The sequence below is a fragment of the Rhea americana genome, unplaced genomic scaffold (assembly GCF_003343005.1).
Source record: "Rhea americana isolate MKP2758 unplaced genomic scaffold, rheAme1 scaffold_24, whole genome shotgun sequence".
Classification (NCBI taxonomy): Eukaryota; Metazoa; Chordata; class Aves; order Rheiformes; family Rheidae; genus Rhea; species Rhea americana.
This window is the reverse complement of record NW_028186357.1, coordinates 7,060,265-7,204,443: the sequence shown is the minus strand read 5'-3', so window position 1 is coordinate 7,204,443 and position 144,179 is coordinate 7,060,265.

The following is a 144,179-nucleotide window of genomic DNA, read 5'->3' as shown; positions in this document are numbered from 1 at the left end:
CGAAGGCCTGGCAGGGGTTCCCGCCTGCGACGTGCGGTGCTCCGTGTCCTGTAAATACGTACGGGCTTTCTTCTGTGGCGTGACAGAGGAATTCCAGTAAAGTTTAGATTTGTTTAGTAGCTAAACAGAAGAACACCTCCCCCCCCCCAAAAAAAAAGATCAGAAACCTTATTGAGGAACCTGCCATGATCAGATTATAGCAGGTTTTCATATAAGTGTACACCATGCAGAGTTTTGCTTGCATACTTACCTTCAAATAACTGTTGGTCTAAACTTTAGAAGTATAACTGTGTTATTTTGTAATTGCCACTTAAAATATTTAAATGTACACAGTCCTAAATAACTTACAATTATTTTAATGGTTGCTTGGTAAATTATTCTGTTTTCTKGGTAAAAAGAACGACTTTAGAAACTGAAGTGGTAGCAAAAATGACAATGGTAGCATAGAAATTTTGGTAAATCTATCCACTTTTCAACTTAAATTAATGCCTATCTTTCCTGTTTTTTATCAGCCAAATCAGGCAGTGCATGGAGAAAGATCTCACGTATTACGTTTCAAACACAAAATGTAGATTTAATAAAGTTACATGCCACTTTTAATATCCATGCAGTATACTTACGATTCAGGTGAGCCAGACTAACACCAGCTTGCTAATAGCAATAGGACCCTAAGCCTTTCTAAGTCAGATGTTCTTGATAAACAACTTGATAATTTCTTGTTTTTCCCTTATGTATTAAAAGCAAAAAATTGATTATCAGAATTTAACATTTCTTATTTCTGCTCTTCATATGAAGCAACATGATTGAGGAAGTTTTCATATGGGAGTTGATGGCCGGTGTGCCTATTCTGCACCTAGCTGCAAGTCACTGCATGGTTTTTTAACCCTTGCCTCCCTGTGCTCTTTCTGAGTCCTAGGATGAATTACAGGGGCTGAAATTTTCTGTGAGAAAAAGAACTCTAAGGACACTGGGAAAAGGAGGATGGAGATATAAGATCAATCTTCCCCAAATGTGCAACTTTCCTGGAACTGGTAGAAACGATACAGAAAAAACTAGACCTTTTCTCTGACTTCTGTCATTGAGAATCTGCTGCTATGTCTTCCACCTGAAGTCATCTCTGCTGTGAACAACCAGGTTGCCGTTAAACTAGGGGAAAAAAATCACATTTCTATCTATGTCTGGTTGAACAACACGTTTGTTCATAACTTGCCAAAATTGTAAAGCATCACGATATCTGTGTACACTTCTGTGTGTGCAATTTTCTGTGCCTATATCTGATACTCCTTTATTTAAAAAGACTATGGTAGGTTTATAGCAAAGTGGTCCATCTGTTCAGCCATTCAATAATTTGAGAGTAGATGAAGTTGGTATCCTGCTGCCTTGCTGTACTCCGTTCAGGCTATGCGGCCAACTTAAGATTTTATTGGTGCTTTAAAAGTATTGGCCCGTGCCACTTAGCTCTCTAGTGTGTTTGAGCAGTTATGTCCGTGGTGGTCTAGTGTCACACTGGACCTACCTATCCAAAGAATCGTGCTCCCACTTCCAGAAGCCAAAGTTTGCACAGCAATGTATACATGTATGTAAAAGTCCTACAGACATCAGCACAAGCGTATCTCAGAGAAACTGTAACAGACTGACAGACAGAAACACTTAAAGCAAGCTACAGTACACCGCATTGAAGATAAATCAGTGCGCCATTTTACACGAATGCTTTGTATTTTGGGAGGCAGTGCAGTCATTTACAGATGAGTGCTACCAGGGGTCTTTTGTAGAGAAAATGGGGAGTTGCAACATCGTGATGAAGGTGAGTTCAAATGAGTCCAGGAGTAGAAACTGCTGGAGAAGGTAGGTGTTAGGGGAAGTATGGCTGGTGGTTCAGTGCCTGGTATGCTTGTGCAAATACTAAAAACCAGTGTGACATGCAAGGATGTGCTGCTTTTTAGGAGTTTTGTTCTGTACTACAGGTAGAATAGACTTTCTGATTATTTGTGTGCATTAAAAGTGCTAGGGAGCTTCTTTCAGGAGTAGAAGGCTAGCTGAGAAATCCAGGCCAGAGTTCAGTTTTGGAAAATACCTGCTGCCTACTGTAAATTCCTTCTGCAGTTTCAAGTGAGCATGGAGTTCATCCCCCTGCACCCAAATGATAAGCATCATTTTGTGTGTCTATACGGAACCTTACATACATCTCTATGGAACTGGAGACAATAGTGCCTGTTAGTGTGTCTCTCAGACAGATTAATTAGTCCCTTGACTTTTTAAAGGACCTGATATAAAAGGAGTTTTTTTCACAGATTTTTCCATCTATCAGGCAGACCTCCATTTCATGGAGAGCTGTATATTCACTTCTGTGAAATGTAGGAAATATTATGGAAAGTGCTGCCTCTCTAATGCTTTCCATGAAACAGAAGTGAGATTGAAGTGCATCAGCACAGTACAAGCTGTTTTAAGGCTTAACAGTCAGAGGCAGAAACAGTTTCCTCCCTTAGGATCTTAGAATAAAAATAGAGAGRACAGAGTATAGAAAGGGAAGAAAAAGGAACAAAGGAGAAATGCCTGTGCAAAGATATATCACAAGTTAGTAGCAAACCCACAAATAGATAAGTGCTTCCTAGTTCCCTCTCTGTTACCTAACCACTGGCTGCATCTTTTGTGCTCTGAAAATGGGCAGAGAGGTATTGCTCAAAGGATAGAGACTTCAGTGAAAGCTTTTTGAGTATTTCATCAGGACACTTTGCTGTTTTGTGTGCACACACATGCACTCGTGTGTGTGTGTGTGTGTGTGTGTGTGTATGTGTGTGTAAAAGAGGGGAAAGAAAGAGAGAGAGAGGGAGAGAAGATCATCCTGTGGGATTTCTTTCACCATCTGCTGAGTTCTGAGTGCCATCTGTAAAGTAAATGCATTTATGTTGTTTAGCCTTTGTTCAAAATGTATTCTTTGTCAAATGGCTTTTGGCATTATCATGCACRACTAGAAGAAATGTTTAACAGTTTGGAGCAATCAGAGTAAAACACCGACAGCTCAGAAATGTGAAGCATTCAGTTTATTCAGTAATTTGACAGAAGGTTTTGACATCATGCCTACTGTAATCGCCACTTAGGAGTTCAGACATAACCCTTTCAGGTTCATGCGACACAAAATAGCAACTTGTCTGAACAGGCGGAGGCTTAGCAGAACATGGGTGAAATCTGGGTAGCTAGAATGATAATTACCCAAGCAATTACTGTGCTCATCAGCAGTCCCTTTGGTTTGTCCATGAGCGATCAGGAGATGTGCAGTATGTTTCTGGGTACAGTTCAGGCAGAAGGAAGGATATTCATTTGTGCTTCTTCGTCTATAATCCTTGTTGAACAGCTAGGTGTGTGTACTGATCTAGTTGCTGACCTGTCGAGCTTGTTCGTAAATTTGCTAAGGGTATGATTATGCAGTAGCTATCGGGATGTCACCAATAAAACACAAGCAACATAAAAAAGAATCARTGTCTCATTTCACATTTCAGAAGTCAGAAGCATGTCCTACACTACTTCCAATCTTACATGTGTGTAACTTATCTGCAAGATCTCTCAGCATCAGAGGCATGATAACACAAATGTGTATGCTAGTTAGACGGAGCTTTAGGTCTARACTTCAGATTTGTTGGCCAAATACATTTGGCTGAGGTTAAATGGGAACAAAGGGAACTCCAATGGACCATCATGATTAAGAAGATAAGGAGAGGAGAAAATTAACCTATGATCAAGCTAGAGGACTTTTTATGTGCTGGGTGGCTTGTATATACAGAACTTTTGTTAAGAGACTCATACAGCCATTGGAATACAAGCTTTTTTCAGCTTCACAGCCATAATATGAAGGTTAATCCTATTATGTTGCAGAAATGAAAAAAAGRGAAAAATGAATGCTTGTTGTTTTTCTCACTGTCTCCAAGTGAGACAGCATCTACAATTGCAGCCTCAGTTCCTGAAGCACATATATAAGGGGAAAATTTATGCTCTGTGGTGCATTCCAGATTTGTTTTAAATTCCGCAAGAGAGTTCGTATATAGTTGTAAGCAGAGTTTGTGGATTGGAAACTGTATTTTCATCTTTTCCAAACTGAAAACTTAGATCGGGGAACTCAAATGTTGGACACCCTACTTGATTTCAGAGCTAGCAATAGCAGTTTAAAATATGCTAGTAGGAATTTTGTTTTGTGATCACATACGAAGTTGATATGTGATATGCTACAGTCTGCCCACACTATACTATCAGTTTGGTTAACTTGCTGTTTTGTTCATAACTCTTAATACCTGGCTGTTACCTAAAGCTAATTCTGGAGCTCTTGAAAGCGTAGGTTTGAAAAACTTACCCTCTTTGCTGAACCTGCCTGCAAGCCAGGGACAAACCTCTAAAAGAAAAGATGACGTCAGGCATGGCCTGCTCTCGACCCACGTCTTCTTCAGAGCTCACAGTGGCACATGGAGTCCAGTGATACCCATAAGAATTTCCTCAAGCTTGAGCTTTCCTAACATTAATCTTGAACTTTGTTAGCCAGGGAACAAAAACCTGCTGTAAGATAAAGCATAAACATAAAGCMGAATTTACTGTTGGCAGCTGCTCTCTCCCTAATTTTGAGGACCTGGAAGAATCCAGTAATAGGCTTGAGGGCTTTGCACTACCTATTTCTGAGGTAGCTTCAGGACCSCTATTTATTGCTGGATCCCTAAGGCCTTCACAGTCAGAGGATAAGAGTCAGTAGGGTTGAAGTCAGGTGGGGAATTGCAGTTGGTGTTTGAAAGTATAAAAACTTTCAAAGCTCAACTTGTTGCTGTATTCTGTAGTTCACCGTTAACTTCTACTAGGTCTGCAGGCTTAGAAAGGTGACTGATGTTAACATGGTGCTGTTTCWTATTTTCTTTTATTATCAACAGATTGATTGTCCAGATGTAATTAAGTTTGGGGTTGGGGTTAAGGTTAAGGATTAGGAWTCCTAAGATTTGTCTCTACCTGGATTTGTTTACTCCTTGTTTTCTCTGAGTGATCATCTACACTTTGTGAGTTTTAATTCTCTGTAGGCTTCCTTCTGGAAGGAGCCAAATCTTCAGGATTAAACCCACACATTTTCCACAGTGTTTTTGGATCAGGGTCCTGCTCCAGGCAAGTGGGCTCTGTGGGTATTAGCTGAACAAGCTTTGACTTCTTCTGATCAGGATAATTCATGTAAAATATTTCAGAAGGCCTCGCATCCAAACTCATTCATTCCTGACTCTCCAGTGCTGTAACACCCACCCTGACAGCACGTTGGAGAAACAAAGCTCTTGGGAGCTCTAGCCCAGCTGTCTTCTTTATCTTGAGTACACYGAGCTGAAAAAGTTAAAATGATGATGATTATTGTATCTCAGAGATGCAGGACTGAGCTCATCATCTTAGACCTGGTGGAGGCCTGAGCCAACTACTRTGCAAAATTAGTTCAGTTAGACCACCCCAGAAGGCTGTGAACATGAGCCAGTTCCACACCATTTGGCTGGGAGATCCATGYGCTCCTCTGGGTGCAGCCCATAAGACAGCATAAATACAGCATCTGATCTGCAGCTGCACAGTGGCTTAGCTAAATTCTAGTTCCAAAGCGAAGATAAATGGATCTACCTATATTATTCTCTTGATATGGATCGCTTAGAATGTGTATGGCTTCCATCAGCTGGAAGCTAAGGGTGTTGAGACAGAGTTCAGACATCGAAGCAGTCTCTTACATGGAGAATATTTGAAGTGACCAAGATTGTTCATAGTAGGAGGATGAAGAATAAGGGAAGCAAGATAAGAGAATATATAATAGTTAAAGATTCAGAGAAGTTCTGTTCTCTTTACTTACTAATGAAAGATCAATAGAATAGAAATATAGAAAATCTCAAATGAATAAAGGAGGATATATTGTCAAACCATGCTATCAAACTATGGAATCCATCACCGTCTGAGCCAAGAAACTTAGGTTCAAAGTATGACTGAATATTTCTGTATGAGTTACAAGAAAAGCAAAAATTTCACACTATGCTAACAAAAATGCGTTAGGCAAAAATAAAGCCTCCATGTTTTAGCATTTAAACAGATTGACCTTTTGTAGGTCAAGTTACTTGTGTAATATGTATATATGTATTTATTTATTTTTCATGGGAACATCTGGTGCTGGCTAGTCCTGGAGGCAGGTTTCTCAACTGGGCTGACTGTGGGTCCAGTCCAGTCAGGCAATTCTTACATAGCAACCTCTGCTTTGATGCAGATTTTCTCCAAAATTACTGCTAACAGATTAACTAGAAATCTTGTGTTCTGAGAAAGTGCGTTTGCTGCAGGAACAGCTGTGAAATTTGATAAAATCACCATAGCCCGTTTAAATGGTTTTATAACAGTAGCCCTGCAGTTAACCATGGATTACTTAATAGCTGGATAAGTCTTTCAAGAGTAATTAAAATGATGTTTTCAGAGAATTTAATATTTTATACATGATTTTTTTTCAAACAGGAGCGGTGAAGAAATAGATGCCAAAACTGAAAATTTGGCACTGGACACACAATCTTGCTCTCTGGTGCATAAATTTGCATACATATTTGGAAAGGCGCAATGCCTGATTTTAACGAGCACTTTGCTCATAATCTCCCTGTTCCCCCCCACCCAATCAAGCCAGTTGGAATGAAAAATATAAAGTTGCTGTTACTTTTTAATTATCAGACAAGATCATTACTGTTGTGGCATATGTTATAGGTATGCAATTATGATAGCTTAAATACCTTGGCACTAACTATTTTATTTTCCTAGCGGGGGGCTATTCTAATGCACTGTGCTAACTTTTGCTTGGACTTTGATTCTGATCTGTTATGCCCTGTAATATTTGCAGCATTTAAAAACAGAGCTTTTTGGTTCCAATCTTGTGCTCCCGAGGTAATTTTGCCTACGTCAGAGGTTTAGGAATAGGATCTGTTTGAACTGCAAAATGGTCCTTTTTACTAATAGTTTAATACAAAGAATTTTAAGATCTATGTGCAAATTAAGAAATACTTTAAGAAGACAAAGTACACATTGCTCATTAGACACCAATGCATGTATCAGCTGCAGTAACATAACTAAAAGTTAAGTATACTGTGCTGCCGTAGCTAATCTAGAAAATAAGCTCTACATTGTATGTTGTATGAGTAAAAGTAAAGAGTGAGCAATGACGTTGAGAATTGTGCTGGATTTTATGGTGAAATATTATTATAATCATAATGTTTTTTAACTTTCATATTGTGTGATGTAGCATATCTGAGTATCTCAAATTTTCATATTCAATATATAAACTTCAGAAAAAGTGAAGAAGTAGATAGGATRAAGCTATATGATGAACTCAGAAATAGTAAAATGAATAGTCCTCAATGAAATTCAAATAAAAACTTCACCAATTACTATACTACAAATTACGCTATCGTGTAAACTAGCAGAGAAATATGTGACTTAACCTTAATCTATGCTCATCAGACTGAAATAATTTACCTCCTGGAAGACTATTCCCTTCTCTAGGTCTAGAGTTGAGCTATTTACTTTTTTTTACTGTTAGAATCTATTCTTATTATAATTCATTAAGCCTATTATATGATTACCAATATTTTTAAATATGGAAGCATGGATAATTGTGAGTGTTTGAGAGCAGTAATGAATAACTGACATTATGTATATCAGCCATATAATTAATTACCATTACCTGATGTATTATATATCCCATTTATTTCAACAATTAGCATGTTATTTTGTCATTTTATTATTATCATATCTTCTCTTTTGACAAGTTAATAATAAAATGGCAAAACAGAACGTTATCTGCTGTTGGAGTAAATGCATCTTCATTATACAACAAATAAATCCTTCAGCAAAAACTGCCAGCTATCAGTGTAGCAAAAGGTTGGAATTGCAGTGAAAATACAAGTCCTAGGAACGTAGCAGATCATTCTGAGGTGATGTGTGTCCAACTTTGCCCCTGTTTGTCTCCTGCAGAAATGAATATCATGTCATTCAGTTCGTAGTTAATCTCAGGACACCTCATTATTCGTTGGATGATCTCCATCTTTAATAACTCTACCTAGCGAGCTGAGGCATTAGATTGAGCCCTGAGGAGCGTTTACATCCCGGCRCTGTCTGCAGTTCATGGGAGGTGATTTGCTTACGCACCCTTCCTGATGTGTTACGGTACATTAGCACCTACGCGCTTTTCCCTTCCTGCAGCTGGGGCTCTGAGTTTGCCTCCGCTTTGTCTCCTCGCTCTCTGTACTCCACCGTTTGGGTGGTAAGAGATTTGGTACCCAGCATGGTGTGCTCCTGTCAATATTGATTTACTGAAGATATAAACAAGCTCTATTAAAAATACTGTAATTAATGTAACTTTGTCAAAAATTCACAAGTGTAAACCGTATTCTTCACCTATGGAGTTTTAAGCCAAATCTGATTCTGCTGTCCCAAAGCAGCAGACCAGCAGGGTTGCTTAAATAGGAGACTATAAACAATGCTTTTGATGGCAAAGGGAGATTGTTTGTACTGAAAAAAATAAGAGCCATTTTAGTAAAACTTTTYATGAGAGTAGCACTTAATAGCTGTACTTCGGACTATACCATATATATCTCTCTGACCATGTGTGTTTCTATCAACGTGTGTCTCAGTGTAATAGCTAATCATAAAATTTAATATTGAAAGAAGACATAAAAGCATTATTCTATTTTCTTATCTGTAGCTTTGATTTGATAAAGACTAATAAAAGAAAATGTAATAAAAATGTCCAGGTAAATGGCTAGTTTGTGATCCCCGTATTCCCTTTAGGGATCACAAATCTCTCGTTTCCATAGCGTAAGTAATATCTAGTAAACAGAATTATGGTTTCATTCACTGCTGTCACATAATGCTGTGCTTTACAACAAGTGCAATTGTATTTCTTCTGGAAAAGGTTAAGAGCAGTGTGTTAGGTGCATTCCCTGAGGGCACTGGAGTCTGGGATAATAAACTCTTGGTCCATTATGTGCCAATGAGACTACAAAAATAAATTCTCTATATTCAGAGCAACATTGTATTTATTTTAGAAATGCTATGTTAAGAGAATTTGGTTTGGGATGCATTTAAGGAAGATATTTTATGTACTGCGTAAACATAAGTACCCAATGACTTGACTGTATCAGTTGAGTGTGCATCATAAACTGAGAAAAGGTCCCTCAGGTTTTTATAGCACAGCAGAGCAAAAGCAGTCATTATAACCTTTCAAAGTTCATCATTTGTGCACGAAAAAAGGGCTCTGGTGTATTTGTGTGTGTGAGAGTYTTTTTGCTGTTCTCAAAAATCAAAGTATGATGCTTATGAACATTACAACTGGCCGAAGGCCAGAGGTAGTTTTTTTTTCTAAATGTGACAATATGTTCTGGTAGATAATCAGGGTGAATAACCTATTTAATTTCTTTTCAAAAAGATTGCAATAAAATAGAAGCTATTATAACATTTATTTAATAATTAAACAGATCCACAGACCATGACTTTCCTTTTGTTGGTCCCTACCTAAAGCCTCTGCAATCTGTCTTCTACCTTCCCTTTTTACTACTTGATATCACAGTCTCTCCTGTTCATACAGTGTAGGGATTCCTTCATTTTCAACTCATTTTACTGTGTTCTGTTTCAATCCCGGCAGAAGTTTCCAGTCCCTCTGGGGCTGTAGATGTTTGCTGATAATATGACAATTCAACTTTTTTTTTTTTTTTTTGGCAATGATTCTACTCAGGATTGTTCTTAAATAGTCACAATATCTTTTGGAACGGAGAACGTGGCAGTATAGATACATTTCACTGATTTTATTCGTCCAAGAGAAAACTAAGCAACCATTTGCTCATGGTAGCATGTGTGAWCCTCTGTAGCAGCAAAAGCAGGAACTGCTGTGGGATTAGAGGGATGGACTCAAGTGACTGAATTGCTTATTGCTGTCTTCTAGAGGGTGTGTTGTAGAAACAGCTGTCTGATAATAGCGCACACTTCCACATGCTGATAAATCTATATGCCTGAGGTGTGGCATATCCGATACTTATACGCTGGCGTATGTATGCTGTATAGCATAATTAGTGGTTAACCCTCAGGCTAGATGCTCTCAGCACTATAAGCAACAGCATACTTCTGTCCAGCATGTGATCTGACTTCAGGAAATTTTCTTGTTCCTGCACACTGATATTGTAGGTGGGAAAACACACACAAAACCATCAGAACTGTTTTCTAGAATTTTACTTTTAAGAAATTTTATTTTTCAAATTCAAAATATTATTTCCTATCTTTGGAAGTAAGTGGAAAAAATTAACATAAATAAGACTCAAACCTAACTTWGGATGCTTTGCATACTGAGAAAATACAGAAAACAATGATAATTTAATTATATGTTATATTCTAACAATGTATTCTTGAGAATATTTTTTCCTGGCTCAAGTTCATAAGCATTTGTCTGAGTAAGTAGCACTGCCCATGAAAGAGTCAGTGCAGAAGAAACATTTTGGAAAACTGGAGTCGGGGAGATTGAAACGACTCCCAAATTCAAAGTGATTAGAAAACTAGTCATGTCACTTCAGCAACATGTAATAAAGAGCAAATAATCTTAGCAACCAGTCTTAGGTTAAAAGTTATTTGTACAAGCCAAGTTAAGAGTTATTTGTACAAGCTAATTTGTAAACGATCACAAATAATGAACAAATTAATGAAATTTATAGCCTGCTTACAAATAACCTGCTGACGGAGAGCTCTGCACTTGTCAGCTGGAATTACTCCTTGCCGGTCCTTTCAGCCGCTGCGTTCAAAGCTGCAGGTTCCTCGGCGACGCTGGGGACGGACCCCCCCGTCCGGCTGCCTTACAGACGCTCCTGCCTTTCGTYTAAATACCTCGTGCATTCTGCCTAGCGGGGCTTTTCGCACCTGCCGCGAAGCGCGTCTAGCCGGTCCGATGCAAACGCAGTTGCTTTTGACCCGGCGGACGAAGAGCCCCGGGGAGCCGCGGGCCTGCCGCGAGGGGACCTGGCCCCGCAAAGCCGCCGGTGGGAGTCCCCTGTYTCACGTTCCTTTCCTCCGGGCGTCAGGCCGAGGTTTTGAAATACGTTATCCTCTAAAAGCCTTTCAGTCTCCCTAGTCGGGGATGTGGCTGACGGAGGCAACGCCGGTGGGGCAGCCTGACAATCAATAGGTATTTGCTGCGCCTGAAAATCGGGGCACTTTTCAAGGGATGTGTTCAGGTGCTAGCACGTCGGCCTTACATCGTACCTGCTGCTGTGGTCCCTCTCACTGTTTCTGTGATCTCTCTCTCTCTCTNTTTTTTTTTTTTTTTTTACTAATATTCTCTGTCTTCAAATCTTCTCAACTTCTTTTCTCTGTGCCATGTTTGCCCTTGCCTGCCAAGGGCTGTATTAGAGATCATGGGTGAATCCTGCTTGGTTATGCCGTGAATACGGAGAGAAACATGTCTCTTGGCGCCTGTGGTACAGCTCGTCCCCAAAACATTTTGTTATTACCAGTGTGTTTTGTTCGTTTCTTGACTCTCAGTCATCCCAGCAGCTAGACTCTGGGAAACACGGAGACCAGCCTTTCCCAGAAGGCCTTTTACATGGACTGGGAAGATACAAGATCTCCATACGTTATACATAGAAGTCCTACTTTTCCTGGTCCATCTTTCTTACTTGCTTTTCTTGCTTCTTTTTGCACTAACAGTGTTTATTCTGATCTCAATTTTTGAAATTCCTGGTATGTTCATTTGTTTTCCAGTGGTATTGGCACAAAAATGCAAAGGCGAAGGCAGAGATCTGGTTGTATAAGAGCTCCAAATAGCTTTTAATGAGAATAAAACTTTTCAAGACCTCCTGAAGTGACGAAATTAATGCAGACTCCAARTAGAGAATAATCAAATGTATCCTAGTTTAATCGTAAATCTCAAAATGGCAAAATTTATTTGTCAAAAGATATAAAATCTACTTAATCGTTTTTCCTAACACAGGATACATTTTTTCCCTTTTTATAGTCCAGAAGGGACTGTTGCTGTTGCCTCCAGCACAGCTCCTCTTTTACTAGCTGTCTGAGTAGGCTGTGGAGGAAAYTCTCTTTCGTACTATGGTACTAAAAGTCCTTTGCTGGTTGCTGTCCGCCAGATAAAGACCCCGCGGTTCTACGCTTGCTCCTCTYGCCTTCTCCCAAAAGCCCCAAATGGGGGAGGGAAAAATTCACTGGCAGTTTGACACGGTAGCCCTGGGACAGACATCGCCTGCGGAGGTGCGTATAAAAGGTGCGAGCGAGCGCTCCCCATCTCCAGCTCCCGGGATCCGGCCTCGCGGCAGCGCGGGGGGCGGCGGGAGGAGAGTGCGAGAGCGCCTCGCTGCCCCTCCGCCCCAGGAAGTTATTTTGACCTCTCCCGAGGTGAAAAAAGGAGAGCTGTAGAAATGGGTACATCCTCGTTCGGACTGGAAGGCCTGAGGTGGGGGCCAGTGCAGCAAGGCGATCAAGGCTGTGCGTTCCTTCTTGGGTGTCCGCAGGGCTGCCCGGCGTGCCTGCAGCATGCGCGGGGAGTGGCCATGCAGCGAGCTGCGCGCGCCAGAGAAACCGCAAAGAAATGCAGTGTTTGCTGGTAGAATAACAGCCACCCACGTGTGACTACTGCCTACTGGTTAGCAATTAAAAGCTGCTTGAGAAGGGAGATTAACTACCCTGTGCGCTGCTCTTGACTGTGGCTGCTAACTCGTTACCAAGCAAAGCAGCTGCCATCTGAGCCAGGCTGAGCCCTTTAAAAATCAAAACTCTTTAAACTCAACGTGGAAACTTTAGACAGTAACCTCAAACAACAGCATCAGTGAATGCTATTTAAGTGATAATCTGGAGCTAAAACTTTTAAAAGAAGGCCTATCTAAGAAAGTAAAAGACATGATACAGGTCTCATTATCAGAAAGGAAARGTCTTTCCTTTCTCATCAAACTCAGAGGGATAAAAATCAATCTTCAGTAGAATTGCTACTGGGGCACTTAGGAGCAGCTATGAGTATCTAATATAGCCTCTGAACTGAGGTAAGGAAAGAAGATGTGCTCTTCCATCAAAAAGTAGATAAAATCTTTTCAGCTATTTATTCCAATCTACCATTACTACCACGTTGTTGTTGCGGTTCGGTCTAAGCTAACCAGCTGTAACCCAGGTATAGTCTTGATCTGCTGCTTAGTTGTACATTCAATTTCATGAATTGAATCAGAGAGGATAAAAATGTAGAACTGGCTTTCATCAGCCAGTTAAAGATGCTTTTTTTTGCAGAACTCACCAGTTCCTGTTATGAAATCATATACTGTTTGAACAAGAATAATGARCCTTTTAACAATACATATGGAAGGTTAACTCCAGCTATTACAGTAAAGGACATGTCACAGACACAACAGTGAAATTTCCTCGTACCGTGCCAGTGATAAGGTGTACCCTTCTCTGACCCTCAAATATCCTTGACTCACCCTGACTCTTCAGATATCCTTGACCCTCTAATTTGGTGGCACATGTGAATGTGTGAGAGAAATTGCAGTAGTCGCCCAAGTAGTGCTCCTCTGCGGGCGGTGGCGCAGGTCAGGTTGCACACCGATTCTTCCCTACCCCGATCCGGACGCTGCCACCAAGCAGGGTCGGCATGTTTTTTCCAGTCTAGCCAGAATCTCACAGAACCAGAAATAATAGCAAAATAATTTCTTTTTGCTTTCCTCCTTTGTAGCTACCAGCTATATATCCCAAGTCAAATCCTAAACACCTGGAAGGTAGATCCTTGTTCACTCAAATTGGGTAGATATTCAGTGAGTCCTTGTACATGCATGACGGGTGAGAGTGGTAGAATTCAGGCGTACTTTTGACTTCTAAAAGCCATACTGATATTATTAAAAGTGATTTTTTTCGCTTCTAACAACAAGACATGTTCTTAATTGCAAATCTTGTAATGAAATTACAGAAACATTCAGCTTTCATATAATAATCCCTTAAAAAACCCTAAAAATAACATTGAACACTGTTTTATGTCCAAATAGTAAGTCCCCTTTAATTAATTTGGATTGTTCTTCCTGTAGTATCAACAGAGTGTTAGATACATATTATACATGTAAAAAGACACATTCCTTGAATAATTCACAAACTGAATGAAAGTAAATGTTTCATTAGGAGAGTGAGAAAATATATATTGTTCTTCAAGATGATGATTCCCTTGAAGAAACTGTTTTTTACAAAAAGTATTTTCTCCAAACTATTATTTGGCATATGCAATCTTTAGAAGACAAAATACCAGACCTGTGTCTTATTTTCAGATTTTTGGCAGGCCATTAGCATGAATCTTTAGGGAACACTTGTTTACAGCCCCTGTGAAAGTGGTTCAGGTATGACAGTCATAAAATGATTGCAATTTCAACATTTTAATTGAAGATCCTTAGACTGTGTATTTCAAACCAGTTGTCCCGTCTTTGCTGTCTGTCTGATTGCTGCCAGTGTCGTAACTCCGCCGTGTCTATCCTGAGTGCTCTTAGGTGGCCTGCGGCTTCAGCAGAGTCRCTTGTGCCTCTCTTGAGCATCATGGATTATCTATTTGTTAATCCAGTGTGTTTCTCAGTGTGATCGCTTGGCAGTCGGAATATTTATTTCAAATTATTCTTAGTTTTAGAAAGGCAGCTTGTTTTCTTCCAGTTCTAGGCAATAAAATTGTTTTAGCCATGAATTTAGGATGAGGAGTTGCTGGACTTTAGAACAGCGCTTCCGTTCTACAAAGCTTGGTCATGCTAAATTTCCTGCTAAGTGCATTTCCTCTTGGAGTTGAGAAAAGTGTAAAATAGATGAGAGAATTGTCATTGAATAGAAGATGCTGTCAGTGGCACAAGCAGGAGAAGGGGTTTTTGATGCAGCTCTGGCAAACTGATAAACAGAGCTTGGAGTTGTTGGTGAAACTAGAGAAAGTGTTGGGTGGATGGTTGCCAGCTGGGGCCACTTTTGAAAAAAACTCTTTGCTTTTCTTCCGTCATCTGCTGCCTTTGCGTGAGCAAAAGAGTTATGCAAACAGTTAGAGATAATCTTTAGATTAACGTCGGAGAATAAAGGAAAGACTGAGAAAATTGTTCACTTTCCTTTTTGACCTACTGAAGCAAAGCAAAAATGCAAAAAGCTAATATCTTGGGCTGATAGAGCAAATAAAGAAACTAGACTTGGAAAGAAGCGTACAGACTCTGGAAAGGTGTAAGGTGCGGGGCTCTAGCACAAGGCCAGTTGCATGTTAGCCTGTTCTTTTGTTAAATGCATAGATCGGTAACGCATTGCTCTGCGGGCGTCCGTGGAAGCAGCAGCAGCACGAACGTTTTGAAGGCTTTCCATTATCCAGAGCTAACACTTTGTTAGTACAGGTTGTATCTCAAATAAGAACAGACATAGTGAAGATCCTTGGACCTCCAATCCCAAGAGCACCAGGGCAGATTTTAATCACTGCTGTATTTCTGGGAACCAGGAGAAGGTTCAGTCACTCCCTCAGCCGGCACAGAGCAAGCGCGGCCGGGGGGCCGGAGCGAGCTCCGCTGGCGGCGGCAGGGCCGGGGGCCGGGCCGGGACCTCGCGGCGGGGAGGCCGGGACRGCCGCTGGACCGGCGCTGCCCCGCGCGCCAAGCCCTGGGCTCTGGCCCGCGCGCTTGGTTGCCAACCTGCGTTCGCTGGGATCGCTTTTCTGCCGATTTCATAATGGAGATATTTTAAGTCACTTTTTCCCCTTGTTATGAGTCACTGCTGTTCTCTTGTGATATTCCCTATTTGCATTTTATAATTTTTACCCTAATTACAATTAGAAACCTTGAAGAACTGCTTTAAGCAGCGTCCATTTTACTCAAGTCTTGGTATTTCTGAGTGCTCAGACATCCTCTGCAGTCTTCAGTAAATGTCTTGCATGATTTGCCTTGCCTAAAAAGCAGATAGAATCAGATATCTTTTTTTTTTCTTCCCTTTCCTCAAAACTTTAGCAGATGATGGTTAAATTATTACAAAGCTTTCAGTGTGGTAGCCCTAGGCACAGGATAGAAAATGAAAAGCCCAAGAAAGTATCTGTGAACTGATTATCTTGTTTAAATTTTTGACCAAGAGCTGCAGGGAATTTTTCAAACTATTTTTAATATTACAGAATTTTTGTCATATTTCAGTCTTTCAGATATTGCAATTGATGTATTTTCTTGGCCTTAGACAACAATAAATAATACGAATTAGTTTTATTTAATGATTTGTGGTTTCAGTGGTAAGGAAACTTCGCCAATTTTAAATTAGGTCTTGGAGTAAATTTAAAATTAATGAAATTTAAAGCTGTGATTTGTTTAAGGATCCAGAACATTCACTCTTTCATCTATTCATCAAACTCTTTAATTACCTAGTATGCATGAAACCTGTATTATGTCTTATTATTGAGAGATTAATTTTATGAAAACCTCTGAGTGATACATCATTAGACTGACTCTTGGATAATGTATAGWGTAACCTTTTCTGCTAATCCCACCACAGAGGAAGAGAGGCAAGCTGACAGCTCCTCTGCAGTGTTTTATTCCTGCTCTTCCCCTGCAGAATTATCAACTGCTAGCAGATAGTTTGTCTCTCCTGCTCTTTTAATTTCTAGTCCTCGCTTGTGTATAGCTGTCCATCATGKTCACCTTGAGCTGCGTGTACGTGCGAGGGCCATTTGAAGGGATCCTGGTCAGTTCGTGACGGCCGTGTCCAGAGGCCCTGCCAGGTGAGACGCCGYGAACGCGGCGTAGAGGAGCGTGCCAGCCTCCGAGGCTTAAACACACAAGTGAATCAAGTGTTCCCGTGTCCCTCAGGGAAATGAGGCATGGAGAGACTGTTCGGTAGACCTAAAGGAGCCAGAAGCCTATGGTAGACCAGAGAAATCCAGCGTAGACAGCAGTGTCTTCTCCTCCCTTGTCCAGCTTGCAGCACGTGCGTGGCGCACGTCGCCTGTGCCCGCTCGGCGGCCGGGTGCTGCTCGCCCTGGGCCCGCAGCCCGGCCTCCGCGCGGCCCCGTCAGCGAGCGGGGCAGCAGAGCCGGCAGCCGTCGGAGGGCTCGCCTGGGTCCCGGGTGACCTCGCGTAAGATCAGCGGGCACGTCGCTCGGTCGTGGTCGGCCTCTCGGCCCGCCGGGGACACGGCTCGACGCGTGCGACGGCGTGAGGAGCGGAGGGGAGGGGAGATGGACCGTTGAAAGGAACAATCATCAGATGGTATCAGAAAATTTGTACTCAGCAGGTACGGTTTACCTTCTCGTATTGTGACCTCTGCGGCCAAAAAGACTGATTTTTCACATTTTTTCACAGGGCTTCCATGCCTAGCTAAATCTCTGTTCTCTTGAAAACTAATGTATCCACTTTCTGTAATAATATTTGTGGGAGTAATAGTAGAAATGTTTTATTAAATTATCTCACAGTTGAGGACTATAGTCATACTGTGTTATAAAGCAGCTAATTACAGTGTCAGCAGCTTACAGTGTGCCATGCCCGCAGTGCGGCTTGTCAGAGTTTCTGAGAATTTCTAACAAAATACTTTGCAGAGTACTCCGTTGAAGCTAGTTTGAGAAATGGTGCGTGTCCAGCATGTTTACAATGCTGTACATCTGCTAATCAGAACTTTTTCACATCTAAGAGCATCTGCATTTCATGGAAAACTTAGTAAATTCGTATTGTTTGACATACGTACTTTACCTCTGTCCTTGCTTTTTAATCAAGAATATTTAGGATACTGCAGGGTAACAGGATATCTGTATGCAGTGATTCCTGCTGCTACTCTTCTCCTGGGTTTGCAATCATCACTATCTTGTACTAATCAGTTGTGGGTTTGTGAAACTATAATTAAAACTTTGGATGAGGAACAATGAATGAAAGATCCCTTTTTCCTCCTCAGTCTTCATGAATGTAAATGTCATTAATGAGAAGGAGTAAAGGGAGGCCAAATCCATAAAAAAAAAAAAAAAAAAAAAAAAAAAAAAAAAAAAAAAAAAAAAAAAAAAAAAAAAAAAAAAAAGAGCTTTTAACTGTAATGTTTTCCAAAACTCAGACTCTACTTAGGGGAAACTTGTGAGAGTAGCTTTTTGGGGGTTTTATAAAAAGTTCTCTGTGATTGGTATGACAGTGTGCGGGACACACTTTCTATTTCAGACAAAAATCTGTATTTTTAGAAAGAAAAAAGCACGGATAGCAATGGATTTAGTTACAGTGACCAGACTAACTAATGGTACAGAGGTCTTGAGTCCACTTACATGGAAGAACTTGGGATGTTTTAGTATTTTGATAAAATCTTTCTGGCCGCTTAAGCAGGATACGTGTTGRAGGTAGCTCAGAGGGATTTGCCGCTCAGGAAGTCCCGCTGACAACTTTATGAGTCCCATAGCACGTTCAGGATTGCCTTCAGTCAGAAAAGTATCTCCGGTTGTTTAGGGACTCCCCTGTGCGCTGTTCGTCGGGTGAAGGGAATTACCGATACCGTCGTTGCTCTGCTGCCTGGTAATGGATTGAGTCCGTTGTTCCAAAGCACACTGGTATCTTGATACACCAGCATACGGGATTACGCTACATCTCTGGTCATTAATAGAAGTTCCTGTGAGAAAAATGTTGCATCACTGTGTTTTCCTGATGGAGCTATATTTTAGTGTTGGAAAAGGCACTTGTTTTCCCTGCTGTTTCCCATCTGGGTTCTGTTTCTGCAGCGGTTCAATGCAGAGGCTCCGACAGGGAGCGGGCGGCTTCTGCGGCAGGTTTAGCTGCCGGGGCTGCTGGTCTCGCGCCGGTCAAGTGCGGGGAAGTGATTCCCCTTGGTCGCCCAGCTGCTTAGCGGTAGGTCCGGCTGTGAATCAAGTCCACGTGTCCGTTAGCTTGATCGCAAGGGACCGCTGCCTGTAACCGGAGCTCCTGTGCCTGCAGTGTCTGTTCTTCCAGTCGATGGAGGCACCACTGAAGGAACCGAAACACAAGCACTTCTAGTAAATAGTTAATGAATGTCGGTGTATTTCCTGTACACCACAAACAAGTATATATTGATATTTCACGTCCTATTAAACAGCACATTCTTTAACTTCCACTAGAAATACATTTTTTAGTGGTAATAGGAGAAGCATAATCTTTTTCAGTGAATACAGAAGACGGGTGAGTCTGGAGTGATTCTATTTTATTGAGGCTTCTAAGCATCTGTCAGTATTGGAGATGTCTGATTTAATCATCCATAACTAGCTCCTTCTGAAACTGTTCATATTGTGCATGTTTGAAAAACACCAGAGCCAGACTTAACTTTAATGAAGCCGTACTTTCTGCTATCTACAGCGTGTTACTTCAGAAGAAATGTCCAACTACTCAGGTATCCTGGGAAGCAGTAGGGTTTGCAAAGAGCAGGTTCTCTACTGCAGCACATTCCACTTCATTAAACAAAACTGTACTCTCTGTGCACCCAGAAATGCAGCCTGCCTCCTGAAAGATGCTTTAGAGCAAATCTGTAATTCAAAGTAACTGTTTTGTTATTCTATTTCAGCACTTTTTCTGCTTACAGATTGTTAGCAACCAATATATATTTTTTATTTTTCTCTGAATCATGTCAACTAACAAATCTTAATTTGTATCTGCAGATTAAAGATGGAAGAAATCAATTACAAGTGTTTGGTTTCCCTAAACTGAACTGCACTGGCTCCTTTGATTGAACTCAAAAGTCGTGTGGTTGGTATTCTGCAACTTTGTGACTACAAAAACAAATTACAAAAAAAACAAATTACAAAAAACTTGTAATTTGATTTCCACCATGAATATCTGGTGTTCGTGAGTTACAAACTCATTTTTTTGCAAATACTCCAATATTTATTCAAAATCTGCAGTTTCTGCAGACATTTCATTGGCTGTTAAAGCATTCATGAGATGTAAATGTAGGAGAGATGTGAGCATCTCTCTTAAATGGGCTTAGAGCTTCAAAGCCACATTAGCAGATTCTTTTCCCCACTTTTGCTTCCATAATTTGCCAGTTGCTAGCTGACAGCACGGAAAGGCAGGAAGTGAAAGTCATCTGCTGTCCTCTCCTCACAGAACACACATCTGAAGTCATCGTCGCCTGCATTACTGTCCTGAGTGGAGATAATTGACTGCTGTTACAATATATTGGCTCAGCTGTGTCTGTACTTGCTGGCAATGTTGTTATAGCTCACAGGTTACAAAACTCAAACTCTGTTTGTTGACTTACTTGCGGGGACCCATTCCTGTGTTTGGTTTCTGTAATGAACTGAGGACTCGTGGCGTACGCTGCACGCCAGCACAGTCTATTTTGAAAACTCACATCTGCATTTTTGAAATGGACTGCTAAACTCCAGAAATGCTAATGGCTGTGTTTCTCCATGCTGAGAGAGAATAATGCTACTTCTTTAAATTTGTATTCATTGTGATATATAGAAATTAATTGAGCCAGATTTAGAAGTTACATTTATGCGTATGGAAAAAATCACAAGGGATGTAGTTGCATTATACAGGAGAGTTTGCCTTTGTAAGACAGACTTTTCCAACACCTGAAACACAGTTTAAGTCTCAGAGAAAATGGTTGCAATTAGCATAAAAGCATTTGCAGAAAGAGTTTGGCAAAAATATGATAAAGATACTGGTGAAAGATAGATTGCATGGTGCTAAATATTCAGAATGCAGCATTGTATTTTTGTTTTAACAAACTGATTTGTATCCTCTTAATTAAATCAGGCTGCCACTCTTAATTAGCCTGCACTTCGAGTGTCTTGCTCAATGCTACAGACAGAAGCATCCTTCATATTAAAATACTAATAAATGCCACGCAGGGAAATAGTGCGCACCCCCACCCCGCGCTGATCTGTCCGTCGTAGGAGCGCTCCTCCGGTTCTGACGGGAGGGGACAAGGTGTACCGCCGCCCGGCGCGCTGCCCTGGSCCGCGAGGCGACGAGCAGCGCGCCGAAGCGGAGCCCTCTTGCCGGCCGCGCTGCGACGTTCGTTTCCCAGCGCCAGCTCCTGCTGCGGGCAAGGGTAGACGTCACTTATTYGGACTCAAAGTTGCTATGTGCTGAATGTAGAAATACAAACGAGCTTTTGGGTTGCTTTGATTTGTAAACCCCGTTGAGTACATTTGTTGTTTTAGCGTCCCAGAGTAATAACTTGACTCCGTTATCTCTGTCGTTCGAGCTCTGACATCTGTGAAGGATTCGGGTGAGATTGTGGATTTGTTTAACCGCTGCTCCAGGGAGGAGGCTTGATGATGAGCTGTATTACGCACTGCTTGCTGGACAGCAGTAACATCCTCCTCTGTCGCTGTGCTTGAGGGTTCTCGAAGGGTGTTTTGTTGCCAGTTAGAATTTTCCCGGATTAATGAATCCGATCACAGATGACTGCACAGCAACGTGCCTCAAGTCCCGGCCCGCGTTTTCTGCACACAGCCCCTTGGATCAGGCCCGCTGGGAACACAAAGTGCCCGAAAGGACGTGGTGGTGCTGTACAGACCGTGCACTTCGTCGCTTCCTTGCAGCAGCGTTACGGCCTCAGTAATTAGAAACTTGCAGTTTGGAAAGTTTCTTTCTAACGGTACCATCCCGGTCTCTGCTTGAGCACGTCTGCGCAGCATTGGCTTCAGGGGAGGCTTTGTTTGAATAAGGGTTGGTTCAGAAGGACTTACGACAGTGGCAGAATTTCAGAGTTCTCTGGAGTTGCGGTGCGCGTGCTTCGGTACCGGGATTGCTCGCCGGTCTTTGCCGAGGCTGACCGCGGAGCTGAGAGGGAGACGTCCAGTGTTGGCCTCAGAGCGCTGCCCGCGTACGCACTGGAGCGTCGCAGGCCGAGGGAACCTTGTAGAGAAGTTTCAAATGTGTATCAAAAACCCTGAAGATTTTGTAATGTAATAGATATTTTTATTTTTGCTCACAAATTACATAAAATGTGACAAAACTGTGCATCTCAATGCTAAGTGTGAGCAGCTAGACTCCRTCATGAGTCAGATCACTGTCACGGGTTCAAATTTAGATACAAAAATACCTGCTTTTTCTGGAAATCCTGGGAGTCTGTTCTTTTTTCAACCAAGGGAATAGAGACGTATGACTTCAGCTGGAGCCAGAAGCCTCCTTTTTAGATGYTGGAATGTGTAACTGTTGCCTGTTCTGAGTGTAATGAATCTGTCCACAAGCTCCAAGAATGTTGTATGAATGCTGGTTAAACGATCCTTGCATAAATTTCTTCTCAAGCATATTTCTTTGGCTGGAAGCTTCGCTTACCTCTGCTTCTGGAGCACGAGCACCCCAAGAAAGTGTCTTACGTGCACCGATTTGGCCTTTTTTYCTCCTGGATCATTAATGTGTGCCTCACAAATATTTAAATGTGGACCTTTTCCAACAACTTGGAAAATTAAAATCATCCTATGTACAACCCTTTAGATTTTTCGTTTTTCAAGTATGAAAGCTGTTGCTTGTGGGAGTTTCTTACGCTTGGTCCTTCTTGTCTCTTAGAAGAAGAAAAAAGGCTTTTTATTTTTAATACATGACTAGCAAAAGTTTTTCTACGTGGAAGTGCCTTGGGATCCCTGTCTGGGAAGGCACTGAATAATCTTAAGTCCCACTTCTGTTCCTCTGCGTTGATCTGATGACCGAGTTTCAGTGCCCGGCGCGTGACGGCTTCGGAGGGCTGGAGCTGCCGGCGCGCGGCCCCGCGGCAGGGCTGCCGCCCGCCCTGCGCGCCCGCGCTTGCGCGGCCCCCCGGCGCCAGGCCTGCTTCTGCGATGACGGGAGCGTGGCTTGAGGAGCGCGACTCACCACTCTGTCACCGCTGCCGCGCGGCTCGGGCCGGGAAGAGGCCACGTAACCACGTTCTGGCTCGCAGAGTGTAAACGCAGGTGGTTAGCCAGAGCCCCACGCGCCGCCTTGCATCAGGCTGAAGGTGAAACAACTTCGTTATAATTATTTTGCTGGTTGCATCTCCTGTTAGGGGTTTTTCTGGTGGAAGCTTCAAGGCTACACAGCCGGGTTCGCTACGTTGCCTTCCTCCAGGAACGACGGATGGCGGCACACTGAAGGAGGCCCAGGTTCTTCAAACGTCTCGCGTTAGCGGCTAAAGGTTAGCTGTGTTTTATGTGCTATTATAGGCAGAAGTCTGAGCCGCTGTAGGGAATATGTTTGTTTCCATGGTCCTAGCACATTAGCTTTAAATCTTATAAAAAGTTCATTCTCGTTGCAATAAAGGCAGTATTCAAAATTGAAAGCCTGTCTCTAAGATAAAAATAGGTCACATTTGAATAACTGCRCCGCTTGCCTTGTAACTAGCGCTGAACTGCGCTAGTGCTGCCAGCGTGGTGTGGCACGTAAAAATTCTTTGACGTACCAACCACTAGAATACCCTTTATTACACCTAAAAAGTAGGCTTGTTTTGGTAATTTAATTTCTTATTGTAAACAAGCTTTTCAATTTATTCCTGAGTGCAGCAGAAAGAAACATTGAAATTTATATCTGTGATATTTCAAGACATAGTTAACGAGGAATATATCAGCCTAGAATATATCAGAGCTTCGCAGAGTTTGGGAGGAAGTTAGAGCTGCTAACAGCAAACTCTTTGCTGAGGTTTCTTTGGACTCAGAGAAACGAGTCTGTTGGGATTTGGTATTCCAGTCCATCGGTATTTTATGGCTTATAATACATGGGTTTTTTGGTAGCGTAATGAATTTAGTGACAGCATTTGATAGGACGTGCTAAAATCCAGGGCTACAGCCGCTGGATCTGGTCAACTGGCATCGCTGAGTTTTGGAGCAGCTGAAGATCTATCCTTCAGTTTGGAACAAATTTTGTACCCTGGTCCTCRGTTGATTTGGACTGAAAATATTAAAACTGGAATATAGTTTCCTTCTGTTTCCTATYCCCCCTTCGTTTCATAGTTTTTGAAAGTCCTCTGGAAGGGGCTGTCCTTTATCTTTCTGGAACGAAATACCGAGCAGCAGTGACGTGTCAGCGGGGTACAAGAAAGGGAAAACTAGCCGTTATTCATGTACAGGATTAAATAGAGTCTCTGGTCTCTTGCAGATATAAGGAAAAAACTTCACTGCGTTGGGCTTAGAGATACTGAAGCATTTTGTGGGTATTCTTATGTGAGAGTCTGCCTCAGTTTTCACTCAGGCAAACACCTTTTCTTCCCTTCAGCGGCTCTCAGCCTGCTGCTCTGCCTGCACACGCTGAATCTCCTAGAGAGGTTTGCCAGAACTGTAGCTGCTAATCAGCAGGGTTTTGTTTTGTTTTTTAATTCATTATCATGAAATGCATTGAAAAAACAGAGCTAACACAAATAATGCCATGCAAAAGAAAAAAAAAAGAAAAAGAAAACTGGCATGAGCCCCGTGGCGTAGGGAGGCACGGGGCTGGGGCTGGGGCTGGGTGTGAGGGTGGGGTCTGGCAGGAGCTCGTGGAAACAGCGGCATGACTTGTTCCCAGCTTGGCATGTGGGAGGCTTTACTAGCTTGGAAAGGTTCATTTTTTTTCATGTGCTGGAAAAACTTCAGTATTTAAACATGTTTTCTCGATTAAGTTGTTGAACCACTGGTTGAATTTCTGCTACGGTATGTTGTTTAATCCCCTGGTGATAGCTGAAGCTGCTAATGCAAATGCCAAGAGAAGCATTTTTATTGTTGATACTGACCTCAGCAGTGTTGCATTATTTTCATATGGTCCTCATTTTCTCGTTAATGCATGTATGTGCATCGTGCATTTTTGTCCAGAGTAGTAGTACGGTCATTTAGTGGGTAGGAGAGACTGGGACATACACAAATTAATTGAGTTGTCTTAATCAAACAAGGAGATGCTTAGAGCTGGAACATACGGAGCTGCGCTCAGAGCACTTAATTCAGCCTGCCAGATCATGCTGTCCTCCAAAGTGATAGGTTGGGAGGTTTTACGAACTGTTCTTTTTATTTTGCCTTTATTTCTACTCTCTGCAAGATAACGTGGTGCAGAGCGCTCAGAAAATCGCTGTTTTAGACGCCACTCAGCTTTCCTGCTCCGCTTGGTGCTCCTGCGAGCTGCGTCTCGGAGCACCGCGCTCCTGACGGCGCAGCTCTGCCTCGAAGGGAGACGGCGGCCGAGAGCCCGCCGGCGGCCGGCTCGGCGGTGGGAGCCCGCGGCCTGGCGCCGGGCTTCGCGCCGCGCTCTGCAGAGCGCCCAGCACGGACCTCGGCCGCGGCCGGGAGAACCAGCCAGCACGGGCACCGGCTGGGTTACAGCCAGGTGTGTCCTGTGCCAGACCGACGGCCAGTTGGCCACGCTGTTTGTCCCTCTCTTTTTTGGAGGGATTCCTCTTTCTAGAAATTTGCCTGCTGCGTATCACTGATGCACTAGCAGCTACTCAGAGTTTACCTTTGGTGATGGGAGAGTAACGGAACTAACGTGTCTCGCAGTAGATTARGGTTTTGAATCCTGTACCTAAATACGCATATGTATTTTTATACATATAAGATATGCTGTAGACAAGTTCGGCAATGACTTTGACTTCATAAATTCATTGCATTCTGCATGGAACTTCTCATTGCTAAGAAAACAAAACACTTTATTTACCAGCAAAATACCAGCAATCAATATTCATCCTGTACAGCAGTAGTCAAAATTCATTGGTTTTGCCTGAAACATACTCAGAATTTTATGAGATGTGTCAGGAAAAGCAAATGAAATTCAGGTATGAGTTGCTCAAAGGAAACCACAGAATACTGCAAGGTTTTCTGACTGTGAATCTCCTAGTTTTGGAGTGAAGGCAGAACAAAATACATATTTCACTCTCCTTTTTTCAATGTCTTTCATTTTTCCAAGTCAGCTATTCTACCAATTGGCAGGGACACTTGTTCCTGTTATAATAATTGACTTGTAGCACGTGTTACTGTCCAAGTATCTGAGCTCTTTCGTATCAGATGATGTCAGACCAGGTACAGTCAAGGCCACAGTTGCCTCCGAGTGTCTTGGTTTAGTGAGAACATTTGCTTTGCGAAGCGTGCGTGGCCCGTGCAGGGCTTCCCGATGTGCTGGGCGAGCGTGTGGCTCGCAGGTGGAGCCTGTGCCCAGGACGTGCTGGGTGCGCAGGATGCGCTGGGTACCCGGGGTGTGCTGGGTGCCCAGATCGTGCTGGGTGCCTGAGATGCTTTGCCTGGACACTGGACTGCCCCAGAATCAGTGCAGAAGGTCCCATCCGTGCTCGTGCACTGTTTCTGCTGTTTCTAGAGGTTCTAGTGATTTGTTGGACTGAGCTGTGGGACATTAAGGAATTCCAGAAGCGTGTCCCAAATCCTCTTTTCCATCCATTCRGGATTTATGGATGGGAGGAAAGAATAGGTCTACACATCTGTGGGGGCTGTATATTTGCTTSTAGAGATAATTTATTCTGAAGTTAGAGGAAAGCAATGACTGTAGCGAAACGACAGAGAGGAACACACTTCTCTGGAGCAGGGGAGAGAAGGGTTGGAGGAAGCAAAGCAAGCATGGAATTGTCATGCTCGATTTTATCAATTTAAGTTTAATTACTTATACTTCTGCTACCTCTGAAGAGAAATGGAATCTAGGTTAATCTTCCCAAGATATATAATAAAAATAATTTATTAAATTAAGGCCCTTTACTGTGATTATGAAATACATTTTTAATTAAGCCAAAAGTTGCTTTGGTAGAAATTTTACCTRTATGAACTCAAAATGTTTGGACTTGTTCATCCTTCTAAGCTTTATTTCTCTTCGATAAAGATCATGAACTTGGCTTAATTAGAAGTAGTAGTTAGAATGTCAGAGCCAGTTAATTCCAGTCGCCGGCATGGTCCCCGGGAGCATCGCGGTCTGCGCCGGATGCTCCGCTCCGGGGCCGGGGCACTGCGGCTCTCCGACGGCGGGCGGGCGGGCGCCCCCGGCTAAGTGACTTCGGCAAGGCAGTTGATGACTGGTGTCTCTCAGGATCGTCTCTATGTAATATATCAGTTTACAAGGGAAAAGGATGCCTATTTAGCTACCAGGCCAACAGAGTCAGGCCTGGATTCCCAGACGATTATTTTTTTGCATCAGTGTCTCTTTCGGGTCCCAAGCGCAAGCAACCATTTTATTTCTGAGATTGCATTCAGTGTTAGTTTTAAGTGTCTCCCTTCGGTTGTTTTTTTTGGTTTGTTAGTTGAGTGCCTTTATTTTGAATGTTACTGCACTAATTTTAAATTTGAAATGACAGTGCAATCTTACATTCCAAAGGGAAGTTTTTTGGATAAGAAYAAGCATAGCAACTTTTTCTGGATGTTAACAAATAAATCAAAAAGTTACACTAATTGTAAATCATTGCTTAAAATGCTTTTTATCACAAAATTCTGGGTTTACTCCACATTCTTGGTAGGTTGTAATGAGCTGAACTCATTGGTTAAATTAAAAAGCTTTTTCTTGTATTCCATAAATGCAGTGTGTGTGCAATCGGGCAAAAATAAAATTGAAATTTACATTTTCATCAAATGACTAACCACATGCTGAGCATTGCTCACCTGCAATTTATGATTATGCGAATGAGACAGGTTTTGCAGCTAGAATATGTACAGTAAATGGGAGTTCCATTATTTTGTATCAAAAAGCCATTAACCTCGAAAATTACATACAATTGACATGAACATTTCTAAAATATATCTAAAAGCTGTTAATGTTTTGTCTTTCCCTCCCATATGTATAGGTACTGTATATTAGGTCTAGCAAAATAATTCAGAATGAATAATTTATTAAATGAGCTCTGCAACTTTTTTAGTTTATGAACTATCTGTAGCAACTTGCTAGTTTCTTTTTCCATTATTAAAAATCAGTAAATTCTGATGAATAAGTCTTGGCCTGCAGACAAGAACATGAGTTACAAAAGCAGTTAATAATTAGCATTTTCTATTTTGAAAACCTGGAGAAGTGAGCAGAGAATTGAGCTCTAAGTCCYGTGGCAGCTTCCCAAATTGGAAGTTTTCCTGTTGTGAAAACTCACCTTCTGTGAACTTTTAGTGTTTGATGGTTCTGCATCCAATTCTGTTTCTTCTCAGTTTGATGAGCCCTGGTGTCCTCTTATGGAAACCACCAGTGCTAGGAGGTATMATGAAATGGGGCCTTTGCTGAACGTGCTAATCAGTGATATCCTTTGCCTGAGAGAGGCAAGTGAGAACAAATAGCCAAAGAGCAGCCAGATACACTCATTCAAAATTTTCATGACAATTTGCGGAGAAGTTTGCAGCATGACCCAGCTGCAGCGAACATTCCCCAAGTTGCTGTGGAGCTAAAGGTGCACAGGTGAACACAGTGTTGCAGCTACGCGAAGATGCAGACAGCCTGACTTGACAATCGTTTGTTTTTAAGCAGCCATTCCAATTAGAAGTGTTAAGATAACTTCCTGCATGTTTCATGGAAGATGGTCACTTCCTTCGTATGGCTTTGGGTTTTTGACTTTTGGAGTGAAACCAGCTCCCCCAAACTTTGGGCCGCTGAAAGTCAAAGTGGAACTGGGCGATTCCAGTGCGTCGCCGCAACCTTGGTGCGTGTTCAGCCATTGCCAGTGTCCCACTGCACTGCGATCCTTGCAGGAATGCCCCAGATGCTGCGTGCTTTGCTCGGTGTCGTTACGTTGAGGTTGCAGTAAATCTCTGAGACATGCTGTTCCCTGTCATGTATTGCCAGTTAATGCCAAAGCTCTGGAAAGAAAGAAACAAATACACAACACAAAGCAATAAATAATAATAAAGTTTATATAGGCTAGTTCTCAATGGGTACCTGAAGCCTATTTGTTCTTTCAAAGATTTTCTTAATAGCTTGGTGAAAGTGTTTCAGTTATATCTCTGACAGTTTATAGCTACAAAAAGGTTTGATATGCCGAGTTATTTTTTATCAAAGGAGGTGTTCCTGTTAGGATATACCATGTATAAAATACCAAGATCTGTCCAGAGGAGATTGCTTTATATCCATTATTTATATGCTTTAAATTTAATTTGCAGTAATTTGCAATACTGCTTTTCCTCAAATTCCTTTAGCCATCTTAGGGGAATGCTTAAAGTCTTTTATCACAAGTACATCAAAGTAGCATTGAAAGAAATCCTCATTGCCCGAAATCTAGGACCCTGTTTTGACTGTTCTCTTCTTCTCCTGTCTCTGTAAGAAACTGCCTAGGAAAATGTTTCCTAGCCTAACTCTCACTTTTGGACTGGAGTTTACATCAAAGCCCCCATCCAAGCAAGTTAGGGTAGAGCATTGCAGTAGAAGAAAACTGAATCCACATACATTCCATTGCATGTAAGGCAGAGACTGATGCTCTGAGGATTCAAAAGCAGAAAAGTAAAAATACAAGTAATTTCATTTGCAAGGGGGACGAATGACACTATGGATTTGGAAAAAAATCTGCAGGAGAAAGAGACGGATAGACATGTAATTGCAGTTGCTCAATATTAGCTTTGACTGCTGCAAATAGTCCTGAGAGGAGTCTGTAACAGCTTAAACCACTAAGATCTACTATTGAAATGTGCTCTTGAATGTTCTTGTGTATTTTAGCAGAAAATGGGCATTTTGTATTATTTTTGAACTTGGAAAGTGATGTCCGGAGTACGTATCTATTGGTGACAGGTAGAGGAATATATTTAAAATTGAATTGTCCAGATTTTTTCCTAAATTAGTGTTTAGCCAACASTGTGTGTACTGTTTTGTGTGTTATGCTTTGGACTGGAGATACAGATGTATGCTGTAGGCTTAGCAATACTTCTGCCTTTTACTGTCAAGGTGTTAAATGTTTTGTCCTACAAGAAGAGCTAGATTAGAGAAGAACTCTAAAAACAGTTTAAACCTTTATCTACCATGGATAGGGTATATGTAGCAGAGGGCATCTCTTTATTTGTAGTATCACTCTGTCTTCTTAAACAGCCTCTATCTTTCAGTAACTCTTTGCAGGGAGGGCATTTAGGTATTTTAGCATTTGTCTGGCTAGGTGACACCACCCATGAAAAACGTGTTCTCCTTTCACTGCTTGCTCGAGCACGAGGATGCAGCCGAGAGATCTAATAGCATGGTGCTGTTTGCTTGGGAATGCAGAAGAAAGGAGGTATTTGCTCGTACTGGCTCTTGCTTACATTACAAACTACTGAAACATTTTCAAAAAACAACATTATTTTTTGTACTTTTTAACTCCCGCAAAAATCTGTCACAGAAAAGATTATAACTGAGCACTTCGTCTGTTTTTCTTGCTAAGTATGCCAGAGAGCAAGAGAAAGCCAGATCAGTGTCTTTCTTTTTATCGCTTTCTGTAAACAGCCTCCAAATTAATCTCAGTAAATACCAGAAATGCTAATATGTAGTCTTTGTATATGCTTACAGAGCAGATTTAGGCCATGTATTTGAAGGATATATATAAAGGAAGCACTTGTCATAAATTAAAAAGAGAAAAGGCCTTTTTGACATCTTTAGAGTACATTCCTTTGAGCGTTGAGTATTGATTGAATTTTTAATTCCGTGCGTGTGTGTGGCTACGTTAGCAGTGAAGAGCACGGAAAGGCCCAGCTGCCGGCTGCCCCGCGCACGCAGAAGGGCTGCCCACGAGCCAGCAGAAGACCAGGGTAGAGCCGAGCAGATACCGGGACACTCTCAAACCTGCCTTAAGGTCTCCCAAAGTCTTATCAAACCATGGTATATCTACTGCGATCTGTCTGCTGGGATGTTCGTCCTCATCTTTCTTGAGTGTAACAGCAGTGATTTAGGTACCAATTCATACATTTAAAGTATCATAATTTGTTGTGTCTGGTAATCATACATTTAATGAAAACGAGAAACTCTTGTTTTGCTTTGCTGGCAAATACCACTCCAAGGGTTATCCTTGTGTCCAGTCTACTGTAAATGTTATAGTGGGGACCACAGGAGTAAGAATTTTTTTAATCATGAAGAATGAGATGCTTAAGCAGCAAATGGCAGCTGTAGAATAGCTTGATTTGCCCATCTCCTTGTAAAACAAGGACTCTCACTGATGCCAAAAGAAAATATACCTCCAGGTGGTTCTGGACTGTTTTATTATCTGTAACTTTTTAGCCACTAGATGGTGGAAAAGTCGCAACATGTGAGCACTCTGGGACTTGATCTGCCCTTCCAGGGTTAGTCCATAGACAGGGTTGGTGCTGAACACAGCACTCCTTAAACTGTTGTGCAGTTTTCCATGAGGTGGCATCTGGTTTGTGATATAGCTTGAACATCTCCACCCAAATCAGCTTTGCACTGGCGAGCTTTGACCATGCTCCCAGGGCAGCTGTGGTGAAGAAGAATTCCATTTAGTTGCAAATTTCCCTTAACAAACTGAAGAACTCTCGAGGGCCAGTTCTTCCTGCACTCCATGCTACTGTAAMACCATTGCTAGCTGTACCTGTTTTGGAAGCTAGCTCTGGTGTCCTGCCATGCCTGTGTGCCCACTCTGCCATTAAATAGTTGATAGATCACCTGGGACACTCCGCTAGGGTGAGAGCTGAGTTGTTTTTCTTTCGGTGGCTTCTCGGGCTTATTGTGTGAATGGGAGACATGCACTGTTCTCAAAAAAATGCTGGATGCATAGGCAAATCTTTCCTTCTCTGCAGTGGAATTTGCCAGGCTATTTTTTTGTGCAGGTATTTGGAGAAAAAAATGGTTTAGTTTGAAAATTCTTCAATCAGATTGTTACTCTCTGTTATGTTGTAAAGGACAGCTCCATAAATACTTTGGTCTCTGGGATCCCTTGCTAGCRTCTCTGCTTTAATGTCAGACTCATCACCTCTCGAGCCAGTGCATCTCTCCATTTGATCTTGGAATGAAATTGCAGTCCTGACTTCCAGTGGAAATGGCTGTGATACGAATCCTTAGTCGTTAAATAACTTCAGTGCAGATGTTAGGAGCATCAAATGTGACAATACCTTAGATTTATATGGCACCTTTCATTCCTATGGATCTCAGAGCACCTATAACTTCTGGAAGACCTGTGCTGAGCTAAGGGGTTATGTCACAGTTTATTCAGCAGTAATTGGTAAGTGCTCAGAAGAAAGACTGACTAATGGGAGAGATGGCCCAGAACTGTTTCATGACAGTGTTAGTCATGAGAGAAGACTCTTCTTTTATACTGAAAATTCATGATCTTTTTGTCTCTACCAGTATATGGAAGATATACTAATTACCAATGTAAGGCTTTGTAGAAGAGATCTGGAAATAACAGAAATAAGCCTTTAAACAGGCATAATAATTATGCAGACACATAGCTCCTCTTATGTTAGTGGCAGACTTCCTATTAAGTTCAAGAAATTGTTTGTTAAATTAATTAGGGTTTTCTCTCATGACTAACACTGTAGCAGGGACCATGGAAATAAGATAAGCAATCATCCCAACCTGTGTTTTTCTGTATATGTTGCCAAGGAGATCTGTTTGTGAGTGACTTTAGGACCTAGACTTCTTGTACCAACTACAGCTGGAATGTTAAGAATATGATAATTTTTTTCAGCTAGAAAAAAAATGTCACCTGCACAAATGTCCTGTTGTACCTGCTGTCTCATTATTGGAGACTGGAGAGGGTGACAAGGGCAGCTGCTGACTTTTCAGCTGGAGGTGGGCACTCGTGATAGTTGCTCCTTTTAAGCAACAGGAAAGATGGGGAGTGGTGGGAGATTACGTAGGAGATGGCATTGCTGAGTGCGCAGGCAGCTTTCTTGCCTTGAATTTGGTGGGTTTTCGTGCCTGCACACCGTCAGTGTTGAGGGGACATCCATCCTCCAAATAGTGCTGTATGCAAGCACGTGCTTAAGGAAATTATTTCATAAGGCATTAGAGAAGTGGAGAAATGAGCATTTATTGCCCAAACGCTTTGAGAAGTCTCCAGATACTGCAGAGCTGCTACAGTGAGTCCCGTAACTGCTCCCTTGCTATGAGCTCAAGAGTAAGGAGAAGAGGATGTAGAGGGGACAACTCTGTCCTGGAGTATCTTCCAGCTACCAATATCCCTAGGATAATTAAATGCCTGGACCTAAAGATGCCTACATTTTCAGCTTCTTTCCTTTTTTTTTTTTTTTTTTTTTTTTCTTTTAATCTTTCATAGATAAACAGATCTTCTCAAAGCAAAGCCAAAGGATGCTCTTCCATTCCCATGGAAGTACTGGTGTGCTCTGAATACGTTTGCTATTTTTTCAGCATCTGATAGCAGAACAGAATTTCACTGCTTCTTATATTTATTCCCAAAGAATAGTGTTTTGAAATGCCCTCCTCGATGACATTTAACCCCTCATATAACTTTTTCCCTTGTAAACCTGATTCAGGTCGTGTGAGAGGAGCTCAGGGAAGGCTGTGGAGTCTTTGCCTTCTCTCTCCCCTCTGCTGTGGCCTTGTTCTTGGCTCAAAGACGGGGTTAGAAAGCCATGAGTTTCACAAGTACAGGACAAACTTTGGTTGCAAAGAGAGATTTGAATGTGATTAGAAAGCTGTACAAGTCAGCAAAAATAAATGTCAAGTATCTGATAACAGAGTTGGGCTTCATGGTCTTTGAAGCATGCAGTTAAATGTTATGTTCACATATAATTTTAAAATTACTAAAGTAATTATTTGGCTGATAGTTCTGCTGGTAGAGATAATATTATCATTTGCTGATTGCTGTTTATCTGTCTCTGTAGTTTATTAGTGTCTCAAGGTATGCTTTTGTAGTCTGTGTCCTTTGGTTTCGTTTGACACTTTTGTACATCACTAACTCAGAGCTAAATGGCCTTGCTACATTGGAGACACGTCCTTTCTTTTAAAGTCACCTTTCCTAAGCAATGTGACCAAAACAATCTCATTCTTTCAGTGGCTCGAAAGTGTGAAAGACGTTTGAAGGGACAAAAAAGCAGCTTCTGGAAGAGCTGTTAAAAGATACCAAGTTTTCATGGTTAAAATAGAACCTCATAATTAATTTAAGTTAAATTTGTTTTCCAGAACATAGATTTTTGGGTGTAAAATATGTCCTTTGAGAGAGGCAACAGGAAACAACCTCTGTTATTTTTGATTACCTTTGTGTTTTGCTTTTTACTCATTATGCTAATTTTATGTTAACAACCTTCTTACATTAAGTTTCACTTTATACTGTATAAATTGACAAATAGAGCAATATTTGTCAAGCATAAATATTAAAAACACTATAAAGACTTTTAGGCTTCTAATTATTATGCTAATTTATCTCTAAATTCTTCTTGTATTACCACCCCACAGTTCACTGTAGAACTTGACACAAAAATGGTAAAATAGCAAAATTCTATTTTTTAATGCTATTAATTACTCACATAGGAAGCCTGTCTATGAATAAAAGAAGCCCTAGTTATAGCATTGCAAATATAAAGAATTCATCTTTTCTGGAGAGCTGTTGAGTCTTTGCTTATAGTATCATAAATACTAAGGAAATCCAAAGTGCTTTTTTATTTTAAAAGAACAGGAAAGCCTAATATGTTTGATGGAAATTCCATATGTTGAGCCACATTCTTAGGATTTCTTTTCATACCAGAGTATATTTATTGAAGTCTGTAAAACTAGTCATAYGGTTGAAGCGTGTGAGTCTTGGCCGCTTTACTGCTTTCGTATCCCGGYGTGGGGTCAGATGAAGTCCTCAGGTCCCAGGTATGCACGTTCAGTCTAGTGGCAGTATGAGACTATGATTAGGAGCAAAATCTCTCTAATGCATAGAAGGGCTAATTAAATATATGCAAAGTAGTCTGTAATTGTAGAGAGTTCCTCCCCAGCCTGGCAGTAAGCATTTGGGTGTTAACGCTGGGCAGTGGGTGATGAAAGGCAGCATGAGGATCCACCAGAGCTGGTGCTCCACGGAGCGCGGGCTGCTGCAGCGGAGGCAGACAAGCTGCCAAGGGCCTTCGGGCGKCTTTCCTCAAGGCAGTCCTGGTCCTGCAAGCGTGCCCGGTGGCAGGCGCGTTCTGGAGTCCCAGAACGGGCCCATTTGTAGGATCAGCCTCCTTCGGTGGCTCTCTGTTACCTCGTGAGTGACGGTCCCATCTGGTCTGTAGGAGAGAACAAACTTAATTTGGAAAATAATTCAAAAGTTACGGTGCTTTTTGTATTACCAATATCAACATAGTAATGTAATTTGTTCCTTATTTTTTTCTCCACCCCAAAATGCACGTTTCTTCAGAAACTGTGTGTTATGTAATAAGGTTTTTGCAAGCTTTCTTAAATTTGGGAGCTAATGCTTTTGTGTTAGTTACTTTGTATACCTGAGTTCTCAGTCAACGCTTTACCTGAGCCRTCTACGATAAAGCAGTCTCTGTCTTAAAACGATCCTGAATTCTCTCCTACTAAATTTGCCGTATGCTCCCTGCAGAGGGCAATAGCAGTAGCAGCGGTCTGAAAGTCGTTCCCCAGTGGCCAGCATAAAGCCCCCAGCCCAAGCACAGACCTGACCCTCTCCAGCGCAGGTCTCCCTCCTTCGGGGAAGCCACGGCAGGCCAGGGGCTGTGTGAGCACCTCGGACTCCCTCCCTAAACCCGCTGCCGGCCTTACTGTACAGGGCGCTTTTGTGCAGTGGGTTGTTACTAGTTGGTGTCTTTTTAACCAGAAACAAACCAGCCTGCTGGGATAGCGCTGTCGTAAAGAGAAGTGTTCGACTGACAGTGAAATCTGTAATGCTACCGTAGCCTAAAATCAGTTCTGTATGCAGGAGAGTGGTAGAAAATAGAAAATTTCATCAGAAAATAGATAAGAATTACACAGGTGGGCCYGCTGTTGGGCAGCTGATCGCTGAGGAGGGATGGTGCTGTGGAAATTCACTGAGCGGGCAAGCTGGACGTGGGTTGAGCAGTGGGGGTTGTGAGAATACATGGGTGGAGAGGAAGGAAAACACTGCAAAAGCAAAGTTTTGGACGATGGCACTGTAAATATCACCCAGGTCAACACTTCTTCATTTGTCAGTTGTCTGTGTTTTAATGTTTTAGGCAACAGTCTCGGAAGGACACGGAATCACTAGGTCTCATTACCTACTTCAAATTGAGCTTGGAGGATAAGGGACAAATGCCTTCGGACAATGTCTGCACAGGAATCTACCTATCTATGTATCGATAAGGATATACTGCTTAATAACAGTGTTTTCGCTGTTTCATATTAATAATCTGAAAATACAGTCAAGTTCCTGGTGAAAAAGCTTTTTAAAGAAAAAAACAGTATCAATCTTTTTTGTATGTAGGAATCTAAATGAAATGGTGTTATAACCAGCAATTAAGTATTTTAAAATAACAAGAAAATAATTCTGCTGGAAAAATTCAATAGTAGGTTTGTACAAACAGTTGTAGTCTGAAATACTGTTTTTGCAGAGAACCAGCTTTTCATCGCACCCAGGTAGGTGGTGAATCCTGTTTCACCAGGGGACTTGGCAGTCACCTCCAGGCGCTGGAGTCACAGCCCCTCCTCGCCACTGCTCATGTCTCTAGCCCAGAGGGGAGGCTGGACATGGGGCACAGCCCCGGCTYCCCTGCACCCAGTCCAGACTGACATTCAATTTTTCTATTTTATAAACCTACATCAAATCAAGACAAGACTTTCRAGTTGCTCGAACGTTAAAAAAAATGGGGTCTATTTTCAAAGCAAGCACACATACAGAATCACAGCCCCATAGTACTAGAGAGTTTGCTTTTCAAGGGTGTCCTTGTACCATCATTATAGTTCTTGGCATGCTTTTAATACTTCTTTAAAGTACAGGTTATTGTTAAGGCCTGGTAGTCTTCCTTCCACAAAGAGTGCACAAAACTTGACCTACAACACTGTAACAAAACAGATGATGGACAGAGAGGATTTAAATTAATTTATCTGATGATGGATCTGGTATGTGCAGAATTCTGTTCTGTTTTATAAAAAACAACTAGAAAGCTGAGGCATTTCCCCTCTGAAATCTGGTGTGCTTAATTAGAAGAACTCTGCGTGTGTGTGAGAGAGAGAGGGAGAAAGAGAAGCGAGATGGTTTATCTTTTCACTTTTTGAATCTTTTTTATTAGTTTTACAGCAGAGAATCATACAGATAAAAACAACCCTTAGCACAAAGTAACCGTGAAATCAAGCAGTTATCCAGCAATTCTGGGTTCTGGAGTTAACTACTAGGAAAAGAAAAAAAAAAGGAGAACACAATATATGAAATACAAATCCTAAAAGATCAGTAATGCACCAAACAGGTTATTGCAAGAGAGTTGATAAGGATGATTTAACAGGGCGAAAAGATCACCTCTGCAGATCAGAGAGGGAAAGGACTGTGAAAAGATAAAAAGAGGCACACACAATAAAGAGATAAGTGAGTGTTATCTTTTTTAAAGGTTTGAACTCAGCCCATGATTGTTAGCATTTTGTCTTATTTCCATAATCAAACTTCTAAACATTTAGACGCAGACCACTCTAACCTTTGCTCTCCCGTGGAGTCCAGGAGAAGCGGCATTAAATTAATGGAACTGTTAGTGCAATTTGGCTGTTGGTTTGGATATTGTTTGACAACAGACAAGTAACCAGTGCAGTCTTAGACTAAATATTTGGAGGTCTACTTCTGCATTGTGATAAATCCCAAATGCTTGCTTTTTCTGCAAGCAGAAGCTGAATACCAGATTTGTGAATGTATTGCTATATCGAATAATGGGTGGTCAATGGCCTTCACAATATTGGCTCCTTTAGATGGCTGACTTGAATACCCCATCTGGATGCCAACTTATATCTTATACATAAGAAAATATATCTTCTACCTCCAGTAAAGAAATCTGCCTTTTTGTTGCAGTGTTTCTTTCTGTCACTAGAAAAGTCTGTAACTGCCTTGGTCAAAAAAGGACTTTCCTCGGCTCCAAAGTATATGCCATAAGCTGTAAACTGCCTATTTCACATTCACYATCACTTACAGAACTGCTATTTATTTTTTTTTTTTGGTAAATCAGTTATTCTGAGACATTTTGTGAATTTTGCAGTCTGGAAAAATTCTCAAGGAACAGTTTTTCCTTTTCCTTTTTGTTTGGTTTAACTTTCTAGGAATAATTTAAAATGATTACTGTTTAGGAAATGCCTGACTGTAAAAATAAGTTCAGTCTTTTGTTTGCTCATTTTAAATATTCCTTAGGTACCTGTAATTTAAAAATGTAGAGGGCGGAAAATAACCACTGAGAGAGTATTGATAAAATGAGACATTTCGAAGTTAAAGAACCAGGATCCTATTGTGCTTAAATGCAGTAACAGCCTGGGCCTTCATTCTAGGACCAAATTTGTCATACATAGAATGGAACTGAATATCTTTTTTATAAATAYAATTTGAAGCCACGGGCTTATAATTAAAAATATATATAACCATTTTAATGGTCAGTAAATAGCTATATTAATGTTCAAGCGGGCAGTGCTGTCAGATAACAAATGAACTGCAAGTACTAGCTGCACCTCAGGCTGCTGACAGCCACATTAGTTACCTTTTGGAGTAGCACATTTATTATGTATTGAAGCTTTGTTACAGTAGAAGAGAAGCTTAGATTCAAGTTTGAGAATATCAAGAATAGTTTCCGGGCAGGTTATTGCAAGGGATATTAAATATGATGCTAAGGATATGGGCCTAATTTAAAGAATCATTTTCTATTGCACCCACAACTTTGTTCTTTCATCTTACTGACAGCACAAATGTTTCCATCCATTTCATTTCATCTTCTTCCCTCTCATCTCAGATATTTATATGTTTGGATGGCCCCGTCRTGATAAAATCCAGCTGCCTCCCAAATAGAAATATCATTTACAATTTCTCTAGCTTTCTTCTTTCAAAGTCTTCAGAGAAATAGCGTGATTAATTCACAGGTTTTCCTCCCTTCATTTGTTTGTTTATCTGTGCGAGTGAGTGGATGTGCTGTGTAAGGATGTGTGTGACTAAATTATTGAGGGAAAGCTAAATCAAAGAGATTAAATTTGCCTTTAGGGTGTATTTTAAGCGCAGACTGCAATACAGAGATATGCATGCATCTTTAAAGGAGCTAGTTTGGGGTCCCGGAAGCCTTGGTGAAGGAAGGTCCTCTGTGCCCGGGTGCCGGGCGGGAGGGCAGCGGGGCCGCGCGGCAGGGCAGGCACYGCTCTTCTTTTCTCTACAGCTTCCRKGACTTTAAAAAGAAAAAAAAAAGATTTTTAAACTAAATCTCTCACATCTTTCACTGGTTTACAGAAATTTCTTCTCACACTCCTAAATTCTGGGGGAAGAAAAGAAGAAAGAATCCTGGGCTTTTCAAAAGCTGTTTTGAAAGGTTCCTCTTCTTTTTTCCCACTCCAATTAAATCTGGTTCCAGTGATCATATGAGTAAGGCAAGAGTTGAGCAGGTCTCCAGGGTGGGTCTACTAGCGTCGGACCAGCCCGGAGGAGCTCAGCGAACGTTTCAGAGTCTCGAGCCCTGCCTCTGTGCTGGTGTGACTCTGCYTCAGCCATCGCCCCGCAAGCGGGCACCGCTCCTGGGAACCTCTGGTCTGAAGGCCAGGCAGGCTGGAGAGAGCCCGAGAGGTGCCAGGGTCTGCGCGGAGGGCGTAAAAGAAGCCRTAAGATATTTCCCTYCTCTCACAATTTGTTTGCGAGCAAKGATAAACTCTYATGAAATACTGCAGACCTCGTAACCTCCCTGACGCCGCTTGAGTCATTCTCTGTTGTTCGTCCCCGTTGATCACCGACCAGGGAACGGGGATTAAGTGATTCAAACAGCCTTCTTGAACAGTTGAATCTACTCCCTTTCAGCCGCTGTGAGTCCCTGGAGGTTGCTGGGTGTACCTTAGGGRAGCCATGCACTCTCGCACTCTTTTTCTAATATCTTGTGCAGTGCTGCAGAACAACGTATTTTCTCTCTGATGGAGCCCCTCCAGCTTCTCTCCAAAGTTTGACCCTGGTAAGACTGATAAGGGTGTTTCTCATAATTTGCTCTATGGAAGCAGTTCCGTCTTACAATCTTTCTTGAAAGAGGATTTTAGAAACATGTAAGGGAGATTATTTAAACAGGGGAATAGAGTAGGGTCTGCTAGTAAACACCTTTTTGGACTCTGTTTTCAAATTCTTTCCTCACAGAAATCACTAAACTCCCTATTAAGATTCTTTTTGARTGATTTGGCTTTGCTAGACCTCTCCGATGTTGCTGTGACAGGTATTTTTCAGCTGTGGAAGCTGTCAATCTTAAAGCTTTGGGAGCAGTAARTCTGAACTGAGTCAAGAGCTCACTGCCCCTGACTGCCCAGGCACGGGGCAGTACGCTCTCATGAAGACTGATATAGCAAATGYGGCAGAGATGAAAATAATCATTTGTAACTGAATTTTCTGTAGCCATTCATTGAACAAAAATTGCTCCAAGTGTTTCTTCCACTGAGYAGCCACGGTTCCCTTTCTAGAGGGCAGCGATTGTGAAATTGCAGTGTGTGCGAGTTGGTGCTTGCCTTGCCTTTCTCGCTAGATGTATGATGGGTTGAACTGACACGGAGAGCAAAAGCGTCCGCCTAGTCAGGCCCCCTGCTCGCTGAGCGATGCCGATACAAGGAGGCACACGTGCCGTATCCTGAGTCGGTGCTGTCTGCTCCTGCCAGGGGGAGCAGCGCTGCAGTGAGCTACTTCCACCATCAACATGGGGACCTCTGGATATTTAAGAAGCAGCTGGAATGTGCCGTATTCCAGCAGTCCCCAGCTGGAAAATGTCTCCTACCTGGGGAAATTACACCTGGATAGAGACAAATAGAACTATTAATGACAGCGTCCTASTGATAAAAGTGCACAACTCTTCTGAAAAATGATGAGGGGAAAACTTTTTGTATTTATTCTGCATAAGAAAAAGAAATGAGACTTGGCAAGCATCAGTGGGGCGAGGAGGAGAAGCCTCTCCAAAATGTTAGCACAAGAAATGTCACTGACATGTTTGCTGGCCAGGTTTCTAACAAACCAGGTGGGCTGGCAGTCGGCATCGTGGCACAGAATGGACTGGTTTGATTGACAAAACTGTAGAGAATAAGGAAAGGGGATTTGGAAATGGCACGGTCACCAGCGGCAGCCACCGCAGAGTACCTGCAAAGCAGCATTACCATGCAGGTGCTGCACCGCTGCGCCTGGTGGGCCCGGCGGCACCGCCGCGGAGGAGGCGACAGAACTGAGCAGCTCTGGTCTGGCATCTGCCGGACCAAAGGGCTGACAAAAACAAAAATGATACTGTTAATAGAAAAATGAGACTGTGACTTCTCTGTTAGGGCCTAGGGATGTGAGGCATTGTTTGATGCATACTAAAGAGTGGAGAAAAGTCTTCAGGGGAGGAAAAGAGGCCTCAGAAAGGGAGAGGAAACAAACAGAAAGAGAACTGATGTTTATGTCATGTTCTTCCAGATTATTTACTGTATTATTGCAAAAGTTTATTTACCTAATGATGTCTTATACCAAATAGATTGTTTCATTCCTTCTTGAGAAGTGGTTTATTTTGATATTTAGGTAAGTGGCCACAGGAATGCCTTCTAAAACCATTGAAGCTACTATTAGTTTGTATATACAGGTCTTGCTGAGGAGGATCTGATTCCCTTTTTGCCCACTGTAGGGTTCTGGTTTAGCAATGCTGGCAGTGCTTTAGCCAGTGCTGTTGATAGGCATAAGGAGAAAGTTTAAATCCTTATACGCAGGAGAATGAATGTGTTCATTTGTTTAACTGGCAATATGTGGTAACTTCTTTTCCTTATTCAATAACCACAAGATTCAGTAACACAGTAAGTGTGAGTAATTGTCCATTAGGTATTTAGAATATATTAGTGTGGGCCTTTAGGATGGACCTCAGCAGCAGATGTCTGTAAATTTCACTGCTACGAAATCTTCATATAGAGACTTTGAGTCAGTCTCCTTCCTGTGTTCTGCTTTGCTTCCAGTTTGATAGTAATTTATTCCTCGCCATATGCTATAGCAATTAAAAGATTCCATAAATACTGGCAAAACAGGATAGTATGTTGGGCAGTAAAAACATAAAGCCAAAGCTATCCATTACTCTGGAGGCTGCTAGCCTTTATTTTTTACATCCTTACTAAAATACAGCAGTGGCCATATCACCCCATTCTACTTCCATTTGGGTAGAAATCCCTCCCTTTTTTTGCTAGATGACATCCATAGTGTTTCAGATTTATCCTAGATTTTTACAGTTACTGTTGCCACAATACACTCATCCAGAGGCAGCTAAACTGCTTTGAGCACTCTTCTCCCTTCCAAGCACAGCAAATACACAGGAGGAAGGATCTAACTTCACTGGTGGTTTCTCAGAATAATTTAGATTAGGAAGGAGCTCTAGAGGTCACCTAGCCCAACTCTTGCTCAAAGCAGGTCCAACTAGATAATGTTGCTCCGAGCCTTGTCCARTCATGTTTTAATATCTCCAAGAATGGAGACTCCTGGGCCCCTCATGGTAAAATTTCTTCCCTTGTATTTAATCAGAATTTCCTGTGTTGGAAATTGGATTCAGATTACCAAACAAGTTTCCTGTACTCATTCAGCACCAACAACTGCTTATTCTTCAAACAGCAACTGATTTTGCTGCCTGCTTTTCATGTGAGAGGGCAACTGTGCAACCATGTTTATCAAAAAAAAGTCTTTGGCTTCTAATGAAACTTTCTCTGTAAGAGTTGGTTGATTGTGAAGCACTTTGGAAGGCTTTGAAAAGGTCATAGCCTCAATCCTCAGCTCTGAGGAGAATGTCAGAAGGCTTTAAGGGGTCATTTTATATCCAGCAAAACACTAGGCAATACAGCTACATACTTTTAACTTGTCTTGGGCAAATATTTTTTCTAAGCTGCAAAAATGTTCTATTTATGCTTTTAATGTATGCTGTATTATTAAGCTCTGACATTAAACACCTTCATGTCAGTTTGAAGGCATTGAACTTTTCTAATCATATAATAAAAGAAGGGAAGGGGGAGCTTAGCAGGTCTTACAGCTCATTTTTTCATTATCATGCAACTTGCCAGACTATGGTTAGTGTAGAACTGATCAAAACTTTCAATGGACAAAACTAAAGACATGGGAACTCAATGATATTAAACTACATTAGCTACATGTATAATTCGTTATTCACAGATTAAGGGGAAAAGCTTTTATGTTAGGGACCAAAATTCTCAATTAAAATATCTTCTATAATAGGAAGAGGAATGGTGTTCTTGATGACTGCCATGTTGCTACCCAACTTTGGCACACACGCGAGGATTTTCAACTGATCATAACTTAGGTAATCAGTTGCCCCTTGCCTGGGTATACAGCCAACCCTATCCTCTACAAATGAGCCTGTTCATATGGAATAGACTGTACCGTTCTGCCCACAGCTATAGCCTGACACGCAAGTTAGAATCATAGAATCAGAAAGGTTGGAAGGGACCTCTGGAGATCATGTAGTCCAACCTCCCTGCTCAGCAGGGTCACCTAGAGCATGTTAGACAGGGTTGCATCCAGGTGGGCCTTGAAGATCTCCACAGAAGGAGACTCCACAACCTCTCTGGGCAACCTGGTCCAGTGCTCCGTCACTCTCACGGAGAAGAAATTCCCCCTCACGTTCAGGCGGAACTTCCTGTGCTTCAGTTTCTGCCCATGGCCTCTTGTCCTGTCACACGGGGCGACTGAAAAGAGTTTGTCCCYGTCCCCTTGACACCCTCCCTTCAGGTACTTATAGACATTGAYAAGATCCYCCCTCAGTYTTCTCTTCCCCAGGCTGAACAGGCCCAGCTCTCGCAGCCATTCCTCATAGGGCAGGTGCTCCAGCCCTCTGATCATCTTCGTAGCCCTACGCTGGACTCTCTCCAGTAGCTCCATGCCTCTCTTGTACTGGGGAGCCCAGAACTGGACACAGAACTCGAGATGAGGCCTCCCCAGGGCTGAGTAGAGGGGCAGGATCACCTCCCTCGACCTGCTGGCAACAGTCTTCCCAATGCACCCCAGGACACCATTGACCTTCTTCGCCACAAGGGCACATTGCTGGCTCGTGGTCAGCTTGTCATTCACCAGCACTCCCAGGTCCTTCTCTGCAGAGCTGCTCTCCAGYAGGTCAGCCCCCAGCTTGTACTGGTGCCTAGGGTTATTTTTCYYTAGGTGCARGAYTCTGCACTTGCCCTTGTTGAACCTCATGAGGTTCCTGTCCAGCTCGCTCTGAATGGCAGCACAGCCCTCAGGTGTATCAGCTACTCCTCCCAGCTTGGTATCATCAGCAAACTTGCTGAGGAGGCACTCTGTCCCCTCATCCAGGTTATTGATGAAGAAGTTAAACAATATGGGGGGACGCCTGGGGGATGCCACTAGCCGCAGGCCTGCAACTGGACTCCACACCACTGATGATGACCCTCTGAGCTCTACTTTTCAGCCGGTTCTCAGTCCACCTCACTGTCCACTCATCTAACACACATTTCCTGAGCTTATCTAGGAGGATGTTATGGGAGACAGTGTCAAAAGCCTTGCTGAAGTCAAGGTACACAACATCCACTGCTCTCCCCTCATCTACCCAGCCAGTCATTCCATCATAGAAGGCTMTCAGATTGGTTAAGCAGGATTTCCCCTTGGTGAATMCATGCTGGCTACTCCTGATCACCTTCTTTTCCTCCATATGTCTGGAGATGACATCCAGAATGAGCTGTTCCATCCCCTTTCGAGGGATGGAGGTGAGGCTGACCGGCCTGTAGTTGCCTGGGTCCTCCTTCTTGCCCTTCTTGAAGACTGGATTGACATTGGCTTTCTTCCAGTCCTCAGGTACCTCAGGTACCTCTCCAGTTCTCCACGACTTTTCAAAGATGATGGAGAGCGGCCTGGCAACAACATCYGCCAGCTCCCTCAGTACCTGTGGGTGCATCCCATCCRGGCCCATGGATTTGTGAATGTCAAGCTTGCCCAGAAGATCTCTAATCCTATCCTCCTCAACCAAAGGAAGGTCTTCCCTTCTCSAGACTTTCTCCCTCACGTCCAGGTTCCGGGATTCCTGGGGGCTGCCCTTAGCAGTGAAGACTGAAGCAAAGACGGCATTCAGTAATTCTGCTTTCTCTGTATCCTTTGCCACCAGGGCCCCTGCCCCATTCAGTAGTGGGCCCACATTTTCCCCAGTCCTCCTCTTGCTACTGATGTATTTGAAGAAGCCCTTCTTGTTGTCTGTGACATCCCTTGCAAGACCCAATTCCAAATGGGCCTTAGCCTTCCTCGCCACATCTCTACATACTCTGACTGCATTCYTATAATTCTCCCAAGTAGCSTGTCCCCTCTTCCACATTCTATGTATTTTCTTCTTCTGTCTGAAGTTAACTTCTCTGCAGTTTCTAAATATTTATCTACAGTGTAGATTCAGGCAAAGTAAGTTTAAATGAATTGAATACCAAATTCCTAGAAAAATGAAGTATTGTTCATCTTGAGACTACTTGAGTCTGCCAAATAACTTCAGCTGAGAAAAGATGTTAAGGGCAAGATTAAGGGACGAATCCAACAAGTCAGCATTTAGGGCACTCCAACATTTGCTTAACACACTGACTGTACAGGCTTTCAGTACTCTTAAACTCTTGTGTTGGAACAGTTTCCCTGTATAAATAAACTAGCACAGTTCTGGGACCTGTTCCCCCTCCCTCCCAACCCCCCCATGGTGTTTTAGCTAATTCTTCCTCAAGCACAACCTGGTTTACTTTGTGTGGACTGCTTGCGGCTGTCTTCATCCAGAGAACGAGTCCAGGTATATAGTAAGAGTTCTCACTAAGATGTGGGAGACTCGATTTATAGTTTTTRTTTCAGTAAATGTTTGATTGCCTAAGAAAAACAGAAAGATTATAATYCCTTAAAGTCACAAAAATGATGATTAGAGCACTTGTGTAAAGGTGGAAGCTCTCCTCAGGCATTCAGGATTGGGTCTCCTCAGGCACAGGAAGAAATTGTCCTGAGACTGGTTTAAGCTGTGAATCTGTCTCATTTTAAAATAATCCTTCAAGGTGAGTCATGCTCTCTTCAGCTCCCAGCATAACTGAGCTCTGCAGGTAGAAAAAAAGAAACCCAGCAAGAACTCCCACTCCCTATCTCCTCCTCCTCACACTAAGTCTCCTCACAAGCTTTGGAGGACCGTTTCTTACTGGTCATTGGCTCCAACTTTTCCCATCWGACCTCCCCAAGACAAGCTGGCAGTTACCCTTTGCCTCCTAGGCTGCTTACCACTCCGGTCTGTCTGGCTGTTCGCAGGGACTGACAGGGTGTTAAGATAACAGGCAGGGGTCAGGCTTAGCCACAAACGGGAAAGACAGTTTTTCCCACTCCCCCTTCGGCCAGGTCTGCAGCAGATCACCCTGTCATGGACGCCGATCCCGCGTCTCCTCTGTGCTGCGGGCGTTAGCTGCTGTGCCAGGGACTGAGAAGGACTCCGAACTTGACAATTCCGGCATTTCCTTTATTTTTCGTTCCTAAAATGAACTTACCATCATTTGTACCTTTCTCTAGATTACCAAATAAAAATTTTCATTTTTTTTTAGTTTTTTTYCAGAGGATTTTTTTTCCAAAGCAAATTTTGTTTGATTGACATAGATTTCTCCCTCCTTTTCTGTCTGTGTGGCAGCTAAGCTGGAAATGGGAATGTCTCACTGCCCTAATCGATTAGTGACAYGGTGATAAACGCTAGGCATCATCGTCCTTGTTCAAAGATAGGATTTTCATACTAATGGCTTCAGCTGCTGGAGAACAATTCTGTTTTGGTTTTGTCAGATACAAGGTCACAACCCCATGCTAAAGAAAAGCCTTTTCAGTCCTAAAACAGCCAAGTTCCTATTAAGGAAGAATTGACATTTTTATCATTATCATGAGACGTTCTGCTTCGAGTCTGTCCGGAATATTGCAAAAAAAAAAAAAAAAAAAAAAAAAAAAAAAAAAAAAGAAAAGAAAAAAGAAAAAAAAAGAAGCAAAAACAGTTACTCTAGTCAGTTATAGGCAGGAGAGTTTACATCAACATTATTAGAAAAAACAATTGCTTCCCATTATTACCGTTTTCCAAAAATGAGCAGGGTTTTTGTCTTGCATGGCTAATTCAAGCTGCTGCCAAAGTGCCCTCTGATGAATACATCTTTTGAATCTTAATAGCTATGGATGGACTCTCCTGGCAGTCACTAGTAAAATAATTAGAGGAGTTGGACATATTAAATCTAAATTAGTAATTTCAATAAAAGCCTTCTCCCCTTCATAAGAGAAGTAAACAATATATGAAATATATTACATTTTTGTGCTTTATAACATCTGGTAAGACCATCTTATAATACATATGAGCTTATCTTGAATTTTTGGCTTATAGTAGTAAGTAAATAACAGGCATTCACTAAATCCTGTAGCTGTCATTTTCATGTATTGTTATTTCAGACTGAGCTGATACCAAGATGAAGGTCTGATTCTTAAATGCATTGGAAGAGACATTTAGATACCTGTGTGATTGCAGTTTGAAAACAGCTTTTACATTTTTTTTTGTATTATATCTTTAAGAACATACAATAGCATGATATATGGTTTATTTGCAGACTGAAAATGCCTTGGTGATGTTTGAGTAGCTAAGCAAGCTCTTGTGGGAGATGATGTTCAAGAGATGGATATGTTCAGTATGGGATATGTTCAGTTGCCATGGTTATTTCATGAAAATATATGTTGAGTTAGTTAAGTCCTTGTACAGTTTAACTTGCACAATAAATAAAAATATATGGTTGCAAAACTTGTCATATGAAACAAAAGCTTCATAATCCTAGGTCTTATGAGAGTAAATTCAGGCCAAAATATATATTTTACACAAATACACAGGAGCAACAGCAGCAAAGGTAACAATATTAACCCTTTTTACTTAAATAGGAAAGCAGAATCAGAAATGTGAAACAGATCAGAAATAAATGAGCTTCTAGAAGTAGAAGTGATGATGTGAAGTCTGAATTTTGGAAATCATTTTGTGGCATTCAGAATTAGGAATAATGAACTTGGATTTCTTCACCTCTCGCTCTTTTTTTTTTAATCACTGAAAATACAGCAGGAGGATGGACTAAAAGTGACCRTTCTGGTTGTGCCAATCCAATGAACTCTTAGGATTAGCTGTTCAGCTGGAGGTACTTTCTCATCTGATCTCTCAAATCTTTACTGACTGTTTATGTTTAAGCTCTGAATAGCCTTGATAACCAAATGTGAATGATGCCAGAAAGGGAAATAAAATTTCGGCTAATTATTTTTTTTTGCTAGTAACTGCTTATAGACAACATTACCTTTACTAGATTGTCTGACAGAATGCATTAACATGAAATACATTTGCTTCTGAGCCCCTACTTATAATGCCTGGGACTTTCATGTGGTCTAGAGGAGTAATGCAATCCATTAAATACCACAAAAGAGAGAGCCTTCATCCTCCTCTGCTCCCTTGAAATCCCTCCCCATTTCAGCATTCAATAGAATTTAATGTTAGAAGTATCCATGTGTGTGGAAGCCAAAGTCATCACAGGCTGTGAACAGAACACATTTTCTTCTGAATCATGAGAAATGTCTTTTTCAGCAGTGATGCTTTTTTCTTCTGATTTGGRAGGGTTTGACCGAACACGAGTTCACAGAGCATAGTGATCTGCCCTGAGAAGGGGGTAGGGGCTCCCCTGACAAGGATGATGGCGTCTGGAAAAGCTTAGAGATTACTGGGAGAAATGTTGAATAGAGATTGGCTTCTGTGAGGGACCCTGGAGCAGAGTCTTATTTCAGTCCAGAGAATAATCTTGTTTTGTGGTTCTATGCAGCTTTTTATATGTAAGTTATATCCAGAGAATAGAATTTGGAAAAAAAAAGAAAAAAGAAAAGAAAAAAGCTTTGAGGATGGTTGGAGCCCTTGCTGGGGAGGGGGGCTCAGCAAATTAGGGGTGGAAATTAAACCTAAATTGACAAACAACGTAAGCAGACAACTGTTACTGTATAAAACAATACAAAAATACAGTCTGCCGTGGAGGTGCAATAGAATTTTAAATTGGCTACAAATGTACTGTGGAAGAACCTAATAATCTCAATTTTTTATCTTTTACCATTGAATATTTTAAATGCAGAGGTAACATCTTAATTATCAGTTAATGTAGAACAGACTAAAAATATATTGTTTATAGATTAAATATGTAAAAAAGAATATAATGGGCATTTGATACTACCTGAATGCAGTGCAATGTGAGCAGCAAGGTATAACTCTGGGAGAGAATGAATTGGATCATGTTTAGTGATTTCAAATCCAATATCAATTCTAGAGCAAAGGACCATGTGTGAGTTCTGGTGATAATGTGCATAATGATTCTGTCAAGGCAARTGCACATACTGACCAATATAAATGACTTATCAAGGCCTTGTGAATAATGTCCTGGTGATGAGCCATAAATCAAAGTGCAATCATCAGTCTATCTGTAGAAGGAGACCTAGAATAGTTTAGTTGTAACCCTCAGGTTGGTACACATATTAATATAACAAATAATGAGGCTGCCAGCTTTAAGTAGGGGTTTGCTTTGGATGAACACTCTCTTAGAGTTTGGGCAGGCCGAATGGTAAAGCCAGTTGACAGATTTGTCTGTCACTTGAATAATATCTCATTCGGTGCTTTGGAACAACTGGCAGTCGATTGCAGGTCAATGTGATGAATAATATATGGTTAACAAGAATCCTGTTCAATTATCATTTTATTAATATAATTGTTATCTAGTAATTGGGTTAATGTATTTGCTCAAGAGTGCTGGTCATACACAAGGATGGTTTTGGTTTTCCTGCAGAAAAAAACAGGGCAAAAGGGTGATCTCTGTATCAGGCAGTTTGCCACCTAAATCCAAGGCAAGGCGTTGGACAGACAGACAACAGAAAAAATGAGGCAGTTTTGGTTTGTGAGATAAGCAATGGTTTCAAGACTCTAGAAAACTAATCACTGTCAGGATTTTTGTCAGTGTTTCAGAAAAGAAGAATGTTGAAGCAGTTTTTGAAGGGGGATAATGCATTACTTCAGCGGATGTTTACGGACGCTCCTCTCATTTGTGGTAGCATGGGAAGGGAAGATGCCTGAAGGTATTTTTCCTTAAAGGAAAAATTTAGGATTTCCTTGCTTAAGGAATCAAGTCTTATGAAGTCTCCCTTTAAGTACGGGGCAGGGGAAGGAAAGGTTGCCTGTCCAGTTGGCTAACTTGAACTAAATTTAACAAAAAAATACAATTCTCAAATATAGCAAGTTCCAAAGATGCAACAAATGTAGGCACTGAGTACTAGAAAGGGCTATTTAATGTCACCAGAGGGACAGGTTGAAGCTAGCACTCACATCACAAGGGACTTTTTCCACTTGACTCAGGAGAAAGAAGCCATGAGGAAGAGGATTTCCAAGCAAGGCTTCTGCCTTATTAAACGGCAGAGAATCCAAGCACGCGATTTAAATCTATAGAAACCAGGGTTCAGTAGTTCCAGGGCTCATGCATTCACTTGTTCGTGTTATTAATTTTCCCAGTGGCACTTATTTTGGTATAGTTTCGTGGCTATACAAGATGTGTTTCATCTACAGCAAGCTGTGAAACCCTGAACTTTCTATTTATTCCTTATTTTATTGYATCACATAGACAAAAATGAATTTTTCACTGAAGTCAATTTTGCCATAAGGCAAAAGTAGCTTCATCTTTCCCACTTCCTCCCATCTCATTTTCCCAAACTGTAATTTTGTCTGTGCAAGATAAGAGGTAGCGATAAAATACTCTGACAATAATCACATCCTTGTGTTTTTGTGCTGGGAGCTGAACTGGCTCCTTTGGCATCCTTCATATTCCAGCTAGTCTTGGGGAGCAGCTGCACAGAAGTAATATTCAGGTCAGTTTTCTGTCCTTCCTTCCTTCCATCCATCCTTCTGTCCATCCTTCCTGTGTTCAGTGGCTCCTGGGATTGGATTCCCAGAGAAGGAGCCCAAATGTAAWTCAAATTATTCTGAAATCTCTTTTTAATAGTTCCTGGGCTACATACATTACTCTCTGGCAGATATTTCTACAGCGTAGTCCTCCACACCCAAAGTCTTTCTTGGTCTTGCACCCAGGAGTAGCCTTGCRGAAGCTGAAACAGGGTTCATGACAGGAAGTGTGGAAATGAAGCTCTAAAAACGCAATTAAAAGCAGATAGGAAGCAAAAACAGGTATTAGAATTTTTGAAAATTAACTATTTGTTACAAATTGTTGTGTATCGGCAATCTTCTAAAAATAAAACATGTTAATACAGACAGCAAGTAAATATTCCTGCAAATAGATTTTGTTTTAAAATACCTATTATTTTCCTTGTATTTATGTTTTTATTATGGAAGAAGATTCCTGTTGCCTGTGAGGTTACTGCATTGAGAAAATTACCAGCTAGGCACTGTAATTRCTTTAGGAGAGAACCAAGTAAGACTGCTTCACATTATTTAGACAATTTGATTACTCTTACTCATGATTTCAGAATGTGATAATCTAAGTGTTGCTTTAACTTGAGTGCTCAGCCGTCCTCCACAGTGATTTGTACAAACAARTGAAATGTCAAGTAGAAAAGTTCCACATTTAGATCTCCTGAAGCCCCATGTTGCTGCCCTTTGTTAGAGACGCTCCGTAAACCTCCTCGCCAGCTAACGTCTGCTGTTACAGCTCTGRGTAAACCATGAGGTTTCTGCGTTGTCTCTAAATCTAAGCCAAGATCACTTGACTCCTATGCAACAATAGAATTTTACAAGAAAAATGGTCTTAATATTAACCATGTACACAAAAACACCTGCAGTACTTTTTTTGTCTTCCGGGGAAAAATATGAATTTAGCTAATACGATCCATACTCAAAAAAAGAGTCYTTAGACCTTCCTCCTCAGGGGAGTGTGAGTTAGCATCCTAGCGGTGAAATAAATGGCTGCGTATCAAAACATTACAATGAAACATGCAACTGGGAGTCTGGGAAAATGCTGTTCTGCTGTTAGCAAGTCTGAACAAGAAGAAAGGGCTTGGGAGCAAACAAGGCAGTTATAACGATTTATGGCTAAGGAGATCAGATGCATCTTTTTGAAACAGATTGCCTGGTATTCGGAACAGGGGGAGGCAGTGAAATATGCCCGATCGCAAGTATAGAGGACATCTATGTACAATATGAAAGAACAAAAGAAATTTTACTATTCATCTGTCTTTGTAAAAGGAGCCCACATTTGCTGTGAAAAATATTCATGTCAATACATGAATGTATTTGTTTTTTTGGACTCAGATTTCTCCACCTCCTCACTTTCCTCTTGGAGTGCAGCGCTGGACCTCGTCCAGGTCTGACAGAACCAGCCGGACTGTTGTTCGCCGCTCCTAAGTGCGGTCTTGAACTCTTTCTTGATCATTTAAAACTGAGGAAGTGTTGTGAAATGAGGCCCCAAGCCTACCCTACCTGTGGTACATCTAGTTTGCGTGGAAACAAGTGTAATATTTCAAATGCTGGCTACCAAGTAGACAAGACAGACAAATATGTTCTAACCAGAATTTTTTTTATTTCACTGGGAGACCAAGGGAAGAGAYGTCGACTGTTTGTTCAGCTCCCTCTCGGGAGGGTTTTCATCCTGACGGATGCCTGGAATTCCCACTGTAGGACAGAGCTATTTGTGTTGAAACTGTCTTCTGTCCAGTGTAAACTGTGGTGTAATTTCAGGAGTAACCGCAGCTCCGAGCATATCGTTGAAACGGGATGTTGCTGTCTACATAGTCAAGCTTCAGACTAACGGTATTGAATAAATATCCAGAAAAGCTGTATAAGCTCTCAAGTGTAATGCACACTTGACCTCTTTGCCTCCAGAAATGAAATATATTGAGTTTAGATTCCTGTGCCCCATTCCATCTTAAAGCTAATTAACCACACTGAGCTTTGGCTGCTTAACTTCACCAGCGCACGGCAGATTGGGAGAGGACGTTGTGCGTAGGCTGTGCGGGTGGGCGGTGATCAGATATTTTCAAGGTCAGGCAGCAGAATAACAAATCCGCAATATCCGTATTTTTATTGAGCAGTAGCAAAACACTGCTGCTTGCCAAAGCGGGGAGCAATGAGCGACCGAGACGGCCGTTACAGTTCTAGGCTCTAGTCTGTCCCTGCTTCAGAGATAYTGAAAATTTTCTGCCGTTCCTTTTGCAGTGCCTATAGCCTGCGCTGAGATTGCGTTTCTCGTCTTGCTATGGCGAGGAGGAGGGGTAAAGCGGTTTTGTTTTTCTTTGCGTCTTTTTCTTTGTGTCCCCGTTAGAGCTCCTGTTCTGGTGCTGGTTTCGGCGACACGGGGACAGCGGGGCGCAGCTGCCCCGCACCGCGCCGGCCGCCCGCTCCGGGGCGGCCTGGGGTCGCTCCCCCGGGCCCCGCTTCGCCCTCGCCCTCGCCGGGCTTCGCGGGGCTCCCGTCGGCRCGGCCCGGCTTCCCCGTGGTGGGGTTGTTAGGCGGTGGTTGCAAATACAGATGTAAATCGGCAGAGAGAGGGGAGCTGAAGATCAAAGCAGGGAGCAGGGATTGAGGGAGTACGGCTAGATAGATATGGGAGGGAAAACAAGTTAAAGTGAACAGGTATCAAGGAGTTAGGCACTTTCGAGCTGTGATAAATAAACAAGGTTCAARGCTTATTGAAACTGAGAAATCATTAATTCCAAATTTCTCCTACGTAATGCAAATACGTAGAGACCTGTGYGTGAGACATTTTGCTACCAAGCTGCCTCTTAGGACTGAGTATCTGAAACTGGATGGGATTTGTCTTAATGGAAGTTCAGATGCTGTGTGACATATTAGGTGAATTAATATGCACAACATTGCAGTCTCWGTAAATTAATAAACAGCACATTCATTTCTTTCCTACTAATTGAATGTTTAACTTGTTTGTCTAGGGCCAGTGATGGGTCAATAAGAGGTTAGCAATAGATATTGCTCATTTTCTCCAGAGCCTTGAACTATCGCTGGGTTTCATATTTCCTCCAGCCTGTCTCTTTGCAATACTATTTTGCAGACAGATGAAAGAGATTCTTTCATTATTAAACAAAAGGGCAAGTAAAGAGTTAGKAAACTGATAGTTGTACACAAACTCTCTCCCCAAGGGCAAAAGAAAAAAAAATCAATTTGTTGCAATCTTTCTAACATATTTAGTGACTTAATGGTAAGAAAATTAGTATACATATTTTATTTTCAGGACTTAAGTATGGTTGGAGTTTATAGCTAGAGGATACTTGCTCTTTCTATCATTCTCACAGCTGGCCAGGGCATCTGAACAATGGGAAATGAGGAAATGACTTAGCGCAGTTAAAAAAAATTGGGTAGCTATAGACGTATATCTAGGCTGCTGTGTKTGAAAGCTGGATTTACTATTGTTGTTTGAACTTCTCATTTGCCTAGGCTGGAAATTCTTGGAGACCAACAAGCAGAGAGCCTCGGTGAAGAGCGCCAGAGCAGTAGTAGGCAGGAAGTAGCTCGGAGTTTCTCAGGTGGTTTTGCTGCTGAGGCTGGAGATTCTTACCACCGCACGTAGGGAACGAAGGGAGCCGTGGGTTCTTAGGCACTGTCAGGAGCCAGTGGAGAAAATGAATCCTTTTTGCTAGCAGAATATGAACTGCCTCTGGTTTGCATCATCCTCTCTTCATTGACTACATTTCATAAGTTATAATAAGTTTAGACCCATGTCTGTGATTCTGGCAGGAGTGAATCCTATTGCTTAATGGCAAACCTGTTACGGTACTTAGCAGGGTAGAGGCAGAGTAGTTGTCTAGAGGAATTTTGGAAGAAAATGARTAAGTGTCAGTTCAAAGTAGTGATTGCTTTGTAAAGGCATCAGGGAAAGTCTCTCTTCATTTCRTATGGATGCACCTGAATTAACTGCAGGGAGAGGTTTAGAATGAACAGGATTAGCATAGCTCCAAGAACGCATCTCCGGGATGGTGAGCAGGGAGCCTGCTGAAACTTTCTTCTTCTCACTCCTGCTAAGGCAAGGAGAAAAGCTATCACAGTGATCGTTTAAGGACCTACCCTGGCTCAGCAGCCCTCTCGCTCTCAACCATCATTCAAGGAGCAGGGCTCTGGCAGCATGGCAATAACTTCCCTCCTCTCTTTCTTAGCCCTGCTTTGGAGTATTACCTCAGTGCTTGTGCAGCAGGTGAACAGACCTTTCTCTCTCTTTGGATAATCCTTTTTATGACTGGCACAGAGGAAGTCAAGAGAAGGTATTATTTGTTCTATACTTCTGTGGTATCTGACGAGAGCAGTTTTGTGACCTGGAGGGAATATTCTCTTCTGAGCCACCTGTGTCACTATCTCTATCTGTACCTTGAGCGTGGAGACTAAGTCAGTATAAGCCAGCTTTAAATTAATAATCCTTTCATATATCCTCTTTCTTTGCTCATCCACTATCTGACAGTCTCTTGGCTTCTCTGCCAGTACATGATGTTATGCTACTGTATTGCTAGCTSCAAACTCTGATCTTTGCACTCTCTAATTCCTCCCAACATCCATTTCACCCATTCTGTTTGGTCTTGCATTTTTCCCTCTTACCATTAGAAACTCATCCCTTCTTCTTTCCCTTGCAAGAGAAAGAACCTTATTTTTATCCCCTTCCTTTACTTAGCCATAGTCCCATCAGTTTCTCTAGCAAAGGTGGCATCTAGAGCCTAGGCTGATGTAGGAGAATGAGTAGTAGGCCTTGGACTCTGCCCTGGAAAGCCAGCATGTGTCGTTCAGGAGGAAACCACCTGAAGTACTTGTGCTCAAGAATGGGCAGATGAAGGTGACCACCGCAGGAGAAGGTGTACCTGGATATATTGACCTAAAGAAGTGAAGTTCACCTGAAGTTTGACAGCTGCCTGGAGGAATGGAGAGACACGGTGGGCACTGTGCACTTGGTGCAAGGTGAAGGCATTTCATAATGCATGGGCAATTGAACAACTGACAAACCATTTATGCAGATAAGTGTTAATGTGATCTGGCAGCTCATGAAAGTTGCAGTTGGTTAATCCATACATAGTTAGTCAAATGCATGGTGAGCAGAGAACCTGCTGAAACTTTCTTTTTCTCACTCCTGCTAAGGCAAGGAGAAAAGCTATCACAGTGATCATTTAAGGATCTACCCTGGCCCAGCAGCCTTCTCACTCTCAACCATCCTTCAGTCAGTCAAAGAGAAGAGAGCAGCCGTAAGGGCAAGCATGAAGTGAGGAGCCTTGCCTGGGCTGCCTGACTCTAGCGCTCCCTGGAGAGTCCCCGTGAAGTTTCTGTTCTCTGAACTTCATCAGTGAACCCTTTCCACTTTCAGAGTCGTAGGTGAGTCATAGAGGGAGGTTTCTTATATGCCACAATGACTTCTGATTTGTTCTTTAAGGTCGAAGATCCGTTTGTAAAATTGCTAATGCAAAATTCTTCCTGTTGTTTCCTGTGCCTTTTTCCACTGTGGTCACACTTCCTGGAAATGAAATGTGCTAGAACACAGAGGGCAACACTTTGAGAAAAAGGTTCATTTTAAAGGGTAATCTAGCAAAATGTGAAGGCCAGAGATGCGTTTGCAGGTTTGATTTACAGGAAATGTACCATTACTTATGGGGCAGCCTCCCTGAAGAGGTTCAGTGGCATTTAAATAAACTAATAGATGAAGGGTCATTCCTGCAGCCTGTAAGCAAATGAAAGGCAAATGACAAATGAAAGATGTGTGCACCTCATTAACAGTACAGTGAGGATATTTTTATGGAAGGAAAGAAAACACCGCATAGTCCGTGAGCTAAACAGTGACTCTTTGGATGTTCCGTGATATAGGAGAGTGGATTTATCACTAAATTAATTCATCTCATGAAGGGCAATGGTAATTGAGACCTCTCTGTATGTTTTATAGGCTGAATACTAATGTAATTAAATGCTTAAAATTAAGAATAGATAAAAACTTGATCTGACAGTTGTAACTCTGTAAAGATAAATTGCAGTGCACATAACCAGTGTATGAATTTGTGATTAATTTATACAGCCATTTATAATGCACTAAATGCAGCATGCCAATTATTATGGAAACAAATTGTGTTTATATTAGCATGTCTGAGGTGATCATTGATCCCAAATAGCATTATTTGAAGACTAATGGAGAGAATAATGAAGGAATAACATTCTGCCCTGCAGCTGTCCAATGCATTTCAAAATGGAAAGTGAAACTGCCACATTTGGGGTTTTATGGATTTAATCGAGAAGCAAACAAAAAAGCCTCCTCACTTTTCATCAGTAAGATTTTCTTGTTCTCGTCACAAGCAAATAGCCACTTTCATCATTGACAACAACAACAGCAAAGTCTATTGGAGGGGGCATGGAGCAGAAAGCAAAGCAGCAGGTCTTTGCTGTGCTGAAACAAAGTCCTTGGCTGGCCTCTCATTCCTTCTGAAGCTGGAGAGCGACTTCAGTGGAAATTCTGCTCTCAAAACTAAACAAATTTGCTGAGGGATGATTTATTATTGAAAATATATGTATGTTCCTCTTCCTGTGCTGTTTATTATTATTGCTTGAAGTACCTGAAGTAGTAGGCAGAGCTTGCTGCTTACGATTTTATTTGCTCTTTTTTGTTGCTAAGATCTGGTTCTAATAGCCGCTACGATAAGTACAGTTTGCATATACTTCTGGTTTTAAGTGTAGTTGAACTAAAGGTATTGTTTTAAAAGAACTTGAATAATATATAAAGGAAGAAAAAAATGCTGATTTTGATTGATTTATTGAGCTGTAGGCAAGACGCGAGGCTGTGATATCCTTTGCTCTTTTTCATTTTTTKATTTAAATTTCAATATTGGAAGCCTTCAGTTCACAGCAAAAACACTACAGTCATTTTATTCTTCATAAAACTACGGAACTTGGCAATGATATCATCTAGTGCGGTGATATCATGACTGTGATTCCTGCAGAATATATCTAGTAATAGGAAGGTGTCATCGTTGTAGGAAATAAATGATGAAGCAGGTACAGTTCTCTGGAGAGAAAAGGAGCAGTCAAAAAATACTGAAGAAAAAAGTTAAGCAAATACGATTACCCTTCTTAAGTTGCTGTTCTCTTACATATAAGCTCAGTGATCCTAATTGCTTAGTGAAATGGGCACATTTGCATTTGAGTTTTGAGGGGAGGCCTCAAAACTGCAGCAAAATTCAATTTAACAGCTTGTTAATGTCAACCATAGCTTAACACTGAGGCATTTTGTAAGGCAACTTTAATTAGTGAGCACATGAGCCAAAGCTATGATACACTGTCTCCAGAACCACCACTGAGAAAGAGATTGATCTCAAGAAATCTTTAGTGATATATTTGTCAAAGAACTTGAAAATGGATATCTAGGGGCTTGGCAAGATATGGACTGGAAAACACTAACTGACCTGTTCTAAGATGGGCTTACACAACCTCCCAGTTCTGGAAGCATGATCATATTTTCACAAGTACTTGCAACTTTATGAGTAACTAAGAAACCAGATTATTGCGATCAGGTGATTAAGCCATAAATATTATTCTTGGCTTACACTAAATAACATCTGTGAGATGAGATGAGATGYGATCTTTCAAAATCAGACCTAGGAATTTATTCCATTGCCAACTCCCTAAAATGCTTTCTATTTCCTATGGAGGCTAGTTGTTGTGGTTTTTAGGCTTGTTTTTAATATTTTGATCAATTATATTCTTTCAATGATCACTCAAGCTCTTAAGCGCTTCAAAGTGCACTGTGACTTGACGTTTTTCTCCAATGACAGTCCTTTGCTCCTCTTTTTCTTGTTGCTTCAATAGAGAGAATTCTAGAGTAATTCAGAGGTTACCCACCTTCAGTGGCAAACTGGACCAAAAGAGATAGATTCTTTTGCAGGCTCTAATTTCTTGAAATAATTATCCTGGTTTGTGTGTGATTCTAGTCAAATTTGTCCCGATGTTTTGRAAACAAAGCATGGGAATGAGAGCACAAGGGGAATTTTGCTTTTCTCCAATGTTCTCAGTAGATCTAGGGGTGGAATGTGAAAACTGCTTTCAGAGAATCATTTTTTGCTGGTGAAGCTCTTTGGGAGCCAAAGTCACTTTTTGGGTGTGTCTTTGGTTTAAAATAATTCTCTAATTGTAAACTGCCAGGAACTGTACTGRGACTTCATCATTTTATCTGCTTGAGCCCAACTGAAGAGCTGTGATAAATGCAACCTGTTATACAACACAATAAAACATAGAAAGCTATAGAAGGAAAAGACTGAAATGATAGGCTATAATCAAAGGCGAAGGGAAATGCAGTGCCACACAAATACCTCAGAGAAATTTGTTAAACAAACTCAAGCTCTCGTATAATTAGATGACAAGATTTATTTTAAACTATGAGGTATGAGTGTGACAGCAGTATAATTTTGCCTTAAATAATTTCTTCACACCCAACAAGACACAGTCTTCAAAGCTCAGTCCTGCTATGGGTTTCTTAAAAATAAAACCAAACATTTTTACACCTAAATTGGTATGTAAACTGAAATAAAGCTTGCTAAAAGGCAGGTTTGAAATTTCCTTTTGAGATTAAAGAGATTACTTGATTTAGTGAGGTAATTACTCATGCTTTGCTATCTGATTTCCTCTAACATAATCTTGTTGACAGCTCCTGTTTTATTTTTCATCATGAAGGGATGTGTAGACACAGAGTTAGCTTAAACATTTTGGGATAGGGCATCTTTATCTGCTTCTCCTTTCACTCAGTGTGTAACCCATTGCTGCCCAGAATAAACAATGCAGACTGAAAATTTCCTCCTTTGTAGGGGACAACTTCTGTGGAAGAAGAGAAGTAGCCRTACTGCAGGTATCAGCCTTCTCATTTTCCCTGTTCTGAAAGGGAAGAGAGGGATGTCAAGAATGAGATGAGGTCTGGGGGTCCTAAACCCTGCTGTGCTATGAATGTCATTATTGTCATTTCTGTGAGGGCAAGATATCAAAATCCAGCTATACCACATCCATTCATTTGCAGCATTTTAATTTTCCAGGAATTTTTCACAATAGCGATTTCACAGTGGCCATCGGCCCTTGCCTGAGCCCGAATGCACGTGGTGGTAATGTGCAACAGGGGCTTGTTCTTGGCTGTCTGTGTTGCACTGTACTTCATTGCCCTGAGTCTTTACAGTGACTGACTCTGCGAACAATTTAGGGAAGATACCCAAGCAGATGGAGTTTTGTTTCCATGGCTCTAAATTGCTTTTTACAAATATTTGTGCCAGTCTATTGAATGCTTATGGCAAGGTGAGTCAGTGTGAACAAAGCACATATCTATAAACATCACAGGGAATATTTATGGTAACTTTTTGCTGTATTCCTGCAGCCTGATTACAACATATGCGTACATTATTCTTGACATTTTGGGCTGTTCTGGTTTATTTCCTGTTGTTACCAGATTCTAGTTCATTTTGAGCAAAAATGGTTGCTGGCAGCACAAAACTCTTCTGTTTTCCGTGATCCATCTGCCATGTGGAATAGCATGTTCCAATCTTGAGCTGGAGACCCCTTCCTTAAGAGCCATTTTTTTTCTCTGTATAAGCTGTAATGAGCTTTTGCTTTCTCCTTATGCTCTGGGTGCTTTTATTCTTGCCACAGGGTCTTTTAAAAATTCTGCATCCATCACTGATATGTCATGAGGAATTTGAAACTTCTTTGAAAAGGAGGATAATCAGCTTTATGTTATTTGTTTATGTTTTTKGTGTGTTTTATCCTAACTAGATAGAGCTGTTCTGAACCAGCGGCAATCCCAGAGGAAATCAGCTGATTCGTTATGGTGAGGAGCTGGGTAGCCTTCCTGACAAAATACAACATCGCTACTCTGTAGTTTAGCTCTCTGGAGGTAGCACTCATACTCATGAAGCTACAGCTGTTATATATTCATGAAGCTTTGAATTCATTAACTGTGAATCTGTTGTCTTGTCAAGTCCCTTACTAAGAAATGCTAAAATTCAGCCAGATGTCTGGTGTTATCTCCCTCTTCTTAAAAAAAWAGACAGAGAAAATCTTTAATCTGTGAAGTTGATAGTCAGTGAAGTTCAGCACTTTTAGAGTCCGTTCACATACCTGGCACTTCTCATGGCTTTGAACATAATTATTATAGTTGGGTCAGGAATTTTCACTTCGAAAGATTTTCTTGAGAAAATGATTAGAAGGATGTCTGTCATGGTTTATTGGTTGAAACCAYAGATATATGACACATTACTAGTACTGTAAGGCTGCTATTCTGTCGCCCTTGGTAGTGAAGTGATACAACTTTTGGTAGCAGGTTTTATGCATATTTGTAGCAGGAAAACATCAAGGTTCAGAATTTCTGAGTTCAGCTCCATGTTCTGGATGGAAATGTGCCTTGATAGATCTTCCCATCCTCCCTCCCAGAATTTACAACTGAAGGATAAGATTGGAATAATGTTTGCCCCGGGCTCTTAGTCTTAGGGATGGTAGGCCAAAAGCCTGGGAGCTCGAGCTATGACTCTGATATTCATTTTACAGAAGGAGGCTCTGACACCAAAGAGCTTTTTCTTCATATTGAGTTTACTGCTTTGTGACAGTGAACTCAGCAACTCATGGACTGCTAAYTCAGGCTGGGTTTGTCAGCTTCTCTTCTCCTCAGAAATGAGCCTCAAAGCCTTGAATTTCCACCAATTTGCTCAATGTCTTGCAGCACTGCACGAGGGGATCCTTGGCTCTGGCGATAGCTCTGCCAGCTTGCTCCTGAAAGCTATACTCTTTGGTTTTCTAACATTTTCAATACTTTTTTTTTCTTAAAAATTCTTTATTCAAAATCTAAGCAAAGATTATGCATTTTGCAAAATCTAAGCATCTCAAAGTGTCATTTTCCTCTCAAAACCAATCGTATATTTGAGTCTGCACAAGCAATAACCAGCACTTCTCGCCTGCAGACTGGAAACTCCTATGTCACAAGTGCTATAGAGGTCCCCTAGCTTCTACCATGACACTTCAATTTTCTTCTAACAGGACCTTTGTCTGAGGGGCAACAGCATTTAAATGACTAAGAAAGATTTACTTAGGAAGTCATACTCCACAGCAGCCCCTTGAGATGTTAATCTCCAACTTACTTCCTCATTTTGGACTCCAGGGAGGCATTGTAAAGGCGGGCTAGGATACCTCACTTCATGAGACATTTTCATCACCAGTGGTTGCTTATTGATTCAGCTGTTCATGAATCATTTAGAGATCTTCCTGCTGAACACAGCTTTCAGACAGGATCCCTGATGTTACTAAACTCAGCTGTACAAGCCCTCCCAGGCAATCCACCCCAACAATAGCTTGTTTGAGCAAATGTCTACCTTAGATTTTTTTATCACGAAACCTTTTATGTGTTTTCAACAGAGTTTAGGTAGAGAATCCCAGGCTTGCATTTTGAGATAAGTGTATGTTGCACTCTGCTCTATTATATTACAGTCGACAAAACAAAATCAACCTCTGTTTAAAAGAATGAAGTGGTTTGCAAAGACAAACTCCAAACTCAGGAAATGGAAGATAAGCAACCTTAATTCRGTCACCTGTGCTTCTGAATTACGAAATATAAGGCTATATGATATGTAATCAGAGTGCCTACATGCAAGGGAAACCTTGCTCCTATTCCTCAGTTCTGCTACTCCTGACTTCTGAATACTTCAATTTGCAGCATTAGCAATTCAGTCTTTTTGAAGCATGCTATCTACAATTCTCCCCAAACTCATAAGTTGTCTAAATTTGGATAAATTTCTCACTCCTTCAAACACTGACTCAATGTAAAACATCAGGTCCCTATTCTAAAGCAGAAGATACTAGAATTTCTCGATACAATGGCCAAAATTACCATGGTAAGAACAGTGTATTTTCCACTTACGTTATTCTCCAGAACAGCTGAATCATTTTTGCTGAAACTTAAAAAAAAAAAAAAAAAAAATCAGCCTGAGGCAGATGTCAACCTGGAATGGAAAATGTCAGTCTGAGCAATTAAAGTGTAGAAACCTATAAGCAACTAAAGCAGAGTCTTGTGACAGAAGGTATCTAGGCAGTCTTGGCTGAACGTGAGAGCCAGTAACACTTACCCTTACACAGGTGTTAGAATAGAAGTAGCACGTGTTAAAGCACAGATATTCTGTCAGCTACTGTAAGGTCTCACGCACTTTGCGGAGTGGTTGCCATGTTCAAACTGATGAGTATTGGATTAGCTACTGCTGTTACTACAGTACGGACAGATAGCCAGTGCTGATCCTGCAACAACCGCATGCGTGGGACTTGGGTTGAATTTGTCAAGTTGAGACCAGATACTAACATGCAAAGCAAAATGCTCCAAGTTCCTGTTTTARTGAAGCAGCTGCTCGTCCGTAGTGTTGCACAGCATTTTGGGACAGGAGGTATGACAGATATTTTAAATATGTTCTTATTCATGCTGTGTGTTTGGGATGAATTGGACAAAACAGGACAGTAAGAGGTAGCAAAAGGCTAGATAAGCAGTTAGAATAGTCAGTTATGGTGATGCCAAAGGTGCCATGGTAATAGTATTACAAAAGGATCCGTGGAGTTTTTAATGGGAAACTAAAGAGTAACACTGCATAGTTGTTGAATTCGAGAAAGCTTCTGCAGTCTATGAAGAGATACTGCAAGAACAAAACCAAGGTTACATGGAATGAATACATTATGTATTGTGATTTGCTTAGTTACCTACAGAAACAGATTCTTTCCTGTGAATGTGTCTAGGAGATGAAAGTCTTTACAGAATTGTTCAGGTATCAGTTCTGCGTATTGCATCTTACAAATTTTCCATTTTGAATGCAAAAAAAAGGGAGAAAATATCTGGAGAGTTTATAATATTTATAAACTAATCAAATGTTGCAAGTTAAAAGTACTAAAAATCAACTAAAAGCTCATGCAGTGAAGCCTTGTTATGCTTTCAGATGTGCTGTATCTAAGCTCCCCAAGAAAGCAAGCCCAAAATTATCACTGTCTTTACACTGTGCCCCTCACTGTCAAAGAAAAACATGACTCTTACTCATACCCGTAATCACGTTCTGCTCTCTAAGGTRGAAACATGACAGGCCAGTAAGATTTTCAAAAACATTTAGAAAATGAATATAATTGTGGGATTTGAAATAAATAAGGCTTTTTCTCTCCACTGGCTTCAGAGACACTTCTCCGTGCTGTGTAATTACCTCTTATCCTAGTACTACACTAAGCGTCGAAATAAACTTAGATATTTAGTAATCTGAAGGTGATTCCTCTACAAGAGGTGATAAATGTTTTATGACTGAGTACTTTTTAGCACTGAAGTCTAATTTTTAGCATTGCTGTCAGTGTTAGATCTTTTTAAAATAGGAAAAAGGGAATTTTCTTTAAATAGTCTGCTAACTCAAGTTAATTATTAGGTTTTGGAACATGTTTTATCGCATAGTACAGACAACTTACTGCCTTTATCAACACAGTAGCTGTTCCTATTTTGCTGTAGGTACTCTCCTGAGTTATACTTGTGCAAGGTGTGCATCTAGACAGATACCATGTATAGTTAGTTACGTCTGTGTGAAGTGGGCGTTGAGACGCTGCCAAACAGAAAAGTGATGTGAAGCAGAACGTGGATCCCAGGTTTGCAGAGCGCCGACCAACGGGCTTATCAGCTCTAATTACCCCTTAACAACTTTCATGTGCCTTCTAAAATTCCTTGTTATCATGTAAATCTACTAAGTTCAAATTGAAGAGGATAAAGTAGAGAAAGATATTCTGTAAAACCAACAAATGACAAAAACAGGAAAAAAAATGTGCTGCATGCCATTAGGGGTCTCCGAACTTAGGAGGAGTCACGGGTCAGATTCCACTTGTGCGTGTGATGTGCGAGCTTATTCCTTATTTCCCAGTTTTATCTTTTCTCCTCTTTAGTTCTTACAGTTTGGGGATCCTTTGCCGTCTCCTCGGTGAAAACATTTCCAAGGGTAGAAGTGCATTTATGAATGGAGTAGGGGCCCCTGCAGTAATCACCTCATTTCAGGGCTTTAAATAATCCATTTCGCTCCTCTGAATTTACCCGCTGTGGATGGCTGGAGACTCAGTAGCTTTTCTCTGTAGCTGTCACTGGGCTAAATACATGTATATATGTATATATGAGGAAATTTTTAGAAATTTTCTGTTTTTCTTCATTAATGACCAGAAGCAGGGTCTGTCCCGGACACTGTGAGCTCTCAGTAAGTCATGCCGAGATTCGGTGCCTGGACTTTTTTGGATTTGTCTGCTCTGTCCTGTTTCCCTCCACGGGGAAGGYATAATGCTTCCTTACTTGGTTTCAGGTTTTAGGATTGATTATATTTTCTGCAGCTCTCTAGCTTTGGAGAATTTTTACGGTATATACAGTAGATTAAAAAAAAAAAAAACATTTTTGCTTTGTGAGCCAACATTATGGGTTGATCCAGTGGTTGGACACCTCGGTGGTCTAACTGCATCAATGGGAAGGTAGAATCGAAGCAGGTGCCAGCGTCAAACCCAGCTCAGAATTTTGTTTTTGTAGCCTACCTTGGTCTTCCACAGCTTATTTTGCTGKTTCCCACTGTGTTTAGCTGCAATGCGTTTATGAAGGTCTGTTGGAAGGGTGCTATTTTAACGTGATGAGCTGGGCTGGGCACGTCTGAGCCTGCTCAGGGTAACAGCAACGTCATTTTCAAGGCGCTCTAAATGCTATGGAAGATAACTTGAGCTGCTATTAGTTTCCCACTGTGCTCAGTTGTTACGTTGCAGCTAATTAAAAGGCAGTTGACAAGCACATAAGACAAGCGATGCTTGTTGGAGTCCTTAGCAAGCTRAAAAGTAATCTAATAACCCTAGAATTAATTTAGACCCGACCATTTTCATTGGAAATGGTTAATAGGCTGATGGTTGAACTGGTGTGCTCAGACACTTTTCTGTGTGAGGTAGTACATGACCAGTTTAACTTTTCTCCTATGTAATGAAATTATACAAATCTAAATTATACACACGTTCTCAATTCCTAGACTTCATTAAGTACTAGGGGATTAAAAACTTGTATAAATTAATCAATRTGCTATAATCCTAAAAATTATAAAATGAGCCCTTGAGGAAGTAATGTAATACTAGCTTTTTAATTAGTGTGACACCAGAGATTCATTGTTCTATAATGTAAGTCATATGTTTATGAATTGTATTATCATTTTAAAATAGAAAAAAACACTGCGATTTTACTGTTTGTGCGTAGGGGGTAGATGCTTATGGATTTTCATCCTGGAAGCGTATCTTCGTGAGCAACTTCGGCTTGTACTCTCCSGGGGAAACCTGTGCGAGCGAGTCCGCGAGTGCCTTAGCGCCAGGAGCGGACAGGGGCCTCGCGCGCCCTGGCCCGGGTTGCCGAGACCGCGGGGCCTGGCTCGCTGCGTGATGCGGGTGGTAGCCAGAAACCCCACGGAGCGCAGCGCTGCGAGGAGCCGGTGGCAGGTGCGGTCCGTGTCGGCTGTGCTGACAAATGCCGTCTCCTTTCAGGACACGGACGCTTCCGCAGGAGCGTGCGGAGGATCTTCATTCGTATTTGGGGCTAGGTTTAGCTGGGTTGGTTAGAGCTTGGTGCTAATGATGCCAAGGTCACGGGTTCGATCCCCGTAYGGGCGGCTTGCTTGAGGGTTGCACCAGATGATCTCCAGAGGTCCCTTCCGACCTTACCAGTTCTGTGATTCTGTGACTCTCAGCCCCTCGTCACCCCGCCGGCTGTTGTCACCGTCGCTGGTCGGGGCGTAAGAAGCTCTCCCGGCCGGTCCCCGGCGCTGGGGCCGCGGCTGCCCGGCTGCCRCGAAGCTCCCTGGCTTTTAATTACGTCGTGCCAGACCGGTCTGTAACCCAAGCGTCACAGTTTGGTTTGAGGTTAACCTTCAGTGTCAGTGACTGTTGGAAGAAGGACAGCAGCAAATTTTACTGTGGTTCACGTGCAAACATTGAGCCGTTTACATTTTCTGAAGGTTATTTTAGAAAACATAGTGCATGGCCAACTGAAAAAAATATTTTAAATGTATTTAACAATTCCGTGATGTGAACACGTAAGTGCTATGTGACAAATCAATTCTATTTTGGGGGATATAAAAATAGATTTATAACTATGTGCATTCCTGTCCAATGTAGATTTCTTTTTCTTTTTTTTTTTGCTAATCCAAAGGTAGAGCCCAGATTTTCAAGTTAATTGCAAGTTAACCCATGTGTACTGTATTCTGTACTTAGACAACTGAGTTATGATTGTTTCTAGTGCATCTGTCAGAGTTTTACAGGCAGTRTTGGGAGCTGCTGAAATCTGAGGCTTGTTCGAGTGACGTATATATTTCACGTTAGGGTTTATAATTGCTTAGAGACTAATGAGGTCTAAATCAGATGCTTTGATGTCATATGAATTGCAGTTTGTAAATTTACCCTAATCTGGTCTAATTTAATCTAAGCTCATTTTCCAAGAAGAGCAAATGACAGTGGGCCCTGTGCGTGGCAGGATGAGTGCAGTGCTGGAAACATGCACCAACTGTATTTAGTAATGTGATCTAATAGGGACCACGGCCTGAGAGCACCCCTTATTTCAAAGGGTAAGTTAAAAAAAGGGGAAACACTAACTCTCTCTAACTCTCTCCTTGGCAACGTTGTCTATTTTCATAAAAATGGACAAGAAAATGGACAGACTTTTGAGCATTTTTTCCATATAATTCCTGGGGAGCTATTGGGAACTACTGGAAGACAAGTTTTCTATGCTGAACACCATGACAGCAAAGACTGTGGCTCTTTTATTTCCACTCTACATTGTTTAAAAATCATAAGTAAAAAGTTCAATGAAATTTAAATGTACCAACAATATCCGAGTCTTTTATATGTGTTATTTATTGTACCAAACCTCAGCTGATGTAAATAAGCACAGTCACTGTGGTGCTGACTGTAGATTTGCTCAATTACATCCTCCACCTGGGCAGTGGAGCCATGCTTTTAATGCTAGAGCGACATTTCTCTTTTTCTCCCTTCCTTTCTCCTGTTAGAGCATTAAAATAATTCTGTGTAAGCAAATTATCTCCAGGAATCCAAGAATTCTCTTGTTACGTCTTCTTCTGTTACTATTTAAGTTTACGGTAAATAACCTTTTTGCATAAATACAGGAAGGCTTATAGTTATGGAAAATGTGCTATAAGGTGATTTCTGATCCCATCAAATTTCTATCATTGCAACATATTCTGAAAGGCAGATATTGCTATGTTCTTTTTTTGTTTGTTTTTAATAGGACTTTCATCAAGTCTAAAGGAAAAAATTTTAGTGTTGGTTATGTTTTATTCACAGAGGCCAATTTTCATATTGGTCTCTTTTATGTTCAAATACTTCAGGGGATAAGCCAACATTAGTTTTGAACATTGTCTAGAGGACTGGATTTTGAATATATAAACCCATTTTTATTATCAAGTGATTGCTAAAAGAGCACTTGAGGGGAACCCAAATTATGATTTTTTGGTTTTCTGTACTCAAAAATAGCCTCACTACACATTTTTCTTTTCTATGAACATGAAACGTTGCTTCTAGGCTACTAACTTGTGTTCCATGTTTCAGGTCAATGCATTGTGAAGCAGATGGCACAGTAAATCATGAAAAATAAGATTTAGGAAAGAAAAGGTAAGTGAATTTTACTGATACTGTAATGTATGTTGCAGTCTGTAAAAGACTTTGTGGCTGGATTGTGGAAGGATGAAAGCAGCTCCTGAATTTACTTGTAGGGGGAAAAAAAAGCTAATGCAGCCACGTGTGAGCCAGAAGCCACATCCCAGGTGGGACACCCACCTCTACGCATTTCATGATTTTTCACCAACCTCGTCGGTAAGATATTTATAGATGAACTGAAGTAGTGACATATCTAATGACATTTTGTGGACTTTCTCTACCATTGGACATTTGATTTTCGCGTAAATCTGGGAAACGGTTGGAAGCCATGTTAGTCAAAAGCGCAGCGGTGCGGGCAAGGTGCAGAACGGGCCCGGGGCTCGTGGAGGGCAGCGTACGCTGCTCCCCGGGGACCGTCGCTCACGTGCCAGGTGGAAACGGCCACGTTCCTCTGCCTGGCCCCAAGACATGGAATTTTGGCTGCTAAAGTGTCCCAGTGCCAGATTAGGACCCTAAGCAACAGTGACTGACGTGCTTTTAGAAGGAAGAGAAATGTGTCTTCCACAATTTCTGAATTATTTGGTATGAGCAGCTCCTTGGTGTTACAGGGATAAGGGTCAAGTGTTGACTGCAATGTCCTCTTTCTCCTGTAGGAAATCTGGGTTGGTTGGGTACATTAAAGAGCTCCATTAAATAAGCTCCATGGATAAATGGAGGCCTTTAGTTCCTGCTGCCATCAAGCTGTCAGCTAAGGCAACATGTGGTAAAGTTTTGTTGTTAGTGCACTTCAAAAACCTGCTTGTAATTCCTCAGTTTATATAAACCATTCAGTGAATAATTTGACTCGTTGGCTATCTTCCAAGCCAGTAATGCTGACCAAATTATTTTGAACATGCAGATGGTAACAAAAGGGCACCAGGTGTTGTTTTATTGTAATAAAGATGTGCAAACCTTTGCATCTCACTAAGTTATTTATCCACATAAATTACCAGGATGCTCAGCTTCCTACACTGCTTTAGTAAATTTTGAATAAGAGGCATCAGCTGTTTTCCGAATGTGCCCTTCTGTACATTCCACAGCTATTTTGCTCTAGGCTTATCTTCCATACCATGACCCATAGAGGCATTCACTGGGTCCTCTTTTTGATTTATATGATTACTGAGCGATCAGAAGCCCAGATGTTCAGTGGCTTAATTGCTAAGTGTTAGCCTATAAAAGCGAGTAGGCAGTTAGTATCTGAAGGGAGGATTTTATTGCATATAAATGTTATTTGGTACATTAAGTGACATTATTTACATCCAATTTCTCTCTCTAAGGTGGCAACCTGAGGCAGTAAGCTGCCATGATGGAAAAAAAAAATCACTTGGTTTCTCATAGTTATTATTTCTCGTAATCTGTGTCCATCTTCACAGATGCAGAGAAACCAAGCAAGCAAACCTAACACAGGGCAACAGGAAGACAATACTGGCCAGCAAGACAAGAAGTGCCCTAATGCACCAGCAGAATAGTGACTGTCAAATTTTTGTAGGCCTTTTTGTGTTGTACTGAATAGCTACAATACATTGTCTATAAGAGGGACCTAAAACCTAGCAGTAAAATCACAGAACTGATTGTTGTAGCCATCCAACAAAGATCAGAATTTGGTGGGATCGGGAGAAAGAAATTACCATTTCTTTCTATTGTCATTACGATGTATGTAAGAACTTGAGTACTTGAATTGATTCAATATCATTCAAAGCTCTGCAGTAACTAGAATTTCGTTTTGTAGGGAAAGAAATTAAACTTAAGTAGTTTAAAATGCAGAAAAGGACTTTGAACAGACCAGAAATGTATAGTGGCAGCACCAATCATATCCATTCAATATTCAGATAAAACTTATCCCTATCTACCTCCTTCAATTCCTGTTCTAACTGCTGAATCCTTAGGGTCAACTCATGAAGGAATTAAATACACAATCTGATTTTCTTTTTTTTTTTTCATAAATTCCTGTTACCTGTTGGCAACCTGAGCTGACCAGTGCATTAACCATTCTAGACAGTGATGCAGCTTTATGCAGAAAAAGAAGTAGCCTTCCACCAGGGAAGAAAAATGTAAATTTAACATTACTAGAAATAAAAATATTGACAGTTAAAACTCATCTGTGGTGGGCAAGGACCGTGGAATCAGGCCCTCTACAATATGTTCATTATTGCAGCTGATATTTTGTGTTGTTAGTGCATATTATGTTATTTTTTTAAGTATGTAATGCTTGTGCCAGTTTCATCTATTTAAATATTTTCTTGCAAAACTGCACAGTTACTGAGGGTATAGAGCACCTGCAGCCATCATTAACTCTGATTCTCTAGCATGTCCTCATCAGGGAACACTCTGTTTCTGCTGAGATTATATTATATTACATCAGAAGTGACAACCTGGGTAAAATTGTCCTGGGAATTCTAGGGACACGGCGCTGCCGCCTCTGAAGCAGGTGGACAAAGGGTCTATCACATTTTTACAAACAAGTCACACAGGTTGCAAAATGCAATTTAAACTGTAATGATTATTGTAACTCAGGAAATTAGAGACTTTCCTGACTTAATGCATGGACCRGTCGTCCCTTTTTTCAGTCCAGGTCTGCCGTAGTCACTGTCATTGTTTTTTTCCCCCGTAGAAAGGAAGGCTGAAAGATGACCCATTACTAGTCACAGCACGTTGCTCTCGCTGATTGGAAAGCAGTCACACACCACCAAGCATTTATTCTGTTTACTGAGATGTAACACCAAGGAACAGCAATTCACACCTGCAGTGAAGTTGTTAGACTTCCCATTTCTTTTCATTATTCTATTTTTGTCCTTCTTCATTTTTCCTGTTTCATTTTGCTTTTTTTCTTTTAATCTTCTCTGCCTCTCTTCCCCCYCTTTCTTCTGTGATGGCTGTCAGTGCCAGTCCTGACACTTCGGTTAAGCCTGACGTGAAGGATACATGGCTCCGTAGTACTTTCTCAGCTATCGGACGAACACTGCCCTGGCTATAATTGATGACTTTTCTGCTGGGTAACTAGTGTAGATATCTCCAGCTAATATTTGAAATACATATGTATACATATATATATATATTCATTCACATATGTATGGCTTAGATCCGAATCAGTTGCACCACAGGCTGTGAAATCTAAAGAGAGCTCCCTTCTTATGCGGCAACCTGTGCGAAGCAAGGTGTGTGACTGGAGTCCAGTGAGGACCAGTGAGGACCAGTGCTATGGAATAATGGGGATCTGATAATCAATGATTCATTCAGAGAATCATCAATTCCTAGAATAATTGAGAATGATTTTGCAGAGTATTTCTACTAGATAAGATAAAATACAGCTGAAAACTATTGAAGTGTTGTAAAAACTTAGGAGCAGCCCTTAGAAAAAAAGAAATAAAGAGGGCAGTTCAACTAGCTCTTAGGCAACAGGAAATTTTCATATGAGGATTCCAGAGTTACTGTACCTTGCTTGTAAGCACCATAACCATAATAAATAAGTCTAAGATAGAAATGTCCCACCTGCCCCATACTCATCACAAAACAACCCCTATGGCCAAAGATTACTATTCTTACCTCTACAAACATGACACTTAACCAACATAATGTTTCTCAGAGGGATGGGTGAGTATAGAACTGGAATTGCTCTATGTTTACTGTAGAGAGAACCCGAGACCTGGGTGGTAAGAAAATATTATGTTTGAATTGGTCTCAAGTGTTAAATAATGGATATGTGTGGATGTAGGGTATTCAAATGTTTTTGATTTTTTATGCTGAAGATTAAAATTCCCATTAGTATTCCACCTCTTCAGTTTTGCCTGGGGACTGCTAATTATATTTCTGAAATTGTAACCAAATAAAAACTTAACAAAAAAAGTACCAAGCAGATAACATTATAAGTAGCTGTTGCCTCCCCTTCCTCTTCCCACAGGCAATATTCTATCATCTACACAGCCCTGGCCTAAAAGCTTACCTGCACTAATTCCTGCTCTCTGCATCTCCCTGACACATATGTATTTACTACTGAGCCAGAAGAGCCCATTTCATTGATATTACAGGAACTTCCATCAAAATGCTGGTGTCCTGAAATGCCACTGATGTTAGCAGCTGTGATGTCTGTGGAACAAAACAATTGAGATTTTCTTGGATTTCCTCTAAAGCTCCATAAAGTCCAATGCTCAATGATGAGAGGATTTACTAACTAATGATGAGGTTCTACTCCATAAACCAGGACACTCAATTATTTTTTAGAAAGTGTTACTGCTATTTCACTTCTGATGTTTTTCGTTTGTAAGGGGGTTTGGAATTTACCATTTTATGCRGTGCTTTAATTTATGTGGGCATTATGGAAGAGTGGAAAATGCTGTTGTGGCTGGTGTCCAAAATTCAAGGTTTTGTCTATTTTCAGAATAACATACCTGTTTTCTAGTAACATTATCAGCTCCAGTGGGAGCTAGGTCTTGTGAGGTGATGCTGGCCTGCTTTCATGTTTATGCTCTGCAGTTACACGAATGCTGCATAAAGGATGGCCTTTTTTTGTAGTGTTTAGTGGAGAATTTGAAATAACAAAAATTAAAGAGCACGGGTTAGAGCTTTCCATTCTGTTTCTATAGCGCAACTGGATCAAAGCACGGCCAGGACTGCTGTGTGTGCCTGGAGGACCAGTGACCCCTGGTGAATGCCGTCTTCATACTCCTATGGCCAGGTAATGACTGCCCAGCTGCAGAGAAGACTGCAGAGAACCGTTACAGTTTCATGGCAGTTGCCWTGAGTAAAAATATAGGTAAGAGGTAGTGCACATAAATGTAGGCCTCAAAGTACTACTGAACTTTCTTTATAGCTTCTTTCTGCAATCTTAATTGCAGTAAATTTTACTGAATTGAAAGTAACTTCCAAGTGCCTGCCTGTGCTTCCCTCTCGTGAGCTTTAAATTGTGTTTTTATAATTAAGCTATAAATTTTAAAGCTATTTCAGCTGTACTTTTTAATGTGCCACAGGTTGTCCACCTGTCGTAACCACGGTTCAGTTGTCATAGATCATTTTCTTTGGTGTGCTGCATGACATAAAGCTCTTAAGATGGCAAAATTTCTTTTTATGTGAATGGCATCTAAAGTTGTCTCTATGTAGTGGCATAATGCTTTTAATACAGGTACAGAGAAAAACGTAATTAAGAAATGATACATTATCAGTGTAATATTCTGAAAAGTGTTATGTTTTCTGAGTTATTTAAGTGTTTAAAATTGTAACATCAAAAATTAGCTGATATTGAATGATTTTAGAGTAGTGCTTATGGCATTTATTATAACATTTATATGGTACCTATATGAGATTCCAGAGAGAATATTAATAATTCCAGGCTTTATAAAACCAGGAATCACATGTCACTCACCAACAGATAAGTAATAATTCTCTCAGGAAAGCCTTAATCAACTTAATGATCACTGGATATATAGAATATATGATGTAAAACTGCTAATTAGCATAAGCAAATCATGTTGCTACAAGACTATAGGTTTTCTGAAGAAAATGGTGCTGGCTAAATGGGAATAACCTTGATGTTGGCCCTGTTGTACAAAGAGTAAGTAAAAATTTTAGGTAAAATATACCCAATTTAGGCTGTGTCTTTCAAATGCTGTTGTGAGGTTTTCCCTTGGTTTAGCATACTGGCTGCTTGTCACTAACGTGTTTTCTTGTTTAGAAAGGGCATGGAATTGTTTAATCTGCTTTGATTGTTCTGATTTTCTTTCTAATTTAAGGGCAGATTATGTTGTAGAAATGATATTTTCTTTCTTCTGTCCATTTTCTTTTATTCTTATTATAAATAAGCATATAAAAAGATACTTTGAATTAAAACTCTCAGTTTAGTGTTAATGGAATTGGGTTAGTGCAATGGGTCTGGTACAGATAAGGAAGCTGACAGTGGATTTCCAGTTTTTGTGTACTTTAGGGAAGAAAGTTTAGGGACATCTGTGATATATCAGCTCCTCTAGTTTCAGTATTATAGTCAACTGAAGTAATTTACTGTTACGAATACCTCTGGAGAGTCAATGTGTGCTGCACTGAATTAAATATCTTGAGCTAAGTAAACATAGAATGACAACCCTAACTTAATTCAACTCTGAACCTGTGGATTCAGGTCTCGTGCTTCATTTTATTGAAGTATATTTGTATTTAATCTTTGTTGGGAATGATTGCTTAGTATATTCAGTATATCTTCTATATTTCACACACAGAGGCCAGTGTGTATTTTTTTAATTATAATCTACAATGAGGTATTATGGAAGCCAACTCAGCATAAAACCATTCTTACTATGTCTGAACTTTACTGAGGCAAGGAGTATTTTAAGTATGGCAGAGACAAACTTGGAATTATAGGAACCAAGTGAAATTAATGACTTCTAATATTATGATATTTGGGCCACTTTTAATAAACCTATAAAACAAAGCACATCACTCTAAAGAAAACAGTGACTTCTATCTTTGGGAGCATCCACATGCCCTTACTGATTTTAGGTTACAGGCWTACACATTTGAAACTGTAGACCTTTTTTGCCATAAGAAGGTCTCATAGGTGCATTCAGGTCCCATCTGCCCTTTTCTGCTCCTTTCCTATCAATGTAGAGTAAGCAGGCTGAACATGCCTCACACCCTCAATTTCTTTGAACTGGCCTTGTGAGAAGAAGTATTTTCTCTTGTTCAGCTTTGTTTCCCACCTTGGTGACCCCACTTGAAGACTGCTGGTTTTTAATGTGGATTTTCTTTCTTGGGCTGCATGCCACAGGGTTACGTTTCAAGATGTGAAAGGCAGGTTGTCATTCAGAATCTCTTTCAGTGGCACCTCCCATCTGTGGATCTGAAGAAGTGCATTTTCTGCCTCAGCAAGACACGTATTCCTGGGAAGTACTCTATTTTGTTTCATTTATGTTTAGAGCACACCGAGACAGGCAATGCAGCCTCCACGAGATGCGACTGAAGGCACTGTTGTCTCGGTGTCAGATCTCACCACAAGCAGAGCTCTGTGTTCCTGCCCTGTTGTCCCCCATCACCAGTGTACTGATATGTTGCAGGAAGACACATCACTGTGTCTTCCTGATCTCAGCAAATCATAGGGGTCATGAGTCTGACTTCTCCATTACCAGATGTCAGTTCAGCTTCCTCCATTGTGAGTCTGCAAATCCAGGTAGGAGGAGAGGAGGACAGAAGATGAASACTTTATAAGTCTTGGGCATGTGACTTAGGTGACACCAAAGTTGTCAAGATGCCTTGAATAACAGAAGTACCAAAATAATCAACCTAAAAGCCTTGTAAGGTTCCTCTTTTCCTGCAGTTTCCAAAGCCACTCCTTAGAGTCTAGACATTGTAAAGAACTGAGGCACTTCTCTCGTGAAGGTCGTGGATACACCCAGATTTTCCTTGAGGATAAATAGTTTCCAGCAGCACAGAATATGGCACAGGGACTGCCTGGTCTCTCTGCCCTAGGAGCATTCAACCTCTTTTATGGTTACCAGTCTATCACTGTTGCCTGCACGTTTACACTGAATGCTTATTCATACCRCGGATACTCATGTAAAGTACCTTGATCCTCCTGAACTGTGGCGTTCTCATCTCTGCTGATGTTTGTCTGTCAAGAGAATTTCAGTGGTTGTTCGTGGGATTTTATTTGCCCRTAAGCTTGGTAACCAAGTGTCCAGCTGACTGACAGTATTACCCTGCATTTTTTATGGACTCCTTACAGTGTCACAGAGAAACCTCAAGATCCATTTACATCATCTAGTAACCCCAAACAGATCTACTGGATTAAGGTATTTTGTCAGTAAGTCGCGCTCTGAGGGCTCASAGGAGCTCTTTCATCATTCGTCATTTGATCATTTTGTATAAATGCCAATCTGATTTATAAAAATATGGACCTAATCATGAAAGACTCCAAATCTTAGTTCCAGAAAATTGCATGGCATACCTCTTCAGGTGAAAATTACATCTTGAAGTACTACAGTTACCCTTTTCTCCCCAGATAAAATCTATGTTTTCGTCAAATGTATATTCATGGGAATGAACTGTCAGAAAAAAGCAATCTCTATCCTAATCCAGAGTCTAGCTGTGGGATCGTGAGAGCAATTACTCTTCCAGCCTATGTACTGAAAAAAATCTACAGACAGCTGTTTTCGCTGGGCAAGCCAGCGCGACTACTAGACCGTACTAGTGCCGGCGTCATTCTGGCCCAAGCGTAAGCCCGGACCTAAACCAGACTTAGACCTCCGCTGCGCCGACGCTGCTGTCGGCAGCGCTGGTGCTGCGCGGCGCCGAGGCCGGGAGCAGCGGGGTGGCCGCAGCAGGCGCAGCCGGGGCTGCCCGGAGCCGCCCCCGGCGCTTCCCCTGCCGCGGGGCAAGGCGTTGCCAGCGCAGCCCAGCCGCCTGCAGACAGCCTCCCCGGGGGCGGTTAGTATTAAGTGCTGTCTGGTAGATCCAGGCAGCRTCAGAAATGCCTCTTCTTGCATCCTTAGTGCTCGTTTGTTGTCTCTCTGCATTTTATCCCTGTCTTCTGTGAGCGGGATGAATAATTTCTAATCTATGTGTTTGGACCAAGAAATTTAAATCTGAGTTTCACTATAAGCTTATAGTATTTTACATTCCTTCCAAGCTACATTTGGCCTCAACTGTACAGCCTATTTACTGAGACAAAAACAAAAGGATGATGATTTTCACTGGAGCACACCTGCAATAATGTCTCACAGCATTTAATTTTTCCCTTGGTTTCCTGGTAGACTTTGTTTTGACACCTGCAAACAACCTTTTCCAAATCAAAGTGAGCTTTTTCTCTCCATGTCATTCTGCCACCCAAGTTGAGCTGACAAAGTCCAACTAAGAAACAGAGCAATTATAAACATAGTTTCCTCTGGTGCTTGTGCTGTTTTTAGCTTTGCTGCTCTCCCAAGGAGAAACCTGTGCCTAATGTTTCCAGCCTAGCATGCAAAATTAATAAAACCTGACAATTAGACTGAGCAACATAAAATACAAATAAGGGATCCTTTTCTGTGTGATTGGACTGGAAGATATTAAATTGGCTCCTTACTCGTAAACTTTTTTTTTTTTTTATTTAACACAGTGATCATAAAATGTGTATCTGGAATGATAAACAATAATTGGCCCTAGGCAGCCTTTTCTCGCAGAGACAAAAGAACAGTTGTTTTTCCTGTACTTCTTTCAATAAATACATTTGTAAGCTGGAACTCAGCTAGGTCGCCCTGAAAAGAGGCACACTTTTGTGAGAAACATAAAAGAGACCAATTTATAAGTGGGCATGTAGACAAAGGGTTTTTTATATTGAAAAGTATTATCTATGCTCAGATAATGCCACAGGATATCTCACCAGGAAAAATGTGATCTGAAGTTAATCTTGTTTATAGAAATAATGGCTTTAGTAGATATGTAAATCAGATCCTGATTTGGCCCATAGGTGCTTTTGGGATTAATATTCCTGTAGGGTTTTCAGATGTTCCTTTGGTTTATTTTTGGGTTTCAAGGCTCATATCACAATATTTCCTGTTGCTAGCTTAACTTAAATGACGGGCTTTCAGTTTCTCTTCATGGCAAGGATTTATTTCATTATATTGATCACTATATTTCATTATATTGACCATTAACACTGATCAGTGAGCTTCCTTCACTGCTTCTTAAAGTGATGAATGTATCTTAAATTGATAGAGTATCTCAAAAGTAAAATTTTTCACTTAAGGATAAATGTTTTTCTTTATTGTACTGCTTGTCTTCAAAAAATCAAGATTGAATAGAATTCAGTGTTGATGTGTTTCTAAATTGAGTTTTGGATTTTTTTTTAATACAAGGTAATGTACAACTTCCTTTTGCTACTGAAAGCAGAATTTCAACCATTATCTAGGACTTGGAGGATTTAGTCCATATTTCTGCGTGATCCTATCTGATCCAGTGTGATTTAGACTGTACCACACTTTGAATGGGGCATGTGGTCATTAACCATGCTGTCTGGCTTTATTAGATTTCCAGATTATTTATTATAATCATCAGTAAATTGATCCTGTTAAATTCTATTTAAAAGCCAGAAGGGAAAATACAATGGGAAGGAAAAGGAAAATATGGGAGACCATTTTGTACAAGATGTTTTCCTTAGAGAGAGAAATATTGAAAAATGGTGTCAACCTTCCATTATTCTAATTAACTAATTTTATTCATGGCTTGTCTTCTTGTAGCAAGAGATAAAAGCAAGTATGAATTGCTTTTAAGAAACTGCTGTATCGTTCATTTGTAAAAGAAGTGATTGTTCTAAAGGATTGCAGGTTGACAGTTTAATTTATTGACTAAATACCTATTTGAACAAAGGCTATAAAAGACTGCAGAAGCAGCTTTGGAGGATCTTTTAAGATTGACTGGGAGTCTTAATGAAGTCGGCGTCCCTTGTCCTTGCTCTGTATTTCTATTGACTTCARGAGGCATTAGAGGAGTCTCACGATGACTAGAACAAGGATTAATGACATCTTTCCCAAACTTCTGTGACTAGTATTTTGCCAAAAGAATATGCTCAGCTGATTGTGTAGCCGAAATGGGCCTGTCATAAGGACTTTGGAGACCCTGGACAGAGTGCCAATCGGGGCCTCCGCGTTGCCAGGGACTCYGTGCGTGTGTCACGTGCCTTTGCTTCAGGCTGCATTGGTGCAATGCTGCCAAGGCCAGTCGGAATCTGCAAAAGTGGCTGGTTGATGGAAATCAAAAGAAAGTTGCATCTTTTTCATGCAGCCTGTAAGATTTCATTGCATAATACATGGTACAGGATTGCCTGTACTATAGGCGCAAAGTGCTCAGTAAAATTCAAGCAACTTTCACATGAAATAGTTAAAACCAAAATAATGACAAAAGTGTATTGTATAAACCCTTGAATGATATATTTGTATGGCCCTGACGTTCACCAATTCATAAAAATGCTGTTTTCTTTTTTTTTTTTCAATTCTGCAACTAAAGGTGGCAATTCTGACCCTGGTGTTTCTACCCTACTTTGAGGGATTTTTCTCTAACRTCTATGCTGGATTTCTGTGTTCATTGAAAAGGAAGCCTACAGTCAAATCTTTATTTCCTGTTTATACTACTGAGTCTGATTGCTTTTAAGTAAAGCAACTTTCCAAGGGCCTGTGGAGACTGTGTCTGCACATATTGTATACATTAGAAATTTCCAAATGGGGCACGAAGGGGAGGGTCAGACCTGAAGGAACTGCCCTCTGGTCACTCATATTGTTACCCACATCCTTTAATTTCATACTGTCCCTTTCCACTCAGAAACGCTGTTCACGGTTGGTTCAAGTTTACAAAATGAAACTTTGTACGTTGGAAGTAGTGTGCTTATTGTAGCCTTTCAGTAAAGCTGACAAAAGAAATAGAGACTTTGGCAAAATGGGAGCGTGTCCTTTTCAAGACTGATCTGTGTCATTACTTACTTAAAATGGAAATGTTTCACGTTATTGTTTAGGTGCATCACGATGCTGCGTGGCCCGGCATATCAACGTAGCTTTTCTAGCTGACAAAACCCGGCTCCTCAGTGTCAGGGTAAAATAGTGTGTACTGTGAATAGGTTCTTACAGCAAAGGAGAAGCTTGATAATTCTTCTCAAGTGCTGGAGATTTGATAGAGCAGTGTTTTGTGGTAGAGAAAGGACCGAAACTGGGAGAAGGGAAAAGAAGGAGGTTAATTTTGAATCATATGTCATGTATGAGTGGGCGCCTGCAATTGGGCCTTGGACTGGATATTTGGATAATTGGAAGCGGGATAATTTTCAGCTCCTGCTCAGGCATCCAAATGAAGATTTCTGAAATTCACTTGAGAACAGGAGCTGGAAGCTCAAAAGCTTTCTGCTTCGTTCCTGAAGGGGAGCAGAGTTTCTTCTAAAAATGTGGCTGGTTATTTAGCAGCTGAATGGAATCCTAAAATCTGCTCTTGCACTTGTTTAATTTTTGAAATCCAGAATAACAATAGGAAAAGTGTGTAGGTGCTGACATTGAAAAATGTGCAGAAATTTTTCATTATCTTAAAAGAAAGCATTGAAAAGATGGCAATCTGCACTTTCTCAAAGGCCTCTGCTCATATTAGACTGCTTTTATGAGCCTGTGCTRAAGCAGATCATTGCCAGCTGTCTTGTCAGAGCAGCAACTTGCTTTCGGTGTGCTGCTGAGGTACTGTTAGTTCCTGTTGTTTGGGGTCAGCCTACATGATCAAAGTACGAGCTGCTTCTGGGCCCATCTTTACTCCTGTATGCTTTGTTTTAATTTACATCTTGTTCCTATGCTCAAAGGATCTGTAGGCGTGAACTATGGTTTAATGTGGTTTTCTGCTGTGTTTTTTTGCAAGAAAGATGACAGTGTGGAGGTGGTACACAGACCTAAGTGCTGTTGTGTGTCCTCCACAATGCAGGTTAGCCCTTTAGTGCCCGGGTTTGGAAAGCCTCCTTTTTAGAAGAGTTGATGAAATGGGCTCTCTGAGACACTTCAAAGATTCCAATATCTTTTTATCTGAAAAAAGGACATAAAAAGCATCTGGGAATAAAATATAGCTGAACAGACGAGATACACAGTCTGTTTTCTCCTAAGTGAAAATAGAGATTACTGTTCATTTTGGGACTATGATGCAATAAGAGTTCACTGGCAGTGTAACTGTAGCTTATGCTCCAGAAGACTTACAAAGACATGAGAATACTAGTTATTCACCTCCTTTGCTGCCCTTATTGCAAGAGCTGTTAAGGGAAAAAAACAGATGCGTATGCTGAAATATTATACAGATTCTTTTTAATGTTTATCAAGACATTCTTATGTAGTAGGCTTTATGTCAAAATATATGTCTCACTAATTCTCAAATAATACACAAGTCAACACTGCAAAGATTGGACTAAAAACATCAGCTACATTTTAGAAATTTTTTAACTGTTTCGCCAAACTGCCAAAGTGTTAGGCTTAGCAGATGTCTTCTTTCCAGCTTTTGTAAACATTTACAGTTCCAGCAAGGTATGTGAACACTTATGTTAGTGAATTTTCTGTACTTATGCCCATAAATAATTTATGGTTCATGTAAATATCTTTATATGCCAAGGAACACTTTATATGCCAGGAAACTGAGCAAACACTGGTCATCTACTTAGGAAYACCTTGTATGAAAAGAGACTGCTTTAAAGTTTTTTCCAATAAGACCTGAGTTAACTTAATCTTCTTTTCCCTGATGAGCAGTACTATTGTCTTTGAGAATTGGCCTTTTCTGGCTGTAAAACAAATTTCATTTTGTAAGGTAGAAAACTGTTCTTCACTTTCTGGAGTTATACCTGAAATAGCCAAAGGTAGGTCAAGCCWTTTCTCTAGCTCTAGCTGCTGTTAGGACTTGTGTGTCACGGCTGCTCGCTCCCTTGCTCTTTCCAGACCTGTGTTCCCCGTGGGGCGCTGGGCTCAGGAGCCAGGTACCTCCGCAGGGTGTGGGCACGCTTGCCTTCTCCCAGCAAAATCCGGGAATCCCAACATACCAGCAAAGTAGTGTTTTCAGAGGTGAGTGACAATCTTTTCCAAATACCTTTAGCCCATACAGGTGTGTAGCGAAGTCTACAGCTCTCTTACAGTCTTTTACTGTTGTATTTTTGTGGTTACAATAATGTTAGGGTGAAAGAGCAGAAAAAAAGCTTGAAGTAACTCTGCTGAAATTAAGAAAATTCCAGAGAACAGAAAACTTAAGAGAAATAAATCATGAAAGATATGCATCASGTTTTAAGAAAGTATGAGTCATATCTTCTAGCTACAGTCTTTCCATTTGTTCACCATTTTGCTGTTGTAGCTTTGATTCAGGAACTAGCTCTTGGAGCAAGTGTCTTAATTTAACTTCTAAAGTCTCTGGGTTGTAAAAATGCCAGTATTATGTATATATAAAAGTTACGTATTTTAGTCTTTGTCTATGTAACAAGCTACCACCCAGAAACATCTGAAATGACAGTAGACAGCTTTATTTTTCCAATGAGCCATAAAAATGACTAAACAGCAGAACAGTTAATATTAGGAGTTGCGGTCAGGTATTGTGATACTAAATGGAGGGCAAGGCAATAACTTTCCAGGATGTCCAACTTATCTATCAAGTGTGCCATAACATAAACTTTCCCATAGTTTATTGCTTTAATATTATTCTGCTAGGTAGTTCAAATCATATTGTGATGAAATTCCTTTCAAGAAAATTCTGACAGTGTAATGAAGAACAATGTTTATACAGTACTTAGTGATACATTTCTTCAGCTAAAACTGAACAATTGTACTTTATATTTTGTTAACTGAGAATATACAAAGGATGAATCATTTTGGTCACAAAAAACAGCTTGTAACTTTTCAAACTACATACCTGTGCTTGAGGGCAAAACCAAAATTATTTGAGCTTAATTGTGAAACTGCATATTACAAATATGCAGTAAAGAGTTTATGTAGGAAGCAAGAGATTCACAATGCTCTATCATAATTCAAAATACAGTAGTGTATAATTGCTGGCCTAGATGTTTGTTGCATGACAGAGGACCCTGGATTCGTACAAACGTGATTAGCATTCCCCAAAGTCCATTTACAATGCTAAATGAATGATGCAACAAAATTGGACACCATTGACTGAACTTAAAAATAAATGAGGTAGGAGGGGGGAAAGTGCAGCAGTGAGTTTGGGCTTGCTTTACCATTCAGCGTGTCATCTTCTCAAGCCTTTCTGTTTTTGGAATCTCTCTATCTATAGCTATCATGAAACCCAAAAGAAAATGGCACTTTYCAGCTGAGCATTAAAGTCTAACAAATGTTAGACTGAAATCTATTTGGTTTAATGAATGTTTTAATTATGATATTTCTGAAATCAGATTGATGAAGTTAGATTAGAGAGATCATTTCTTGAAGAAATATAGCTTGCTAAGGCAACAGAGGAGCCCAGTGAAGTGAGTTTCTGCAATTTCAGTAATTGTTCCCATGATAAAAAAATGAATATAAACACTGTTGAAATATCACCATTCTTTTTCCTAATGAACAGTCCAATGATAGAATAGTTTGTTGCATGTTTTCTCTTAGTTCAGTTGTACTTTTTTTCAAATAACAAGACTGAGAAACACGGACAGTGTATCTGCTGTGTCCCCTCCTCCAAATGGAGAGTTTGTTGTTGCTTACCTGAAAGCCCTAGCACATGCAGACTACACAGGGCCACCCACCTCTGTGTTTATTCGAATCGAGAGGGCTCGCTGAAAATCTTGGACACATTAAACTGTCATGGTAGTCTCACCATTTTGATTTTTTTTTGTGACTGTTTGACATTTTCACTTCCTGGGCTGGAAATTGGAAATTTGCATTTTGGAAAGGTGAGAATCAACCGAAAAGACAAATCTAACCACTCTGCAAAGTTCATGACAGGTTTTATTCAAATTTTTGATGGTTTGAGTTGTTTTTCTTGTTCTGTACCACTTCTTCTACTGTCTGTGCGATTTCCATTAATAGTTGTGAGTGGTTTATGTGTCTAATTCTTTATGCAAGTGTTGAAAATCTTTCCTCAAGCCATGAAAAAATAATGGAAAACGCATGTGTAATTGAAAATAGTCTTAATTGTTGGAACATTGAAATCCACATGGCTTGGGAAAATTGAAAGATTTCTTGTTTTAGAAAAGTTGAATTGAAAAGCGCTGTCATTTTCTTTAAATACATTCTTTTGAATAAAACATCCRTTTCTGGTGCCAGCAGCAAGCTTCTAAACATGTTCAAGATGACATGACTGATAACAAGAATGCTCTTCTCAAGATGTTTCTGATTTCATCACGCTGTTTCAAGACTGTTGTATTTCCAACATGATATATGATATAATAACAAATATTTTAACCAAAAGTTAGTATTTTTTTTAAGACTGTATGAGATTGAATGGAAACCTGAAAGCTAATTACTAACTCCAGAATACAGGTAAATTCTAGAAGCCACCACCTCAGTAAAGTTAAGTCCCACTTACTTAMTACTGTAATAGTAGGCACACTGCGAATTTTAAAAAAATAATTTTCCCAGTTCATAAAAGTAAGAGTCTTGGTAGGGTTGACGACAGTAACACTTCATTTCAGATCTTAATGGATTTATTAAATTTACATTGATAGGRTAGTCCATGTAGGTTTCATTTGATCTGAGGAAGATACTTTTCTTACACTAGGATGCCAGTCAAAACAAGTTCCAGAAAACTAGAATCAAATACTAATAAATATTCCGTCTCTATTGCTGAACCTCAAATTAAGTAAAAAATGTTGGCTTTCTTGGCTTCTTGGTAAGTCTGTACCCAGAGCTTCCAGTTTTTGAAACTTCTAGTGGTCAGTATTTGTCTGTCTTGTGATGTGATTCTTCCTCCAATTCAAAACCTTTCTGCCAACAATAAGAGATTACCAACATTAGTCCCATCGTTTAGGTCAGCAACGGTCCATTTCTATGAGTAGAGAACCTGTACCCAGGAAGCACATGAGATTTGCCAAGGAAGGAAGCACTGCTGGAGCCTGTTGAGATAAAGGGTAGRTAAGAGCATCTTTGTCTAGCTTTGGGAAACAACACAGAAGTCCTGTTTTGTAATATGAAGTCAGAACTGTCTTGAAATATGAAGAGTATAATTGACCTTTTCATAATAGTGTCCGAACCAGATCAACTCCCATGGTTTKTTCTGGGCTTTGTAGGATTAAAGTTGTCATTTCTGGTCACCGTGAATTTTGAAAAAGGAAGACTTCCATGGCCAGGCATCTTCTATCTATTTCTCTAAAAAAAAAAAAAGAGGTGTGCTGGGACCACAGATACCCTCCCAGTCCAAGAATAAGAATCTACACTCAAAAATGCAGCCTGTGGACATCAGCCAGACCATACCAAGGGAGGGTATCTGTGTGCTGCTACTGCTCTGATGTATTTTGCCCGAGGACCCTCGGCAGCCTGGCTCAGTCAGATGGGAGGTAAACAGAGATTGTCTTGGTGAACCATTAGGAATGAGCTCTTCTCCACTTTCACAGGGCAGGTGGAGCCACATTAAAGTGAAACATTTTAGTAGGATTTTTGTAGCTCTTCCTAGTGAAGAGGTGGGTTTTTTTGTTTGTTTTTCCAACTGAAAATGATGGTCTGTCAGAGGGTTGAGGCAGATATACGTGCTTGAAGGTCAATGTCATTTCTCATCTAGTGCTTGCCAGCTGGCAACCTCCACCTCTAAATCTCTGAATTAACATCACTGTTTTAAAACAATTAAATTTCAGGAACAATATGTGGTTGATTAATGGCAGTGAAGCTCGGTATGGGAAAGGACTATCTGCTCAATTTTAATTTAAAATGTGTCAAACTACATGACATGGTGTTATGTTACTGTATATCAATGCCAGACAATGACATTACTGTAAACAGTATTAACTAGCTGACTTAAGGAAAAACAAGAGAATTTGCAGTTGATGTATCAAATTATAGCTCAGATTCCAGCTTCAAATTATACTCTTGTCGGAAAACACGGCTAAATAAGGAGAGCGAAATGCTYGTTAGTTTGAGATAAAATGAAATTGTTGCCTTGGATATTTAGCAAATCCCAGTTTCTGTCATACCCAGAAAGCTTCCAACTAACATCTCATACAAAATCTTGTATAGTCTTGTGACTACACCTCTTCACTAGTTTTCAGGGAGTGGGGGAGAAAATGTTTTGGGTCAATCAGAAACCAAAATCCTTGCAAATTTTCAGTTAATTCAAAACATATCTCTGGGGTAAGGGACTGTCCACCAGTGACCTCTCTGTGAAAGTCTCACACAGAACTGGAAGTAGGAATAGGTCAGCAATGGCTCTGACGTTTGGGAGCCGGGCCAAGTGTGTTATTTCTATGTGACCTTCTTATTGGGCTGTAAGTTGGCTCTTGAAGTTCAATCTGCGAGGCCAAGGCTTCTACAGAAAAGCTTTTCTTTCTTTTAAAGGTATCCATATTTTTCCAGTCCTCTTTTCCAGTTGTTCAGACCTAATCCTTTTAAAATTCTCTTCCTGTTAGCAAAGCAAGTAGATAAAATTCAGAATTTGGCTAGGAAAAAAACCCCACTCCTTAGGAAAAATGCAAGGCAAACAAAATAGCTTCTGTATTTGTCTAGCCGGCCTGTATAGATGTATCAATTACACCAGAATATATATATGAATAGATAGCTTTACAGAAATGTGAAAAAAATCTTAACTACCTATATGACTCATATTAATGAAAACAACTGGCAAGAAAGGAAAATCAGAACAACTTTAAAAATAGGAAAAAKTGCATCTGACACTGTACAAAAATATATTACACTGTTCAATTTAAATAGGCCATTTATTGAAATAGTCTCTTCTAACCAGAAGAATCCGAGAATCCTGCCTGCAAGTATTTAAAGAGGCAAAAGATGAAACACARTGATTGTCAGCCAGCAAATGTAGAAATCATAGGAAGTCAGTAATTAAATACTTTATGACAAAGCAGAAAACCATAGTAAAAGCTCTGTCATTGTACGCACCAGTGCGGCTGCCAGTCTCCTTACTGTTGGCTCCTTGTTTTCCTCTGGGCACGTTCCCATGCCCGCAATCCCGCAGCGACGYGTGGCGAGGGAGCTGGAGCCCGGCAGAGCATCGGGAGCGCTCGTCTGCCCTCCCGCCTCCCCTTTCCTCACCGCCAAACACTCTGAATAAAGCAGCGCGGCAGAACCACGCTTTGCCCATGCTTTAGACTTAACAGCTTGAATTTACCAGACCCTAGATCTTTTAATCTGATACTTGGCTTCATCAGGCTTTTAAATAATGTTTGTGAAATGGCTCCTTAGATCATCCTCCAGAGCCCTAGGGAAGAAATCACCTAAAAATACCATGTATATATACCAAACACTGCATGTTGATATAAGAGTAATATAGCCCCTGTAGCAATTTCARTCCAACCTGTATTTTGAATACTTACTCTAAATGTTGGATTTATTGTTCTCTTTGATTTCCACTATCACAGCATTCTGTTTTGATACTGATAACTCGTTAGTGCTTGTTTGAAGAAYAGTACGTTCTCAATAACTTTAATATATGAGGAGTGGCCTGGAACTTTAATTCAGGAGTACATGTTATGCATGTATAATATATGTTACAAATATATGATATAAATTTATATGTAACGTAATATATGTTATAGATTTACTTTTTCAAGTTTAAATGAAAAGTCTATTAGAATGTATCAAGTAAAATTCTTTATTTATTTCCCCAGAATAACTTTCATAATTGTAATTATGTTGGCAAGACAAGCAAGTGAATTACTTGTACTGATGCATGATTCCCTGTGTAAAGTCTTCACAAGGAATGACTAGTTTTGCATTCATAGCCTAGACTTCTTTTTAAAACAGCCACTGAATCAGGCAATAGTCAATTAATAAGTTGATTAATATTCTTTCCAAGCCTCATGCTCCTAAAGAGGAAAATTATCTATCTTAGATAACTGGGTACGAGATTAGCATTTAGTCAGAGCTAGGGAATTTAGCCTTCCCTAAAACTCACAGTGATACAAAAAAGCATCCTCCAAGTCACTAGCTAGATAGGTTAAACTGTGCATCATAGAAAATGCAGATTTGAAGTTATCCTCGTTTCTCAAGGGGAAAAATTTCTTGCTGCTRTAGCAGGGCAGGCTCCAGTGGCGAGGGGTGGCTGAGCCACACTTAAACCGTGCAGGGCTCGTGCATCCCTGGCAGGGAGGGTGCGAAACCCGTCCTGCCGCGACGCAGGGTACTGACAATAGCCTTCAAGTTCGACAGCCTCAGTAACGTTCTACCAAAATCCCAGGAGGTTTAGCCAGGGTTTATTTTAGAGAAAATAGCAGCTGTTAAAATAATCTAAGTTTAATTTGAATTGCCATGATACCAGTTTTGTTGTTTGTTCTTACGAAGGTTTCAACTTAGAATCTACTCCTACCTGAAATGTAGAATTGTGGCATTTAAGATGATTTTAGAAAGACTGTTCACGAATGCAGCATAGAAGGTTTCGCTGCAGACTCTTATCACCCAAACTATTACCCTTTTTCTCTCGTAGCACTACCCCTTTTCCTAATATTTGGAGAAAAATTACTAAATCATGAAAAGTGCTGGTTATTCATTTACAACAGTGAATTTTCTGAAGACTTTCATTAAGTCTCTTCCACATATCTAATTATGATAAAAATTCATAGATTTTTAGTCAAAATAAGTCTTCCTGAGTTTTCTGGTGTATTTTTCCATTTAACTGGAGAAGACTGGAATTTTTCTGCTGTCCCTCTGTAAAGGTGAAATGCTAGTGATGGATTCTCACATGGAAAAAAACTTAGTACCTGAACTTAAAGCAAAATTCAGACTCGGTTTTAACTTTCCAGAGAAAGTATCCAGAGGTACTACTTGTTTGTATTTTCTCCAAGGAAAAGTTCTCTTGTAAGTCCATCCTTTAAAATGCATCCTTGCTCACTATGGTAGATGTTCTTGTGTCCAGCTCTAGGCCATTGCTCTTGGACTTTCCACCCTGAGTTACTTCAAACAGTTCTTTYGCATCTGCTTTTTGTTGTTTTATTTTGCATTCCACTGATAATATCCTCTGTTAATGTCATTTTCTGCTACCCAGCTCTTTAAACTTAATCACCTTAGATCCTTAGTTTGTGTAAATGAGATTAGCTTTCCTCTTGCTAGGAGTAAATCAAAGGGACTACCASGGATTTACACCAGCTGAGGATCTATCCTGCTGTCTTTGATCATTTATATAGCACTGCTCCAAGTAACCAATGACATTTCTGTACTGCAGAACTGGGGATGGAGTTCCAGCCTTAGGAGAAAATCTGCTCTTGCTTATGTTGATGGAGTTGTATTTAAGTGACAGTACCACATGCGTACCTAGGGGAGCAACCTGGACTTCGCTCGCCTGAATACAGAAGGATAATTGTCCTTTGAAACAGGAAGATATATGTATGTGTGCTTTTTAGATGTTGGCTCTCAGGAATATTTGTTACTGTTCTCTTAAAATCCTCTTAGTCAAAGAAGAGAAAATTCAAAAAGCAGATAAGTAAAATGAGAACTAGTTTCATAAAGGGAAGAAAGAAAAGAGTTAACTGGRTTTTAATTGCTGCCAGATTGCATCTAGTTTTCAGATGCTTTCTGGGGGAGGATACTCAGATTTCCCATCTCCAGCTGGGTTTGGGTTTCCAAATCTCTGTCAAACTAAGCCTGTCTCCTTGGTAACTATCTCACTCCCCCACCTATGTATAAGGACAATTACTTTTTTCTGCTGAATGATGATGGTGGAGTCAAAAGAAAAGGAAAAAGATGAGTCTTCCATGCAAGAACTCTCTGCACAAGTGATTGGGTCTCTGTGGGTTASGTAGGGATTACCTGAATTAGGTAAGGCCAGAGGAAGGACACTGCATGCAGCGTGCTTTCTCCATAGTTGGTGTTTTTGTGCTGCTCCATATGGGTGCAGTTTCATATTACTAACAGTTGCAATGATAAATAAAAAATGTGTATCTTTCTTACGCGGATGCTCAGGCAGTATATTTTCTGTCTTTAAGACACTTCTTTTTTTTTCTTTCCCCTGTGATTGCACTTAACTGTGCCCCTAAATCTATACCTAAAGTCAGTTGCTAGTTCCAAATTAGTGGCCAAGTTCAATATCACTGGAAAGTGTGACTCTGAATCCAGAATCATAGTTTAGAACAAATATTYTGTCATTGATTTCTTCTTTATTGGGCTAGAAAATAAGGATTAGGCAAGGATTTGAGAGTCATCTCTCAAGGTACTTCCATATTTTTTCTTTGAGTTTAGGTAAGACTTTAGGCCAAAGGAATCTCTCTATATCAGTTGAAGTTGTGATTTTATTTCTTCGGTGCTCTGACCAGGTTAGAATTTTGCTATGAAGACCTTCGTCTGCGTCACACAGTACCATTGGAGCTCTATGGCTTGGAGGGGATGTGTCTGTCACGTAAGGAAACGTATATGTTACACACTGAGTCTCACTGAATGTCCTTTTATTAAAAAATCAGTCTGACTATTCTGAGCTCCCTTATACAACTTAGACCTCAGTTTATGTTACATAGAGGGGCTTACACTTCGATTATAATAGACTGTTCAAATGTGATGAAGACTGAAAATCGCAACAAGATTGGCACTTCCTGTTGTTCTAGGCTATTTGCAAAGAGCAGAGTCAAGGCCAGTGTACTGAAGTGGAGGTGACAGCACTTCCAGTGCTCTGTGGGAGGTTCGATTTAGTCCCTGCTATGGGGAAGCGTTGTCAGCTGCACACAGAACTAATGAGAAAATTGCTAATGAGGTTGGTCGTCAGAGGCTGGCTCTTTGAAGGCCAGCCTTAAAACTTGCAACCTCTTTTTCCTAAAGTGATCTGTTATATCTATAGACTGAAACTGCCTATAATCCAAAGAACCATACGGAGAGTAAACAGGAGACTAATGATATCTCTGGTGTGCGTATCATGTTTACTTTGACTTTTATAAAGAGGTAATTTGCAAGAGTGGAGATAATCCCACCATACTTTATAATTTAAATGTCACTCAGAATGTATGCTGACATGCAACTGATTAACGGCAAACTTTGGTGGCAAATTAATTAGTATTTAATCCAGAGGCTCTATTAAGATGTGATGTGATAAAAATACATTTTTTCCAGTAGTCATTCTATTAAAATGCACAAATGATCTCGACCATTTTCTGAGTTTTGCATATTTTATTTAAAAGCTTAATAACCATGTCTCACTTATATGAAAGTTGGCACCTACACAACAAACTCCCAAGATACAGCTTGGATTAAATGTGAAGTGCTTACGATAAAAGAGCAATTGTACATTTTTTAAAGAAAAACAAGTGCCAATAAATATGGCTTAGATGAGTCTTTCTGTTTGTTGATCTTAGCATCTTTTGTATACTATTTATATTCCTCACTGTTCCCTTATTTTGCTAAGTGCACTGTGCGTAGTTTTTGGACTATCATTTATCTTTCAGCACCTCTTTGTTTCTATTCTGAAATCATTGGTTTAAAAGAATGTGACTTTAAAAAAAGATTTTTTTTTTTTTTGCTCCTAGATGGGATTCTGTGTAAATAATTTATCTTCTTGCAGCGKTTTTCTGTTCTTTCTTCACCATCCTTCCATCTACTTCTTTCTTATTGGAGCCCATAATGATATTTTCTTTTGCAGATAAGAGTTGTTCTGCTGCAAGCTCTCTGCTAGAACAGTTGTGCCTTTATGGTGAGAATATTAATGCAGAATTCTTGTGACAATGGCCCCTATTCAACAGGAAAGATCTCAAAATATAGTTCAAGGGAAAAAAAAAAAACCCCCGTAGACTGTAGCCAATAGAACTGTATGATATTARAGCCTATGGTGCCTTTCATTAAAAATAAATTGTTCAAAGATTTCTCTCTCTCTCTCTTTCTTTCTTTTTTATTCAGTGGAACCTCATATTTGTAATGTCTAGATGTGCATGTATTTTCTCACCAGCTGAATTTGAAAAAAATGCTTTTTTACCTATCCAGTTTCTGTCTTGCAGCACCCTTTCAGCCAAAGGTGATGTGGCTTTCAACATCTCAGATTTTCTAAGGTCTCTTCCAGTTCAGGTCCTCTGATATTTTTCAGAAGCCACTGCTCATGTATCAGGACCTGTCCACAGTGAAGTGTGCATGTAATGGTATACACAGAACTGAAACAAAGACAAGAAAGTTATCTCAATAAATTAACGTAGTCAAACCAAGAAAAGTACAAGTCATTCAGGCTAAATGCCAAACTAGTAATCTTTGTAAATTATGCCTAGGGTAGTTGCTTTTTGCTGTAAAAGTACCTGCAAAGCTGCACTGTAAGTGCTGGACAACAAAGTGATTAGTTTTAGTAAGCATTGCTCACCAGACTGACAATAGAAATATCAGTACTGGAATGTAAAAGTTGTTCTTGAAGAATGTATCATTGTTTGGTACCGAATGTCCTTAGGCTGAGAGGCCTATCGTGTATCGATGTTTCCCAGAGCACCTGGTCAGATGAGAGTAGAAGTCTCAGGATGGAACTTCAATTACAGAATTTCTGTTCCGTAGTCTCAGACGTGTCTGCTGTGTTTGCTGGCATGTGTTATCATTCCTTGCCATCGTAATCACTGTAGCTGTGTTGTAATGCTCTTCAGAGATCAGGAGCTGTTCTGAAATTGAATTTATTTATTCATCCTAACTCTTGTAAACTGACTAATGTCTAACACTGGGACATATGTAATTTATCTCTGTAAATCCAATGTGCTAAAGCCACATTCTTGACTGGTGTAAATCAGGACAAGTTCACTTAGGACCAGGTCAGCATAGAAGCTGAGAATCTGGTCTTCAGACCTCAATAAAAGTACTCTAGAGTGGAACATGGCTTTGGTTTGCAATCCTCACAAAGAAATTACGGAGGAATGTCCCATAATTACCTTGTTTCAGACTCAGTATGTGCTAGTCATTTAAATAGCAATTGCGGTGTTGCTCTGTCTAATATTTTAGTCTCTTCTCTTCTTTGCCATATTTCTCAGATATTGCAAACTTTCTTCTGAGGCGTTCTGGCTCACTTTCAACAATGAAAGCCTACTGCMGCTAAATGTCAGCAACACAGCTACCCACGCGAGGACTCAACACCTCCCCTCCCTCTGTCTGTCTCCTTTTTCCATGTGGTGAACGGCAAGTTTCCAGGAAAAGCACAGCAGGTGCTTGCGCTCTCTTTTGTCTCTCAGTGAGCTTCCAGAACCTCCTGGTGTTGAACAAATGTGATATTTCCCTAGAATACCCTCTTCACCCGATTTACAATACAAACTAAGCCGAGGAATTGACACCGTTTGACAAAACACTGTTCTCATCAGGCTTAACTAAGGCAAAACCATGCCCTGGAGTGAGTGAGTGTTTCCCGTTACCATGCTTGATATCTCTGTGAAGTTTGATTCCCCAAGGAGATGTATGTTTTAGCATATATATTTAGTATAATGGGTCCTCATTCTTACTGGGAAAGAATATCCTCAATTTTTAATCCTAAACTCTATCTCTATACCCTTTCTATGTCCTACTTTTTCTTCCTCTGCTCCCTGCTTGTGTGCACAGCTCCCAGCTAAAAGCTGATTTGTGGAGACACTAAGTGAATGCCTGCTTTGCCAGAATGAAGCCGAAGTGATGTAAAAAACTCTGGGTTGTGGCTTTGCATTCGGTAGCAGCTGATCAGGTTGCCTGTGCGAGAGGCAGCACGCGCCGGGTGCTGGGAGGAGCCGAGCGGGAGCAGCAGCCCTCAGGAGCCCTTCGTGGTGGCCGCCTCCAGCCTTCCCCTCCCGCTGCGGACGAAAGCGGTTATTCAAAATGAAAAGCGGTGAAGCGCTGTCTTGTCGCACTGCCCCATTTTGTATCATGGCTACAGGAGGGACTTCGTTTGACTAAAACAACCTGAGACCAGCTTTAAATTAACTGTTTGGCATTCAGTACCATAGTAACTGCAAGATCACTGGGCAAAGCAAGGACTGGAAAGCCCATTTGGGATTTGGAGACAGGCAGCCAGACTGCTGGTTTTCATCATCCTTTTTAATAGATTCTGTCAATASCTTGMTAGTAAAACCTAGCTTGAYAGAACTGAGACATACCTTCGGTGCRCTATTCTTATAATACCTACAGTTTTAAGAAGCAGCTGGTTTGCARCTTCTGGACATGCCTGAAATAKGATCTAACCTTCCTTGATGTATCAGGTTCCCCTATTGATTTCTCTAATGTAGCAGAAAGAGTCATAAGGTAATGAAGGATCTGATTATCAAATGAACTAGAAAATTTAAGCTTGACCTGGATTTTCAGATGAGCTGGGTTAGAAGAGTGAAGGAGATCAGTAGGCTTTGTCTTTGCTGCAGTTACATGTGCAGTGTTTCATGTTGATTACCCCAAGAGCATAAGTTTGTATTGCAGGAAATCTGCAGGAATGCTGATAGGAAATCTCCCTCTAATTTGATCATTTTTCTTCTTATTCAGATTTATTGCACKGAGAAGATATGCAGGATTCTTCTAGCCATGTAATCTAGAAATTTTCTGTCATCTGCAGCTCTTAACATCATTATTTCAGAGATTTCATGCCTTAATAGAACATTGCTGTTCAATTAAATACTTAATGGACTGATTTCTTTCATGAAACAAAAAATGCCTTGATCAGGTATTCAGACTTTAAATTTCATCCTTACTGCCTTGCATTAGAGCATGAGGTATGCCATTTCTTCGAGTATTTATGATAGCTTGGGTTTATAGAAGGATTTCCATTGAGTTGATCAGATACCTGTCTGACTTTGCTAACAGATTCACTTGTAGATTGATTGGCATATAAGATTTATTTAATGTCTTCCAAATTRCTTTTCTAGAAACCCTTGTATTTTTACCCCTTTTTTGCCTTGAAAAATCTCGCTATCTTTTTAATATGGTGCATAATAGAACAATAGAGCAGTTACCCTGTATTGCTTCCTCACARCATTGTTAAAAAGCATAAGTTAAAATGTAATCAGGACAAATACAGAAGAAAATGTCTTTACTGATAGAAATCTAGCTTAGGGGAAAAACACTCATCTTGAATCCTGTTACATTGCTACTTAAAGTAGCTGATTTTTGGGTTTTGGATGAGAAGGTGATCCAAAAAGTGTAGGCAAGTGAGCCCTAAGGGTTATTCAGATAGTATTAGTAGTATACTAGTAATACAGATAGTATTACTAGTATTAGTATACTAGTAATACAGATAGTATTACTAGTATAAAGTTGATGTGAAAGTGCTACCATGCACTAATGGACTGATGGACCATGGACTAATATGAGAGTCTTTACACCTATTTTTCCTGTAACGCACTACTAAATATTATCTTCACCATTCACAGCCAGGTTTTCTGGTTTTGAATAATTTGTTMCAGTATCTGAAATTATTGTTTATGCAAGACAAAGAATAAGGAAATTTTGTTTGGAATTTTTTATGGATTTTGCATGCTGTAATTCTCTAATCTACTTCTATTGTTTCAGTTATTTAATTGTTTCTGTTAGCACTTATATCCTGTACCACCTCTATGAGGAATGTAGCTATTTTAAGAATATACATAAAAGCTGGCAATTACATTGTCTTATCAAGTTTTTGCAGCCTATTAAGTTGTTCAGTGCTACTGGAAATGATTAGACTCAATACTGTAGGAAAGAGGCTCTAAAACAGGAGCCTAGGCTTTTAAAGCTGTGATAGCATAGAAAATTCTACCTGTTGTGAATAGGTTTAAAAAGCACTGGCAAGGATAAATACACTCAGTGTGGAATTCAAAGTGTGCACAGGTTTTKAATAAATGCAGCCATGCATTAAATATTCTTAGCCACAGAAGATGGAAAGAAGATTGAGTAGACATCCAGTCGAGTTTGAGGAGGCTCCTAACGGATGGTTTTCCTCTGCTTTGTAAGAGAAGACATGAGTTAACCTCTAAGGAGCAGACTTGGTTACCCTCACTGCAGTAAGCTGATGATGATGGTTGCAGGAATGATTTAGAGGACACAAGAACATGAATGGCTTTTAGAGCTGCCAGCGACAGTGAAGGAAGGCAACTCCAGAAGGACTGCCGTTGTCCTTCTTGTATGGGCTTGGCTGACAGGCAGTCAACGTGGTCCTGAGCTCATCCCTGGACAAGGGGCCAGCATATCCCAGAGCCAGGACAGGATAAGGCTGCACTACTGCTCTGGGGCAGAAGCAGAAATTGAACTTCAGTAGCTTGCTTTCTCCTCCATTCCTCATCTCCAGTCTGATCTTGCGTGGGCTTAGCCTATTTCCCACTTGGAAGTTGGAATTCTTGGCCACACTAACCCAGAAAGAGTAAGTGGAAAATTCAGGAAAAAAAAAACTTTTACAAACCAATCAAATAAAAAAGAGATGTTCCTTTAACACCCCCCCCAAAAAAAAAAAAAACAAAAACAACAAAAAAAAAACAAGCCAAACCCAAAGGGTTTACCCTGAAAAGAAATCGACTGGTTTGCAGAACAGACTCTGACATCAAAATAAACAAAACTATGCAAGCTGCAAAAATGTGGAGCAAAGAGAACCATTATGCAAAACATTAGTACAAAAGGGATTGCATTGTCTATATACTTGGCAGTAGTGGTAGAAAGGACGGCTAGTATGACTGCAGGGACAAATGAATAACTATCAGTTGGCCTTTCAGTTTTATCAGTGCTCGGGCTGCTTGGAGCTTTTCATCTGTACAGCTCCCAAGTTTAATATATCCCTTTTTCATTTTCTCTCTCTTTTTTAAAATTAGATGCATTGTTTCTGCCAGATGAATTCTACTGAATTATGCTGGGATTCTGTACAAAAAGGAATACATTTCTTCAGGGAGGTAGAACTGTAAATGTGCAGGAGGCAAAGGAGTTCAGCTTGGTATGCTGGTCCTGATTCACTTGAGTCTTTGCCTGCAGAATGGAAAAACTTTATAGTTTGTAGTGTTCTAGTGGCAAAATAAACTACTCAAGAAGTTAGAGACATATGTTGGACAGCTGCTGCGAGTCAGCCCAGCATGAGGGTGGAGCAGTCTGTGTATACTCACTGAGTAGCTATTATGTTGCCAGAGTCCAAAAACGATAAAAAGTTGGATGTTGGTTTTAGCTGGAAATTTTCTTTGCCTAAATTAGTCTTCCCAGATGCTACAAAATAATTCAGTGAAGATAAATAATGTACAGAAAGATGCTTCTAAAAGAACTTTACACTAAATTACTTTCAAATGTGCGTGTATAAATATATATATATGAACTTAACCAAACATTTGCAGTCTCTTTCCATGTTAAGTATTTCTGAATTTTCTCAGAGAAATCTTCATTATGATTAATTATTGTCAAAGACTTGCTCTGGAGAGATAAATAGATATACAATTGTGTAGTTGTACAACATCTGATTTTGCATAGTTTATAAGAATTTATTTCTGAACATCCCTGTTTGAACTTACAAAAAGTCAGTCTAGCTCTTCCTTTTTAAATAGTCACCAGCTGTGTTATTTTCTTTCATTCATTCAGCTAATTTTTTCTATATTTAAATAGCTTGAGAGCTATGTTAAGGTTTCATTCTGTTCAAAAATCAAATTAAAATTCTGATTTCTGCATCGCCTGGCATTTTTGACTAGCACTTTAGTGACTAGCTCTGATCTTTTTACTAAAGAGTTTATACTACAGTTTCAATTCTAGGGGGAAAATAAAAATAAGCAAAAAGCCTTTTCCCGCTAACATGACTGCTTTCAACRCAATGCAGTTCTCTTCTTCATGTTCGTGATGTACTTGTGCAATTCTTTCTTCCTTTGTGGGACATTGGATTGCTTATGTGGARTATATTTTTAAGAGAAATAGTTGTCGGGAATTTTCAATACACTGGATACTATGTTCTTATAAACAGAGTATGATCACTGTGAAGAACTGATTTTGCTATTCAAGCTGGTTCAGAAAATAAAGGTAGACATATCTGTATTGACCTGTCATCTTGATTTCACTTACAGGTTCCCAGCAGGCAACCAGAAAGAAATATGAGGTTGTAAAGTGAGAGAAAGCAGCCGTCTTTGAAAGGCAAAAGAACCAGCCYGACTCCTTTCCATTGACTTCAGTAGGATTTGACTGAGACACAGAGAGGCTAGTGCACAACATGGAAAAATCCACTTTTATCCTAAATTTAGTTTAAACTACTGACCCAAGACATTGACCGGAAGCTTTTCTGGAGTAATCTGAAGATCTCATGACCAGTATTTTTATTCCCACCTCTCCAAGATGTCTGTTACAGCAGGATAGATTCTTTAGTCAGTTAAGAACAAGTGCTAACACAGATCACAGGAAAAGAAGATTTATTTAAAGCACTTGKCCCTCTTTGGAAGATGAAGCAGTAGATTTAAGTTAAAGCTGCCAATATGAATCATGCTGAAGATTTGCAACTCAAGACAGCACTAGCCTCCTTGTGCAGACTCATCTTTGGGCTTGTCTGAGAAGTGGAGAGTGGACAAATGGCAGTAAGATCCTTGCTGTTTGAATTTTTCAATTCCATAGATTTCTCTATCAAAGGAGCTTAGAGATAACCTCAGCTGTGATTATTTGTCAGAAGGTTATGATCATTTTTGTGGAACATATCTCTGGAGGGGGCTACCTAGTATGCTGATAACTGTTCTTCTGTTCAGACCCTTAGGCAATCGTTCAGCTCTGTGCTGCAAGGTTCGYGTTGAGGCCAAAGGCAATCCTTTCACCTCCCTGGAGCAGGTGACAGTACCTTAGAGAGGATGCCTGGTCTAAGCTGGATAAGGCCTGAATGATTTTGTTTGCTCTTGGAGGATCTGCAAGCATCTACCTATCTAAAATGATTTGAAAGAGATAATCCTCGTCTCCACTAGCCTCTACTTTCTCCAGCTCCTTCCTACTCTTTAGCCTGTAGCACCTCCTCTTTCCTTCGCCCTACTGGCTGCTCGGCTCCTTTCTCCTCTCTATCCCCAATCATCCAATTCTACTTGCGTTCAGTATTTCCCTTTTCTTTTCTGCAGAAGCACGCTAGCAATAGATATTCATGGCTGCTTGGCARGAGTGATTCAGGAAGGCCCTTTTATAGATGAAATATGGGTCCATTGATGACCCTGCAATACCCTTTTCCGGTTACTCTGATGGAGTGTGGCTCATTACCAATTTCTGTGTCGGGTAGGCTACTTGGTGCAGTACAGATTCCACAGAATGATGGTTTCTCTTTGGCCACGGCCATGGTTTCCGATTTTGCTGTTCCCTTGTAAGAATTAACCATGCTGTCAGCTACTAGCTGCTTGTCAGACTGTTTATAAAGGCTCCTCTCCCAAACAGAGTTCAACTTCCCCACCTTCTGTTAATACTGGATGATCGAGATAGGCTGGCTGCCTGTTTGCTTTATCAGGTTGCTGGCCACGATGGTTCTCCTCAATCTGTATGATGTGTGAAAGCAATACAATGTATGTTTAAAATGACAGAAGCTTAGATTTTGGTAGATAAACCCTTCTGAGACAATTTTGCAAGAAGAAAGAGGGAGGAGAGCCAGAACAAGAGGAGAATGAGTAGTAATATCTGATCAACAAGCAATGTTATAAGCAAATAATGAAACTTGTTTCCCAATCTCAGTCTTTATGCCTTTTATTATTGAAATTGTTCAAGGAAAACATTTTGGGTTGTATGAAATGATGTTGCCTGCCACATTGATCTGATCACAGATCAACAAGCATATTTCTCACATCTGCACATTTCATTTAATGTTTTGTATATCTCTGCTCTTTTTATGATGTACTTTTACTAGTGAGAATGGGATTGAAGGAGGGARAAGAAACTGCTTTGTTTCTGCCTTTTGACTATCACCAGGCTTGACTGGCCCCTGAGTTGCAGTGAGTAGTTAATTTTTAGAACTGGATGCATTGTAGTACTTCAACATTTTATTCCAAATTCTTCCTACCTGGATTATTAATTTTTGGTGAGGTGTGTTATCTTCACAAGCATTCTGGAGAGGTGTCATGGCCACGCTGATTGCTGGCAGCTCCAGGCCTTGTCTAGCGCATCAAAACTAATGGGAGTCTTGACTTAGTAGGAAACAAATTCTAAGATTTGAAAGTACTAAGCTCTTGCCTATCCAGGAGACAATGTAACGATTTGTTTTATTCATAAGAACAAAGGAAAATCTCTGGATCTTAAGCTGAATATTCATTTAGATTGTAGATGAATTGAGCAAGCTGGAAAAGAAAAAGTGGATTTTCTTCTGGAAAATTTCCCTAAATTTGGACTTTTGTCCCAATATGAGATGAAATATTTATATGTGATATTTTTCCACCACAGTAAAGAATATCCATTTTCTAGGCGTCTCTGATAAAAACTATAATTTAATCTACAGCTTTGATAGCACCAAAAGGAAAGATTGGGACAAATATAATCTGTACTATCTCCATTTCCTTACTGTGATCCATCAGTTCATTATGTCAAGGTCAAAGCTAAAATTTTTAAACTCTTTTTATTTTACAAAATGGAAAATGTCAGAAAATGTCAGGATTAGGAACAGTGTTGACAGAATCAATGCTACAAAGCATCATTTATGAGAGCAGCAGAACGTATAAATGCTGTGAAGTTTTTAGCTTTTAATAGAGAAACATGTTCTCCCTGCAACAGAGCAATATGCATTTATATTAATACCCTTAGTCGGCAAGGTTTTATGGCAGCTCAGTTTGCTACCAGCATATAAATCCTTCTGATTCAGATTTGTTTTGACTTCTTCCTTTCTCCAGTACATTCCTCCTTTCCTGTGTTAGTAGCTAGAGATCAATTTAAGCAACCTTCTGCCCTTTGAACTTCCATCCTCTCTGAACTCCAAGCAGTCTAAAAAGCTTTTCGCCAGAATGCAGTGGTGCTATAAATGATAGCCACCCTCTGCCTGGGTGTCCTTTTGCTTTGGAGTGTTTCTGCAATGAAAAAAAAAAAGTTACATTTTTCGAATGATATTTTGCTCTGCCTTATTGCTTGCTTTCAGCTCCTTAATTAAATTATCAAAGTTTTCTATGTAATTTTTTTAAAAGCAATGAACTGTCTGAGTTCAGTAAAAGCCTACAGGAAACAAATAAAGCAAATGGTGGCATTAGTAGGAGATTTTTGCTTTCGTTCCATTAAATACTTAAGCATATACTTAACTTTACCTGGAATTTCAGTGAGACTTTAGCAAATTCTTAAACATCTTTCTCAGTTAAATTAGTTAAAAAAATTGAAAGTAAAGAAGGCAGAGGCAGCCCAGAATTTTAAACAGCAGACCCCTTCCTGCCAGTCTCTGCAGCACAAAAACTGCAAAATAAACACATAGTAAAGCAGATGTCTGAATTCTGAACACAATATTTTTAAACAGAACTGTCTGGCTACATAACTGTCTGGCTGAAAACTGGGAAGGTGGCACTGATCCCAGGAAATCTTTTTTTTAAGAGTATTTTTTTCCCTAAAATTTCATCCTGAATTAATCATAATTGATTTGTTGAAACTCTTCTCTTCATTCAACTTCTTCACAGCCTTGATGAATGACTCTGTCTCCCACTGGTTAACTAGTCAAGCATTTCTTAGGCTCTGCTTTTCTGACCTGAAGCTTTGGCTTAGAAACCATAGCTTCAGAAATGCTTGCTAAATATTTTTGRGCAAGTAAAACTACTGTGGAAGTTGAGTTAAAAACTATATTCTCAAAACCATTTCCTAAGGGGTTAGATATTCATTTAAATCAAATACCCCTTTAGCGACTGCAGTGGTCGGATTTAAATCTCATGCCTGTATTCTAGATAACGTGAATTCTCCACCTCGTTGCGTTAGATGCCTGTACTGCCTCACACAAACACTAGCTAATCAGCCCAGTATATTTCTCAAATCTGTGTTACACTGTGGGACAGTTTTGTGGAGCTGGATTAGTTTTAGACTGCAATACAACTGAAGACGTAACATGGGGAAGGCAGCAGCYGGGGAGTTATCCTTCGCCCTCCATGCAGCGGGGTCCTGGGCTGCTGGCACAGCACGGGGATAAAAGGAGATGCTGCTTTTGCTGGCATGAAAGCACCTTCTTCAATATTTCCTTTTTTATATGAGCTGCCTCTTCTGCTGCTGCCAAGCTCATAACTTCAAAGTCCTTTATGTCCGTGTAAGCCATAATTTTGTGTCTCAGTCCCCATATCTTATGTTCGTAGCCGCTCCGTTGGTAGTTTTGTTTGTTTTGTTTTTATATCTGCCTGTATCTTTTTGTTTTGCCCCAAGCAGATTTTTATTCTTAGTGAGTTTGTAATCTCCTCTTTGTAGCTTTATGGCTGTCCTGCCTGTTTTTTTTTTGTTTTTTTTTTTATAGATTTATTAAGATTTTTTACAAGACTCCTGCTTCACGAGATACCAGGTTCTCTCTAAGAGGTTCCTCAGTGCCTATGAAAGATCTCCAGCACCGTGTTTAGTATTCTCATTCGTGCTTGTTCAGCTTGTTAGTTTCTTTCACTTCCTTACACTCACACTTCAATTTAGTTATATTTCTTTAGGAATTTATTCAGAAGGTGGGTGTGTACAAGATATCACAGCTTTAATCCAGGGACTCTCGCTTAGGTGTTTTCCTTTTCTGCTGAAGACGCTTATCTTCCTTTACAACAAAACAATTTACTAAGCTGTGGAAAATTGATAAGAAAATTTAATTGCTAATGTTTATGTATTTTCTTAGTAAAGCTAAAGTCCCACCACGGGTGGTATACAAGTGGTGCCAGAAGTTCTCATTTAAATAACAAGAGCAGATTAGCAAATACGGTGTGGAAAAAAATGACAAGACATCCTTACAAAGTTTCTTTTATTTATTCAATTTATAAATATCACAGAAAGTGATAACTTGGTTTATAAATTGAAGGAATAAAGTGAATGTGCCAACATGAAAAAATATAAACAATTATATTGTCATTCATTGTTTGAATATTTCATTATTTAAAATATCTTTTAAGCAGTTTTCATTGTATCTGTAAGGCAAAGAATCATATTTATTACAGCAAAATATAGTAAATAATTATTGAGGTATGCATCAAAGAATCTTTTTAGTTATTTTAGAATGAATATTCAAAACTGCCACTTCTCTTGTTTTTACTGTAAATTTTTGCAATATTTGATGTTTGCTATAAGGTTTCAAACATGGGGCAAGTGACTAGAAAAAGGCCAATGTTTATTTTTCAAAGGAAATTTATAGCTGTGGTGATTAATTTAGAAAAGTATGAGGTTAAACAGCAATAATACAAAGAAAAAGTTAATTACAAATATATTTTTATCATTGAGAACTGTTTACTAATTTTGAAAATTCTGAGCTTGTAGCTCCGCATGCATTACCAGTTGCCAGAGAGGACACTATTTTCAGCATATGCTGAATATATATTTATTTGTGTAAGTTTTTTTCTATTTATCACTAGTGTGTATATATATATATATAAAAAACTATTTTATATATCACTGCTATATTTATTACTTTTATATATGTATGTAATTCATATGTATTTATGTACAACTTTGTGTTACCATATATTTAGGATGTCTATGGAAAACTATCAACTACAAATGCATATATCATAGTTTTAACCTGTAAAAGCACACAGCCATTCACCAAGGTAATTATCAGAGTCTGTATGTAGAAAAAAAATGCAGATTCTGTTGAGAGCCATGGAAAGTTAGCTTTTACTTGTCTAACTTGGATGAAAACTAAATGAGTCTGGGCCTGTAAACAGCTAATCAAATTATCTATCAACAAAACAACCATTTTAATAAAAATTCCTACCAGGAAAACACTCATGAAGTAGAAAATAAAAGTAGTAGAATAGAAAAATATGTAATGAGATGTACAAAAAGCATAGTGGAAGAACCAAAACCATGAATTACTGAAATATTAATAGTCTCACAGGTTTTATAAAGTTCTAATAGTCATCTTATAGTGCACTTTAAAGAGATACGTGCAAGAGAAATATTCAGTCCATTCTAGATTTTCTGAAATAGGAAAAGTTTCAAACACAAATTAAGGTGAATTTGTGGTGGTGTTGGAGGAAGGAGTGAGAGGACCATTAATCATTCAATGGGAAGTAGGATAAAAAAAAATAACTATTCCAAATTATCTCTCAATGCAAAGTTAAGTCTTACAGTGAAATATCCAGAGCATATTCAATAGCTGTGTCTCAGATCAGACATCGTCGCAGGTCTCTTGATCCCTGGGCTGTTAACAATTAATGGGGCCAGGATCAAGAGAACCAGTTAATAAAGAATAACTCAAAAAAAAGCTTTTTGCCATTTACTTCATTGGGATGAGCATTTACTAACTAGTTCAATATATACAAATGCAGGCCACATAAAATATTTGAAAACTATCATAGAAATACTGTGTAAGTATTAAAATTGATAAAACAGAAAATGATCATCACTGGTTCCCAGGTTTTGACTTGTATCTTTCATCCTTTCAGTTCAAAGTCATGATTATTTGCACATTTTCTATTAAAAGAGAGCTCAGTATTCTTTTTAAATCTAGTGAAGTTGGTGAATTGATTTTTTTCACTTTCAATTATACAGGTTTGGAAGGAAAATGCTTCAAAGTTTTCTGCTAATCTGGTACAATCAAATAATGGGTAATTGGAAGCGAATGTCCCTTTTACCTGGCTGCATCTAGCTATCAGACAAGTCTTCCTGTTAASTGCTAAGTCGTCCTGGCTTCCGAAGGCAGCTCTGCAGGCGCCGTCGGGACGCCGGCGCCTGGTCTCCGTCGGGCGCCGGGGCGGCACCGAACTGCCGTGTCGTTAGTCCCGTCACCTCCAGTGCCCCGTGTTTCCCCTGCGAGCTGATGAGCTGCGTGTTTGGAGAAACTAACCTTTGCAAAAGCAGTCTACGGGCAGGGCTTTAGGAGACGTATTTGTTTCTTAATAACTTTTCACCGTGAATTCCTCTGTTCCTGTGGTGGTTTCCTTGTACTGCTCAAGCAGAGCAGGGCCGAGTCTGCGGTAACCTCACGTCCAAAYGTTCTTGCTTTCACCGGAGACACAGGCAAAGGCAAAACCCTGATAATCTRGTCATGGAAAATACCGGAGGAGCCCGGGGGGAGCCTGGTTAGGGAGGGTGATCAACCAGAACCGGACCGGCGGCGTTAGATAACCCAGAGGAGCGCGCACCCACGGGGAGAGCTGCTGCTTCTCCTCCTCGGATCCGACGGTCGGGCCGGCCGCGGCGCCGACGGCGGGCCGGAGGGAGGGAAGGTTTTGCTCTCTGAGAAAGGAGGCCGCCAGAGGGAGGGAAGGTTTTGCTCTCTGAGAAAGGAGGCCGCCGGAGGGAGGGAAGGTTTTGCTCTCTGAGAAAGGAGGCCGCCGGAGGCGGTGGCGAGGGAGCCCGGCGGCGCGGAGGGCCCCCGCGAGCGGCGGCAGCTCCGGCCGTGCCGGACGGAGGATGCCAGCCTCGCCTCACGCCGAGCAAGCAGGAGGCTGTCGACTCTCACGGTGCGTATTAGTAGCAAGCATTAATTTCCTATTATTTGCTGCTATTAATTATATTTATTAACTCTTTGTGGCAGGTGTGTGTGGCTTTTTGCAGTAAAAGTGCTCGCGGTCTGGAAGCGGCGGAAGGGAAGGCGGTGGTATTTTGTGGTAGGGGACTCGGGAAGAGGAGACGTGGGGGCAAAGAGGGAGATGGTAACTAAACGCTGTGGTGTGCAGGGCAGCACGGGGAAGGRTTAAAGACGGTGAGTTAAAGAGATCATTCAGATACAATTCTGCGTACGCAGTAGGCCGCCCTGGTGCAACGCTCTTCCAGGTTTGCCTGCCATGTTGCCACATACCTGACAGTGTAGGTTTGTTTTATGAGAGGCTTCTATCAAGTTTTCCAAGATTATATGCCTTAAAATTCAGCTTAGGTCCTGCATTCGYTTGACTAAAGCCATTCAAAAAGTCTTGCATTGTAACGTGGGTTGTTTTTTCTGGCTGAAGTATTAATTAAAAAATAGAGGTGGGCATGTTTTGGCACAGTATATTGGAAAACATAGTTCTGTGATTTGGAGAGTGTTGGTCGTTTGTCTACATGAAAGGTATTAGAGATCGTAGCAAAGCGAACACTTAAAAGATCACCCGCTTGACACTGTCGGGAAAATTATTTCAAATTTTTGCTTGAACTTGTCCTTGTAAGGGACAGTTCTTTCTGCCCACACCTCCCTTTTTTGGTGAAACATACAGCTGTGGTGCTTCACTTGTGCTGAAAACCATAAAAACACAACAACAAAAAATCAAAAACACTGAAAGAGAACAGAATAGCTGCTATTCTGTTCCCTAGGCTCTCTGCTTAAGAGCTCTATTCACTTAAAACATTTTCCAGCTTCTGAAACACTTGATTAAAGTCAATTGGGAAACAGATAAGCTCTTAAAAGTGCTAATTTGTGTCTCAGAAAACTTGAATAAGTCTAAATATGAAATTCTCCATTGCTCTGTATTCATGATTGCGGGGCTTGTTTGGAGAACATCTTAACATTTCAGTCTCTATGCCTRCATCTTCCTTGTGTTGTGTATTTTTTAAGGCATTCACTAGTATAGTGTTGTAGTTCAGCTATAAGCTCCCTCCTCTATCTCCTTTCAATCTCTTGAGCCTTTAGAAAGTCTTCTTCGGGTCAGAAGTCAKATGTTCTGTTTCCTTCTTTGTTTTCTGGTCACACAACCCCCCACACAGAAGATAGTCCTACTAGCCTATCAGATATTCTAGTTTAATTAATATCCTCCCATTCTTAGGCTATGGTCATAGGGATGAAACTCATGGACAGACCTCAGACAAGCTGCGTAGTGACTGACGTGTGCAAACAAGCAAGCTGTTCGTTGAGAAGATAAGAAAGGAGCAGGCCAAGCACTAGAAGGTGAGTATTTGAAGCTGTGACAAATATAACTGCATTGCACAGAATACATTTGCTACTGCTGGAGCAGAGCTATATAATTTCCAGGAAATATAACCTGTGTTCATAGCTTTTTTTGAATTAAAATAGCTTGCCTTTCAGTGACTTAGCCACTTCGTATGTCAAGCCTAAATAATTTTAATACTGAAAGTATCCTTTGTGAACTCTCTTCTTTCTCACTTTGAAGGTTGCTGAGTATCTTTTAGTCTAGTAATTCCTAACTCTTCTCCCTTCTCTCTTTTTGCAAGAACAAAATAATTATTATGTATCTTATAGATAACCTAGGCCTTGTCTGTCACATCGGCCTTTTCCAGTTGACTGTTTTCTTGGGGGGTGTTTGTGAAAATCATAACATTATCAGCTGTTATGTACTTGCATTAAGAGAATATACTGTTTCAACTGGCAGGTTCTTGTCTGCTCTTGGACTGTTACTATATTCACATAATGTGTATAATACATATACACTCAAACAGTTGCTACCATCAAATGCAAAAATTACGGTTCACTGACCTTCTTTGGCACAGTACTTTACATTTCTCCAAATCTCTCTRTTCTCACATGTAGGAAAGTTTTTCACACGTGTATCGAGGTGCAACTTTTCTTTTGCTTCTCTGTGTCCCACTCCTTGTGAGACTAATGAGAACAGGCAGAGCTGCAGTGAAGAGCAAGTCTCCAAGGTGAACCGCAGCAGACTTTTGAATACTTGAAAGCCTTTTCAAAATCTTCAAAATGAATATTTAGTTATTGGGGCCTTAGACCCCATCTTCCATCCATAAGTATATCATACATCATATAAAATTAAGAGCTGTCTCTGAAATTGTCACTACATTATGCTGGTCTTAAAAAGGGTTCTGTTTTTTCCTCCTGCAACTGTAATCTCGAGTGTCACATCTGTTGCTTCAGTGCTGGTGATGGTTTCAGGACTGACATAGGAGTTTTGACATTTTAATTCTTGGCATTGCATTGGTGTGACACTAATGCAGATGTGTTGACACTTGAGACTACCAACTGCATCAATTCCAGAGCCACTAGATTTGCTAACAAACAGATGCATATATTGGAATTTGTAATCCCACAATACCAGTTTAAAGTAGCTGTTAGACTTGTCTTCTTCATATTTGCATGTATATTACATATATTWTATATATATAAAAATCAAGCTTAAAATGACATATGAATTCAATCATGAACAAAAGAGCTTAACTATATAAAGCATAGGCATCTTCTGAAGATACTTAAAGGAGCTGGAACAGCTGTTAATAAGAGAACCTTCTACACTGGTGCCAAGTAACAAAAACTTGCATGATACAAGCACAAACAAAAGTACATTTTTGGATGATATTAAGTCTAATAATAAAAAACTAATTCCAAAGGTTAATTGTTAATGAAAAGATTTTTGTTTGTTTTTTAATAGCGGATATTTAGGTTTATGTTTTGCCTTGTTCTGTAATAGTTGATTGATAAAATGCAGGTGACAGGAAAGAATCAATTACTTGAGAGCGTTATTGGGCAAAGAAGGATGCTGAGTGTAGAAAACACTAACACAGCAGTATGGATTATAAAAAAGAAGTATTGAGGAGTATATCTGTATTTCAGAGTATTAAGTTCCTCTGATTAATCTGATTAACAGGTTGAAGGAGTTTCCAGAAACACACAGTTTCTTGAGAAATTAAGGTAGCTAACTTGCCTCATTTATATTCCCATGATTATGCTACACTGCTCCAAGGACTGACCTTTCTAGAAAATCAGCCCATTAATTTTGTTATGATAGCTAGAAGAGGAGAGCAATTACTTAAGACCTTAAAATAATGAGGAAAGCAAGCATCTCAAAATATATATAAAAAAAATAAAGTATCTATATGACCTCCAGCCACTAAGAGGTAGCACAGAACCAGGAAACAAAAGTGTAAATGAAAGAGCTGCAGCAGCTTAAAGAACCATTTGTTCTCAAGAAATTGTTCTGGCAAAACAGAAAGGAAATTATTATTCATTTGAAAGTACAAAAACTTCCATAAGCAAGAGTACAGGTCTAAAAACATTACAGCATCAAAGAAAAACGCTAATAATCAGAACACCAAGAATGAAAAGTTACATGTATGAAACAATCAGACATGTAGTGTAATATAATCRTAGCCAAAGACTTGCACATTTCTTTGTGTGTTTTTAAATAGAAAAAAGTGATAATGAGCATAGTCTGAGTCTCAGTAGAGACTTTCCCCCAACCTCTGAGCATRTTGACATGAGCATTAACAAGGTGATAGTGTAAAGTATGTTATAGATGAAAAGGCCCAGTTTGGCGAGGGCCCAGGAGTGCTCAGGCACAGATTCATCCCTTCTAGCTGCTGAGGTTGGGAACCTCATCATCCTCCACTCCATAGATAATCAATGAAGAGACAGGCATCTCCAGAAGGCAATTCAAGCCTCTCTAGAGGGCAATTTGTCTAATTAAAGATCTGAAACAACCTCTAAAGGTATCTACATCTCTTAACATACTGTATATGGAGTATAAGTTGACTAGACATTAATTCTGGGCTTCAGCTCTCTTACRGCCAATATGAGGCAAAATAAGTTATAAAGCCCGATAAATTAGAGCACAGATAAATGTGATTAGTTTAAATRCATAATCTGTAGAAGTTTAAATGTCTAAACTATAGATTGTAATGCTGTGTAAGGTAAGTTCATTAATTCCAGTGATGRAATAAATCTGAGTACCTTGCATTGTGCAATCATTTTTTTCTGACAAAAAACCTGTCCTGTAAATCCTCAGATTTTATTCCCCTTTTATGAAGAAACCTCACCTAAATGCATGGGGTACATTTTGTGGTCTGATTAAGGCCTTGTTGTGCAATGCAAGTGGCTTATTTAGRAGAACACTGTATTTGCAGGTTCCTCTGCCAAGTGGTACCACTCAAAGCACAGATTGATAAGTGGCCAGGAGGGCACAGCTGAAAGAAGCACCATTATAATAGAGCTTCTGGTGATAYGCCAGTCCTACAAACTAAAATCTGCCTATTTCAGGGCAGATATGGCCTGTTTTGCAAAATTAAAGAATCACAAGTCTCCTCAGGACCAGTCATCTTTTCTACTTACGGCCAAAGCAAAGTATGAATGGGGAACAGAGCTCAGTATTCATGTACACATTAAATGATTGGAAAATTGAGAACTTATTAACTAATATTTTTTGTTAAACATGAACTTCAAACGACTTGTAAAAAGTAGAAGTTACTGATTTATACAAGGAGGAAATATGCTATTGATTTTTCTATTTTTTCTTTCACTTAAAMGTGAATATAGGCTAATGATACTCTAAGTAATATGAATAATGTCTCTCATTAGTACTATCTTTTGCTTTCAACTGCAGGAAAATATTATGTGCAGTATAACATGTATGGTTTTGGTATTTATTTACAGTTCTCATACAGGCATCTTAGGGCAATTTTTAAGTAATCTAGACGCAGTCAAATGTTTGACCTTGGATGAAACACTCAGCCTGCATGTGGATCTGAGTCTGTCCTATCTGGAGCTTCCCAAAATCTATCAGTTTCCTTTCCCAGTAGGATCCATTTCTATGAAAAACTCTTTAACCTAAATGGAATGGTGAAGYATAAAACTTCCCTTTTGTGTCTCTCCAGTGTGATGCAATGCTTCTACTAGGAAAAATGCTATGCAGATTTGGATATATTACTGTTTTCTTATCCCTCCTCTTCCAGTGTTTATGCACCGCAGATGTGCTCAAGAACTGTAAATCTCATGTTTACTACCTCTACTGAATAAAGATTATGTGGCAAAAGATGGATGTAAAACTGATGAGGGGATAGCAATGTGGTAGCATATCCTTTCTTTTATTGTTACAAAAATTAAGTTCTATTAGAAACTGAGATATTAAAGTGGAAGAATTTAGGAAGAACAATTGAGAATCTAAGTATCACTGATTCTTGTCCCATATGCACTTTTAAATTTTGGCAAAATCAGTGAGATTTGAGTACACGGGTTTTTAGGAGTTCCTCTTTCGTTTTGGTAGGTGTATATAATGGCTTGTGAGTATGATGTGAACAGTGCAATTCTGGGTATCGTGAGAGGTACTAGCCTTGAAAGCAAGTATGGAGGGTGCTCAGCAGGCCAGCAGAGCCAGTCCGTGTTCATGCAGATGAATGAGYGTGTCCATCCAACACATGTGCAATAGGTGGACAAGGCAAGTAGAAACAGAACACGGTTACAGGGCAGTTTCATCTCCCCAGCTGACCTATATTCCATCTGAGGAAAAGTAACTCAGCTTTATGCGAAAGAAGCTTTTATACTRGAGAGTAATATGCCACGAAGATCGTCTTTGCTGTTTTTTTCCTATTTGGACCAGCCAGAAGATTGAATGCACTTTTTCAATATTCAGACATGACAATCCTTAGTAATTAGCTGTCCCAGAGCTAGATTATTAGTAAGCTATAAAAAAGTCTCTAATTTCCATCAACAAATACAGTCTCCAGTCATTATAGTCTGCAAGAATAGCATCAATTTGTTTGAGATTTTCCTTTCCTAAGCATTCATAGGAAGAGTTATTCCCATATGAATTTAGAAGGATGATTAGAAAGAGACTTTTTCAAGATGGCTTTAAAATGAAGCAGCCAGACATAAGAATGTAAATCATGTTCTATGGGAAGAAAAAAAAAAATAGATCAGGCTAAGAATGCAAATCATATTCAAGGGAAAAATTCAGATCAATATTAGAATCTGCCTTGTGTGACTGCAGTAGCATAAAATTATCTGCTGAGCTGCCTGTAAAAATGACAGTAGGGAGGAGAAAAAGACTTCAAGCAAAAGATGGCCTGCTGATAATTCGGCACAATTAAGCTAAATTACTACCCAAATTGGGGGTAAAATATTTTATGAAAACAGATGGAGAATAGTTGTGGAAAAAGTCAGGTGCGTTCTTATTTCATTGTTACGGCAAGAAGGAATGCGAGGTGTTGGAGARATGAGGAAAATGACTGCATTGATATTGGATTCCTAGGCAATGGCAGCCTGATGCTTAAATGCTGGAAACAAGTTGTGACTTTATTTGTCCAATACAGTGTGTCTCTTTAAAGGAGAGATCCCAAATTTTGGTAGTTGTATTCTGGAGAAAATGAATTTAGGAAAGGTTTTCATTATGATTCACAACATTACCTGGACTCATTAAGAAATATGTGGGAGGAACATTTAGAAGGATATACATACACACACACACACACACACACACACACACGCACACAGGTATTTCAGATTGATTTTTCTGAATTGAAGCAGTGAACTGACTTCTGCTTTCACAGATCCTAGCTTCTACAGAACCTAGCATGTTTCCCAGACTTCTGCTGTGGATGAAGGATCCAGTTTCTTGATGATCTTGATGATACCATTCTTTGAATTCAATGTGAGACATCAGATCCCCAGAGTCCCTGCTCAAGGCCGAGTTCTCAGTTTCCTTGCCGTGGAGCTGGGCTCTGTCCGCCTCCAGCTACCTGCCTAACACGACCACTCTGCATGGGTAAGTGTCTCTCATTCTGGAACAACGTACCTAATGATACTTACTTGGCTGAAATTGAGATAGTATTGTGAAACATTTGATAAATCAAATAGGAGCTGTTAGATATAGGCAGTTTTGAAAGTTGGATATATAGTTTCAAATAGGAGAAAAGATTTCCAACAAATCTCCCTATAACTTATTACAAATGCTGTTTAAAATTAGAGGCATGGTGTGAATAGAGTTAAATAAATAATTTACATTTAKTAATGTAGATGAAAAGAGAAACTTGTGTTTCTGCTTATAAAATATCCATTTAGATGTCCCTGATTTTATCATTTTAACATAATGACAGTAGCATATTAATGGAACAGGATAATCGTGACCTGTTCTGTGCAAGCATTCAGTGGTTAATAGTCAGATTTCTTCACTAATGACTGTTGAAAAATCATAGTCACATGGCACTATTACTCTGAATTAATAAGTGTGTAGGTCCTGCTTGTATTATTAAGGTGTGTGTCTGAATTAAAAATATGATTTGCAATTTTTCTTTCATGAAATTATCCAGATTCCATTGTTTAGTACATTGTATGATCAAACTAAATACCAGAAACTTTGCTGGTTTGACTAATGTGTAAGGAGTAGGATGATTTAAAAACATATTTTTATTGAAGAAATGATGTCTTTTGCAATGATTTTCATGCATTATATGTGATACATGAAGCACTGAGCTATAGCATAAACAAAGCGAAATCAGGAATATCTATCACCTCTGCAGTTCCATAGTGCAACTATATGATAACCAAGGCTGCACCTATAAATTTGCCTGAGCAGATATTTAAAACTTATAACCTTCCAATTAAAAATAATATCATTTAAAAGTTGTTTTTGCTTCATAGCAAATTGTTGATCTATGTCGTTGCGTACTCTGAGACTGATGCATTCAGAAATTTCTAACTAGAGCSCATGTGGGGAGCCTCATGGCACCCACATGATAGGGGCCCGAGAGGGGACCGTTCCTTTTCACAGAATGAGAAACGTAGACGAATCTAACTGRGGAAGCGACTTCACTTCCGAGGAAGTTATATGTAACCACAGACTGAGGAAATGCAATGCAGGGGAAGGATGTGGCCTCCCAGAACTAATCTTCACACCTGTTCTTCAGAGGATTATAGATATTACCTCAAACAAATCTTGCTTAATTTCTCTATATTGGAAGTAAAAGTCAGCATGGACATTTTGATGAATGAACCTAGAGATGTTGAGAGTTGATAGGTGATTTTACTTAAATTCTTTTGACTGCAGTAGGAATCAAATTTGTTTTGTTGGAGGGCCACTCACCAAGTAAAACACACTAAATCACTCTGCTTCCAAGGGAAGGTGACGCAGCTGATATATATCCAAGCTGGAGAGGTAAGCTGTCTGTTACATGCTCATTGCACATATTTATGTTGCAGCTGCAAACTGAGAAGTATTCATGAATTTTATATATTTTAAAACTGTTTCCAGATATGCCTTTAGCTTTTAAGTTAAGTCTGTGTTTGTGCAAGGTGCAAATTCCCTCTATGTCTGCTATACTGTTTATTTTTTTACCCATCAAGAAGTTGCAGGAGTTCACTGAAAGACRGTAGCATAGAGATGGCAGAATGCAACCAAGCTTATTAAAGTATCTGGATTCTGTGCTAATGGCACAAATAGTGACTGTCAGGTCTGGGCAGTGCGAGTTCTGCAAAATGTCTGATCTGGTTATGTGTAAATTAATTTCTGCAGGTTTACGATCACATTTTACATAAATGTTGTAGGGCTCAGTGGCTTGAATGGTGTTGTCTTGTTTTGTGGCTGTTAGTCRCCAGTAGACCTTTGGCACCAGGAATCTGCCTTACAGTCTGCATTTTCACCCATACAATCTGCGTTTTCACCTCAAGTTGGGGAGAATTGAACCACCTCACTGCTGCATGTCAGTGGCAGCTCATTGCTTCTGTTGGTATGCCAGTAGTCTTGGGAACTCAAATGGATTAAAGTGATAYAATTTTTTTTCTGAAGTGTCATAAAAATAATGGTATGAAAAAATGATGTCATATCTTCAGTTAAATGGGAGTAAGTATCAGTTCAGGCAATAGACATCGGTTCAAATGGTAATGATGGTGCCAATCAAGTATGGGCCAGAATTCTCGTTTGGGCCCACTTATGGTATTGATGGTACTGTCATTGGTACAACTGAACCCTCTGTGGCTTGCTCAAAACTGTATTTTCTCCATATGCAAATATTCACATTGTAGCTGTCTCTTAAACAGTTAATACTGTTTGTGTGATCTGATACCATCCCAGTCTGTGCTGATCAGCAGCTTGAGTAATAGCTGAAGGTCCTTTTCTGTCTGTCCTCAAATAGATAAATCTGTAGAAGATAATTTGGAATTTTATTTTGATTTGCTGAAGTGCGGCAGTGAAAGAAACAGTGCAAACATTTCCAGGGATGAGGTTAAAAAATTATTAGCAGATTCTGATCAAATTAGTGGCAGAACATCCCTAGGCTTATAACTGCTGTTTTCCATCATTGGAAAGAAGACACAAATTAAAAAAAAAAAAAACTCTGATACTTCCAAAATTTGTAATTTGTCCATATTCTCCTCCCACTTGATGATAGATTGGCTGTGCTTGCGATGAAGTATCAAACCACATTCTGTAAGACTTACGTAAATAAGAGGAGACTAGAACCCAGGGTCTTTAATATCTTTTTTGTCTGATTTTCTGTAAGTATTCAGAGGAGTAAGATTAAACTCTGAGAATGTGGGCAAATCCCACGGTATCCGCCTTAGGTTATTTGAAATCAAGGAGTCCCCCTTTCTTTACTAAGAGTACTGTATAATATATTTACAGATGAGGTGTTACTTTGAAGTTGGGATCTTGTCTTTGATCAAAAGCATACAGCTTCCCTCATGTCTTTCAGAAAGAGACAGTAGTTATATTGCACTGGTGTGGGTTTTTTTAATGTTTTGGACAGCAAAAATGACATTTACATGAAACAGTAATCCTGGGAATGTAGGAGATAAGACAATTTCAGCTATGAGTTGAGAGAAAGTCTCAAAAGCAGACTTTAAATCAAGCAGAAGTAATAGCATGTCACACTCACTTTGCCTCCCTTACCTGCTGTTAATTAAAGCCCTGATAAAGGAGGTCTGTCAACATTAATATGATGAAAGTAAAGCATGTGTTTAAAATTTTCTAGATGAAAGTACAGTTAATCAGCATTACAGAAAAAAAGGTTTTGCATAAATGCTCTTAATTCAGCATGGTTGTTTAAGAAATGTAAATATACCACAGTAGATCTGTATAATCCACAAAGGGAAGGGGCGTATAGACTGACAGTACAGTTTGGGTTCCTAAGGATGATAAAGAAGGATCAATAAAATGCAAAACCTGAGTAACAACTTGCTTAGTCTAGTACTATGCTTTGTAGCCACTCAAGGCATTGACTTTATTAGGCCTGTATATTTGAATTAATATTTTTTTTTTTCTGGTGATGTTATATTGACTGGCCACTGGCTCCTTTATGATTTTATATATAAACATGAATGTATCTATTCTAGATGTAAAAAAATCAGGAGTCTGGAAGAACAGTAGGCTGCATATGCACAGCAAGGAAGTGCTGCTGAGGTGCCTCTGTAAAGATTTGTTTTAATAAAGAGCCTCTGGTTTATTCTCTAGCATGAAACAGATGGGCCAAGAATTGCAGCTGCTCTTTATCCATAGACAAGTAGTGTTCTCTTCCACTAACAGTGCAAAAAAGTAGCTGTATTGTTTTATTTTTGTGGCACATTAATGTACCATGGATGTTTTTGGAATGATTCTTTGAAGGAATCAAAGCTTCTTTCCTAATACTCACAGTGTCAGAGCTATCAAACACGTTCATAGTCTGGACCACATTTTAAGACAAAGATTGCCTTATTCAGTTCTGACATCTCCTTCGGTATGCATTTTATTTGTGAAGTGTCTGTGAAACACTTGCTTGCCTAGAAAATTGATATTAGGATGCTGTTTACTTTGTTTATGTCACCTAATAGCTCTGAATAAGCAAAATGTGCCCTGTGACTAGCTGGATGTTTATTGAGAAACTGTAATACTAGAGAATACTTGTTGCCATCAAGAAACAATGGTTTTGGACATCTGCATTATGGCAATTGCATTCCCCCGTCAAAGAAATTAAATGCTGCTGTTAGGAGCTAAATGAGAGTTTCAGTCACAGCCTATGTTGCAGCCAGCTTTGTAGTTTGCTTGGTCAGAGCGCAGGTTCCTCCATGAGCTTGCCTCCTGTCCCCATTCTAGCCTGGAGACAAAAAGGGAAAAAGAATTATGACCTATTCAAATTTCTTTATGATTTTTTTAACTAGGAGAAAACAAAAACAAAAACATTTACTATCTTTTACTTTGTTAATGATTTAGTATTCTTAAAATACTGAAACCAAACTAAGAAAACTAGAATATCCCACCCAGTCAAATGACAGTTCATTGGAAAGGTTAAAGTAATACGTAAGTACAAAAGTGCAGGGAAGTAGGAGGATAAGGTTCAGCTATTAATTTCTGAAGAAAAGGCTATAGTCATGCAAAGAGTGTTTGGAGCCTTTTCTCCAGCTGTTGCGTTGTGCTGAGTGGGAGTCAGTGCCCAGAACAGATTTCTGCCAATGTAATTTCTTCAGCAGAACTGGACTGCCTTGTTTTCCATGGTAGGAGCCTTATGCATTAAAGGAGGCTGCATAACTGATATTTTCTGCATTAAATAATACTTTACCATAAGACAAAATTAGAGAAAAGAAGCTTTAGCTTAATAACTGTAGTAAGGAGAGGAACTTTAAATTATTTTGAAATATAACCTCTGTCACTCATATAGCATTTGTGCAATCTGCACACCAAAGTTTTAACTAAAATCTACACATTGTGTCACTTCATGTTTTAAAGTTAATGTACAATGTGCTTTGTATTTTTTATGCTTACGTGTGATTACAAACACTTGAAATGATAGTGTTCTGTGTATCTTTGTGAAAGCTTTGTGGGCTGCCCTGATGAGTCTGACCTGAGATGGGGATGTGTGTCTGGAGCTGGGAAGCACAGCTATGAAAGAAAGACAGCAGATTTGGATAAGAGAGAGAGCATAGCGTGAGCCGAGGAGTATCAGCAATATTGCTTGTTTTGCTTAGGACGTTCTCCCTTGTGCTGGCTTATTACTGATTCTTCCAGCAGTCTTCCTCACAGTATTTCTAATCAAACTCTCCATTCCTTTCTCATGGATTTTCTCTCTCTCTACTCAGTAATTCCAGTGTTCACCTTTTGTATTCTTTGTCTTTATATTCTCTTAGTCTCTATCATAATAACTCCATAAAAATAACTAATTTTTTTAAAGTTTTTTTTCTCCATATCTGTTAGCAGCACTAACAAAATACTTCTGCTTTTATCATTTTCCTGTGTTTCACCTGTATTTTAAATTTTGGAACAATGACTACCTGTTGGTCTAGCATAATGGAGTGTTGATCTTTGTTAATTCCTAGATGATACTATTATATTGTAATTCAGTTCCCATGGGAGTTTCATCACCTTGAATTCAGAATGGAATAGGAAGAAGTATCATTATCCCTAGTTATAAATGGAAATAAGTAACAAAAAGAAAACGCTAGATAGTAAGGAACTAATAAATTGTACTTCCATCCTACACCAAAGCTTTCCCTTGAAGGAAACAGGAAATGAAATGAGCCATCAATAACGCCAAAATCAAAATCAATTAAAAAGCCTGGGAGGTCTCAGAAAGATCAGTGCATTTGGACTTCCACTCTGCTTCATAAGCAGAGCAGACAAACTTTCACCCCAAAGTTGTATTCACCTCTGCAACTTTGTCATAAGATTTCATAGCTTTTGATATTTTTCTTTTCCACATCAATCCTCTGTCTTTGTTTTTCTTCAAATGCTGATTTTCTGTGCTTCTGGTGCCTTGAGAGGTGTGGAAATGTGAGATGTGAAAAGAAAACCTTGGAAGTACTTTAACAAAGCAGCTTTGGTGTTTCACAAACTCCTGCCCAAATGTATCAGAATATGTACAATGAAACTACACTCTTTGCATTATTAATTATGTTATCAACTGAACAGCATAAAGCTTTGTAACTCTATAACCTTCTTCCAAAATTAATATAGAAGTTTTAATTTTACAAAAATCATATCACTATAAATCTGTAGCAATTCAGTGGTGTCATATATGCCAAAGTATTTATTTACACCAGTGTAATTCCTAGTGTAAGTTGCAAAATTTATCCCTTAACCTCATCTTAGTRCTACAGTCAAAACTGTCTAAGGCCTGTCATAAGTGCAAAAGGTACAGTATGTAAGGGTGTCCATCCATCTCTACAGAAAATTTTTTAAAATGCAGTCCAAGAACTCTGCGCTCCACATGCCAATCAACCCACAGTTTGCATTTGACAGGGCAGAGTCCTGGAGCTGTTTAAAGARTACACATTCCCGCGACAGTGTGGTCGTGTCCAGCGAGGCCTGCTTATTTCTCGTTTGTTTGTCACATTTTTGAAGTACAGAGATACATAGAGCCAGTTCTAAAATGTGAAAGGTTGCAGAAAAGAGACATGCGCTTATGGGCAATAGGATTAGATGCATTTCTTGTAATTTCTAGSAAGTACATTGTTACAAGAAGCGTGCTTGAGAATGCTAGTGACCTACACACACCTTGGAAATTAGTACAAGRCAAATTAGCAGAGAGTCACAGAATTTGCCAAGGGCGTTCTTTTTGAAGTGTTTAGCGAATTAATAAAGGGTGTTCAGGGTAGATGCTTTATGTATAACATGCAAAGTCAGTCAGTATTGTTCAGTTAAAAATCCAGGCTAACACAGACATAGAGTCTGTTCGTGTCTATAGGCAAACTGTTTTTATAAAATAAATATAGCTCACTTGCTATTTAAATCCATTGCTTTATTTGGTTTTTATTTCAATATCCTGAAGGTTTAAGAAGAAGCAATGTTTTGGCCCTCGGGCATTTCCCTTGCCTGCTTAGGAGTGCCTACAGCCAATGCTGACTTGGTTACAAATGTGAAAGCACTATTTGTATACAATGCTGTGGTATTTGTATGAATACCACAGATGCTCTTCTCCAGAACGAGAAGCAATTCTATGGCCAATTCTCCTGATGCTGATTTTTAAAACAGATCAAACATGGAAACAGCAGGGAAAAAAAATCAAAGATGTCTTTCCAATTTAATATAGGCGCTTAGATTGGAGTAACCATCCTGAATTAGATTTCAGAAGCATGGTCCCTTTTCTTTGCAGAATGAAACATTATAGACTTATGATACCAGGGGAAAAGCTGGCTCTCCGTGTGCATGTTCTGTTWTATAAAGTACTCAGAAAGCTGATTAATCTATGGGAGTTGGTAATCATTTGACTCTGGATATTTTGTTCAAATGTTTTTTCAGTGATTCATGAAGCCCTTATCGAAATTCAAAAAGCACTTCACAAATCAACTAGGAGCTTAAAAAAAAAAATTAGCAGTAATGAGCTCATTTCCATAGAAATAGGACTAGGCTCACCGGTGGGTCAAACTGTTTTCTGCAGTTCCACTTTCCAGTATTTTCCTCAATGTCTCTCCTTTTATTTCATGCATCATTATCTTCCATTTTCTCTATATTTAAACCATGCCATTTGGCTTTTTGTTCTCTAACCAACAACTGTCACTTCAAGGTATTTCAAAATGGTGGTGAGAAAATTGCCATCCAGATTTCATTCCAAAAAATTTGAATTTCAGTGTCATCTTGCAACCTATTATTCATGACAGTTTCCTCAATAGATTAGGGATCAGTTTCAAATAGTATTGAACAAAAATTTATAATGCACGAGCCTTTCCATTCCTGTAACGTATTTTAATGATACTGCATTTGTATTCTTTCAGCTTTCTTTCGTGATACATCAAAGAAGCAACATAGAATATATCTTTCAAATTTGAGACATATCACAATACTTCAGTGTTTTTCATTCCTTCAGATTCACTGCTAACCTAGATGAAAGCTGAGGTCTTGTGAGCAAAACCTAAGGTACCTGAAAAGAAATGGAATCTCTTTGCAGTTCTCAATTTGTTGGAAAGAGAGAATTGCTTATAGTTTTACACACCACCGTACAAGACTTGTTTTGGCATACTCCGGAGAAGTAATGTTGCACTCTCATAGGATGGGCTGGTATAGAAGGTCACATGCTGGTGCTGGATGTGTTCAGATTGTTTCACAGGCTGTAATCCAGGGTTAGGATGAGRGAACATGAAAGGACATTTTATGGCTTGGCATCACACACACAGTCTTCCTACTCCTGTTAGAAGGCCATGCACATTGTTTCAGCAAAATAGGAAATAAATGTCAGAAGAAGGAACTAGGCTATGAATGGATTGGATTTGGTTGTCCCTACATCCAGTAGTGTATCACTAAAATAACTGAAAAAGTCTATTTTAGAATTTCACCTGAAACATTTACTAAACTATATGTATTAAATGTACCATATACATACACAAACATGTGTATAATTTGTGCCATATTTTACATATAACAATAAGCCAAGATACAAGTGTTGATGTTACTGCAATATCCAGATACATGTATTTTAATAGTACTTTGTGTAACAATGCCTGATAGTCACATACATGATGAAAAATAGATGCTGTTTTTGATAGCTCTACCTCCTCATACTGTGTCGTCCTGGAACATGAAGGAATTAGAATAGGAAATGTATATTATTGGAAACTCTTATATAAAGGAAGTAGAATCTCTTCAGCAAGCAGGCCATTGGTAAAATCTTTCCTGTAAGCCTTTTTGCTAAGTTGCAGCAGACAGTCCTCATGAAGATCTGAAGATGAAAACCAATTCTGCATGCATTATAGAGTTGTGTATCTCCTAGGATGAATACTATTGTGCGATCAAGGGTAGAAATAAATTTTGCAATCTAATACTTAATTGCGACTGTATCTCAGTTGACACTTGCATTCTTCTCAGTCCTAGAACAGGTGCGAATTTTGTCCCAGAAAAAGAAGCTTCAAAAAGGAAAAGAAAAAATTGTTCTACAAATGTACTTTCTGCCAAAGTTGGTGAAAGAGCAGTCAGAAGTCCTCACAGAGCAGAGACATGCCATGGAATAGGAATGGCAAGGTAGAGTGCACAAAGTGTCATCTCCTTTTCAGGAGACATAGCATTTTCTTAGTGGTAATTACGAATGGTGTTATCTAAAGCATCTGCTGCTTCCCTTTAGGGAAGAGAAAGGGTCTCATAGTCTTTCCTTTTTCACAGAATCACATACTAACTAACTAGGATTGGAAGGCACTCTTGGAGATCATCTGATCTAACCCCCCTGAAGCAAGGTCCCTATTTTTATCATCCATAAGTTTACATCAAACGAAAGTTTGGTCTACAATCTCCACTATCACTGGGACCAGTAATATGTAAAATTTAACATGAGGCAGAAGAGCAAGCAGATTTAAAAAACAGTTAGACAAGAGCTCAGAGCAGAAGGTCATTATTGTCTATCAGACAGAATGAACAGGGTGAAGCAACTGCCTTAATCCTCTTGACCTGTTGATTGTTGGAAGATGCCTTCTCTGGAAAGCATGTCTGACAAGGGCCACACTGTACTACCCCATTTCTTGCACTCTTTCTTGAAGCATCTGTGGTGGAACATGCTGAAGAAAGGATGTCCGCTACAGCGTTCTGGAACACCAAGTGCTCTTGACTAGAGATAGGTACCTGAGCTCCTGTGCAGCCTGGCAGAATCATGGCTTCAAAGTCCCCACAGCAAATGCAATATTTGTAGAATATTTGATGCATATTTAAAGCAGTAGTAGTAGTAAAGCTAGCAACTAGCCTCCATTTCAATACTTATGCAATGAAATCAGGTGAATCTTAGCTGGAGAAGAATAAGAAATCTGACAACATAAATTCGATAGCAGACTCTCATTATTTATATGTGACACAGTTCTGCTCTCTTTCTYGTCGTAAATGGTACCTTGTTTTGTGAGTAATGGTATTTATAGCCATGGTGGTATCTGTGTAATAGATTGAAAGTGAACACAAGCAACAGATAGTGAAATCTTGTTGGTACAGAGTTCTATAATGATTTCTGTATTTCCTGCTTTCCTTAAGATGTCTTAGAGATTATTATAGAGGAGATGCATCAATATTTTTGAGAGAAATTTTTAATTTATATTCCACAAAGTAAAATACAGAGACATTGCCAACAAAATCCAGGTTTATTTTTGTTTCTTTATATATTGCCTCTTGAGGGAAATTCTGTGGAGACAAGAGCAATCATGCAGACTTGCTATGGTTCCTCCAGGCTCCTCCCTCCTACATATCATCCTGGCTTTTATAAAAGAAGACAGAAACTCTCCTGTTAAAGCTTTGCAGTTTTCTGGTTAATTGTCAAGTGATTTTTCTGACGCTATCCATCTATGAGGGAATTCTCTTTGAGGATGCCTTACTGAGCATGGATGAAGGAAAGTTTCCTTAGCAACAGGAATAACATGGAATGCTGAAAAGCTCTCTGGTGACCCTCCTTGTTCCTGTACAACACAAAAAGGTTTTTTTCAATTTGTTTTTATTTCTATAGTATAAAGACTCAGAAACACAGCCTGAAAATTTGTGCCTGGTTTCAATTTTTTTCAAACAAATGAAGTTAAAAAAAAATAGTAATCCTTCAGGCATCATTCAAGCAATTTTCTTAGTATGCCCAATTCCTTCATTAATTAATTTGCAAAAGCTTATTAGCATATAGCAAATAAAGTATGATTTAGTGTGACTTGTATCCAAGGAAACGTGTATAATWAATAAGTGAGATAATACTTTGCACCTCTCTAGTACTTCTCTAGCCATGCTCTACCCACCTGGAGGACTTTAATGCCAGTTTTTAAATGTGTTCAGACATCTACAGGTGCCTGAAGAGTTTTTGAGAAGTGGCCTTAATAGTTTATCAGTTATCTGTTAGCACCCTTGTGATATACAGCAAAATATTGTTTCYAGTGGTACAGATTAAGATTAGAAAACACATATTTAAGCTTTGAAAGGGTTAAGAGAGACTCCAACCTTGTGACTAATCAGTGTTCCCTGCTAGACAAGATTGGATAATTAATGCAATTTAGGAAAAAGAAAAGCATTTTATTCAAAGCGTACGCAGCATGGGAAGACATCATCTAGCTGTTGTCTTGCAGAGGTAGCTCACCCTGGTCCAGTCCCCTCCGTTACCCACGGTGACAAGTTCATCGATTAGGTTTCTCCCGTCACAGGAAGGAATAAACAGAACCAGAAGAGACCTCGTGGAGCAATAAGTCTCTTGCTGGCATTAACTAGCAGCCACAACAGCTTAGTTCCTTTCATAAATGTCTCCAGCTCCATCTTTAATGTGTAGTAGTTAGAGGAGTTGGTTTCTCTTTTCCGATAGGATATGACTGCCCTCTATAAATAATCCCCCTGTAGCCTTTGATTTGATAAGACTAAGCTTGCCAAAGGTTTTATTTTCTACAATAGCTCCTCCATCATCCTAGTATTCCTTGTCCCCGCTTATTTTATTTTGAATTCATCTTTCCAGAACATGGGGTTAAAGTACATTAGAACTTTAGTTACTTAGTAACTAAACCCCCTGATTTTAGATCCTCAAAAAAGTCACTGTTTCCTGAGTCTCAAATGGCAGTTAGCTAATTCCGAGGTTTATAGTAAATGGACCTACTGGAAATAGATGCTTGGTATTAATATTCATTTAGATAATTCCTTGAAAAAAGGAGCTTTGATCTCAGAATCTTGTGGCTAACTTCTTACCAATTTTTTGCTTTATGGTAGCACAGGCAACATAACAATATGTTGAAGGAAGAGAGTAGATTATAAAGGTAAAACCAGGAGAAGTTTAAATAATACTTGCAAAGCAATGTTGCTACCAGAGGGTTGGAATTCATATATGTTACTTTGATAGTACTGTAACGTCATTCATTTTGTCAACTGGGAAATGAGAGTTAAAAAGTTTACTATCAAAGCTCAAAAAATCTATTAGAATATCTACTACCTGAACGTAACTTGAAATCAGWGGGCATACTGGTCAATGAGAAAAATAAATAAGGAAAAAAATTAGGTGTTAGATGTGAAATCTTTACATCAATTATTTTTGTGTCAGTCTAACTCCAAAGGACAACGTTTAAGACCGCTTTAACAAAAATGCATACCTCATTATATTTTCCTGTAGAATATACATTTATATATACTTTTCGCTGTGCAACAATAAAATGACGTAACAGGAACAACATTACAGACAGAAGAGATTTAATTGTAATTAAAGTTTAATTATCATGAATGACTTGCAACCATATTATAAACAGTACAATGCATTTGATATTTTTACATGTTTGCACGGTGCAACACTGAAATATATTTGCCAGTAAGTGACAGGCTAAATTATGGCTCAGAGAATAGAAGCGCTGTTGTATCTCATTGGTAGGTGATGAACATTGAGATACATAAACCACTGCAATAGAACGTTACAGTGTTTTAAATCGAATTTCTCATGACAAGATGACATTTTCTACCTGTTAAAAGAAAAGAAGATTGCACACCTGCTCAATCTCAGATAAAGAATAAAAGAATGACAGCATCATGGCTAGGATCTCATCCTATAGACCCGTGCTTTTTGTCTGGACAGCCAGCGTGCGAGTGCTTGGCAGCGTTCTGCCTGCTGGCACTTCTGATGTGTTGGCCATCTAAGGCAGGAGACGGAGATCCTGGGACAGCGGTTTTGAAGACCGGTAGGTAACGCCTGGGGAGATGGCGAAGCACTATTTTCCCAGGAAGTGAGAAAGGCTAATAAGAACACGGCCTGCTGGTGGTATCTGAATTTTCACAGCAAGTCTCTCTTCCTGGAACATTAATTTTCAAAACTCTTTGGCAAATGTAGACTGTACATGTGCAGGCTGACTACTCAGCGTTGTATGAGGCAGTGACAGTGCAACCGGGGCATGTGATTTAAATCAGTCATGCTCTGTATCCTGATGTACTATTCATAGTGCACCTACCCATGTACTTCTTTGCAAGTAATGGGAAAAACTGGAATTAAAAAAAAAAAAAAAAAAAAAGTAGGGGGAAAGCTGTACTCAAACAAAGGGGCACGTACCAGAGCTGGTACAGTTTGAGGGAACTTTTGGGTGAAACTCCTTATACACAAGTTCCCTTTTGAGGTAAGTCAAAAGTTAATTGCACATTAGCACTTACTCAGCTCACCTGGCTCTGCAGCTGATTTATAGTCATTTGTGACAGACACTGCATGCAGTGCTGTGCTTGGGGTAAGGAGGTTGTCAACCCCTTGGACTCTGCTTATTGCATGTCTCCCTAGCTCGTTAAAGTASCAATTAGTTTATGATCAGTTAATGGCCAAATTTGTTTCAGGAGTGTGGAGCCCCATTAGGGTTGTAGGGAATGCCTGTGCCAGAGCCTTTGGGAGCCAGGTGCATCCTTGCTGTGTGGGGTATTGGCAGGGTGGCGCTTCCTGGCTAGAGGTGCAGACTCTCCCCTTTTGAGACACGAGGGGTTTTTAACTGGCTGCTGGTGATGTACGGCCTGTGTGCGATCTAGGGTGTATTTCCCGGCGGAGGCGGGAGGGTGTAGCGAGCTCGCGGAGGCGGCTGGCGAGCGGCGCGGGCGCTGGGGGCAGAGCGCCCCTCCGGCCGCAGGCTTGCTGCCCCGGGGCTGGAGCTGTTGGCAGGCTGCACCCGTGGCTCTCCGCGTCCCTGCTGCCAAGTGAGACGTGTTTAAAGGCGGAGAGGATCTTGCTGATAAAACCAGGCGCTGGTGTGAAAGCGTGTAAACCAAAGCCTTCCCGCGAGCAGGAGCCGTGCTCCTAATCACCGCGGGCGTTCGATTTAGGTAGGCGTCGCCACGGCCACGCGGGGAGCCTGATACCYGCAAAGTCGTCGTTGCGTGGGGATAGCGGAGGGCGCGGGATGGGATGGAGTTTTTCCTCTGATACGTGGTGTGTTCGTGGCTCGTTGCGCCGGTCTGTCAGCGCGGTATCGAAGCCCGGGTTCTTCCTCCGTTCCTCGGGGGCTCTGCGCGYGCTGGACGGGGGGACGGACCCTGTYGCAGGRCTGCCGCTCGCGTTCCCTCCGCTGCGCTAGCGCTCTGTCGCGGCGCCGCTGTGCGGTAAGTGTTACTTATTAATTAAACTGACAGTAGCAATGAAAACAACTTTTTTGGGGGGAGCTGGAATAGAACATACATCTTGGCTTGTCATGCATATAAACAGACTCTTACCTACTGTGCTATCGCGTTTTGTTTAGTGCTTTCATACCCTATAGCCAATTACAGTAGAKTCATCTACTGTAAGAAATATTTACTTGTGTTGGTGCATTTCAGTAAACATTTAAATTATCTTTCCTCTGTGTAACACAAAAACATGCTAAAGAGGATTAGTCCTTTGCTGAAAGGAAAATGGATGAGATACAGCATTGGAATAAAATATTCCCTTTGTATTTAGGCTTCCCTGAGAAAAATTAAGGGGATTCTTCTAAAGCTTGTCTGAGTCAGCAGGGAGCCTGAAACATTTGTTTCAATGAACATGAAATGCATTCAAACTAGTGACAACTGCTGCTCAGTAGTGATCAGTGAAACTTGTTATTCCCATCCACAGCCAAGTTTTGGTGCCTTTTATATTATTTTGGCCTAGAACAGAAGAAAAATCTAGATGATTGCTGCAGAGTAGGAATTTTTAAAAAGCAACTTCTCCCCTTGCCCCCCCCCCCGCTAGAAAGTAGAATTCACAAAATTGATATTTTTGTACGTTGTTACTAGAGTGTTAAACTAGTTGGTGTTAATTTTTTTTTTCCTCTGAGCAGTGTCTACATATGTGGGTTGCACTCTTAGTGCAGCTCTGATGACAAAAACCTTTGRTGGTTGGGTCCTTGAGATTTCTTCCTCTCCTGTAATTCTGACACTGAATATTTTGCATGTCAGGCCACAACAGACTATGTGGCAGGATGGACGCTTCATTTCCTTTCAGCTAAAGCCAGAATTGCGTGTGGGTTCTTGGATCCTTGGCTTGGATGATGTACTTGGATGTGTGCATCATGCTGCTATTGTGGATTTTAGCTTAATTTGTTTTTAAAGTGTAAATTATTAACTTATTTTAGAATTTCTTTAAGTACTTATTCATAGCTACTGTTTTAACACTGCAATTAAGTTTTGATTCATAGTATAACAGAAAAATATCAGAAATATCAGAAACTTGATTTTAAGAGAGGTCTCTAACTTATCCTCTTCCTAGTCACTATAAACATACACCTGTTTCAGGGTGGTTTGTTTGTAGAGCTTTCCTCCTGAGGTTGTTAAAGTGCAGCAGAATCAAAGCATAACTGTTAAATGCAGCATATTTGCAACAGAAGGACATGGCTGCCAAAGCTTCCAAGATCTGCAAGTAGGYAGAGAGTTGGCTGGCTGGCTGATCCCTCAAGGAAAGAGGAAGCAGCAGAGAGCTGCAAACGCAGCAGAGCGCAGCACAAAGTGCTCTGCGGTTCTGAGCTGCGGGGGCCTCAATTGCGTAAATAGGATCCCAGTCCATCAAAAATGAAATGCCGAGCTTTGCGTGGTAGTTCTTGCTTTGTGGTCAGTCTCTGACTGTTCCCTTATCTTGGACTTCTGGTGCTAGGAGAAGAGTCAGGACTACTGTGGCAGACTGGAAATCTCAATGCAGAACAGGGATGCGCTAAGAGAGTAGCTGCCTATTGTAAGAAAATCTAAATCCCAGCTGTGGAACTTCTTGCTGTTTTTCCATCACTAGTTTGCAATAAAGTGGTACTTCTAGAAATAGTAGCCTCTCCCATTTTAGACCCAAGTTTTCTGCTGGTGTATAGTGAAGATCAGCTGGTCTTACTCGTCTTATTCCAGTTCTAGTGTTTATCATTAGTCCAAAGCATTTATCCTCTGAAAAGCAGGATATCCTACTAGTTTTTCTGGTATCTTAAAGATTTCAGTCATTCTTTTTTAACCCTCATTTCTCCAGTGAGTGCAGTCACGTCTTTCATCTTGAGTTGAAAGATTTTGTTGTGTTTAGTGGAGTTCAAGAAGACTCACTTTTCTTCAAAGTTCATAACACTTTTCTCATTCTCCGTAGCATATTAGTTATTGCTAATATACCTCTCCAACATTCAACTTGCACACTTGTAATGCCGTTAACTGGTTATAAGATTGTTTTCAAAGTGAAAACTGACTGGTCCTGAAATGATTCAGGTTCCCGTGATGACGTACGAAGAAACTTTCCCTTGTTTTATTGTCATTGCTACTCATAGACGCTTGAAGTGGACTGTGCGTGTCGTTCCATAAAGTGCTGATCTGAGCTGTTCGTTTTGTTGAAAGGCAGTTCTATTGCATAACTTCATTTGCTGGGTGGAAGTGAAGACTGTCTTCTTGAAATCACGCTTAATAGTGTCTTGGGAGTTTACTCCAGCTAGACACTGCCCCAGTTTGTCATCCCTGTGTATCCAGTACATATCAGTCAGCCTCACAGAGCGGCTTTCAAGGTTAACAGTCTGCATGCCCAGAGATAGGTGGCCTTACATATTCATAAATAAGGGATTACTTTCAGTGAGTGACAACAGATTCCTACAGGTAGTATGCTATAAATAGTGACACTGGGGTTTTTGGAGTAAACTTCCATAATGACCCTATGTGAAAGGAAGATCAATAGTAATAAGAAATAGTTTATATGATGACGAAAAACTAAATTACATACAGAAAACCATGGCTGTGAAGGATTCTCTTCTAGATCATATTAGGATGTAAATTTGGTTTAAATTAAATCGAGGAAGGTGACCAACAATTATAAAATCTCATTTTTGAAAAATGGAATTTAGGATTTGCACTATTTCTCTATCAGACCTTTAAGCTATCTCTGTAATAAAAGGTGAAAAGGTGACCTATGCTATTTAAAAAGGAGGCTATTGCAAATTGAAGACAGAGCTATAATTGGATCTCCTGCTGATGCAAGCAGAGAAATAACAATTAGTGGAACACTTAATAAGAAAGGCTAATCTGAAAAGGTGGTAGGAAAATAGAAAGTTCTTTCCATTGACATGCTAACACAGGTAATGACAATCAAGGCGCTCTTGCAACTGTTTCCTGCAGGAGTTGCAGGGCTAGAAAACTGCTTGCATGACTGACTTGCCTCTTATGAAGTTTTTATTTGTGTAAGTACGCTCTGAACACCTATGTCATTTTGAGAAAACAGTTTTCTTATTCAGTAAACTTATTTGCTAATTGAGAATATTGCAATTTTGCATCTTGAGTTATCTATGCTTTTTTTCTTCCTCCTATTTTTCAGGGGGTCACAGAGTTCTTTTATACAAAGTTGTTGAGTACCTATGTACAACTGAAGTAACTGCCAACGTTGTCTTTCAGCCTTATTTATTTATTTTTTTTTTCTGGTGGTTGGTAACTATACCATTGTGTGCATCCAGGCTGATGAGCACAGAATTTGTTACCAGAGTAGCTGCAGAGATAATTCAAATGTCCCCAAATCTTTACTGTCTTTAGAATCAGGCTTGTAAAGGTTTGAGGCTAATAAAGCCTCAAATGCTGCTTGAGCTATGTGTACCCSCCACCCCCCAAACAGTGGGGTGAATGTAACTATTACAGGTATCACCCCACTAACTTCAGCTGGTTGCTTTGGGTACTGTTTGAACTTTAGTTCTTGGGCTAACTATGATCTAGTAGCTTTTTGTTAATTAGCCAACAGATCTTAAATCTGCTACACCAGCTATGGTGTTAYCAGTACTTGAGGTAACGCAGGTGTGTTCAGCAGTTGTCCTTTGTGCTGTAGAATAGACAGATTATCACAAAAATATCGCGGGTCTTACTTGTGAGAAAATTCTATAGCTTCCGCAGTGTATTTGTTCTTAATAATTAGTCTTACATTATTGCACCTTTTGCTAAGTTTTTTTTCAAGGCCTGGCTTATCAATAGTTCATAGAGTGTTTTCTTTCCTGAAGTCTCATGTGGGTGGCAAAGGTCAGGTAGGGAAATAACACAAAAATCCAAAGTTTCATTAGATCTTTATATGCTTAACAAGTATATGATTTTTTTTTTCCCCRCTGCTTTCCTCCTCCTGCTAAACACTCTTATAGAGTCAATATGCAGTATCTTTGTTTTAAACTGTTTCTGCTTCAAAATTGTTTTTTATGCTTCAGCTCTGAGATGTGCCGCTGCTGTGGCTAACAGATCTTCTGTTGTTTGGTGCGAGGGGGGATTCTCAGCACTTCCAGCTTTTGCTCTCGTTTAAAATAAAATGATTTTTGAGTTATGACCTTTCCCGTAGAATGGACCTGCTTGGAACTTTAATATTGAATTAGTGCTTGCAAGACTAGTAAGTGTGAGAGCCATCTGGCAAACCTGTGAGGCATTGCTGGCTCTTGTCGAGAGTGTGAAACTGCTCGAGTTGGACAGACAGTGTGACAGCGACGTACGTCGGCGTGCAGAGGAGGACGAGGTCATTCCCCCCTCTGTCAGGACGCAGTACCCTGGTGGGCCTCGTGCTGTCTGTAGCAGATCAGTAGCTCTGGTCTCTGGTGCACCTACGCTGCTGCTGSTGGAGAGGAGTGAGGTGGACGTGGGAGCTGGGAACTACCTTGCCCTGGGCCAGGTCCTCCAGGACTGCTCAGCCAGCTTGCCTTTTTTTTTTTTTTTTTTTTTTTTTTTTTTTTTAAACGGCTGGCTTGCAGCTAACAGATAAGCCCAGAATGTATAAAAAAATACACTTGTAATGTGGGGGTGGGAAGAAAAAAAAATCTCCTGTGCACTCCTCAGTACAAATTTAAATTGTAGTTAGAGTTTTATTCTGATGTAGTGGGGTAGCTGCAGTCTGTCAGGATATTACAGGAATCTGGGCATGTTTCCAGGTCAGCATGTGCCAGGTACTTTTTTTTTTTTAGTTGTGAAACCAAGTGCTGACCCTAAAACTAGTATATCTTACGTAGCACTTCAGTTAGTGGAGTTCCCTGGCTTCAAGCTGATTAATTGTTTATTGGAAGCTGGGTTTAGAAAGACATAACATACTGAATGGGAACTTAAGTATTCAGGGACCTCTTCAGCTCTGGTGTTGGCTAGTTTGGGCTGTATGTTGTAACGGAAGCATCCGCTAAATCTGTTAATTTTGCTAGTATGGGTGTATTCCCTACCAGCTGAAAGTTGTTTACTTTTTTAAAAAAAAATCCCTGAGTGGTTTCTAGGGTTGTAGTAGTCTTGTTTCTTTTCTTTTCTTTTTTTTTCTTTTTTTTTTTTTTTTTTTTTTTTTTTTTTTTGTATTACTTGTATTATTTGTCACTTGAAAAAGAATTTCCTAACTGGAACTTGGCCACAGGTCAATACCATAGTTTGATGGATCACCTTTTAAACCAATGCCGTCATGTTCATTATATTTCATTTTTTTATTTAAATAAGGTAGTCAGTGGCTGTCATATCATCTTGAACTATGAACTGAAAAGCTTAGGTTTGTTGGGAAGCCCTTTACATATCGTGATTTTTCAAAATAAATGTTTCTCCTTAGCTGAATTGTGTCCACCCCCCCAGTCTTTCACTGTTTTATCCTTATTTTTGCTTCAGGGAAAAAAGAAGTAAAATCTGAATATTTTAATTGTTTTAAATTTGCAAAAACACCTGGTTTCACTATATTATTTTTGTGTCTATGCATTGTGTAATAAGTAAAATAGGTAGAGAATGTTGTGACATTCTAGTTTTACTTACGTTTTTTCAGTGCATATTCAGTAATACTAGCACAATTTTTAATCTCTTTAATATTCTGTCTATTTCATAAGGGAAAACTGATGGATCTTCTAATTTTTTTTTCTTAAAAGGCAAATATTACACTTCAGTGATGTGTATGTATAACATTATAGGACCCCAAAGCTTGATGACAATGTTTGAATCAAGCTCCATCTTAACCTGATATTGTTTGGCATTTCAGACATGCTAACGGAAAAATCAGCAGCACAGACTGAAAAATCAGTCCCATGTTGACAAAATACATTTTAACATGTTATAGATTAAAAAAAGAAATCATTCCATCTGTAAAAGTGAAATTATRTTCTTTACTAGGTCTTGAGTATTATAGTGCACTAATCAAGTTTTATCTAAGCTCTGTGATGAAATAAAATTTTGGAGGGAGACACTTTAAGATATTTTTATAGCCATCTTTTTCCGAAGTTTTCAGGTATTTTAATATGCTTTGTGCATTCAGCTTATGAAATCAATTTAAGATGCTTAAGTATTTTTCAAGTAGTTGTAAATAAAGTTTTAGCATTTTATATTCAGACGATTAAAAAAGGAAAAAATGTGCAGCTAGGGGATAAAGTCAGTTAATTTTATTTTTTATTTTAACATTTATTGTGACTGAAGTTTACAGTATTACTAATTCATTCATTCATTTGTTAAAACTTTAAGGTACGTAATATTGTAGTTTTGGCCATTAAGTGAATTAGATATCTAGCTGATATGATGAGGATCTTCCCTGGGTAAATGTACTAGTCTGTTGTGTTTCTGTATTTCACATATTCTACATAGATCCTAGATACTGAGAGCCTGATAATTACTGTGTATGTTGTTCACTAAATATTTTTTTTTTTTCACAAAGCCCCATAGTTAGCATAGAACTAAACAAAATTTTCCAGGCCAGCCAGCTGGAATTTGAGCTTGGAGCAGAGATGATATTTTTATGTGCAAGTGAAGAATTGTTTGCCCTTTTTGAGTGATGGACATGAGAGGTCAGATCCAAATTCGTGTTTTTGTTGAATCAGATTAATGTGCAATAATTATGATGTCCTGTCTTAAATTTATTTATGCTTTTCTCTAGTTCCATTGTATTATAGAAAATCATCTTTAGAGAGCATGACTAACGAGACCCTTACATGGGTAAGATGGTTAATATTCTTCAGAGTTAAGCTAAGCTCTCTGCAGGCTTGTACACGGTGAGTCTTCTGATAATCAGTCCATGTTATTTTGCGTCTTTCCCATAACTGAGGAGTTTTATCAAAAAGCGTTACTTAGCAGGAGGAGTTATGATTAAGAAACAAGACTGTGCACATAACGTGTGATGGTGTGACCTAAAATTTCTTAAAATTCTGCCTGCCTGTTTTCTGTGGTAAGTGGAAGATGCTGTGGGAGACAGCGTAAAAGCGCTGTGCACCGAGGTGCTGCTTTCTAATGCTCACAAGCTGGCTGGTGCCCGAGACAGACCTGGGCACGCTTATGCCAAACGCTGTTAAGGCTGAGCTCTCTCTGTCCGTAGGAGTTTACTGCAGAAATGAAGGCTAGGGGGTGAGGGGCTGGAAAATATTGTTTCCATTTAAAAGGTAGGGTATCATCTTGCCTAAGGACATGCTGTAGGGTCTGTGAGAGATGTAAAAACTAAATTTAAATCTCCAGGGTCCCCATGCAATGCTCGTTATTCTCTTTTCTATGAAGTAAGTTCTTGACTTGCACTCAATGCTTGTGTGCGTGTGGTGGTATGCGTGTCGAATTTCTCCCTGCCCCCGTCTTATGTATTCACTGCTGAATTAACTGAGAAACTTTTGTGGCAGGAAATATCCATATTTTAGAAAAGAAATAAATGGATGTTGAAAAACTTATTTCCAAGTTCTGTACACAGTACTTCTCTGCAATCCACTTGTATCCCCTAGAATTGTTTTTTCATCCTTTAGGACTGCAACCTTTTTCAGGTTTCTRTTTTTCATTTTTCATAAATGCATGTGCCAATGTTGGCCTAAGGGAGACAGGAAAAATGTAGGAAGAATGGAGTAATTCAGAAATTTATGAAAACTACAAGGTAGAGTGTGCAAGAAAATATCTTAAGGTTTTTCTATTCTATAACTGTTCTAAGATGCTATGATGTGTTTAATATTAGAATATGTATTTCAGAGAAAACAGTAGCTTGAARGGAGGAAGTAGTTTTTGCTTGTACGTAAGCCCAAATGAAGGGGAAAATAAATTAAAATGAAGTGTTTTTGTAATCTGTATAAAGCTAGATTTTTTAGCTGGTTATCTTGGTTGAATTCTATTGACTTGATGTGTAATGAAGTGCTGATTTTTTTTACTATGTCATATTGAGCATTTATGTCCTTAACGTAGTATTTGTCATCATGCATGTTTGTCAACAATAAAAATGTTGCTCCTAATTTCAAACTGAAATTTACTGTGAGTTGGTAAAAGCCAAATCAAATTAGGCCTGCTGAGGTCTGTGCTGGATGGTATGGGGTACTTGTGACAGCAGGCTTGCAGAAGCTTAATGATATGAAAGAGATTGTGGCAGCTGTGGTAAGAGTAACATCTTGCCCCGCTGTAACCAGTGCTAGCCCTGAGCAAGCCGTGCGCTCCGGGAGGTAAGGCCTGATCTAACGAGTGGCTGAGAATATAACCAGGTGCTGTGCTCTTCCGTGGAACTTTACATGTGTTCAGCGCTGGTGATGTTTTAGAATGGGACTGAGGTAAATGCACTTGTCGAGGGCAGAAGCCTAGTGATTGGTTTCCCTCTTGCCTTTGTTTGCTGCCTTATAATAATAGTATGAGACTATTAGATTTACTATTATTTTCCCTTCAAACTGTATTGTATAAAGCTTCTATGCTTGCCCTTCCTACCATGCCTTATAACATCAGGAACATCATCTTTATCTCTTTGGGTGTTTCATCATCGTTTTAAAATGTAGTTATTTACTCAGAACATAAATTCTAAGCAAGTTATACCAGTTATTTAACCTTACCATAATATTCTTAGAGTTGCCCTATAATCTTAAATTATCTGTAGTGAGCATTTTAATTTCCTTTTTAAAAACGGCTTGCCCTTGTTGCTTAGAGATGATTTGCATAGTCAAGGCTTTCCATTATGCTATGAGCCTTGATGGATAAATTCCGGTTGTCTTAACCTGCACATTTTGATGCTGTGCCAAGGTATATCATTTCCATTTGTCAACAATGAAACATGAGGTAGCATTTGATTTGTTAGCGCAGCTAAAGATTTATAAGGACCAAAGTTTGTATTATTCGTTATGTCTGTATCTCTGTATTTTTTTTTTGTTTTTTTTTCTTTTTTTTTTCTTTTTTTTTTCTTTTCCAAGATACAATGACTTCTACTTGAGACAATCAGTTTGTGGTCTGAAATATTTGCCTTACTGTGGTACTTAAGGCAAGTTCTATATGCTTCCTTTGCTGAAAAGCAAGAGGTGGGAGTACATGAGCTCAGTGTCGTTGTACGTGAATATTACAGGCTTGACAGCAGTCTCCAAAGCCTACCTCCAAAACATTGTGATCCTCAGTTGTGAAGAGGCAGAGGACTTCTATCACTTATGTCTTGTGTCTTTAGCCACGTTAGCACTCTGAAAACACACTAGGATTGCTTGCTGTAGGAGTTGTTAACGAGTTGTTGCATGCTGAAGAAAGCAAGCACTGTAAYATACTTTCCCTCTTCATGGTTAATGAAGTTTGATTTTTAGGTTTTACTCCTTTTGTGATAGTTCAGGGGATACCAGAAAGGAAAAACCACCACAGTTTAAAAGCCAGATGTTGGAAAACTATCCTTCAAGAAACCACAGCCTTCCATGCCAGGCTCTGAAGTGATCATGGTCTCTGGAAGAACAGAGGATAAAAGATGAGACCTTTAAAAYGATAAAATTATTTGGAGGATCTAGAGAGCTTTGTGTCACAATTTAATTGGACTTGGGAAATTATGGCTCTATTAATGTGTCCCTTGGAAAAGTTTACGCTTTTAACTTTGATGAGTACATAAAATAGAAGTCAGGGAAAAGGTAAATACATTTTTCTCACAATAAAGGTTTAGCCTGAGTGTACTTTAAAATTTCTTCGCATTTTTATACGTAGTCCTAGTGAAAACTCTTTTTAATTATTTGTATGACTTACTGTTCCTGCCTTAGGCTTGGGCAGTATAGTCCTGGGAAAGCAATTATTATTGCAAATATGCTAAAATAAATAGTTTCAAGCTATTTGTTAGCAAACATTGTGCGTCATTTCATCTCTGTCCTGCTCTAATTGATTTAGAAGTGTTAGGCACTTAGTAAGTATGAATTTATCATTTATTGAAATCAATCTCTTTCTGCAAGCTTGCTTTCTTCTCTTTTAAAGGCAGCTAAATTCTGTTTCCAAAGATTAAATGGCTCCAGGCTGAACTAGCACTGAGTTGATTACATAACACAGTAACAGCCCAAAAACATTGCTGTTATAGATTGACCTCATCTGACCTGGAAATGCCAATCCATTAGAAAAAATAGTGCTTGATTCTGACAACAAATAAATGTAACCCCATGCTAGTGCAGAGCAGACTAGAAAAACAATGAAGCATTTTCCCATGATAATTATTTCACAGGCTGGAGCAAAGATATTTTGAATGTCCTCTAATGAACAGTTGTAATTAATATGCATTTGGCTATGTTTTAATGATAACTATCTCATAAAAATTGCTTTCTGTGATATCTTGGTACAGCCTGTAGAGTAATTTCTCTAGTTCAGTGTAGTTTATTTGCTACATTACATTAAAAAAAAAAAAAGTCTATGGAACATCATCTTTTCCACTGGGTTTTACAGGAAACCTGTAGATTTACTGAAACCTGTCAGGTCTTGTGAAACTGTCATGTTAACTACAATTTATAGTTACATAAATAACTGTTATAGCTGACAAACCAGGGATCTAAAACATACAGGTAAAGCTAAAGCAAACAAACCAAAGCTGTGCTGGCTTGTTTGGGTGTGTACGTGATTGTGGCCTCTAAAAGTGTCCTGAATGTTCAGAGGAGTTTGAGCAATCTGCTTCGGACTCGGAGAAATTGTATACGTTTTTCAGAGTGTTTTGGGCACCGTTGTGGTAAAGGCTCCTGTTGTTGTCCGCGGCGTGCAGCAGGTGACTGTGCCACGGCGCTGCGGTGCRTGCGTTCAGTACCGTGTTAATAGTTCTACGGTCAATGACTGGTCTCTTCGTCAATGTTGGGAAGTGCTTTTAAAAATGGTCTCACTGGAGAAAATGGGGAAATAAGAGGAGAAATCCCTATGTTACTTTGAATGGCTGCTACTATGCAGAACAAGAACTGTATTGCAAGGACACACTGACTCTTTAAGGGTTGAAGGCAAATCACCTTCACTCTATCTTTTTTATGAAAAGACACAACATAGTAGTGGATATTTTACAGAATCACCGAATAAATTTTCCTGCAGCTGCATTTTTGGTTAATACGCTGCCTTTGTACCTTCTCAAGTGTGTGGATCCCTTATTTGCATCAGTGTGCTCCCCAGCATATCTCGCCACGCTTCATTTTCATCTAAAACTGTAAAACAGTCTTTGCTGGTGTCATTCTCCTCTCTCTCCCAAGTAATCTAGTTCAACTTCCATGCTGCTCTTATGTTCTTTAGGATGGCTCTGTATTCTGATGCTGTTTATGTTTAAATTGTGTAGCYTTTTCGTTTCTCTTTCATGCTGATTTATTGGGTAATGATTTGTCTCTCTTATACCTCAACATGTTTATCCAGTTGCTTTATACTGGTTTTATTTCGTTTCTTCTTGTCAAGTCATTGGATATTTTCTGTACTTATTTACAAAAGATGCCTGTGTTTCCAGGTTGCCCGTTACTAGGAAAAAGAGAAACAAAAAGCAGCATATTTGAAGTGTGGAGTTGTATCCCTGTTAAAAAAAAAAAAAAAAAAAATTAAGATCTATGACATTCTGAACTTCACTTTGAAGAGGGTTGTAACAGTAATAACTACTGAATCTATTTTATAAGTACACCCACCATTTTCTTTGAATAGGAAGTGCATTATATAGCCTGTGATACCTATCTAAAAAGCTGAGAAGTAACTGTGCAGGCCCATGAGCCTCCATCAAGTTAAATTCCTCTTTTTTTCATATGATATGCTGGACACTATTAGGAAACTATTTGCTTTTCTAGTTTGCTCAGATTTTGTGGGTTGGAGAGGGAAAAATGGTCTTGATATCTTGGAAATCTTTGTCAAAGGATGTTGTGGGTTGAATGGGTTGAAAAGGTTTATGCCGTTTCAGGAGGAGACTAGATGAGTATTAGGAAGAGGAATCTGTAGAAGTTACTAAATGCACAAGGTACTACGTCTGGGTTAAGAAATTATTGGAAACATATGGAAGATAGTGTTTTGGAGGAAATGCACATGCTTGCTTTACTCTTTTCCTCTACGTATAATTACAACAATTGTAGGAGACAGAGTAGATAAAATGTTGGTCTGCTTCAGTGCAGTAGGTGTGGCGGTGAGAAAAGTACGTGAGACGTGCTGTGGGGTATTGTAGAGCTCACTGACCAATTCCACATGCTCAAGCCAATGCTGCCTTTTTTTTTTTTTTCTTTAATTGATGTTGATGTTCGTTTACCCCAAATAGACTTAATTTCTTTATTGCATTTACAAATCYGCTTTGCATTTCTCATTCTGGAATTTTGTTTTCTTATGACATGGTGATCTAGTTACTTGGGTTGTGAAGGAAAAAAAGACATTGTTTCTTCCATCTGATGATTCCAGAGGTTCTCTCTCTCAAGGTTAAAATCTGCGAAAGTTTCCTTTAGTATTTCAGTGATAATTCTTAAATTGAGTTCGCAGTTGTATGCTACTTGTATTGTAATTTAAAGATTCCAAACTCTTTGAATGGTTAGATATTTGTATTTGAATGGATTTGTAATTTTTTTTAAACTTGTTGTCTGTATATTTTTGACTTAGGATAGCCTAACACACAAAGGTTCTTTTACAGTAGAAATGACTACTAGAGGCAGCAATGAAGTATTTATGATATTTATTATGAATTACTGTTGGCAAACCCTCCAGAGCAGATGCAGATGTAATTGTGAGGCTTGAATTATACCTATAATTCATTCTAAGTTGCACTTTTCTTACTTATTTGGAAATATTACATGGACATACACATACATGGGCAAGCACATGTATGGAGCCTGTTTTCTAAAACTGTCTGTCTGATCAGGACTTCAGCTTCAAGGAAAAACCCTGCACTGGCATGCATTAGGATTTCTCAGACCTAATTTAAGAGTGTGGAAAATACACCTAGCAGTGTATTCAGTACAATTAGCTGAGAAATAAAGGAGCAAAGGAGGGTTGGAGTTTGAACGAGAGACTTAACTTGAGGCAGAATTATAAAAGGGAAAATCAGATCTTTGTCCAGTGATTCTTGTGACAGCTCTTACAGATTTATGTAGGATCATCGTGTCGCAGAGTTGATAATGTTGACTTTTGTAGTACTTGTTCCTTGGTGTTGCTTGGTGAATGCAATTGCATCTAACTTTAAGCAACACCTATACAGACCTCCCAAATTAGGAGTCCCCATGCTCTCTAGAGATAGTGAAAGGAAATGGACTGTTCAGTAGCTTTTCTAGACTGAATTGCCTCTTGGAGATACATTGGCTCTATAGGGAGCCCAGGGTGATAGGCTTCCAACCTTTCAGAAATTACGAATGTGAGTCTGTAATTTGTGGCAAAACTGCAGGGCAAAAATGGGTGTGAAATGCAGTTAGAGAGCAGGATGTGCTGGCCACAGGAGAAAGTGCTAAGTTCAGCCTCTGTTTCTGATACTGGATTTACTAGATGAAAAATAAGCATCTTTTATTTTTACAGCAAATATTTCAAGCAAATGATGTCAGTCCCCATCTGAGTCCACCCTGGGGCATAGAAATAACATCAGGGAAATATTTGGCCAGCGTCTTTCATACTGAAATAAACAGTATCTAAAACAAATTTATCTGTATCATTTCTATAGGCAGACTCAGCCCGAGAAGTATTCTTATGAGAGTCCTGGAATAGCAGCAAGGCAGCCTGCTGTCACAGTCTCCTTGTTCTGGGCAGATAAACAGCATGTAAGAGCTGCTCCTCTTCCCCCCACCCCGAGAGATTACAGCCCGAACAGCCAGGGCTCCTTTGCCTTGGCATAGACCTTCCTGCCATGTGGTGGTCAGAAATGCCTGATTGACCTGCCAGTCTGGTTCTGGGTAGTTCAAGCGTTTGCTTTTGTCTGCTGAATCTGAAACAGTTGTTAAACCTTTTGAAACAACAATAGGAAAAAAGGTTTTATTTGTTTCTTGCAACAACTACTGTTGTTTACTGTAGACGTTTATGGACTTGCATAGGAAAGTTGACCAGCATTGGAAAATATATTCTGTATTTGCACAGTGAAGGGGATGTGTTTTACCTTTTGAAAATGTTCTGTGTGAACAGCTTAAATTGAAATCACTTTTGCAATTTAAAGGAAAAGTGAACTATTTATTTAAGTACTTAATCTGTTGTGCATCAAGGCACTTTAATGATTCAGACAAGAAACAGACCTGAAAGATGACAAATGTGGTGAGAATAATATGTGAGGAAAAACTTGATCTCATTTACTTTTATTTGTGAGGTGGAGGGAAAAAGTGGTTGAAATCTTCTAGGTTAATGGAATTCTGAATGTTATCTTATGTGGACTTGGTATCTTGGAGAAMAGATTAGCAGTTGGCTGGATCACTTTGCTGGCACGGCAGCAGAATTCTTGAACTTTGGATATCTTTGGTTGCATACCCAGAGGAGACGGATTCCAACTGCAAACTGTGAGGCAGTCAACTGCCCTGAGCAGCTGTCCTTTCACCACACCAATAAGCCAACTTCATTAGCAAAAATTCGTGATAAATTGTTTTAAAAGCAGTATCTATCATCAGCTTCAGTAAACAGTCAGTTTGGATCAGTGGAAAGAAATTCTTTTGTCAGTGCCCTTGCAGATCTTCTTGCTTCTGCTCCCCAGAGCTTATTCTTAAGCCCTGCAGTTCCTAGCATTTCTGCTGAAGAGTTTTCACTAGAGGCTTTGTCTGCTTTGTTGTCCCTCAAGGAAAAAGAATTTCTCTCCATATGTCTTAAGTAGAAGGCTGAAGGGTAGGAATGAGATAGTATATTCCAAGAAATGTTCAATCCATGGCAAGTGAAGAAGTTTGGAGGGGGAAAAGAGAAAACTGGGGTGCAGATAAATTTCAGTGAAGGATGCAACCCCTGCACATCCCATGGAGGTGGGGGGACTCTATACACCACGGAGGGCAAAATGTTGACGACATGGAGCTGAACAATTTAAAGAAGAAAGTTGTGGATAGTTCAGATGTGAAAATAACTGAGTATTTTTAATATCTGCTTGTAAGACAGTTCAGAAGTGTTCAGGAAGAAGTAGATAGGGGACATGGAGGAAGAAATAAATTGGAATTAAGCACAAAGGAAATACAGAACTTGAGAAAACTAGAGCAAATAAAATAATCTGTTTTGAATATTCATGTGCGAGCCCTAGCATCCCTGTGAATGTTAATGTATTGGCCTATTTTGTCTGTAGAGTGTGTGTGTGTGTGTGTGTGTGTTACCACAAAGAATTTCACTACAGATCCACAATTTTTTTTTAAAACAGACTACTAGAAATGCAGGATGATCAGCATATAACTGATTAGCCAGAAGACTGTGTGGAAAGCAGCTTTACATTGCAACAACTGATTGACCTATTGCTGCTGAACCTCCAACCTGATAGTTGTGATTAGCACTTTTGATTAAGAATACCATGTTACAACGGAGGCCTGTTTGGCAATGCAGGAGGAGATGAGTATACATTGGTTCTTGGTGTCTAAGTGCATTTTAGACTAGTTATAGTCAGAAACCCTGCAGTTTATCCCACAAACCACAGCTGATGCTCTATTTCTACGTGCAGAATCAGCAGTGTATCAGAACAGAAAGTCAGGTGGGAACTATGATCACTATACAATTAAAAGGGGTTAGACCAGAAATAGTAGTCTTCTGGTATCCTCCTTCTTGAGTTGCNTTTTTTTTTTTTTTTTTTTTTTTTTTTTTTTAAATCCTTTTCCTATTTTACATTGATGAACAGTGTTCCTCTTTTTTGTTTCCTTTGACTGTTTCCAGGCTTATTTACACTTGCGTTCCATTTCATGCATTGTCAAAAGGCTGCTCACCTGTTTTTAATTCACCAAGAACTCTAGCATATTTCAATTAGTTGAAGATTTAGGTAATTCATTTGGATTCAGTTTGGCTAAAAGATGTTCTCGCAGTAGGCTCTGACAACCCTCCTTGCCATCTCTGTACCACAGACATCCTTGTGTATGTAACTGCTGGCAATCACACTTCACCAGCAGTCTACTAACACAACCAGACTCCTACCAGCGCTCTTAGCTCTTTCCATTTTCCAGTTCTGGCTCTCATCGTGCACATCAGCCAGTTCACTTCTCAAATGTTTCCTTCTCTCCACTGGGACAGTTTTCTTAGGAATAGTTTTTTGTKGGGTTAATGAATGCAATTCGGTTTGTGAAGAAATATGTGAGCGAGACAACTGACATAGGGCAAGAGGCTCAGCTGAGATGTAGGGAAGATATGATGGCATGACAGACGGAAGAGTCAGGCCTTCCCTCTTGGTGGCCATAGGGTGCTAGAGCCATCTGGCTGATTTACTAATCCTTGTACTTATCAGCAGTCTATTAATTTTGCATTTAGTTGAAGAAATCCATGACCAAAACCCCACTGATTACTTTGCAGTGGAAAATGCCATTTATTGGGTATTTGTAGATTAATATCAGCATTCACCATGACTTGTTGCGTGCCTGTGATTCCTCATGTTTTAGATCACTTTAGTCGGCATAAGCAGATAGCCCATGTTACAAATGTGGTGTGGGCTAAAACAATAAATATTTTACTTCTCAACACATACTAAGTCAAACAACCAAGGTATGTGCACAGTATAAAGATCTTGCAAAACTATAGGTTCTTGGGTGGTTGTCAGGGACATAGTGCACTGCTTTGGACTTGATTTTGTAATCTGTCAACCAGGAGATTCTTCACTACTTACCTGGTTTGGTCAATTATAACTGTGGGACCATAACTTGCAAAAGGCAAGAGAAACGCTCTTGGCTTCAGTACAGCATTAACTACTTTGATCATTCATGTATTTGTTCCACTTTATTTCTGTTTTTCTTTAAATTTGGTATTTTTACTGAAAGGGTACAAAATTTACTCTTGCAGTTTCAACCAACTTGCTCCATTTTTTTTCCTGTCCCTCTTTCTCCCTGAAAAACTGCTCAATTGATTTTTGCAAAATTTAGATGTTAGGGAATGAAAACTGTCTGCAGGCTAGGCCAGATGTCTTTTTCAAATCGGTGGGAGTAACACTGAAATATGAATTGAATGTGGCAAGATCTTGACTTCCTAAGAAGAGTTAGTGAGAAAAATGCATCTTTTCCTGTGAGTTTCACCGTTATTAAGAGTTCTTCACGTGTTTCTGTAGAGCAGTACTAACAAGCTAGTTGTGTTTTCATTCTGTCCCATCTCTGATTACATTCAGCCCTCAGGCRAATCTTTATACCCAGTAAATCTTCTGTCATACTATAGAAATCTTTGTACTAATGGATTGTAATGAAGATTAAGTTGATGGGTTCATGAGTGATTTATTGTAAATTGCTATGCAGTATTTTATTTTCCAGCAATGCTCCCTGTATAATGAGAAGGTTTATGAGTGGTCTCAGAGCAGTCATGGGGGAAACAAGGAGAATAAAGTAAGTCAACAAACCAACAGAGTACCTCCACTGCTCTTSAATACCTTTACAGAAGATTTGCTGGTCTTGCTCAGATATGTTGTTTTTTTTCTGCTTGAATTCT